Genomic DNA, 132258 nt, shown 5'->3' with positions numbered 1-132258 from the left:
GACATTTTCAAGAAACTGAAGAAAGGTGCCTACACAGACGAAGGTGATTGAAATGTCAAGTAAAGATTTAGAGAGGCAAACCAGTATGTTTGACTTGTAGCTAAAACTTCCTAAAACTGATGACAAATGTGACCCGGTCTGCGAAAAGGGCTCTTATAGCCTTTCCAATTGCATATATATGGTAACCCATAACTTGACTGGTGAATATGGTACAAGCCTACAATTTGGTCACTCAACAACCCTAACCTGGCAGTAGCTGTGGTTGTAATTACATGGTGATAGCTTTAGTAGATTAGGAGTTATGATTAGCCAAACATGGATAATTGGAAAGGCTATAAGAGCCCTTTTTGCAGACCGGGTCACAAATGGTGAAATGGGCATTTTGATGGATTTTGGCCTCGATAAGAGAGCCGCCAGTGCCACCCTATGGACGAATATAGTATTAGTATTAGTATTAGTATTAGTATTACAGGTAAAGAAGGCTCAAGGAGCCTGTAAAGCCTGATCTGTACAAAAAGAATTTAACAAATTTGCAACTACATAGCAAAAATTATATACTATAATAGTTAACTAATTAATAATCATACAATAAAGTAGACCAGCCACTGTCAAGAAAATTTTTAAAATCATTAAGTGTGGGAGCATTAACTATGTGATTGGGTAAACTGTTCCAGTCATTAATGGCTCGTACAGTGAAAAAAGTAGATCTCACTCTTGATGTTGCTTGAGGTTTAAATAACTTGTAATTGTGACCCCTAGTTGTTGATGAAGTTGCAGTAGTAAACAAATCTGATGTATCTAGACTGAAATGGCTGTGTAATAGCTGATAGAACATTATCATATCTCCGCGCAGTCTGCGGTATTTAAGTGATGGCAAGTTTAGAGCAGTGAGGCGATCATTATATGTGCAGTTTTGAAGATCCTGGACCAATTTAGTGGCTCTTCTCTGTATCTTCTCTATTTGTTCTTGATCTAGAATGTATTGTGGTCCCCAGATGACGTTACCATACTCTAACACTGGGCGGATATATGATTTATACAAGTTGATGAATGTAGCATGGTCGAAATTCTGAAATGTCTTGTGAATAACTGCTAGTAGTCTGTTAGCTTTCTTGGCAACTGTGGTGGTATGATCGTGAAACTTTAACTGATTGTCAATCATTATTCCCAAGTCCCTTACAACATCACAAGATGTAATAGTAGTGCCATCAATTACATATTCACCAAATCCGTGAGGTTTACCTAAGTGTAACCAATTACACTTACTAATGTTGAACTTCAGTTGCCATTTCTTAGATAACTAAACAAGGATGCAGCATGACTTTAGAGAGGCAAAGCATCACGTTTGGTGTGCAAGATTTTTTTAACGCATTGTAAATTGGTCGATATCGCAAAAATTTCGTGGATATCGGCATTTGTTGGTTTTTGAGGTCGCTAGAAGAGCTGCCAGACCAACCCTATCAATGAAAGCTACTGGCTATGGGTCTAGTAAGCTTTTGAGAAGTAAACTAGCACACCTGGCTAGCAAAGGTTCCCGTCAGTGAATAAAATCGGCATTTTTGACGAATTTTTGACATCCGTCGAGCTCAGCCAGATGACAAACAATTTTGGAATTCCATGATATTTGGTGTGGTAGTAGTTGGACCCATGCCAGACCAGTTTGACCTGGGAGGGTTACTTTGGCATCGCTACTGTGTGCTTCAGTGGCATCGAAACTTTTTTCGAGTCCGAAATTTCATTTTCGCGATGCTGCGGCTGGAAATCGCTCCAGACAATGCAGCCACTGATGGTTTTAGTTTAGAGTACAGTTAGTAAGAAAGGTTGAGAGTGCATATTATAGCTTTAAAAGACATTTACTTGAAGATATAGCAAAAAATCTCGTAATTTGTAAGCATATTCGCCGATTTGCACGACAAGACAATCGTATTTTTGTCAACAACCAACTTCATGGAGAAGTTATTAATGCAGTTTTTAAATACTCTTCATCTACAGCTTCGAATTCGTCAGCTCAACCAATGGACATAACACACACGAAACAACCGCGCTCACAGGAGCAGTCTTCCTGATGACTGCTCAGCTACAAGTAGTTACAATGCTTCAAATTTCCAAAATCCCAATCATACTAAACTAAAAATCTTGAGTCTAAATTGTTGTAGTTTACGCAGTTCCGGAAAAAGAGCTCATTTCCAAGCCTTAATTGAAGAACACAACCCTCATATTATTTGTGGCTGTGAATCACATCTTGATAGCTCTTATTACAATGCTGAAATTTTTCCTCCTACATATACTGTATTAAGAAAGGATCGAGTAGAGGGTGCTGGAGGTGTATTCTTATGCGTTAAGGAAGGCCTAGATGTATCTGAAGAACCTGAATTGGATGTAAATGCTGAAATCATTTGGGCAAAAGTGACTCCTTCTAAAAGGGCCCCCATTTATGTTTGCTCATTTTATCGTCCACCAGACCTGTCCATTGACCCCATACTGCAATTGGGATTATCTTTGAACACTCTTACACGTAGGTTTACTGAACTACCTAATGTAATAGTAATGGGTGATTTCAACCTTCCAGGTATTAATTGGTTAGATGGAAGTGGTCAGGTTACCTCTAATCCTAGCTATGGAGTAGAACTAAATAATGTATTTCTTGATCAAATTAATGATATTGGCCTTAATCAATTTGTCAATACTCCGACTAGAAACAACAACATACTTGATCTTGTACTTTCTACCTCATCTACCATTTTGGACTTAACTACTGCACCAGGAATGTCGGATCATGAGGCCGTTGTCTTCCATCATAATATAGATAACACAAATATTAATACTAAATCTGAACACAAAGTTGCTTTATACCACCGAGCTAATCTTGAGAATATTAAAAGAGACCTACTTGAATTTCAAACTCATTTTCTTGGGAATGATCCTTACTGTAAAACCGTCGAACAAAACTGGACTGATCTAAAAGGTGTAATCAATGACAGTGTTGCAAAGCACGTGCCATACAAAACTATACGTTCCAACTCCAAATTACCATGGATAAACAGAGAAATAAAGAGGGATATGAAGAGACGTAAACAATTATACAACATAGCTAAAAGAACCAAATCTAGTAATGACTGGAATGCCTATCGCAAGATTAAAAACTCTATAAATAGCAAGATTAAAGTAGCACACAATAATTATTTTAATAGAATGTTTGACAACTCATTTAATGGAAATCGTAGACAATTTTGGAAGTATATTAGAGCAAAACGTAAGGACTACCATAATATCTCCACCCTAATTGTAGATGGTAATCTATCTCAGATACAAAGAGTAAAGCCAATGCATTAAACAACTATTTTGAGTCAGTCTTCACTAAAGAAAACTTATCTAATATCCCTTCCATGAATGGTTGCAACAACCCTGTGAATGCTCTGCCTACTATGCCAAGTATTACATTTTCAGTGGCTGGTATCCAACATCAATTATCCCTATTAGATACCAACAAAGCCAGTGGGCCAGACAACATTCATCCATATATCTTGAAGAATTGTGCAAACGAAATATCTCCTATACTGCAAGTTATATTCACTCAATCACTAGACACAGGTATACAACCTTCCGATTGGCTCATGGCCAATGTATGTCCAGTTTTCAAGAAAGGAAACCGTACTAGTACCGCAAACTACCGACCAATATCATTGACTTCTGTATGCTCCAAAACTATGGAACATATTATATATCATTCCATAATGAATCATTTAAACTCAAATAGCATTCTCATTGATACCCAGCACGGCTTCAGATCCCAGCACTCTTGTGTTACCCAACTTATTTCACTGATAGAAGACTTGTCACATGCTCTAGACCAACAGAAACAAACCGATGTCATTCTCCTTGACTTTGCTAAAGCGTTTGATAGTGTCCCACATCAAAGACTATTAGTTAAATTAAGACACTATGGTATCAACGATCACATCTGTCAGTGGGTCAATACTTGGCTGACCAGAAGGTCACAGCAAGTAGCTTTGGACGGTACTTTTTCTGACTCGATAGCTGTTCACTCAGGAGTCCCTCAAGGGACGGTTCTCGGCCCTTTGATGTTTCTTCTATACATTAATGATATAACAGAACATGTAAATTCGCCACTACGGTTATTTGCTGATGACTGTTTACTTTACAGAATTATCACCACCAAGGAGGATGCCATTCAACTTCAGCATGATCTTGATCAACTACACGAATGGGCAACTAAGTGGCAATTAAGATTCAATGTAACCAAATGTACTATTATGCGGTTTACCAGATCATTATCACCAATCATTTTCAACTACAAGCTAAACAATCACAACTTGGGTACATCAAACCAACACTCCTACCTTGGTGTTATATTGGATAACAAACTATCATGGTCTCCACATATTAGTAATATAGCTGCTAAGGCCAATAGAACATTAAACTTCTTGAAACGCAATCTGAGTTGCTGCTCGTCTAACATCAAAGCAACAGCCTACCTTACGATAGTACGACCGTCAATGGAATACGCTGCAGTCATCTGGGACCCATACCACCATAACAATATTCAACAGCTAGAGAAAGTACAGCGTAGGGCAGCTAGATGGGTCCTAAATGATTTCAATCGATTCAGTTCAGTCACAGCTATGTTACAGCATCTTTCTTGGCCAAGCCTTCAGCTGAGACGTAAAATATCCAGATTACAAGCACTTTTTAAAATTATACATCAAGATTATTCACTGTCAATTCCTCCTCATTTTATTTCAATGACAAGATCCACCAGACTATATCACCCACATCGTTTTATTCTACCAAATTCATCTACCTATTCATACCAACAGAGCTTTTTCTCCAGATCAATTAAGGATTGGAACAACTTACCATCTTCCATCATTGAGAGCAACAATATTGACTCTTTTTCAGCGGAACTGCAAACATTGTATGGAACCCAATAACTGTAATCTTTGTAACTACGTAGCTAAATTCATTTTATGATTGCTTTTTTTTTTCCTGAGCATATCAGCTGTGCTGTCTGCTCAGTAACAATAATAATAATAATAATAAAGACGTTAATGAAAAATAACACCAATCTAGCGTTTTCTAAGTGGTACCCAGCCTAGCATTTGTGGGTGGTTTGGTAGTTGATTCTCGGAGATCGAAATTTCACGTTGCGGACCCTACCATTGGCCAACACAAATCGCTGCAATTCTCTTGCCAGTTGCTTTCGGTCTCATGATCGAGAAAAGCGTAGGACTTACGAACAACGTGTGCGTGAAATTGAAAGGGCATCATTCACACCTCTTGTGTTCTCAGCTTTGGGAGGAATGATCAAGCCTGCAGAAACCACCTACAAAAGATTAGCCTCACTCCTTGCTACAAAGAAGAATCAACAATATAATGTTATGATCACCTTTATTCGCTGCAGATTATCTTTTTCCCTACTACGTTCAGCTATCATTTGTCTTCGTGGAAGTCGTTCTGCTGCTGGTCGGCCTCATAAAGATCTCACTAACTTTTCTCTTGCTGTGAGTGAGGGAAAGCTCCCTCTTTCTGACTGATGAACTATATGCAATTTTTTGTGTGTGTTTGAATAAGTTTTATACAGAGGTTTGCAAAAATCGATTGTGGGTTTAAATTGTGGGCACAAAAAAGAAATGATTGTGGATTTCACTGGTTGTAGTGATACCACTTTAAACCAACTAACCACTTTGTGGATGAATAAAGTTACCTAAGGTGCTAACTTAAACACTTAGACATATAGGTTGTGAATGTTTGAGGCATCTTTTCATGCAGTTGAAATGTACTCTGTAGAAAAACAATCCCCACATTGCAGAAATGATTATTTAGTGATAGGGGTGGGCAGTATCTCGGTTATATCGTAAAACCGCGATATTCTGATGAAACGATACCATGCAGTCTCGTAAAAAATCCTTGGAAACGATATTATCACGATATCAAGAATACCGCGGCGTTGATTCGTATTAACTACTGTAAACATGATCCAGTGATCCAGGTAAGGATCAAGATACATACAGAAGGGATATTGAAATATTATAGATCGAGATACTCTAATGGAGCAGTCATCAATACTCTAATAGAGCAGTCAAGTGCACTGTAGCAATAGTCTAGAGTATTCATACAAATATGAAGTAGTTACTAACAGATTTGTCGTGATAAGGGACTTATTAGTATTTCTACACATTGTAGCATTATATAAAATGTGGTGATGCAAAACTGAGTGCTAGCTTCTATTGCTACAGTCAGCAGCTGTATAGGTTTAAGTAATGCATGGGAATCTGTAGAACTCCTGAATTTATGTCACGTACTTGGGTATACAAGACACATCCTCACGACACTTAATTGTTTGCAGCAAAATTGAAGTCTTCCTGATGTCTGTATCTCAATGCATAGTTCAATGAATGGTGTATTATGTTACTTTTTACATCCATTCATGCTGCTGTATTCAGTGTATTGTCACATGTGTAGGCAGGTATAGTATAGAGCACCTGTCAAAATATGAAAGAAATATCGTGATAATTAGTAATCTAATCAAAAACAGCCAAGCTGTAAAAAAAGGTGCGGCCCCTAAAAAAGCCATGGTGAAAAAAGATGTGAAATCCAAGGTGGCGGCCAAGAAATGGCTGTGATGGTAGGTTAATGGCAAAAAATTTTTAATTACGACGATTCAGGTGAATTTGCGTTGCCTCCTCCACTAGGATTTGGCACCAAATTCACCTGAATTGTCGTAATTAAAATTTTTACCATTAACCTACCATCACAGCCATTTCTTGGCCGCCACCTTGGATTTCACATCTTTTTCACCATGGCCTTTTTGGGGGCCGCACCTTTTTTTACAGCTTGGCTGTTTTTGATTAGATATCACTTCTTTTTGTATTTGTATACTGAAAAGCCAGCCTATGGCTGGCTTTGGGGCTTTTTTAACCCATGTGTTTTTTTATTTACCACAGGAAGAAGAAAAGAACTTATAGAAGATTTTTAATACTTCAATTATTTTTGATTTTATTAGTAATTATACAAATTATATACATATATTTATTACATGCCCATTATTCCCCACAAGATATTTTTTAGCAGCTGATCTCTCTACTGGGTGACTTAAATATAGCTGAACTATATACAGGATGGTTTCTTTGTAGCTGAACTCTCTACAAGATAAATTCTTCTAGCTGATTTCTCTACAGGGTGATTTGTTTCTAGCTGAACTCTCTACAGGTTATTTGTTTGCAGCTAAACTCTCTACATCCATGGTGGTTTCTTTGTAGCTGAACTCTCTACAAGGTGACTTCTTCTAGCTGAACTCTCTACAGGGTGATTTCTTCGTAGCTGAACTCTCCACATGATGGTTTCTTTACAGCTGAACTCTCTACAAGGTGACCTCTTCTAGCTGATCTCTCTACAGGGTTATTTGTTTCTAGCTGAACTCTCTACAGGTGATTTGTTTGCAGCTAAACTCTCTACATGGTGCTTTCTTTGTAGCTGAACTCTCTACATGATGGTTTCTTTGTAGCTGAACTCTCTACAAAGTGACTTCTTCTAGCTGAACTCTCTACAGGTGATTTGTTTGCAGCTAAACTCTCTACATCCATGGTGGTTTCTTTGTAGCTGAACTCTCTACATGATGGTTTCTTTGTAGCTGAACTCTCTACAAGGTGACTTCTTCTAGCTGAACTCTCTACAGGGTGATTTCTTTGTAGCTGAACTCTCCACATGATGATTTCTTTGTAGCTGAACTCTCTACAAGGTGACCTCTTCTAGCTGATCTCTCTACAGGGTGATTTATTTCTAGCTGAACTATCTACAGGTGATTTGTTTGCTGCTAAACTCTCTGCATGGTGCTTTCTTTGTAGCTGAACTCTCTACATGACGGTTTCTTTGTAGCTGAACTCTCTACAAGGTGACTTCTTCTAGCTGAACTTTCTACAGGTGATTTGTTTGTAGCTAAACTCTCTGCATGGTGCTTTCTTTGTAGCTGAACTCTCTACATGATGGTTTCTTTGTAGCTGAACTCTCTACAAGGTGACTTCTTTTAGCTGATCCCTCTACAGGATGATTTGTTTGCAGCTGAACTCTTTGGTGGTGATTTCTTTGTAGCTGAACTCTCTACATGATGGTTTCTTTGTAGCTGAACTCTCTACAAGGTAACTTCTTCTAGCTGATCCCTCTACAGGGCGATTTGTTTGTTGTTGAATTCTCTACATGGTGCTTTCTTTGCAGCTGAACTCTCTACATGATGGTTTCTTTGTAGCTGAACTCTCTACAAGGTAACTTCTTCTAGCTAATCCCTCTACAGGGCGATTTGTTTGTTGTTGAATTTTTTACACGGCAATTTGTTTGAGGCTGAACTCTCTACATGGCGGTTTCTTTGTAGCTGAACTCTCTACAAGGTGACTTTTTCTAGCTGAACTCTATACAGAGTGATTTGTTTTCAGCTGAACTCTCTACATGATGGTTTCTTTGTAGCTGAACTCTCTACAAGGTAACTTCTTCTAGCTGATCCCTCTACAGGGCGATTTGTTTGTTGTTGAATTCTCAACACAGTAATTTGTTTGAGGCTGAACTCTCTACATGGCGGTTTCTTTGTAGCTGAACTCTCTACAAGGTAACTTTTTCTAGCTGAACTCTATACAGAGTGATTTGTTTTCAGCTGAACTCTCTACATGATGGTTTCTTTGTAGCTGAACTCTCTACAAGGTAACTTCTTCTAGCTGAACTCTTTACATGGCAGTTTCTTTGTAGCTGAACTCTCTACAAGGTGACTTTTTCTGGCTGAACTCTATACAGAGTGATTTGTTTTCAGCTGAACTCTCTACATGATGGTTTCTTTGTAGCTGAACTCTTTACAAGGTGACTTCTTCTAGCTGAACTCTCTACAAGGTGATTTCTTTGTAGCTGAACTCTCTACATGATGGTTTCTTTGTAGCTGAACTCTCTACAAGGTAACTTCTTCTAGCTGATCCCTCTACAGGGCGATTTGTTTGTTGTTGAATTCTCAACACAGTAATTTGTTTTGAGGCTGAACTCTCTACATGGCGGTTTCTTTGTAGCTGAACTCTCTACAAGGTGACTTTTTCTGGCTGAACTCTATACAGAGTGATTTGTTTTCAGCTGAACTCTCTACATGATGGTTTCTTTGTAGCTGAACTCTTTACAAGGTGACTTCTTCTAGCTGAACTCTCTACAAGGTGATTTCTTTGTAGCTGAACTCTCTACATGATAGTTTCTTTGTAGCTGAACTCTCTACAAGGTAACTTCTTCTAGCTGATCCCTCTACAGGGCGATTTGTTTGTTGTTGAATTCTCTACATGGTAATTTGTTTGAGGCTGAACTCTCTACATGGCGGTTTCTTTGTAGCTGAACTCTCTACAAGGTGACTTTTTCTAGCTGAACTCTATACAGAGTGATTTGTTTTCAGCTGAACTCTCTACATGATGGTTTATTTGTAGCTGAACTCTCTACAAGGTAACTTCTTCTAGCTGATCCCTCTACAGGGCGATTTGTTTGTTGTTGAATTCTCAACACAGTAATTTGTTTGAGGCTGAACTCTCTACATGGCGGTTTCTTTGTAGCTGAACTCTCAACAAGGTAACTTTTTCTAGCTGAACTCTATACAGAGTGATTTGTTTTCAGCTGAACTCTCTACATTATGGTTTCTTTGTAGCTGAACTCTCTACAAGGTAACTTCTTCTAGCTGAACTCTCTACATGGCAGTTTCTTTGTAGCTGAACTCTCTACAAGGTGACTTTTTCTGGCTGAACTCTATACAGAGTGATTTATTTTCAGCTGAACTCTCTACATGATGGTTTCTTTGTAGCTGAACTCTTTACAAGGTGACTTCTTCTAGCTGAACTCTCTACAAGGTGATTTCTTTGTAGCTGAACTCTCTACATGATAGTTTCTTTGTAGCTGAACTCTCTACAAGGTAACTTCTTCTAGCTGATCCATCTACAGGGCGATTTGTTTGTTGTTGAATTCTCTACATGGTAATTTGTTTGAGGCTGAACTCTCTACATGGCGGTTTCTTTGTAGCTGAACTCTCTACAAGGTGACTTTTTCTAGCTGAACTCTATACAGAGTGATTTGTTTTCAGCTGAACTCTCTACATGATGGTTTCTTTGTAGCTGAACTCTCTACAAGGTAACTTCTTCTAGCTGAACTCTCTACATGGCAGTTTCTTTGTAGCTGAACTCTCTACAAGGTGACTTTTTCTGGCTGAACTCTATACAGAGTGATTTATTTTCAGCTGAACTCTCTACATGATGGTTTCTTTGTAGCTGAACTCTTTACAAGGTAACTTCTTCTAGCTGAACTCTCTACAAGGTGATTTCTTTGTAGCTGAACTCTCTACATGATGGTTTCTTTGTAGCTGAACTCTCTACAAGGTAACTTCTTCTAGCTGACCCCTCTAGAGGGCGATTTGTTTGTTGTTGAATTCTCAACACAGTAATTTTTTTGAGGCTGAACTCTGTACATGGCGGTTTCTTTGTAGCTGAACTCTCTACAAGGTGACTTTTTCTAGCTGAACTCTATACAGAGTGATTTGTTTTCAGCTGAACTCTCTACATAATGGTTTCTTTGTAGCTGAACTCTTTACAAGGTGACTTCTTCTAGCTGAACTCTCGACATGGCAGTTTCTTTGTAGCTGAACTCTCTACAAGGTGACTTTTTCTGGCTGAACTCTATACAGAGTGATTTGTTTTCAGCTGAACTCTCTACATGATGGTTTCTTTGTAGCTGAACTCTTTACAAGGTGACTTCTTCTAGCTGAACTCTCTACAAGGTGATTTCTTTGTAGCTGAACTCTCTACATGATGGTTTCTTTGTAGCTAAACTCTCTACAAGGTAACTTCTTCTAGCTGATCCCTCTACAGGGCGATTTGTTTGTTGTTGAATTCTCTACATGGTAATTTGTTTGAGGCTGAACTCTCTACATGGCGGTTTCTTTGTAGCTGAACTCTCTACAAGGCGACTTTTTCTAGCTGAACTCTATACAGAGTGATTTGTTTGCAGCTGAACTCTCTACATGATGGTTTCTTTGTAGCTAAATTCTCTATAAGGTGACCTCTTCTATAGCTGAACTCTTTACATAGTGTCTAGTTTCTAGCTGATCTCTCTACAGGGTGATTTGTTTGCAGCTGAAATCTCTACAGGGTTATTTGCTTGTAGCTGAACTCCTTACATTGCGTCTAGTTTCTAGCTGATCTCCACAGTGTGATTTGTTTGTAGCTGATCTCTCTACAAGTTGATTTGCGTGTAGCTGATCTCTCTGCAGGTTGATTTGTTTGTAACTGATCTCTCTACAGGGCAATTTGGTTGTAGCTAAACTCTCTATAAGGTGATTTGATCTCTCTGCAGGCTGATTTGTTTGTAGCTGAACTCTCTAAAGGGTGATTTGCTTGTAGCTGAACTCCTTACATTGTGTCTAGTCTCTAGCTGATCTCTCTACAGGGTGATTTGTTTGTAGCTGATCTCTCTGCAGGTTGATTTATTTGTAGCTGAAGTCTCTACAGGGTGATTTGTTTCTAGCTGATCTCTCTACAGGGTGATTTTTTGTAGCTGATCTCTCTGCAAGTTGATTTGTTTGTAGTCGATCTCTCTACAGGGTAATCTGTTTGTAGCTGAACTGTCTATAAGGTGATTTGTTTGTAGTTGATCTCTCTGCACATTGATTTGCTTGTAGCTGAACTCTCTACAGGGTGATTTGTTTTTAGCTGATCTCTCTACAGGGTGATTTTTTGTAGCTGACCTCTCTTCAGGGTGATTTGTTTCTAGCTTATCTCTCTACAGGTCGATTTGTGTGTAACTGATCTCTCTACAAGCTGATTTGTTTGTAGCTGATCTCTCTGCAGGTTGATTTGTTTTAGCTGAACTCTCTACAGGGTGATTTGTTTCTAGCTTATCTCTCTACAGGTTGATTTGTGTGTAACTGATCTCTCTACAAGCTGATTTGTTTGTAGCTGATCTCTCTACAGGGTGATTTGTTTCTAGCTGATCTCTCTACAAGTTGATTTGTGTGTAGCTGATCTCTCTGTAAGTTGATTAGTTTGTAGTCGATCTCTCTACAGGGTGATTTGTTTGTAGCTGAACTGTCTATCAGGTGATATGTTTGTAGCTGATCTCTCTGCAGGTTGATTTGTTTTAGCTGAACTCTCTACAGGGTGATTTGTTTCTAGCTTATCTCTCTACAGGTTGATTTGTGTGTAACTGATCTCTCTACAAGCTGATTTGTTTGTAGCTGATCTCTCTGCAGGTTGATTTGTTTCTAGCTGATCTCTCTACAAGTTGATTTGTTTGTTGCTGATCACTCTAAAGATTGATTTGTTTGTACCTGAACTCTCTGCAAAGTGTTTTGTTTGTAGCTGATCTCTCTACAGGATAATTTGTTTGTAGCTGAACTCTCTGTACAGTGATTTGTGTGTAGCTGAATTCTCTAGAGAGTAATTTAATTGTAGGTGAACTCTCTACAGGGTGCATGACTTGTTTATAGCTGAACTCTCTTCAGTGTGACTTGTAATGTTCTGAATCTCTACAGTGATATAATTGTAGCTTAATTCTCCACAGGGTGACTTGCTTCTTGCTGAACTGTCTATAAGATTAACTGTTTGCAGCTGAACTCCCTACAGAATAACTTGTAATGTAATAGAATTCTATAATGGAGTAAATAAATTAGCTGAATGCTCTATTAGGGTGACTGTTCTATTAGAGTATCTCGATCTCGCATTTGCTACACAGAGTTGGCTTTCGAATCATATTTATTTATTTATTTATTATTATTGATTAGCAAAACCCATTGGGTAAATCGCTAATGTACAAAAACAAAATTTTAATGTCTATGCATTTTGCAAACGGTTTTTGAAAGTAAGTAAGTCTATATTGTCAAGATCTTCCATATCTAAATTGTTCCAGTCTGGTATTGATCTTGGTAAGAAAGAGGATTTGTTCTGGCATACAACTGTAATAGCTTCAAGGGATGGTTTGCCCTGGTACTTGTTGCAGGAGATAACACTGGCAGATTCTGATTTGGAACATAAATTAATTTGTTTACAAACTTAAACAACAGCATCAGACGTGCCTGTTTCCTACGATCTTCCAGTGTTGGCCATTTTAATTCCACATAACTCAGTAGTTTGTAATCCAATTCTTCTATACTACTGCAAGGACTTTCTATGAAGATTATTCCAGCTATACACCGATTTTCAGCTCATTGCTCTTAGCGGTTTGCCTAGTAGGCGTAAAAACTAATACTTTTTTATTACTAAAAATCGATCGCGTAATTGTGACACAGGTTGGGTTTTGTGTCATATCTCCGTGGTCTTAATCTCGATTCCTTTCAAACCACCAAAAGGCACTCCTACGATGGTTACTCCATCTACATAGCAATTTTCAGCTCATTCCATGAAGCGGTTTACCCTATAGGCGTGACAACAAATCGATCTTGTTTTACGCGAATAATCGGTCATAACGCCTGAAACATTCATCGGATTTGCACCAAATTTGATGCTATGATGCGCCTATGGACTCCCTTTCTGTGTGCCAAATTTCAAGGCGATCGGAGCACGCGTTTGCGTTTTATAGCAATTTTTGCAAGTGTGCGAAAAGACGAAGAAGAAAAAAAAAACCAAGAAAAAAAACGAAACTTTGGCCGCTCATATCTCGGAAATGGCTTGAGCGATTTCCTTCACATTTGGAATGTAGTCTCCCCTAGCTGGCGGGCAACTCTGAAGCAAATTTGGTTTCAATCGGATAAGCTATCACTGAGATACAAAAGTGTGAAAATGACGTTTTGATCACGGTGTGGCGCGCCGGCTTCTTGGGCCGCACGACACACTATCGTGTGTCTTAATCTAATCAAAAACAGCCAAGCTGTAAAAAAAGGTGCGGCCCCTAAAAAAGCCATGGTGAAAAAGATGTGAAATCCAAGGTGGCGGCCAAGAAATGGCTGTGATGGTGGTTAATGGCAAAAATTTTAATTACGACGATTCAGGTGAATTTTCGTTGCCTCCTCCACTAGGATTTAGCACCAAATTCACCTGAATTGTCGTAATTAAATTTTTGCCATTAACCTACCATCACAGCCATTTCTTGGCCGCCACCTTGGATTTCACATCTTTTTTCACCATGGCCTTTTTAGGGGCCGCACCTTTTTTTACAGCTTGGCTATTTTTGATTAGATATCACTTCTTTTTGTATTTGTATATTGCAAAGCCGGTCAAAGCTGGCTTTTGGGCTTTTTTAACCCATCTGTTTTTTTTTATTTACCACAGGAAGAAGAAAAGAACTTAAAGACGATTTTTAATACTTCTGTCGAATCAATTATTTTTGATTCTATTATATAGTAATTATACAAATTATAAACATATATTTATTAAATGTCAATTATTCCCCACAGGATAATTTCTTTGCACCTAATTTCTCTACTGGGTGACTTGATATGTAGCTGAACTACAGGATGGTTTCTTTGTAGCTGACCTCTCTACAAGGTGACTTGTTTCTAGTTCATCTCTCTATAAAGTGGTTTGTTTGTAACTGAACTCTCTGCAAGGTAATTTGATTGTAGCCGAGCTTTCTACAGGCTTCTTTCTAGCTAATCTCTATATAGGGTAACTTGTTTGTACCATGAACTTTCTACAGAGTGGGTTCTTTGGAGCTGAACTCTCTACAAGGTGACTTGTTTTAGCTTATCTCTCTACAAGATGACTTCCTCAAGCTGATCTCTCTACAATGTGACTTGTATCTAGCTGAACTATCTACAGGATGATCTGTTTGTAACTGAAATCTCTACAGGGTGACTTGTTTCTAGCTGAACTCTCTACAGAGTGTGTTCTTTGTAGCTGAACTCTCTACAAGGTGACTTCTTCTAGCTGATCTCTCTATAGGGTGACCTGATCTCTCTGTATACAGTGACTTTTATCTAGCTGAACATTCTACAGGGTGATTTGTTTGTAGCTGAACTCTCTACAGAATGGTTTCTTTGTAGCTGAACTCTCTACAAAGTGACTTGCTTCTAGCTGATCTCTCTAGATGGCGACTTCTTCTAGCTGATCTCTCTAAAGGGTGACTTGTATAGCTGAACTATCTACAGGTGATCTGTTCATAGACGAACTTTCTACAGGGTGATTTGTTTGTAGCTGAACTCTCTACAGGATGGTTTCTTTGTAGCTGGTCTCTACAAGGTGACTTCTGCTACTACAGGGTGACTTGTATCTATAGCTGAACTATCTACAGGATGATCTGTTTGTAGCTGAAATCTCTACAGGATGATTTGTTTGTAGCTGAATTCTCTACAGGATGACTTGTTTCTAGCTGATCTGTTTATAGGGTCACTTGTTTCTAGCTGAACTCTCTGTTCTTTGTAGCTGAACTCTCTACAAGGTGACTTCTTCTAGCTGACCTCTCTATAGGGTGACCTGATCTCTCTGCAGGGTGACTTTTATCTTGCTGAACTCTCTACAGGGTGATTTGTTTGTATCAAAACTATCTACAGGGAGACTTTTTTATACCTGAACTTTCACAGGGTGATTTGTTTGTAGCTGAACTCTCTACAGGGTAATCTGATCTCCCTACAGTGGGTGATTTGTTTGTAACTGATATCTCTACAGGTAGGTTTTTTTGTAAGTGAACTCTTTGCAAGGTGATTTGTTTGTAGCTGATTTCTCTACAGGGTAATTTGTTTGTATAGCTTAACTTTCTACAAGGTGATTTATTGTAGCTGAACTCTCTACAGGGTGATGTGTTTTTAGCTGATCTCTCTACAGGGTGATTTGTTTCTAGCTGATCTATCTACAAGATGGTTTCTTTGTCACTGAACTCTCTACAAGGTGATTTGTTTCTAGCTGATCTCTCTACAAGGTGACTTCCTCGAGCTGATCTCTCTACAGGTTGATTTGTTTGTAGCCGAACTCTCTACAGGGTGATTTGCTTGTAACTGAATTCCCTATATTGTGTCTAGTTTCTAGCTCGTCTATCTACAGGGTGATTTGTTTGTAGCTGATCTCTCTACAGGGTGATTTGTTTCTAGCTGATCTCTCTACAAGATGGTTTCTTTGTCACTGAACTCTCTACAAGGTGATTTGTTTCTAGCTGATCTCTCTACAAGGTGACTTCCTCGAGCTGATCTCTCTACAGGGTGATTTGTTTGTAGATGAACTATCTACAGGGTGATTTGTTTGCAGCTAAACTCTCTACAGGGTGGTTTTTTGTGGCTGAGCGCTCTACAGGATGGTTTCTTTGTTACTGAACTCTCTACAAGGCAACTTTTTTCTAGCTGATCTCTCTACAAGGTGACTTCCTCTAGCTGATCTCTCTATAGGGTGACTTGTATCTAGCTGAACTATCTACAGGATAATCTGTTTGTTGCTGAAATCTCTATAGGGTGACTTGTTTCTAGCTGATCTCTCTATAGGGTAGCTTGTTTCTAGCTTAACTCTCTACAGGGTGATCTGTTCATAGTTGAACTCTCTACAGGTTGATTTGTTTGTAGCCGAACTCTCCACAGGGTGATTTGCTTGTAACTGAATTCCCTATATTGTGTCTAGTTTCTAGCTCATCTATCTACAGGGTGATTTGTTTGTAGCTGATCTCTCTACAGAGTGATTTGTTTCTAGCTGATCTCTCTACAAGATGGTTTCTTTGTCACTGAACTCTCTACAAGGTGATTTGTTTCTAGCTGATCTCTCTACAAGGTGACTTCCTCGAGCTGATCTCTCTACAGGGTGATTTGTTTGTAGATGAACTGTCTACAGGGTGATTTGTTTGCAGCTAAACTCTCTACAGGGTGGTTTGTTTGTGGCTGAGCGCTCTACAGGATGGTTTCTTTGTTACTGAACTCTCTACAAGGCAACTTTTTTCTAGCTGATCTCTCTACAAGGTGACTTCCTCTAGCTGATCTCTCTATAGGGTGACTTGTATCTAGCTGAACTATCTACAGGATAATCTGTTTGTTGCTGAAATCTCTATAGGGTGACTTGTTTCTAGCTGATCTCTCTATAGGGTAGCTTGTTTCTAGCTTAACTCTCTACAGGGTGATCTGTTCATAGTTGAACTCTCTACAGGTTTATTTGTTTGTAGCTGAAATCTCTTGTTTCAAACTGATCTCACTGTAGGGTAACTTGTTTGTAGCTGAACTCTCTACAGGATGGTTTCTTTGTAGCTGATCTCTCTACAGAGTGACTTGTTTCTAGCTGATTCCTGGATGACTTGTTTCTAGCTGATCTCTCTACACGGTGACTTGTTTCTAGTAACTCTCTATGGGGTTATCTGTTTGTAATTGAATTCTCTACAGGATGGTTTCTTTGTATATAGCTGATCTCTCCACAGGGTGACTTGTTTCTAGCTGATCTCTCTGCAGGGTGACTTGTTTCTAGCTGATCTCTCTGCAGGATGACTTGTTTCTAGCTGATCTCTCTACACGGTGACTTGATTCTAGCTGAACTCTCTATAGGGTTTTCTGTTTGCAATTGAACTCTCTACAGGATGGTTTCTTTGTAGCTGATCTCTCTACAGGGTGACTTGTTTCTAGCTGATCTCTCTACACGGTGACTTGTTTCTAGCTGAACTCTCTGTAGAGTTATCTGTTTGTAATTGAACTCTCTACAGGATGGTTTCAATGGCGGATCCAGGATGGGGCATTCGGGGCAAATGCCTCCCTCCCCCCTCGTGGAAGACCCAGGAAGAGCCAGCCATACCGACTTGTGATTAAAATAATAAACTTTATGTCAGGCCAAGATCAGTTTAGCTATATATATAAATTATGAAAATATGCACATTTTACTAGCAGTTATTACAATTTCACCTGAAACTGAAGTAAAGCAATGTCAAACTAGCTGTTAAATTGTTACCCTGCACTTTCGTGCGTACTAAGCGCCTCTAAAATTAATTATAGTGTTACTGTTGTTGAAGACGTTTGGAACCTTCTAACAGCTTTTAAGACTTCACAGCCATCTTCAAAGGCCAAAGTGACAAAAATCATCAGTGAGACACTGCTAAGAGGTGATTATTTGCTGCTTCAAAAATGCAGCAACTAGCAACAGAATCTGGTTTTTCCCAGCCACCTACAACTTAGCTTGTTTGAGCCCCTCCCCTTGCTGGCTCTTGGATCTGCCCCTGGGTTTCTTTGTAGCTGCTCTCTCTACAGGGTGACTTGTTTCTAGCTGATCTCTCTACAGGGTGAACTTGTTTCTGGCTGAACTCTTTACAGATGATTTGTTTGCAGCTGAACTCTCTACATGGTGGTTTCTTTGTAGCTGAACTCTATACAAGGTGATTTCTTCTAGCTGATCTCTCTACAGGGCGACCTGTAGCTGAACTTTCTACAGGGTGATTTGTTTGCAGCTGAACTCTTTATATGATGGTTTCTTAGTATGTACAAGGTAACTTCTTCTATCTGATCTCTCTATAGGGTGACTTGTTTGTAGCTGAACTATCTGCAGGGTGATTTGTTTGTAGTTGAACTCTCTACAAGGTGATCCTTCTAGCTGATCTCTCTACAGGATGACTTTTTCTAGCTGAACTCTCTACAGGGTGCTCTGTTCATAGCTGCACTCTCTACAGGGTGATATGTTTGCAGCTGAACTCTCTACATGGTGGTTTCTTTGTAACTAAACTATAAGGTGATGTCTTGTAGCTGATCTCTCTACTGGATGACTAATTGTTTCTAGCTGATCTCAATATAGAGTTAAAACTTTCTCTATAGAGTTATAACATGTTTGCATAGCTGAACTCTTTACAGAGTGGTTTTTTGATTGGTTGCTGAACTCTCCAGCTACACGGTGACTTGTTTGTACTACATTTGTACTACAGAATGACTTGTTTGTAGCTGAACTCTCTACAGAGTGAGTTACTTGTAGCTGAACATTGCTTAAAGTGACTTGTTTGTAGCTGATCTAGATGAACTCTCTACTGGGTAGCTTTTTTTGTAGCTGAACCCTTTACGAACTGATTTGTCTGTAGCTGAATTCTCTACAGAGTGGCTTGTTGTAGCTGAACTCTCTACAAGGTGGCTTGTTTATCGTTGAATTCTCTTCAGTGTGACTTATAATATTCTGAATCTCTACAGCAACATATTTGTAGCTGAATTCTCTACAGGGTGACTTGCTTGTAGCTGAATTGTCTATAAGATTAACTGTATGTAGCTGAACTCCCTACAGAATAACTTGCAATGTAATATAATTTTAAACGTAGCTGAATGCTTTATTAGGGTGACTGTTCTATTAGAGTATCTCGATCTCGCATATGCTACACGTAGTTGGCTTTGGAATCATAACTCAGTGGTTTGTAATCCGATTCTTCTATACTACTGCATGGACTTTCTATGATAATTATTCCAGCCACACACCGATTTTCAGCTCACTGCTCTGAGCGGTTTGCCTGGTAGGCGTGAAAACTATTAGTTTTTTATTCATAAAAAATCGATCGCGTAATTGTGACACAGGTTGGGTTTTGTGTTATATTTCGATGGCCTTTAACTGGATTCCTTTCAAACCACAAAAAGGCACTCCTACGATAGTTACTCCATCTACATAGCAATTTTCAGCTCATTCCTTCAAGCGGTTTACCCTGTGGGCGTGACAGACCTTCGACCTTATTTTACGCAAATAATCGGTCATAACTCCGTGAATGTTCATCGGATTCCTACCAAACTTGGTACTGAGATTCGCCTTAATGAGCCCCTTAAGTGTGCCAAATTTCAGTCCGATTGGAGCACGCATTCGTGTTTTATTTCGGATTTTGCAAAGTGTGCGAAAAGAAGTAGAAGAAAAAAAAAACCAAACTTTGGCCGCTCGTATCTCGGAAATAGCTGAAGCGATTTTCTTCAAATTTTGAATGTGGACTCCCCTACCTAGCCGGCACTTCTATAGCAACTTTGGTTTCAATCGGATGAGGAATCACGGAGCTACAAAGGTGTGAAAATTGCGTTTACTTTCTTCCTGTAAATATACTCACGGTGTGGCGCGCCGGCTTCTTGGGCCGCACGACACACTACCGTGTGTCTTGATATCGTGATGTTTTCCCCATGATATATCGTGATAATAAAATTTCAATATCACTCAGCCCTATTTAGTGATGCTTAGTAACTGAACTATGCAATGTTGACTCACTCAATTCTTTTTACTTCACAACAATGTCCCTAACTAAATCAACATGTTTAACTCAAACCCACAATGCAAAACTTTAAGCAGTTCTAATTCAAACCCACAATACAAAACTTTAAGCATCTCTATATAAAAAATCAAAGGGAAATGATGCTTTGTAACTGCCTCAGCATCAAAGGCAGTCGTGGTCAGGGCTATATCATGATATTGCCCTAACCACAGGGTGATATCTAGATATCGCCCTGTGGTCAGGGCAATATGTGATATATAACCCTGTGATTTCCTTTAATCTGAGGTGTCAAAGTGGTATATATTAGCTGTAACACAGGACATTCAGGCTTTACCTTATATGTATGCCCTCTGTCCTCGGGCAGTTGGGCATGCATATCAGGCAAATCCCTCATGCTTGTGTTACAACTGTTACATAACTCCTGAACCATTCATCGAATTTGCACCAAATTTGATACTAGAATTTGCCTTTGAACTGCCTTTATGTGTGCTAAATTTCAAGGTTATCTGATTAAGCGTTTGTGTTTTATAGCAATTTTTCAAAGAGCGCAAAATGACAAAGAATAAGAACAACAACAAAAAAAAACAACCAAGAAATAAAACGAAATTTTGGCCACTCATATCTCAGAAATGACTATTGTGATTTTCTTTAAATTTGGTATGTAGGGTGGCCTACCTGGCAGGCACGTTTGCAGTGAAACTAGTTCCAATTGGATGAAGAATCACGGAGCTACAAAGGTATGAAAATCGCATTTTCTTTCTTCCTGTCAATATACTCACGGTGTGGCGTGCTGGCTTCTTGGGCCACACAACCCACTACTGTGTGTCTTGATGACTTAAACCAAAGGCATAAATTACATGAGATACCCATTGATCTAAGCTTGAGCAGAATTTCATTGTGTGGTACTAGTGTTGTTCCAGTTCTCAGTGCTGGAACTAAAATAATTCCAGTTTCAGCTCTTTTTATTCCAGTTCCAGTTCTAGAACTAGAACTGGAACTGGAACAATAATTTTGCTTTCCTTAAAACTGGAACTGGTACTAGAACTGTAATTTTGCTCTCCTCAAAATTGGAACTATAACTATAAAGAAATTTTATCAACTGGAACTATTGCTGGAACTGGAATGGTCATAACCATACAGTTTTGCCGATGAGATTTTATCTCTTTACAAGACCAGAATTTTATCTGCTGACGAAATACACAATGTAGTATATAACTTCACCAAAGCTGTATTACAACTAGAGTTGTGAATCGGTTATGCAATAATCAGCTAATCAATTGGTTATAGTAGAGATTGATTGATAATCGGGCTATGTATGCAGCAACCAATTACACAATAAGATCACATGATTGCTTACAGTTTTGGTCATAATGAGTGCACTAAAGTGAGTGGGGAGGTTGTTTATTGTTGCAATTGTTTGTTAAGAATTACATACCACAAAGCCACCCTTTCCCCTAACTTCTTAGCACATTTGATTAAGAAAACACTGTGAATGTACAAAATTACACTGAAAAATGTAAAAAAATCATTAAGCCAAATAATAAATTAATCAATTGGTTACAGGAAGCCGATAATCGGTTATGTACATTTAGTCCTGGTCACAGCTCTAATTACAACCATGTATGCATGTGCTAAATCATTGCTTGAAACAACTGATTATTATATTAGACTGTAATATTAGAAGAGAATGCCAGACGCAATGCTGCACATATTGTCACATTGTTATGTCTGGTCCAGTGTTTGATAATTAGCTACAGGTCTTTTAGTATCACCCTATTGGTGTGTAGGACACCTGGTCCTACAGCCTGTTTAAAGTTGATACAGAAGGTATGTTTGAAAAGGTGGAGAAAGGAGAAAAAATCCATTACTGGACTTGGCTGCTTTGAACCTGCAGCCATCCGATTTAGTTGTTTCTGTAATAAAATCTGATTACTGCAGTATTACCTACATACATGAAACAATTAAACCTGGCAAGACTAACTTAGAAGTGAGTGTGATGGCCATAAATCATTAAGGGCTTTTGGTAATACTTAATTAAGTGTTGTTTTAGAAATTGAAGAATAATTCTATTAAATGTCATGGCTCCTGAACTGGAACTAGAACTGTGATTCTATAGGTTATGGTTCCAAAACTGGAACTAGAAATGTCATTCTAAAGGTTATGGTTCCAGAACTGAAACTAGAACAGTAATTCTAAAGGTTATGGTGCTAGAACTAGAATTGGAACTGTAATTTTAGAGATTATGGTTCCAAAACTGGAACTAGAACTGTAATAACTAGCTGATACTGGAACAACACTTTATACTATGTGGTACACTGTTGTATGCCTTGTGAAAGTCCAGATAGATTATATCTGTTTGATCTTTGGCATTGATAGCATGATTAAATAGGATTAGCAATTGGTGTAGTGTTGATCTGTTGCTCAAGAAACCAAACTGGTGAGGTGATAGGCAGGTTGTGATGTGAGAGATAATCTTGTATGGACCAGACACTCCATCACCTTGGATATATTGCACAGTAGTGAGATTGGATGATAGTTATTTACAAGAGACTTGTCACCAGATTTGAAAATGGGTACTATGGAGTGAGTGTGCCAGGCCAATCTGTAGGTATACGTAGACTAAGTGTGAAGAGAAAATATAAAGGTTTGTATAATGATAAAGCACAATGTTTAAGAATTTTAGGCCCTATGCCATCAATTCCTGTGGATTTCTGAGGATCAAAGGAGTTGAGTATCTCAAGCACTTCTCTCCAGCTATAGATACAGAGACTAAGTGGTTATCTATGGAGGAGTTGATGATGATGACATCATCTGGTAAGTCAAGTCTACTGGTAGTGAATGCAGAATAGAAGTATTGGTTAAAAAGAGAGGCTTTGCTGAAATCATCCTGTGCGCTTAAACTGTATGGTGGATTTTTGTAAGAATTAAATGGGAGTTGGTTAGGTTTCATATGTATTGTTGTGTATATGAGTGAATTCGTAAGTTGAATTCGCTTGGATGAATTTGTTGTTGAGATTAGTTTCTGCTGTATAATAGTCTTGTCTTGTTGTTTTCAGTGGGTGACCAAAAGATACTTTTTCCTTAAAGTACGCATGCATTTGATATGATGTTTCTTGGTTGTTGATTTGGGCCAAATTTAATCATTGGGAGAAATTGCTCTATGAAGAAAGGATAACAGATTTTATGGATGTCCAGATGTATTTGACATCGCTGGAATGGTAATAATCTGAGAAATCAAGTAGTTACTAGAGTGGTACAATTTTTTTCCTGAACCATTGTTTTTTTGTTTTCCGTGACAGCTCTCTTTATCAATAAGCCTTACAAGATCACTGAAGAGGTAGCGGCACAGGGTGTATAATGCAGTAACTGATATGGGCTGTCAAATTAGTGCAATTGGAAGAGGTTACTTGCAAAGCCAGTTGCATAATATATAATGACCCAAACTTTCTAAGCCCTTAATTTCCAAGTTCTAAGCTAATAGAAATTTAATTAATGTATATGTTTGCATATGTGCACATAGTAGTTCATCATAATATAAACAAGTAGTTGGGAATGACTATACCAGACAAAGTTATGTAAATCAACATTAGAGTTCCATTCTTCTCCTATTAGTGGATTTTATCCTATAGCTTCTTGTCCCCCTCACTCCCTAGCAGTATCTCCTAGATCCGCCTATGATGGAATCAAAGGATAAAATAGTAGCTAAGAATAGCTAAAAAATAGTGAAACTGCCTACACCTGCAGATATACGAATGGACATTAATCCCTAATTCAGTTCAGTCCTTGCTACTATTGGTTAGTGCACATAATAATAATAGATTTTGCTCTGCCGGCTTAGTAATATTATTTATAATACATTTTAACATAATACTGTGGTTAGTTAATTGAATTGTGTCATAAAATGTCAGACCTTGAGACTTCAATATGCATACAATACACAGAAGTATCCATGTACGTATATATATACAAAGATGTAGTAGCTGATTTAGTTTCAAATACTGACCTTAAAGACTTGAAATACAATAAGAACTTAAATCTCAACCACTGTAGTACAAGCCCATGGGAGTGACTTAGTCAGTGCAGTATGTCTAGTGGTGAAATATGAGAAAACCCGTGAAAGGGGCTATAAATCAACGGTGCAGTCAGTAGTTTGTTTCTTGACTGTTTGGAGTATATTTAGGGATGTTGAGGGGTATATCTTATGCAAAACAGCAGATCTGGGTAGACCAACATATTATGTGATGGTGCCACTTTAACAGGAGTTTAAGCTATATACATATAAGGCCGTTGACGTGAGAAACAACTGAATTAAATGTAGCAGTGATCCGTAATCATACCATACTTTATTCCACAGAAGTGGTAACCCAGTTTCAAAAACACACAGCACAGTTTCACAAGAAAGATTTCAAAAGTACTAAGCATCACATCTGTGTATCTGCTATTAGCTTTGCATTATCTACTTCAAACAGGCTGTAGGGCCAGGTGTCCAACATACATTCAGCTCTTGTGCTGTAAAGCCTTAGTAAACAAAAAATAAATAAATATGTGGCTGCTGAATATCTTCATTGCAAGGTCTAACACCTGTAAAGTACATGTATATAAGATTGCCACAGCTGCTCATCATAGCATGCTAACGCTAGTCATGTACATACATGTATTTACTGTAGCTTAATGGTATCCACTTAGTTTAACATATTATTATAACTCATCAAAAGTATTGACCTATGCTGCATTTTCCATACAGCATACTGTATGACCAGACACATAACTGCCCACAAAGCATATTTTTTTGCGAGTCATGGAAAATAAAGTACAGTTATGCAGACGATACATTTATGTATGGAATATAATGAAATAAATAGCCTCACTCAGACATCATGTCATTGTGTGTGACATTGTAACCACTAAAACTAGCTATAGCCAAATTAATCCCTGCAAAAATGGTAGGCTGATCACTACTGGAGATTTTGTCCATGAAAATCCAATGACAAAAAATGTTTTCCCTGTGAAAAGTGAAGTTTTCATTGGGTGCATGGCACCAATGAAATTTTGTTTTCATAGCATTTTCATAGGAAAATTTAATGAAAACCCAATGAAAAATTACCACTGAAGACTCTGTGAAACTGCTTTTCATGGAATTTTCATTGGTGATTTTTCATTAAAATTTCCTATGAAAATAGTATGAAATAAAATATCATTGGGACCGCCCAATGAAAACTTCACTTTTCACAGGGTGAACATTTTTTCATTGGATTTTCATGGACAAAATTTCCAGTAATGATGCCCTAAGTAAGATGACCAGGAAGTACAGTATAACTCTTAAAGCACTGCCATGCTTGTGTGTACAAATACGTATACTACAATTTACTTTTTTGTGTCCAAAAAAATCATGATAATTTTTTTTGTGCAAAAATATTTCTGTATGATTTAGGGGGCATCTCCAAACTGATTTTGGTATGCTTAACATCATAATGATGTTAAGGGGGAGGGGGGGTTCAGCCCATTACATTATTAATGTCTATTAAAGGAGTTATAGTGTAAACAGTTAGGAATAGAGAAAGTAACATGATTAAGCTGCTATACTGTTTGTAGACTATGTTTTCAAGTAAAGAATATAATGCTTTGTGCTTCTATTGCTAACACATTGCTTTCACAGTGTGACACTAAGGAGGTAGGGACTGAAGTTAGCGCCATTATGGCGTTAAACATGCAAAAATCAGTTGGAGATGCTCCCTTACATGTATGATTGCTATAAGATAGTTCGATCTTGTGTAAAAAGTTTCATACAAAAAATTTACGTACAAGCTTTGCTAAGAAAATTATTTTGCAATGAAGTAAATTATGGTACATTAATACACTGATACTCATTATGTATTATGTCGTAGTTAAAGCACTGATGTGCAGGTCTACAGAGAATATAGCATGAGGGGGGTGCTTAGAGGCTAATACAGCTGAGTACAGCATGAGGCGAAGCCAAGTGTTGTATTAGCTTTAGTCTACTTAGGTGCCTTCTAGGCACTGCATTTTGTGTATAGTGCAATGTATGAAAGTACAGCAAATGCATGGTCCTTTACATCATGATGTTTACTTAAACTTGTTTTTGTACTTTGGGATGCAAGTTTGGTTTCCTGTATCTGAGCAAGCATGTCCCAACTCTGAGTGTATGTATACCCTTAGGCTGTAAGGGAAGTTTATGCTTGAATAGGGAAGTAAACAATGAGGCTGCTGCTTACACCTGCAGATATATTAGTGGACATTATGCTTTACATAATCCTTATGCTCTAGTCTATAGCTATGACTAAAGTATGGATTAAATGTCTACTAGTATTTGAGGTGGACTTGATAAAGCAAACCTAAGCGATATTGCCAAGGCACCAGTAAGGCATTGTGAGTTGGTTTCTAGTCAATATGTACTGTATACTTGTATAAATAAATGTCTCCGCGAATTATTATGTACTTTCTCATGCATTAAAGCACATCAGTTTGAAATGTGCTACATATGATGCAATAGTAATGCAGCTTTCAAATCAGAGCTCATTTTATATCTGGTAGCCGCAAAGACCACTATTTTCTGTTTCGCAGGATGAATGTGTTATGTCATACACTTGTAATAATATATCCTGTTAGTTTACAATGAAGCTAGGTACAGTGTATTTGCATAGGTAGATACAAGAGCTGGTAAACTACACTCATGCAAGTATAGAGCACATGGTCTATGCCTATAACTACTGTAAACCTCTTGAGTCTATGACTTTTGCAATAACTTGTTTTTGTACAGGTAAGAATGTAGTACTAGGAGTCTTCAGTGGATAAACAACCCGAAGGAATGATGTAATAATCACCAAGGCAGAGCTGAGGTGATTATTCCTGAGGGGTGTTTATCCACTGAAGAATCCTAGCAATGCATGTCTGTGGTAACTGGAATTTTGTTGTGAACCCACAAAGTATGCAATTTGTTTGTTGAAGTTTGTGGTTAGGTGTTTTACTAGGTTCCACCTGTTTACAGGTGTCTTACTAGAATAAAAATCCTGCATACTTTGCAGATATCAAAACATTCTTGACATGCCATTGTCTAAGAACTTTTGCATGTGTGTGACCAAGTTTGGTTTCCTGTATCTATGCATGTATATGCCAGTTCACAGTCTCACTAGTGGTGAGTAATATGCCTGTAGGTCAGAAAGTATTAGTGTTTATTGTGTATTTGTGAGTAGTCATGGTTACTCATGATTGTCATTTGAGTTTTGTATGGCATTAGAATGGTACCAATATACTTTTTCACTTTACTAACTCTGAAGATGCTTCACTGTTGCAAATGTAAATGTATCAAATTGCATGGTGCCAAATAGCTATGTTCACTGCATTTTTGCTATGAGAATTAGTTTAACAGTGATCTTAAATTCTGAGTCAGTCACGGTAACCCATAATTACTCGCAAATACACAATAAACACTAATACTGTCTGACCTACAGGCATATTACTCACCACCACTGAGACTGTGAACTGGCATATACATGCATAGATACAGGAAACCAAACTTGGTCACACACATGCAAAAGTTCTTAGACACTGGCATGTCAAGAATACTTTGATATTTGCAAAGTATGCAGGGTTTTTATTCTGGTAAAACACCTGTAAACAGGTGGAACCTAGTAAAATACCTAGCCACAAACTTCAACAAACAAATCACATACTTTGTTGATTCATAACAAAATTCCAGTCACCACAAACCATTGTCTAAATTACTAAGAAATGCATTGCTAGGATTCTTCAGTGGATAAACACCACTCAGGAATAATGTAATAATCACCTCGGCTCTGCCTTGGTGATTATTACATCATTCCTTCGGGTTGTTTATCCACTGAACACTCCTAGCACTGCATGTCTTACCTGTACAAAAACAAGTTATTGCAAGATCATAGACTCAAGGGGTTTATGTAGTTACAGGCATAGACCATGTGCTCTACTTGCATGAGTGCAGTTTACCAGCTCTTGCATCTACCTATGCAAATACACTGTACCTAGCTTCATTGTAAACTAACATAATATATTATTACAAGTGTATGATATAACACATTCATGCTAGTGTGCCCTAATGTTATGATTACATTTGAATGACCATAACACTTGACTGGTAAACAAGAGCCTGCACACACAAAAAACCACTAATGCTAAAAACATCAACATGTTTTGATGCAGGTACAGTAGTAGAAAGTAGCTAACAGTGAATGAGAGAGGAGAAGAGAATGTGCTTTATTGTAAATTGATAAAGTAGCACTAGTGCTTACCAGCGTTGAAACCGGGACACTTCTGCTGACCCGGATGACCCACTGATCCGGCCGGGTCAGACCCAGATTTGACCCATATGTGACTCGGATTGACCCTGATTAAATAAATCCGGGGCGTGTTATAAGAGCTATGTTTCGGGTAGTCTAGAGCGAGCGAGACTATACGTTTTGAGCGTCCGATTCGTGTTGAGTAAACGAGTAGTTATGTGATAAGGCCACTCCAATTGGTAATTATGTTTCTGGTCTACCGCCCGCATCCTATTGTAAACTTCACAACTAATGATGACACAAGGACTTCTTAACTACAGAGACACACGCGGTCACACATACAATCTCACGTGATTCGGGGAGCAACTATTAGAATACAACAACTATGTGTGTCAGTGATGCTATTACATACCTCCCCCCTTAAAACAAATAATTACAATCAAACAGTGTTGTGCACGTGTATGAAAAATGTGTGTGTTTGGTCAATAGCCATAATAATCAACTGGTCTAACAACTCGTCCACTTCTGGTGGTAACAGGCTGTCCAGACTGAGGAGCTGCTGGGGATTCCTGTCGAGGGGCTGATGCTGGACGATCATCACAGTAATACTGGAAAAGGGGTGGACCCCATTGTCCTTCAGAATTCTTGCTTCTTACATCAGGTCTCAATAGTGATCTTAGCCTGTTGACATGAACGACCCGCTCCTTACCATTCATCTCTATTCTTACATTCAGTGGTCCTTTTAACTCTCTCACTGTCCATGGTCCAGTCCAACGTGGATCTAGTTTTCCTTTAGTAGGATTGTCTAGAAGAACTTCCTGGCCAACTTGTAAACTCACTTGTTCATTACCACCATAGTTTTGCTGCTGTCTGGTTGCTGCTTCCAAAGTATTACACTCCACTAATTCCTTCAGTTCTAGTAGCCTTCCCTGTAGTTGGGAGCTGTAGTTGTGTGGGTCTCGGTGTGAGACTGTGTCTGCTGTTGGGAGGTTCAGTGGTGTCGGGTTAGACCCAAACAGAATCTCATATGGAGAGAGGCCGGTTGTTGCATGTTTTGTTGTTCTATATAGGTACAAGAGTAGCTGTAAATGTTCCTCCCAGTCCCCCTCCTTATCTACCAGGCCACGAAGCATGTTCAGTATGGATCGGTTCATCCGTTCAACAAGCCCATCACCCATTGGGTGATAAGGTGTTGTTCGGGACTTGGTCACGCCAAAGGCCTTGCACAGTTCACTGAGTATCTGGCTCTCAAAGTTCCTGCCTTGGTCAGAATGTAGCCTCTGGGGAGGCCCAACCAGTGTAAACACCTGATCCTTAAGAGCCTGAACTATCTTGTTGGCTGTTTGATCAGACAGGGGCACGGCAAATGGCCACTTGGAAAAATAGTCTTGCACCACAAGCATATACTGATTTCCCTGACAGGACATTGGTACTTTGAGGATATCAACAGCCACTAGTTCCCATGGTCTGCTAGCTACTACTGGCTGAAGTGGGGCTGGTCGAGGGGCCGCTGCCTTAGTGCGTTGGCATGTGACACAGTGACTACAGTGGGTGTTGACATCTTTACCCATTCCCACCCAGTAGACAGCTTCTGACAGCCGTGGCATGGTCCTATCAGCACCTTGGTGGCCAGCATTGTCATGGGCATTCTTCAGAAGTTGTTTCTGCATGGATGCTGGTGCAACTAGAAGCAGTTTCTCTTCATGCATTGTTGGAGTCTTCACTTTGCGGTAGAGTATGGACTGGTGTAGAGTGAGCTGAGACCAGAGTTGGTGGTATCGCTTTAGAGGAAATTTCCTCCAGTTCCCAGTAAGTGATGGTTTCTCTTTGCACGACATCTGCTGGATGAGTGTTTGAAGAACTGGGTCTGACTTCTGGGCTGCTGTGATCATTGTGTGATCCAGGTCCCTATCGATAGCTACCATTGCAATAGGTCTCCGAGAGAGGGCATCTGCATGTTGATTCTGTGATCCCTGACGGTACACAATGGAAAAGTCAAATCCACGGAGCTGTAGGGCCCATCTCTCTAACTTCTGTGAGCGTGCATGGCTGGATCGCTTTGACTCTAACCACTCCAAAGGCTTGTGGTCTGTTTCTATAACAAAATGAGCACCGACAAGATAATGCCTTAACTTCTGAGTTGCCCAGACGATTGCTAAACACTCCTTCTCGGTGGTGGAGTAGTTTCTCTCAGTCTTCGTTAGAGTGCGGCTAGCGTATTCAACAACTGTGCCTCTGGTTGTGGAGAGAACTGCACCCAAACCCATGTCTGATGCATCGGTTGTAAGCACAAAGGTGTCATGCTGTTTGGGGTAATCTAATATAGGAGGGTTGGTTAATGCATGTTTCAATTTGTCAAAGGCATGTTGGTGTGTGCTCTCCCATTTATATTGTGCATGTTTGCCTGTGAGTTCGGTTAAGGGGCTAGCAATATCCGCAAAATTGTGCACAAAGCGGCGGTAAAAGTTCACTAGACCAAGGAAGGAACGGAGGTCCTTGGTGGTCTTTGGCACAGGCCAGATGGAGATGGCTTTGGTCTTCTCTGGGGAGGGGGCTACTCCGTCTGCCGAATAGTCAAATCCCAGATGGGTGGTATTGTTCTTTCCAAAAAAACACTTAGAGCCACGAAGAGTGAAGCCAGCAGCCGACAGTTTGTGGAGAACTCTTTTGAGGTCTTGAATGTGTGTGGCCATGTTATCGGAAAATACGATACAATCATCCACATAATTGTCGACGCAATCCTTACAGTCCTGCAAGATGTTGTCTAGGCCTCTCTGGCAGGTCTGAGTGGCGCCCGTCAAGCCATAGGGCATCCTAGTAAATTCCCATAGTCCATAACCCGGCCCAGGACAAAATGCTGTCTTCTCGACTGACTGTGGCTGCATGGGAAACTGCCAATAGGCGCTACGAAGGTCTAGTTTAGAAAAAACCTTTTTGCCAGCTAGTTTCTGTTGGGGGCCTTCAGCACGGGGAACCGGATACGAGTCTTTCTTTGTGACACTATTTAGCTGAACATAGTCGACACATATTCGGATTTCTCCAGAGGGCTTTGGAACGTATACAGCAGGAGCACACCATGGGCTAGTACTGGGTTGTATAATGCCCTCTTGGGCCATCTTCTGGAGCTGTTGGTGAACTCGCTCAGAGTAGTGAAAAGGGATTGGGCGGGGTGGAAATTTGATGGGAAGTGCATTGCCTGTGTTGATAACGTGCTCTGTGGTGTTTGTGCGACCCAATTCAGGTGAAAATAAGGATTTGAATTCCTCGAGTGTGGCGTTTAGGGCAGGGTGTATGTCAGTGGGCATGTCCACTGTTGGTATGCTGGTCTGTTTGCATGGTATGGGGATTGCTTGAGGGCATTCATCATCAACAGTGATCGTGTGCAGGGGTTGGGGCATTGTGTGTGGGGGGTGTCCCCAAGCAGGTTGCAACTGCAAGACCTCTTCAGGATTTTGACTGCGATGGTATGTGCATTGTTGAAAGTCAAGCACATAGCCATGTCTCATCAAAAAATCACAGCCAAGGATTACTGGGGTGGATAGATGGTCTACGACTACAAATTTGTGTTTAGCAGAAAACTTTCCCAGGCCGATTGTCATAATGGCTACTCCACAAGGTGTGATATCTCCCCCATCTGCATTGACCAGTCTGACTGTGTGTATGGGTTCAATCGCTGTACGATAAACATGAGGCTTTGAGATAACTGAACAAGAGGCCCCCGAGTCCAGCAATATTGCTGTTCTTCGATCATTGAGCAAGCCATGCGTGTGTGCTGCCCTATTAGTGTATGCATTGTGTGTGATTGTAGGGACATAATGCATAGGTGCGTTTGTGTGTGGTGCATGCATAGTTGTGTGAGCACTCACCGGCCTCCGGGGATGCCCCCTGCTCGAGGGATCTGGGCACCCCCCAGTCCATTTCCCTGATTCTGACAGTCCCTAGCCACATGTCCTGTCATTCCACAGTTAAAACACTGGATCGTTCGTCTTGAGTAGCAGTTCCGAGCCAAGTGTCCAGGTCTACCACAAATGAAACACCGTCTGGGTGGTTGTCTGGGAGGTTGAGTGGGTTTGGTCAAGTGGCTGCTGAGTGCAGCTAACTGTTCAGTCATTTGTAGTAGTGACTGCTCCACTTTGTCCAAGCGGTCCCCTTCTTCACTTCTTATGGAGCTGACGGGGTTGGTGTTGTTGTTCCGGCTGTATATGAGTTGGAGCTCTCGTGCCTTAGCGATGGTGGCAGAATAGGTGACTTGAGGCTGAAGCTTTAATTGGAATGCCACGTTGTCAGGCAATGAATTAATTAGATGAAAACGCAACTCTGCCTCGCGAGTGTTGGACGGAAGTCCAGGTGAGGCCTGGTCCAGCAACTTTTCTAGGTCTCTGGCCAGCTCATCAATACTCTCCACTCCTTCGCGAAGACGTCTATGGGATAAATGGTCTCGGGCAGCCAGCCGGTGTTCGTCAGTGTCGGGGTCCAGCCGGTCGAGGATGGCCTTCTTTAACTTAGCGTAGGTTTCCTTATCAGCATCGCTGAGCGACTCGTAAACTGCCCATGATCGACCTCGGAGAAGTGTCGGGAGACGTAGTAGTTGTTTCGCAGCATCCCACTCGTTGGCAGCAGCGCAAAGTTCAAATCTTCTAAACCACGATCTCGCATCATCGTACTGCAGAGGCTCAGGGAGACAAATACTGCTCACAGCCATCTTGTCCCGGGTTTCGGCACCAATGTAAACTTCACAACTAATGATGACACAAGGACTTCTTAACTACAGAGACACACGCGGTCACACATACAATCTCACGTGATTCGGGGAGCAACTATTAGAATACAACAACTATGTGTGTCAGTGATGCTATTACACTATTTTGGAGAATGTGAAATTTCAGAAATACATGGGTAAAATGCCCGCATCAGATTTTTGAAAAACCTGGATTTCAGAAAGAAATATTGAGCTGCAACAAGTATGCTAAATCTAACTATCTAAGTGCCATAATTTGTATTTTATCAGTGAGAACCTGCAAGTGAATGGACAGAGTGCATAGTACGGAACGATATACTCTAATAGAACAGTCAGTAAATCACAAAAGTACTCTAATTGAGCAGTCACTTCATCGTTGCTTTGTTGCTGAATTCCGCCCGCCCGCCCGCACCTAAAACTGATTTTCAAAGGACCAGAAACATAATTACCAATTGGAGTGGCCTAACTAAGCCGGTACGTTTGTAATTTAAAATCAGTCAGTGGGTTTGGTTCCACGTAGCTACTGTGAGTTTACAGACATCAATTGGGTGTGGCTTCGTGTATACCTAGCATTACAATTTCCCAATAATTATATTAAAGTAGACAAACAGGGGCGGTTTTAGGGAGTTTCTGGGATTTCCAGAAACACCCTCTGAAATAGCGCGCGCCCCTACGATTCGCCTGGGTGATAAAAATTACAGTTTTATACACATTTTATACGTATTTTATTATATTATGGTTCTTTTTCTACTCGCAAAACTTCATAGTTGTACGTCTGAAATCACTTACACAGCGTTTGTGACCTTTTCTTTTGTCTTCAACTTGCAGCTAGGTTGAAGTTGCAATTCCAGAGAACCGGAAACCCCTCTAAAAATTTCTAGATTCGCCCCCGACAAAAGCACTTATTCTGCTGCCAGACTAGACTATATACAACTCGTACAATAATCGATTAGTGGGCGTGGCTCCAGACACCGACGGACACAGTTTCGTGCTACAAACTGCACTTACTAATAAGGCCCCTATTTGGTGATTATTAGTTTCTCATCCACCGCCCGCATCCTTCTTAAGCTACCGCATGGTAGCTAAGCCATTATTTACTCTGTGCATGCTCAGAAGAACACGTGATACCAAACTGTTATAATTTTTGTTGATGAACGCTACAATGCGCTATATATCGCCAGGAGAACTGTTGTTTTCCTTAGCAAATTGCTGCAGTGCCAGTTGCACTCGTGCTCTATCGACTTCATCAAAGCAGGCTTTCGGTTGACTGTCTAAAAACAGTTGGCGATCACGAAAAGTAGAATCAGCTGGTGAAGCAAATGTTTGTAGTAAGAAAGAAAGACAATCAGACAAGGTCTGTACATCAGTGTGTTAATAATGGCATAATGGTAATACCCTCCCGCCCGCATCATAATAATTAGAAAGGCTGGATGAGAAACTAATAATCACCAAACAGGGGCCTTATTGTAATTAGTGCGGTATTTGGAATCTTGTAAAAAAAAAATTTCCATAATAAATTTTACGAAAGTCCCACCACTATCTTACGTGTCTGACGTGATTGCGGATAAGATCCAATGACTTTAGGTTCGTATTTATTCGTCTGGCCACATGACACCATTTTTTTCTTCACTTGACTTCCGTACAATTTTGTAACATGTATAACTGGATAACACACGTACATACTGAAAACTACACCATACTACTACTTATTACCTAACTATATACTTATTACTACCTACGTACTTAACTTAACCAATGTCAAAGTCAAGAAATTCGTCCTCAGCAGTAAGCGAATACTGGCGGAGTATCATTTTCGCATTGTACCTCCACAAAGTCAGAGACAGTTGCTGGAGAAGTTGGCGCCTAGCAAACTTTCGAGGTAAACCGTTTCTAACAGTTGTTCTGTCAGCTATGGATCCTAAAAATGATAGGGCATATGGTGACCAAACACCAAAGGTCTCACATACAAGAGGGATAAAATCTCCTCCATTATCATTCACAATGTCCTGGTATTGGTTGTCCTTAGCTATCTCACCAACAGCAGCGGCCACCCCAGCCTGAGAAGAAGCAGAAGATATGGCAGCAGACTGAGTGGTACTCCTGACGGAGAGATCAAAATAGGCAGGATGACCAATATGAAAGTCAGGGTGGTATATGCCGCCAGGACGAGATTGGTCAGATGAAATGCCTTGCACCCTAAGAACACCAGGGTGATCTTGGAGCAAGGCATGGTGTACAACAGACACTAAAGTATTATGATGCTGGATCCTCAAGGGACCATGAGAGCACACCAGCAGATGATCACCAAAGTGGTCAATGACAGATAGACAAGTACAGAGTGGTAAAGAGTACAGAGTGGTAACTAGTCCAACAAGTTATAACATGTATAACTTGTTGGACTAGTTTTTTTAACTATAGGCCGTTACTAAAGTAGATTTTGTACGAATAAAAGTCGCAGCTCTATATTGTGGTAGTTTGTCTATATAACAAAACTTAGTAAACCAGGTTGGTCAATGTCATGCGGCTTGGTCGCGACAGTGTGTGTATAAAGCATTTTCAACATGTGATCTACATTACATAACTTCAAATGCCAACAGAGCTTTTTCTCCAGATCAATTAAGGATTGGATGTCTAATCCCTAATTCAGTTCAGTCCTTGCTACTATTGGTTAGTGCACATAATAATAATAATAATAGATTTTGCTTTGCTTAGTAATATTATTTATAATACATTTTAACATAATATTGTGGTTAGTTAATTGAATTGTGTCATAAAATGTCAGACCTTGAGACTTCAATATGCATACAATGCACAGAAGTATCCATGTACGTATATATATATATACAAAGATGTAGCTGATTTAGTTTCAAGTACTGACCATAAAGACTTGAAATACAATAAGAACTTAAATCGCAACTACTGTAGTACAAGCCCATGGGAGTGACTTAGTCAGTGCAGTATGTCTAGTGGTGAAATATGAGAAAACCCGTGAAAGGGGCTATAAATCAACGGTGCAGTCAGTAGTTTGTTTCTTGACTGTTTGGAGTATATTTAGGAATGTTGAGGGTATATCTTATACAAAACAGCAGATCTGGGTAGACCAACATATTATGTGATGGTGCCACTTTAACAGGAGTTTAAGCTATATACATATAAGGCCGTTGACGTGAGAAGCAACTAAATTAAATGTAGCAGTGATCTGTAATCATACCATACTTTAGAAGTGGTAACCCAGTTTCAAAAACACACAGCACAGTTTCACAAGAAAGAATTTCAAAAGTACTAAGCATCACATCTGTATATGTGACCGGATTTGCGAAAAGGAGTCTTCCACATACGTACATCCAATTCTATGAACTTGGAAGACCATAACTTTGTGGTTATGAAAGATACAATCCTGAACTTTTCTCCATCCATTAATCTATGTTGGTGCTCACCACTGACCAAATTTCAAGTCAATAACATTTTCCATTCCCAAGTTATAACTTGTGTAAGTTAATAAATTGGATGTGTGTGGAAGACCCCTTTTCGCAAATCCAGTCACATATCTGCTATTAGCTTTGCATTATCTACTTTAAACAGGCTGTAGGGCCAGGTGTCCAACATACATTCAGCTCTTGTGCTGTAAAGCCTTAGTAAATAAAATAAATAAATAAATATGTGGCTGCTGAATATCTTCATTGCAAGGTCTAACACCTGTAAAGTACATGTATATAAAATTGCCACAGCTGCTCATCATAGCATGCTAACGCTAGTCATGTACATACATGTATTTACTGTAGCTTAATGGTATCCACTTAGTTTAACATATTATTATAACTCATCAAAAGTATTGACCTATGCTGCATTTTCCATACAGTATACTGTATGACCAGACACATAACTGCCCACACAGCATATATTTTTGTGAGTCATGGAAATAAAGTACAGTTATGCAGACGATACATTTATGTATGGAATATAATGAAATAAATAGCCTCACTCAGACATCATGTCATTGTGTGTGACATTGTAACCACTAAAACTAGCTATAGCCAAATTAATCCTTGCAAAAATGGTAGGCTGATCACTACTGGAGGTTTTGTCCATGAAAATCCAATGACAAAAATGTTTGCCCTGTGAAAAGTGAAGTTTTCATTGGGTGCATGGCACCAATGAAATTTTGTTTTCATAGCATTTTCATAGGAAAATTTAATGAAAACCCAATGAAAAATTACTACTGAAGACTCTGTGAAACTGCTTTACATGGAATTTTCATTGGTATTTTTTCATTGGGTTTTCATTAAATTTTCCTATAAAAATGCTATGAAATAAAATATCATTGAGACCACCCAATGAACACTTCACTTTTCGCAGGGTGAACATTTTTTTCATTGGATTTTCATGGACAAAATCTCCAGTAATGATGCCCTAAGTAAGATGACCAGGAAGTACAGTATAACTCTTAAAGCACTGCCATGCTTGTGTGTATAAATATACTACAATTTACTTTTTTTGTGTGTAAAAAAATTCATGATAAAATTTTTTGTGTAAAAATATTTCTGTATGACTTAGGGGGCATCTCCAAACTGATTTTGGTATGCTTAACATTATAATGATGTTAAGAGGGAGGGGGGTTCAGCCCATTACATTATTAATGTCTATTAAAGGAGTTATAGTGTAAACAGTTAGGAATAGAGAAAGTAACATGATTAAGCTGCTATACTGTTTGTAGACTATGTTTTCAGGTAAAGAATATAATGCTTTGTGCTTCTATTGCCAACACATATTGCTTTCATAGTGTGGCACTAAGGAGGTAGGGTCTGAAGTTAGCACCATTATGACGTTAAGCATGCAAAAATCAGTTTGGAGATTCCCCCTTACATGTATGATTGCTCTATAAGATAGTTCTATCTTGTGTAAAATTTTCATGCAAGAAATTTACGTACAAACTTTACTAAGAAAATTATTTTGCAATGAAGCAAATTATGGTACATTAATACACTGATACTCATTATGTATTATCTTGTAGTTAAAGCACTGATGTGCAGGTCTACAGAGAATATAGCATGAGGGGGGTGCTTAGAAGCTAATACATTTGAGTACAGCATGAGGCGAAGCCAAGTGTTGTATTAGCTATAGTCTACTTAGGTGCCTTCCAGGCACTGCATTTTGTGTGTATAGTGCAATGTATGAAAGTACAGCAATTGCATGGTCCTTTACATCATGATGTTTACTTAAACTTGTTTTTGTACTTTGGGATGCAAGTTTGGTTTCCTGTATCTGAGCAAGCATGTCCCAAACCTGAGAAGTATGGGCTGTAAGGGAATTTTATGCTTGAATAGGGAAATAAACAATGAGGCTGCTGCTTACACCTGCAGATATATTAGTGGACATTATGCTTTACGTAATCCTTATGCTCTAGTCTATAGCTATGACTAAAGTATGGATTAAATGTCTACTAGTATTTGAGGTGGACTTGATAAAGCAAACCTAAGCAATATTGCCAAGGCACCAGTAAGGCATTGTGAGGTTGGTTTCTAGTCAATATGTATTGTATACTTGTATAAATAAAGGTCTCTGCGAATTATTATGTACTTTCTCATGCATTAAAGCAAATCAGTTTGAAATGTGCTACATGTGATGCAATAGTAATGCAGCTTTCAAATCAGAGCTCATTTTTGTATCTGGTAGTCGTAAAGATCACTATTTTCTGTTTCACAGGATGAATGTGTTATATCATACACTTGTAATAATATATCAGTTAGTTTACAATGAAGCTAGGTACAGTGTATTTGCATAGGTAGATGTAAGAGCTGGTAAACTGCATTCATGCAAGTGAAGCACATGGTCTATGCATGTAACTACATAAACCCCTTGAGTCTATGACTTTTGCAATAACTTGTTTTTTTATAGGTAAGAATGCAGTGCTAGGAGTGTTCAGTGGATAAACAACCCAAAGGAATGATGTAATAATCACCAAGGCAGAGCTGAGGTGATTATTACATTATTCCTGAGGGGTGTTTATCCACTGAAGAATCCTAGCAATGCATGTCTTAGTAATTTAGACAATCGTCTGTGGTGACTGGAATTTTGTTATGAATCAACAAAGTATGCAATTTGTTTGTTGAAGTTTGTGGCTAGGTGTCTTACTAGGTTCCACCTGTTTACAGGTGTCTTACTAGAATAAAAACCCTGCATACTTTGCAAATATCAAAGCATTCTTGACATGCCATTGTCTAAGAACTTTTGCATGTGTGTGACCAAGTTTGGTTTCCTGTATCTATGCATGTATATGCCAGTTCACAGTCTCACTGGTGGTGAGTAATATGCCTGTAGGTCAGAAAGTATTAGTGTTTATTGTGTATTTGAGTAGTCATGGTTACTCATGATTGTCATTTGAGTTTTGTATGGCATTAGAATGGTGCCAATATACTTTTCACTTTACTAACTCTTAAGATGCTTCACTGTTGCAAATGTAAATGCATCAAATTGCATGGTGCCAATATACTTTTCACTTTACTAACTCTTAAGATGCTTCACTGTTGCAAATGTAAATGCATCAAATTGCATGGTGCCAAATAGCTACTGTATGTTTACTGCATTTTTCTATGAGAACTAGTTTATCAGTGATCTTAAATTCTGAGTCAGTCACGGTAACCCATAATTACTCACAAATACACAATAAACACTAATACTTTCTGACCTACAGGCATATTACTCACCACCAGTGAGACTGTGCATATACATGCATAGATACAGGAAACCAAACTTGGTCACACACATGCAAAAGTTCTTAGACAATGGCATGTCAAGAATGCTTTGATATCTGCAAAGTATGCAGGTTTTTTATTCTAGTAAGACACCTGTAAACAGGTGGAACCTAGTAAACACCTAGCTACAAACTTCAACAAACAAATCACATACTTTGTTGATTCATAACAAAATTCCAGTCACCACAAACCATTGTCTAAATTACTAAGAAATGCATTGCTAGGATTCTTCAGTGGATAAACACCACTCAGGAATAATGTAATAATCACCTCAGCTCTGCCTTTTTGGTGATTATTACATCATTCCTTCAGGTTGTTTATCCACTGAACACTCCTAGCACTGCATGTCTTACCTGTACAAAAACAAGTTATTGCAAAGGTCATAGACTCAAGGGGTTTATGTAGTTACAGGCATAGACCATGTGCTCTACTTGCATGAGTGCAGTTTACCAGCTCTTGTATCTACCTATGCAAATACACTGTAGCTACCTAGCTTCATTGTAAACTAACATGATATATATTATTACAAGTGTATGATATAACACATTCATGCTAGTGTGCCCTAATGTTATGATTACATTAAATGACCATAACACTTGACTGGTAAACAAGAGCCGGCACACACAAAAAACCACTAATGCTATAAGCATCAACATGTTTTGATGCTGGTACAGTAGTAGAAAGTAACAGTGAATGAGAGAGGAGAAGAGAATGTGCTTTATTGTAAATTGATAAAGTAGCACTGTAGTGCTTACCAGCGTTGAAACCGGGTCACTACTACTGACCCGGGTGACTCACTGACCCAGCCGGGTCAGATCCGGATTTGACCCACATGTGACTCGGATTGACCCGGATTAATTAAAGCCGGGGCGTGTTGTAAGAGCTATGTTTCGGGTAGTCTCGAGCGAGCGAGACTATACGTTTTGAATGTTCGATTCGTGTTGAGTAAACGAGTAGTTATGTGATAACTTAGCCGGTACGTTTGTAATTTAAAATCAGTCTGTGGGTTTGGTTCCACGTAGCTACTGTGAGTTTACAGACATCAATTGTGACCGGATTTGCGAAAAGGTACCTTTCCCACACATTTGACATACCAGCGAACAAAATGATGTAACACTTGACTCCTTATACTGATTAACTTGCTCTTAGTATCAAAATGTAGCCAGATAATGTAGCTACATTCATTGAAAATTTCAAGCAATTATATGCCATGATAAAATAGTTGTGAAGCTTTAAAGTTCAAAAAATGGGTCAAATTTTGTGTGTGAAAAAGGTACCTTTTCGCAAATCCGGTCACAATTGGGTGTGGCTTCGTGTATTCCTAGCATTACAATTTCCCAATAATTATATTAAAGTAGACAAACAGGGGCGGTTTTAGGGGTTTCTGGGATTTCCAGAAACACCCTCTGAAACAGCGCGCGCCCCTACGATTCGCCTGGGTGATAAAAATTACAGTGTTATACACATTTTATACGTATTTTATTATATTGTGGTTCTTTTTCTACTGGCAAAACTTCATAGTTGTATGTCTGAAATCACTTATACAGCGTTTGTGACCTTTTTTTTTGTCTTCAACTTGCAGCTAGGTTGAAGTTACAATTCCAGAGAACCGGAAACCCCTCTGAAAATTTCTAGATCCGCCCCCGACAAAAGTACTTATCCTGCTGCAAGACTAGACTATATACAACTCGTACAATAATCGATTAGTGGGCGTGGCCCCACGAAAGCTTGCAGACAGCGACGGACACAGTTTCATGCTACAAACTGCACTTGCTAATAAATGAGCGTGGCTGAGCGTATGTTTGTAACGCGATACATGGGCGCGGCTCACGAAAGAGCTACGCGACTAGGGTATAAGTTTCCACGTCGTCAAACGAACTCGTTTCTCACGTGTTCCAATCCGGGTCAGACCAGGATGACCCGGAGAAAATGTGACCCCGTTGACCCGACCCGGTTTCAACGCTGTCTCCTATCTTGGCTGAGATATTATCATTCAAAATTTCTCGCCCATACACACCAGGAGGCAATTGTTGCAAAGGTTATTAGTGATTTTATGGAAATACAGTGCCACAATGGTCCTCAGACACTATGCTCTTATAATAATAATAATATAGATTTAATGTACATACCTCCATAAGTGGAGTATAATCGTACATATCTGAATTACAATTATATGATTGTGTGTGAATGTATATTAACATTATTTTGTTGTCAGTTAATTACAAGTGTGTGCATGTGTGTGTGTGCAAGTTGGCTTGAAAATTTTCCACTGAGTTTTGATTGATAACATCTCCTGGCAAAGTATTCCAAAGTTTAATTGATGATGGCATATATGAATATTTGTATGTGGCCACTCTTGTGTACGGCTGCATGAGGTGACCACGTGTATAGTGACATGTTACTGGTACTAGTATATTGTCATCAATATCAACATCAACAATATCGTTAATTATTTTGTAAAACATTATCAGTTTTGCATTTGTTCTTCTGCTTTGCAAACTAGGCCATCCCAAAGATTCCATCATTTTAGTCACACTAGCATATCTGTCTTTCTTATTTAAAGCAAATCTTGCTGATCGTCTTTGCACCATCTCTAGTCTGTCGATGTCTGTCTGGTAATGTGGAGACCAGACCACTGATGCATACTCTAAAACTGGTCGTAGATAAGTTTGATAGCATGATGATTTTACAGCGATTGGACAGTTTGTTAAGTTACGTCGCAAAAAACCAAGCACAGAATTTCCCTTCTTGACAACGTTGTTGATGTGTTCATGCCAGTTCAGTTTTTGGTCTATGGTGACTCCGAGGTATTTAGCGTGTTCAACTTGTTGGATATTAGTATAGTCTATGTGATATGTAAGGTTGGGTAAGTTAGACTTGTTTGATATTCTTAAACACTCGCATTTACTTGGATTAAAGTTCATTTGCCATTTCTTGGCCCACTGAGATAATGAATTTAGATCTTGTTGTAAAATAGTAATGTCTTCGTCTGAATTAATATTCCTGTATAATAAAGCATCATCAGCATATAACTTGATCTTAGATTTAACTACTGTTGGGATATCATTAATGTAACACAAAAAGAGTAGTGGTCCCAGGACAGAACCCTGTGGGACTCCTGATATTACTGATTGTGGTTGACTGGTTTCTCCATTTAGTACAACTTGCTGCTTTCTATCAGTTAAAAAGGCATTGATCCAATTTAACAATTGGCCACGTATACCATATGAGGACAGTTTATGAGATAATTTATTGTGGGGAACGGTGTCGAAAGCCTTTGACAAGTCCAGCAGAATTGCATGTACCTCTCCACCATTATTCAAAGTAGTTGCAAAGTCGTGTACAGTTGATATCAGTTGGGTTTCGCATGAGCGCCGCTTACGGAAACCATGTTGCTGTCTGCATATAATATGATTTTCTTCTAGATGTTGATAGCTAAATACTGGTGGAAATTATATGTTCGAGTATCTTACAAACAATGCATGTTAAGGAAATTGGTCTGTAGTTAGAGGAGTGAGCACGACTTCCCTTCTTAAAGATTGGCACCACGAGGGCATTTTTCCAGTCTTGTGGAAGGACACTCTGTTCAAGGGAAGCTTGGTAAATTAGAGAAAGTGATGGGGCAATTTCACTTGACATTAGCTTTAAGAGTCTACCAGGGATCTGGTCAGGTCACTAGATTTGTGCGGTTCTATGTTAGAAAGGAGTTGCTCAACTCCTTCGACAGAAATGTTCAGGCTTCTTAATTCAGAGGAAAAATTGGCATTAGCAATAGGTGGGCAATTGTTGTCTTCTCTGGTAAAGACAGAACTAAAATACTGGTTTAACTCTTCAGCCTTTGCCAAATTATTAGCAACAACTTCACCGTTTACCTCCAAGGTAGGAATTCCATTACAGTCTTTTCGCTGACTTTTGATGTATGAAAAAAGTTTTTTGTTTGGACGATTTGATTGTGGATTTATCAAGTTTGTTAAATAATTATTATGTGCTTTTCGACATTCACGTTGGGCTGCCCTTTTAGCTATACGGTAAGCATTCCAGTCTTCGGTAGAGCCAGATGTGCGAGCACGGTTATACAATCGCTTCTTCTTTCTAATAATTATATTGTTTGCTGTTTGCTGTTATCCAGGGCTTGTTATATCTATTAGTAATTAACCTCTTTGCTCGGAGGACACTATAGATTTTGTTTAGGTTTTATAATGTAGTTAAGTAGATGTAGCTTGTAAGTAGTTTAGTTTATTGTAATTAGTGCGGTAGTTTGTAATGTTGTAAAAAAAATTCCATAATAAATTTTACGAAAGTCCCACCACTATCTCACGTGTCTGACGTTATTGCGGATAAGGTCCAATGACTTTAGGTTCGTGTTTATTCGTCCGGCCACAGGACACCATTTTTTCTTCACTTGACTTCCGTATAATTTTTTAACATGTATAACTTGTTGGACTAGTTTTTTTTTAAAACTATAGGCCGTTACTAAAATAGCTAGATTTTATACGAATAAAAGTTGCAGCTCTATATTGTGGTAGTTTGTCTATATAACAAAACTTAGTAAACCAGGTTGGTAAATGTCGTGCGCCTTGGTCGCGACAGTGTGTGTGTAAGAGGGTGCGTACGCCAGTGCTTGACTTATCCTGCTTCAGCACGATGGCTCAAACAAGGAAGCCCAACCCATCGCTGCTGTTTGGAGATGTTGTTTTCCTTCACTGCAAATCGGGAGGATACATTTTCTCAGAATTATCCAGGTTAGGCAAGAATGCATCCACGTGCGGTGTGAACGCTAATAAACTAATCCTGTATTCTTTTAGTACCACTCGTGCATCAATTCTCGTTTTCCCAGTACCTTCACAAGATCAGGATGATCCTAACTTTCCAAACCTTAAAAGTAAGCGACCATGCAAGTTTAATCTGTGTTTATTGTGCTTTAGTGGCGGCATTCAAAATTCTGCCAGCTAACCAAGTTCATGCACAAAGGAGACTCGCTGATTTACGCGTCACTCTGGAGTAATGAAAATAAGAGTATTTTTAAAGTCATAGTGTTGTATGATACTCTGTATGTTATATTAGGAATGTGGAGGGGCAAGAAAGGCGAAAAGAACTGATCATGAATGCAAGGGTAAATGACATCGTGACATTATAGTAATTTATTTGTGACCGTCTTTGCAAAAATCCGACTTGTTCGCAAAATTTAGGAATTTTATTTTCTCAGCATTATAAGGAATGGATCAAAAGTTTCAGCCTTTTGTGGTAAGTAGTTTTGGAATTATAGCGATAGAGAGTAGGAAGACAAGATAATCAATTTGTACAGCAACTATACTGAAAATAAACTACAAGCGCTTACATTCGCAGCCATAACTCCGTATGAATTAGTCCACAACGCTGCAATTTGGCTTAAATGTTCATCATGGATCAGCACATTAGCCAAGGTATAGTATTAGCCCTGCATGTAGTCATGCACTTGCGCACATAGATATGAAGGCCGTTTAGTAGAAGAAATGATGACAATCTTGTTTACGTTTACGGAATCGTAAACAAACGCACGTAACACGCATACCATTATTATTATTATTAAATAGTGTGCAAAACGTCTAAAGAGTGTGAGCGTACAACACAAATTACAATGGTGCAAGTGCATGGTAAGTGCAAAAATACAAAAGTGTGGTCAGTGTGGTGTGTGATTACTTAAAATACAATTAGCTACAGTGCATGATTACGTTAGGGTCCCCAATGAAAAAATCGACTTTCACACTGTAAAAAAATTAGTAGTGAATTGCTCTGCCACAATACTCACTACTTTTATTAAGTAGTGACGTTCACTACTTTTTGTAGTGAACGTCACTACTTTTTCACTACTTGGTGGTCAATGTAGTGACGTTCACTACAATCTTAGTAGTGAACGTCACTACACAAAAGTAGTAAGTATTGTGGCAGCCATTAGTAGTGACGTTCACTACATTTAGTAGTGACATTCACTAGTTTGTTTTTACTGTGCACCAAACAATTTCTTTACTACTGCAGGATACTTAGCTTGTGGTACTGATATTTGAACTACAAATCAGAAGCCGCGAGTCTTTTATATTGTGAAATCGGCGTATCGTATTTTCGTGTATTGCGTGATTTGCAGTAAAAAAAATGGAATTGCATGCAAGTGCAGCTTCTTGCAAAGGACTGAGTCGAACTTTCTTTTTAGCTGTATGTTATCTTAAGTTGTTGTGCTGTGCAAATGTGCATAGTAATGGGCAAACGTCTAGCTGGGTGGCTTACAATGGCTCGTTTTTGTGTCTGTAAAATTATGAAGAATGTGTTTGAGTTGCTCTGGCTCCTACCACGAGAGAAGCCAGATCTTTCTCACAGCATGGTAGTGCAACTGGATGTTCCCTCAGTCTATAATGCAAGTTTGAAAAGAATCCTAAACTGTACGCTATCTGGCTGCAGGGGAAAATCTAGGGGTGCGCTTTGGGCGCTGAAGCCTCCCTTCACTTTTTGACTTTACTTGATCAATATGCTGAGGATTATAATGAAGTTTATCTTAGCATAATTATATGATCACCAATAATACAAATACTCCACTCATAAATCCACCTTATGAACATCTTTCCAAGGCCTTATTAGTGGATTTATGCTAAAGGTTATGCAACAAGAACCCAAATCAGCATTGGAGGTGTACAAGATCGAGATACTCTAATAGAACTGTCACCTAACTACTCTAATAGAACATTCAGTGTAAGCATAAAAGTTGATTCTGTTATGGAATTTTTCCAAATCTTCCTGCATGTGCCTATACATACAATGAAGTGCATTGGTCTGTTTAAAAGGCTTGCTTATCTACTTGTGTAGCTATTACCGGTACCGGTATACTTAATTAAAGTACACAATTTCCATTGAAAATGCTCTCAGATTCAATCTCGTATCATTCAAATTTCAAAAATCTCCAGTTTCAATGTTATCATTCTATCACACATGCAAATGTGAGTGGGTGCATCATGTGCTTGGTTGTCTGAACCTACCCAAACCTTTCTATTAGCAAATGCTGCAGAGAGCCATATAAGGTAGACTAAGTACATAAAATAGCTAGAGGCAGAAATATACATTTTATATGGAAATGTCTCCAAATTACAGTATTTTAACATCTATTATTCAAAATTTTCCTGGGAGGGGGCATTCCCCCAGACCCCTTTAGTTCCAGCATGTGAAGTTAGCCCCCCCCCCCCCCCCCCCCCTTTATAAACCCTACATCCGCCCCTGGGTAGGAATGAGGATATTATGCTCCAAAAATTGAACATTATGCTTTTGAGCAGTGCTCAATAAATCACATATTATGGTTTTTAGAATTTTCCCATTCACAAAAAAGTGCTACCATAATTGGCTAATTTTGCCAGTTTATTGCTGTATCAGACCATTTTCATTGATGTTTAAGTCAGTGAATTGTCAGACATTTTGTATCTTTGATAGTAGCTAGAAACTGACCTAGGCTAGCTTAGTCAGTTTCTAGCTCCAGTTTTCTAGCTACTGTCAAAGAAATGGTTTGAGCTTTTTTATTTGCTAGGTGTTATCTAGGCTTGCTATGCTCTACAAACATGGATAGTTATTGACAAATGTCTGGCTATATTGCTTGCACAAGGTTGCTTTCTTCAAAATAGCATTGTAAAAAATTGTTTTGGATGCACTACCATCTACGACGAGAGAAGCCAGATCTTCCTCACCACATGGTGACACAGTTGGATGCTTACTTAGTCTATATTACAAAGATAGAAGGAATACAAGGATTTATGTTATATGGCTGGTGATATGGAAATATTTTATCGCTAATTTTGGATGTTAGTGATCTCTGCCACCAAAGTAGCTGCAGCTTCATGCCATCCAATTTGATATATTTAAAGTGTAAGTGGTTGGTGTTGCAATTAACCCATAATTAGTAGAGTATTTTCAATTGTACAAGCAGTGAGCTGCATCTTTTTTGCAAAATCACTGTAATATTTTGTCGTCACCAGCCAGATAGCATACAGTTTAGGATTCTTTTCAAACTTGCATTATAGACTGAGGGAACATCCAATTGCATGAGGAAGATCTGGCTTCTCTCGTGGTAGGAGCCACTGCAACTCAAACACATTTTCATTACCAACTATTTAATACTTAAAAATGAAAGACTGATCTATTAGAGAGTTTTAAAATGGTTTTGTCATAAACAGGGGCGTAGCCAGGGGGGGTTCAAAGGGTTCGGACGAACCCCCTTTTCAGAGTTAAGTTTTTTAAATCGTGATACTGGTTAACTAGAACTGAATTAACTTACACAAATCCACTGAAATGGGTAGCTACAGGTCTTCAGGCAGAGGAATTCAAGTACCTCTACTCGCTATTGCGAATGAATTTATAAGAATACACATGTTTACACGTGTATACGGCCCCAGACCCCCGCTGTGGAGATTCTATACTTAGGGCAGAACCCCCTTTTGGAAATCCTGCCTACGCCCCTGATAAATCACAAATAGTTGTACTGATAGCTAATTGATGTGTGTAGACAGCTTTATTGATCAACCAGTAGCTAATCTAACTACTGAAATCCATACAAGTGCAAATTATATTCATATTATGACTATAATGGGCATTTAGTCTGGACTGTGTCACCACTATATTATCTTAAACAAGATTCAGACTAAATGCCAATTATAATCATAATATGAATATAATTTGCACTTGTATGGATTTCAGTAGTTAGATTAGCTAGTAGTTACTGGTTGATCAATATTATCTTAAACAAGATTCATAGTTGCAATGAATTCATTAGTCCATACAGTACTGCTAATAATACTCTAACATCAAAGCCTACAACTATTCTTTGAAGCATTGCTGTGCACTGTAACAAAAATAAATCTAAAAATAGGTGATTGCTTTATTAGAGTAACTCAAAATAATTGTACTTATATCACCAGTAGTAATATACTTGCAATCACTTTATTTGCTTTGACATATTGAGTGGTTAGATGGCTGTTTACCTAGCTGATGAAATCTCTACAATTGTGAATTATATTCGCACCATTACTGGCAACATGTTTGACTTTGATAATGTGATTCATTATTGAAGGAAGGTTATTAGTTCCTATGGTGTATATAACACTGTGCTAAGCATTTCTGCTTAAAATTATTCTTGAAATGCTCTGTATAATACCAAAATCCATTATGACTGTATTTACTAACTCTAATAGAGCAATCACCAAATTCGCAATTTGTTATGTTATGTTTCATGATTTTGCAGGCACAAAAGTGAGCCATTGTAAGCCACCCAGCTAGACGTTTACCCATTACTATGCATGTTTTCACAGCACAACAACTTAAGATAACATACAGCTAATAAGAAAGTTTGACTCAGTCCTTTGCATTAAGCTGCAGTTACAATTCCATCTTTTTACTGCAAATCATTCAATACGCGAAAATGCGATATGCCAATTTATTAATCTAAAAGACTCTGATTTGTAGTGGTTCAAATTTCAGTACAACAAGCTAAGTATCCTGCAGTAGTAAGGAAATTATTTGGTGAAAGTCTATTTTTTCATTGAGGACCCTAACTATGTAACGTAGTCTTAAATTGTTGTAATGAAGATTTATTAACTAATTCATGATCTAAGCTGTTCCAAAGTCAAATTTTTGATTGAAAAATGAGTATAGATGGCTGTTTACATATAGGGTAGTTGATATATGAAATTGTGATGTCATGTGTTAGAGTTAGGTAATGACTGGGAATGGATACTAAAATTAATTATGAATTATTTTGTACATCATCGCCACTTCTAGGGTGGATCTTCTTGACTGTAAACTCTGCCATTCTAAATCATTTATAAGACCAGTTATGCTTGTATGTCACGAATAGTCATGTTTAACAAATCTTGCTGCACGATTTTGAACCTTTTCAATCTTGTCGATGTCTTTATGAGTGTGTGGGTCCCATACTGTACATCCATATTTTACAATTGGTACCACTAAAGATTTATAACATGAGCTTGTGATATGAGGAGGGCGGCTTTTTAAATTCCTGCGTAAAAATCCCAGTGTATTGTTTACCTTTTTAGTAATATATGAAATACTGTATGCTCTGCCCACTGCAATTTTCATTTATAGTTATCCCTAAATATTTTACCACTGATACTTCTTTTATGATCTTTGATTCCATATTGTAACTGTTGTAGGTGGTGACTGTAGAGGAAAGTTTATTTGTTATCTGTAGAAATTAAAATTAAAAAGAAGTTGCATACTTTTCACTCTAAAATATAAAGTGTGCTTTGCAAATAAAAATTGTGCCCTATGACACCAGAAAGTGTTGTTTTGGTGTCACAGGGCACACTACTTTTAGTCTTTGAGCTACAGAAACAAAACAAAACACTTTCAAACTATCCATGAGCAGGCAAATATAGTGTTAATGATTTGCATTTGGTGTGATAAAAATTTGCATAAGTTTGCTTTGTACAGTGCGAAATTTAATGAGTGAGCGAGATAAAAGGAACATGCACTTTTAATGTCATAAAGTACTGTTTAGGGCAAGCAGTACTTTATTGACCACAAAGAATGCTTATTGCACTGCAGAGTGCACTCTTTGCAGTGCTATAAAGCACTCTTTGTGGGCAATAAACACAGTGCCTTAGTGCAGGCTGATAGCCCACAGCGATCACACCAGTAAGACTGATTACCTAAGCTGGTAAAGGCTGATAGCCTCGCCACACTGAGTGACCAATCACCCCACCCAATACTAGTTCTATCACTGAATTGCTTTTATAGTCATACCTAAATGCTTCAATGATGGGAGGGAGAAGGTAACATTGCTGTTACGTTTGTTCATGTTAATGAACAAGTCTTGGTGATATCACGGAAAAGTTTACAATTTGTCACAATAGAATCAATTGTGGGTTTTGACCAGTGGCAATTCTAAACCTGACCTACAGGGAGGCAAGTAGGGAACAGCATAACTAAAGTTGTTTGACTGTAGTGTAAAGTAGAATTTCAGGGGATCAGGATTTTTACAATTTAAGGGCTTGAAAACAGCCTAAAATTTATACTAAAAACATGAAAAACGTTAATAACAATGCCACTCTATAGTGTAACTTTTCCCAAGTATTTTTAAAAAGTTATTTTTCAGCAGGGGTTCATTAGAATTTCCTATGGTTTTGACTAAAACCTGCCAAATTACGTGATCCATTCATCTTTGCTGACAGCAAAAAGTGTCAATTTGGCAATAGCACATGATGGCTTCCCTTCATAATGGAAATTGTCCATATTGTTCATAGTGGCTACTTTAATTGCAGAAGTGCTTTTTGAACAGTTCTTGATTCGTACTGCTGTATAATGTGTTGAACGTAGCCAACAACGAAGCGTAATGGATATTTCACTTTTCAGACAAGTATAGTGCACAATGTTAAATCACAGTAAGCAATAAGAAGTGTTATATCCCTACTGTGCATTTTCGTTATGGTACGTATCTTGGAGCACAGTAGGTATATAACACTTCCTATTGTTTTACTGTAATTCAATATAATGCACTACTCCAGCTTGCTTCAGTACTTTTATTAATGTGCTGTGGTCCCTACTCTAGTTGAAATTCCAATTTTGTTTTGTGTACTTGTCCCACTTTAACATTTTACCTTCTACGTGTATTAACAAAAGTGCCAATAATAAGTAACTTATATTATATTAATTTAATAATTTTACATTGGAATGCTATGCAACACAAATTTCTAACCTTTTTTGCTTAATATTCATCCATCAGAGGTACAAATGTAGCTATAAAGCTAAGGGCTAAAAAAATTATAAGATTTTTTCCTTAAGTATTTGTGACCAGATTTTACAAAACCAATCCAAATCACTCATCTGGCTACACTATCATACTACTAATTTACATCCTCAGTACTGCTGAAACTACTTGAAGTTGGTTTTAACAGACGTCTTTTCTGGGTGGTGTGGTGAGCTCAAATGGTGATTTCTATCCTTGTGAAGGAGCTGGCTTGGTGGTATAGTGCGGGATGGCCTAATATGGTTAGCCAACATTTCTTCTGTTGATTTTGCTGCATATCAGCCAGCACTGTCTTGTGATCTCATGTCTGGAGTCTGGACTTCTATAGTCCATTTTTAAGTCTATCTCTTGCCCATCACTCCACCCTCACCTCCCACCCCTTTGTAAGCACTCATGATACCACTGCATATGCATACTAAATATGCATGCTACATATGCATGCTTGTTATCCTTGGCAACAATTTTTGGTGTTGATGAGATTCTGCTTGACCTCTGAGCCAGCTAGTGGATAATATAATTAACTGACCATGTATTATGACATCATGCAGTTGTAACTGTATGTTTGTTATGTAACTAATGATATTGTTTGCATCACAGAAAAATGCACAAATTGAAATAGACAATAACAATGCTGAACAAGAGCGATTACGTGGAACATTGGTGTATTATGGTCAGACCATACAGGTAATTATCAGGTTATACATTTTTAGTTCATTTCTTATAAAATTTGTAATAGCTGCTACACTTATTCAGTGGAAAGTATGTGGCTGCAAAGCCTGTTGAAACATCTAAGACTGAAAGTACTAGTGTCAAGGTATGCATAAATAAATAGCAACTGTTCACAATATTTCTTGAATTTAGGTCGAATTATCCACAGAAAGCACTGAGCAAACTTTTCTCAAAATACTTTCCCCCTGCAAAGTTAAATCTATTGGACATGAGGTAACTGTGTTTTTTTTCTGCAAATGAATGTACCACCACAAAACAGTACATGCACTGTGCTAATGGCTTGCCTCTTGCACAGTGGTTCTATTATTTAAACTGATTAAATAATGGAAAGTTTGGACACATAAACGATAAAATCCATTGATTTAAATATATACAGAATTTTATTTAGATACTCTAATAGAAGATACATGCACAAAATACTCTAATACAGTAGTCACTTGTGTTTGGGTAACAGAACATTTGGAAAAAGATGGCTGAACTGTGAACTACATATGAATCAATAAAGCAAAATATATAGATTCTCTGGTAGTATGAGTTTGGCTGCCTTTCCATTGTTCATAGCATTGCTGTATACATGGAAGCTGACCACTATTTATACAAGATATGGGGTGGGGATTTGCATTTCTGAAAATTACAATTCCCCACCTACTGGGGGCACCATAAAGTGCTATGCAATGATGACACAATCAACTGATACAGTAGGACCTTGAATCTTGATTATCCAAACTGTTAATTATCTGAACAGTATAAGTGACAGTTTTATTAGAGTATTTTGTCATTAGGTGAATGTTCTATTAGAGTAAGTGTATGTTCTATTAGAGCAGTTGAGCAGGGTGTCTTGATTCAGTGGAATGGAATGGTGGACTGGAATGGACTGGAATGGTGGACTGGAATGGTGGATTGGAATGGAATGGTGGAATGGAACGGTACTTAGGTAATTTCAATTAGTGGTCACCTCTTTATAAAGACAACCTTATAACAAAGACCACCTCTTTACAAAGACCGTTTTACTTTAATATCTAAATGGTTGTTTTAGAGCCTTATAAGACAGTCATATTGATGAATTGTGTGCCATATGTTATGTCTAGCAAAGCCAGTGATATCTGATTTATGATACAATACAGTAATAGCTACAAAAACAATTTGGGCCTTTGGCTATGCAAAAAAAAAGATGTGTCTACGAAACTAAAAGCAACTGGCAACTAAAGGAGCTACTATCTGGTAAGGCCAAGAAATGAGTGTTAATATATACTGGAAATTAAGTATAATTTACAAAAATCTTGGTCCTTTATCATTGACTTGTGTAGTTTGACTGTATTCCTATTGATTCCCTGTAAATCTAGTAGGCTAGTAAATTGGTACTTTTCTAAATAGTCCGGCGTTGTAGAGGAGAAAAAAGGTGGCTAAATTACTAGCCAATTAGAGTTACAGGTATGAATGCAGCAAGACTGTACGAGTCAATAATAAAGGACCAAATTGTTATAAATTATGGCAAGTTATTTGCCAGTATTTCTTGGCCTCATACTAGCTCCTTTAGTTGTCAGTTACTTTTAGTTTGATGGGGACATCATTTTTGTATAGCCAAACTGTTTTTGCATGGGATATATTGCTGTATTACAAATCACATATCACTTTTTTCTAGGCATTTGGCTCACAACTGATCAATGTAGAATGGTACTTAGGTAATTTCAATTACTGGTCACCTCTGTATAGACCACCTCTTTATAAAGACCGTTTTACTTTAATGTTTAAATTGCTGCTATCTTGTTGTTTAGAGTGTATCTCCATAGAATGGTCTTTCCACCATTCCATTCCAGTCCACCATTCCATTCCACCATTCCATTCCATTCCACCATTCCATTCCACCATTCCATTCCACTGTTCCAGTCCATTCCACCATTCCATTATTCCACTGAATCCAGATGCCCAGTTGAACGTAACTTTCTATATATATATATTATATATATATATATATATATATATATATATATATATATATATATATATATATATATATATATATATATATATATATATAAATGAATGGGCTTCATTTATTCAAATAAACTCATTTATTTATAATTGAATTGGCACACAGATGCTTGGATTATGGAGGTCCTACTATACTGTACTTACTATAAATCACAGTTAGAGAAAACATAATACAGGTTGTCTTATACACTGCTTGAAGGTTCTTAGTTTACTAATTTGTTAAGCTGCTTTACTGTAGTTGTACCCAGTTATACTGTTAGTAAAATATCAGTAACTTTAAGTATATGGAACATATTAATTGTTTTACGAAGTCTTAAACTCTCAGTAAAACACCAGTGAATGTGGGTTTACTGAAAAACTACTTAAATAACAAACAATTAACTGTTCCATATACTGGGGATATACCACTCTAGTAAACTAAAAAACTTCAAGCAGTGATACATAAACAATTTACTTGGTTATGTATGACCCAATCCTAAATATAGTAATAATAAAAAAGGTTAACAAAATGACATATTTCAAAAATTTAGAAAAGTATTCCTTTTGACTTCATAATTTGTGACTGGGCCTGCGAAAATAGGGCATGTGGGCACATGATTTTTGCCTACTTTTTCAAAACTTTCATCACTCATGACTTTTTGTACCATTATGCTATGGCAATGCAATTTTGAGCATCTGGTAAGAATTTAATTGGCTTTATGATGCAAGTAACAAAATACTAATGTTCTGTTCCAATACTGAGATATGACCTGTAGAGTGATGAGATGTAGTTTGTGCCCACATGTCCTGTTTTTGCAGGCCCGGTCACATTTTCTATTGGACCTAAACTTCTTCCAATTTACCTTCTAAGGCTTCTGTTGTGGTTTGGGAGCATCCTAAGGTGGTGTTTAGGTGTGTGTTCTATTACGATTTTGGCAAAAACATAGGCAATCTCTATTATGAACCACTACCATAGTTCGTGATGAAGATGAACAAAACGGCGAATTTCAGTTTTGACCCAAATACATAATATTATACTGTTTACTTTTCACTTGATACTTACTAGTGAAGCAATACTATTTGCAAATGACCACAAGAGTGTTGTTTTGAGTCGGAGGATGCTTTCCAAGGTGACTTTGCATTCTATTAGAGTTTTCTAAATGAAAAGTATGGCTGATCCCTATGAACCCACTATGTGGTTCATGATAAAAAGTTCACTTTACAAAAATCTTGTGAGACCTACCATAGAATATACATGTACTATCTCTGGGCACCACATTTTAAGAATGCCACAGAACTCATTGAAGCTGTATAGAGGAGAGTGACTAGATTTGCTGTTTAAAAACCAGAAGATTACAAGTATATTACATCAACTTGATTGGTCCACCTCATATGACAGAAGAAACCAGCTAAGACTGATGATGTACAAAATAATGCATGGATTACCTACATCCACTCTCCCAAGGCCATCCCTATGAGTTCGTCCAGCCAGCCACCTTATGCATATTCCTGATTCCCATCAATGATTGCTATGTGGAACAGTTTACCAATACCAGTAGTTTGAATTCTGCACCTTAATAACTATAATAATAATACTCTAATAGAGCATTCAACATTGTATCGTTAAGTGGTCACCAACCTCTACAATATTTTCTGTTCTTTGTCATTAGATTTTCCATTTATTAGCAACTGGTATGCCAAAGAATGCCTCAGCCTTAGGCATAGCAGCCTCAATTTTATTACTGGTACAATGCTGAATGCTCCATTAGAGTAATTCAATATTTAAATTATACAATGAGTCTTTATGTGACTGGGCCTGTGAAAACAGGGCATGTGGGTACATGATTTTTGCCTACTTTTTCAAATTCATTGACTCATACCTTTTATATCATTATGATATGGAAATGAAATTTTTAACTCTTTGCAAACATTTAATTGGCTTTATGATGCAAGTTACAGAATGCAAATATTCTGTACCAGCACTGCGATAGGATCTATAATGTGACAGGGTGTAATTTGTGCCCACATGTCCTGTTTTCTCAGGCCCAGTCACATATAAAAGCCTTTCAGTCAGTCTTGATATTCACAAATGCTAGTGAAGTACATTAAGCATACCAGCAGCATGGCAAGCACTAAACTAGAAGGTAGACAGCAAACACAAAAGTTTCACCATTCTGTTCCATTCCATTCCCGATTCCAGTTCTGGTTATTATAACTTGCCCAAAGTAGAGACTAGTCAAAATTAAGGCAGCATCTGCAGTAAATTTTGGAGGTCATGTTATACTGTTGTAAGATTAGTATTAAGTGTTGAATACATGATACATTTTGCACTGTAAATATCCATTTAATGCCATGAAGTTAGCATATGATGTCTCGAATGTACTGGAGCATAAGATACCTGCTGATTTGACAGAAGAGTCAAGAATCGAAGAATAATGCTTTGCCAACAAAGGAACTTAGGGGTGGAGGGGGGTGGTGTGCTAGGAGATTGAATTTGGTAATCAGAATGCTATCCAGAAGTGAAAATTGGCTACGTAGTTTCATTAATATTACAATAGGATTATATTTATAGTGCTTACACTGTATGAACTGCATAAATGGCAGTGGGTAGGTTTCAGCCAGTTAGATGCACACAATTCATTTAATGCTACTGCATAAGGGCTCATTTTGTATATGCATCGTTTTGTCTTGAAATTGGCTGTAGTGGGGCTACCTGGAATTTTCCAGATACATCTCTTCCAAAATCGAACCCCCTTCCAGATAATCCTACAGTAGCTACTTCCCTTGTATTATACTTCATTTATTTGAATGAACACACATTTGTAGCAAAAAAGGTGTGCACTAATGCGAATGACACAATATTAGCTTTTTGTGTGTGGAAAGTTATGCTATTACTCATAGAAACTAATTTAGTTTGATTGTATCATAGCACATCAGGTTGTTTGCAATATTAGCATTACTAATTTTCTTTATACACAGGTCAATTTACATGATCAAGTGTCCTTTCAATTCATCAAAGCAGAAGGACAATACTTGAAAACTAGTAAAATCACATATGGCCATGTTGGAATCTCCCTTTATGGACATTGGTAAACCATTAATCAATTACTGTCCCAGTATTATTTTATTATGGCTCTAGCCATGAAGTCAATATGGGTAGTGTTCCATCAGCATACACATTGAAACCTCATTACCAAACAATTCTGGATGACGAAAAGGAGAAATACGTTACAGTATGTACTTATCTATAATGTATTTGGAACAGAGAAACTTAGATTCTCGTAGGCTGGCAGTGTAGTGAGATTGTTTCATCGTGAGTCTGAGTGTTATGTGGTAGCTGAAGGATCATTTGCAAATAAGGAAGAAAAAGTGAAGGCTGAGAGTGGTATGTATAGCATCATAATTATGAAATTATGCATGATAATTATATTACTTGATACTTTTTCTAGTACACTTGCGAAAGAGAAAATCCGATCATGGTAAACTCAGACCACCATCCACTTCTGCTATCACTTACTGGCAGATTGAAAAAGATATTGAACCACTAAATGGTATTTATAATGACTTGATTTTTGCAATTGTTAATCCAAGCCAAAAGGGGACTGACATTAATAACTAGAACTCTAAAAGAACACAATTATTTACTAGTTATACCATAGACATGAGGGGTGTACCCGATAATATATTCCCAATGCTGCCGAGAGGATTTAGGGGGACCAGGGCAAATTTAATTAGAATGTGGGGCCCTATAACCCAAAATTTTCAATAAAGGAAAACAGACAAAAGGATATTACAAGAACAAGCATAGCAAACTAGCTACTAACTTATTGACAGTTTTAGCATGCAGACTAAGATAGGGGGCATGTCCCCCAGGAAAATTAGGCTATCTGAGATTGAATATGAAGGCAATTTACAAGAACAAGCTTAGCTAACTAGTTACTGTATTAGACTACAAGCTACTAACTGATAAGCTTATTGACAGTTTTAGCATGAAAAGAATGCAACCAAGAGAGATCTGGAGGCATACCCCCAGGAAAATTTTGAAAATCATTCTCTGAGATTAAATATGAGAGTGATTTTACAAGAACAAGCTAACTACAACTAACAGCAAACTTCTAGCTACTAACTGATAAGCTTATGACAGTTTTAGCATGCAAACATGCCAAGCTAGGGAGTCTGGGGGAATGCCCCAGGAAATTTTTGAATATTAGATCCTCTGGGATTAATATGAGAGTGATTTTAATAATTTATCACAGTATAATTATAATTTATTGGATTGTTGTATTAGAGTGATTGCTGGATTAGGGCTTCTCAAGTTTGAATTTTACAGCAAGCTTTCTGCAAAATAAATACCGCCTAGGGAATTTTCTACCCTATGCCAGACTGATTGTTAACAGTTACTATAACTGAATATTTGCCTGACTGCTGTAATAGGGTGACTGTTCTATTAGAGTATCTCGATCTTATGTAGATGTCACAATGTCTATATAGGCGCCTTATAAGATTTATTACAAGTGATAGTTTGCTGCCACTGTTGCACTGGATTGCTATGGATCTCATTGAGTTTGGATGGTATCATTTATACTGGGGCTTCTTACATATCTTCGAGTCTACACTACAGGGAAGATTTACACTGTTGTACCATTCGTTTTATTGTACTGTAGCTATATGTGTGGATAAGGGGCAGCTCAAAGGGTAAGGTAAATGCGGGTATTTCCGGACAGCGTACAATTCCGGACACTTTGGTACCTTTATCAAGCTAGCCGAGGAACGAAACAACGGATTGCCTTGAAATTTCTGCTGTGAATAGCTATTCTTATAGGGATTATAAAAATCGAAAAGTGTGTTCTAGTTGATTCATTCTTGGGTGCTATACACGAAGTGTCCGGAATTATGCGCTGTCCGGAAATATCCGCATTTACCTTAGCTAATGTCTTGGGACTCTCGTACACCATGTTGCCTGGGTTTTTGCGTGGGCGCTGGCTACCCCTCGGGGAAGCTACTATTGTATGAGGCTCCCTTGCGGCCCCTTACAAAGTGGGGCCCAGGGCAAATTGTCCTACCCCTGTCGGCGGCCCTGTATACGCCCAAGCCCGAGGGCAGCAATAAGTAATATATACCACTCAGGTGGCTCACCTAATAGGTGAATGAAGACAAACCTACATTCTTTATACAGAGGTTTGTAAATATTGACTGTGGGTTTAAATTGTTGGCACAAAAAAGAAATAATTGTGGGTTTCACTATGTAGTTGTAGTGATACCATTTCTAACCAAATATCCACTTTATGGATATCTAGTAATGTAAGGTGCTAAAATAAGTACTTGTAAGTATAGGTTGAGAATGTCTGAGCCATCTTGAAATGTGGTTGAAATGGATGTGTGATGCCCACACTGTGAAAACAATAATTTAGTGATGCTTAGTAACTGAACTATGTAATGCTAACTCACTCCATTATTTTTCCTTCAAGAGAATGCTTAGCCTAATCAAGCCAACAAGCTAAACTTAAACCCACAATGAAAAACTTTAAGCAGCTCCATATAAAGAATCAAAGGAAACCGATGCTTTGTAACTGCCTCAGCATCACAGTGTGTGGTCAGGGCTATAATCATCCTAACCACAAGGCAATATTATGATATCATCCTACATGTGCTCAGGGCAATACATGAAATATAGCCTTGTGGTTTCTTTGATCTGAGGTGTCAAAGTGGTGTATACACACTATGTGACTGGGCCTGCAAAAATAGGGCATGTGGTTTTTCCTACTTTTTCAAATTTCCATTACGCATAACGTTTTATACCATAATGCTTTGCCAATGCAACTTTCGGCTCTTCGTAAGCAGTTAAATGGCTTTATGATGCAAGTTACAGAATGTAAATATTCTGTTCCAGAACTGAGATATGACCTGTAAAGTGATGGGGTGTAGTGTGTGCCCACATTGTGTTCCCACATGCCCTGTTTTCGCAGGCCCGGTCACATAATACTAATGAAAGCACAAAAGTAAGCAGCCAGTTGTTCATACATTCAAGGTAACAAACTAAGAAAGCAATGGATAGCCAATTTACAGCATGATTATACGTAATAATGATCCTCCTGCATACTCTTCACCAGGTCAAGCTGTTCTATGGGAAGAATGTTGTAGATTGAGGCACCTTCCAACAAGATTGTACCTAGCAATTGTCAAGGATGAAAGAGAATGTTTCCAAGTAAATTTATTTACAATGATGCACTTACATGCCATGCTATCCACTCAGGTTACTTTGAAGGAGAGAGATCGTTCATGCGGCAAAGATTGGGAAATGGTGTTTAAACTGATACCACTTATTCAGGTATTATGACTGTGCTGATATCAATACTTTTCATAGTTTTCAACAGGAAGATGCTGAAATAAAATTAGAATCGCATGTAAGGATACAACATCTGTCTACAGAACAGTGGATAAGTGCCGTGAATAGTAAGCTAAAGTGTCTGACAAATTCACAAATAAAGATGTTATTATTAACAGCCCAATTCACTCATCAGTCTTTTGATTCTAAAGCAACTGGATTAGATGCAGTGCCATGGGACACTGCTACACTGAAACAAATTAGAGTAACTCAACAAATGAACTATGACGATGCATTCACAATTGAAGAGGTATATAGGTTAGCCAACTGAACAGCTCACCTCATGTACCAACTGTTACAGGTTGATCACAGGTTAATTGAGAAATTTAATATAGTGGCTGAAGTTATTCCTGTTATTAAGGAATACATTACAGAGGTTGGAATTTTTGACAAAGTCTTCTTTACTTACAATTTAGTTACAGAAAGAGGAAGATGCGCAAAGAGAAAAATCCATTTCAGATAATGAATTAAAAGAGGTCTAGTGTGTAATCATTACAATATTTCAAGTTACTACTTGTAAACTCGTAGGCTCTTGAAGTGATCATAAAATTTGTTGACTCAGCAAATGTTGATTTAATTGACCGTCAGAAACTATTGAGATATTTAATGATCATAGAAATGATAGTAAAAATTTTGGAAATTTACGAAAATGTTAATGTCAGCTCCAGGTAATCCAACAGTAATAAAGAAATACTTCATGTTAATTATGAACTATATAATAAACAGTGAAGTGGTTAAAAAATGCTATGAACTGCTACATGTTTATTTAAAGGGAAATAATTGGTGAGTAGTGACTGCGTGCTTGTGTGGTGTCAATTAGTCAGTAAGTGACTGTTGCAGGAAAAATGAATTTTACATGTCCAGATTTATCCCTGTGTTCACCAAGCATATTGGCTGTAACCTCAAAATGGAGGATATGCTGATTGAATTATCAAGAGACAATCTGTAAGGATCACTGCTGGGCTTGTGTGCTTGGTTTTTTACTTTGCCAGACATGTGACTGGTCCTGGAATTAACGTATTGTGTATACATGCCTGCTCCTATATGTTACAGAGAGGTTATTGTGGGACATGACAATGGTCACCTTAAGTACTTTATTGAATATTTGTGTCATATTCAGGTATCACACATGTGATTTTCAGTGTGTCACATAATCCCTTCATTTTTCAGGACCCTCGTATTATGGACTATCTAGGTGTTCTATGTGTTTGTCAAGACTATCCCATTACACAGCACCAAGGTACATAGCTGTATCATCACCTTTATTTTGTAGTGTTGATGATTTTGTGCAGACTATATAATTGAGGAATTAGTATGCCACCATGGAAAGGTACCCTTGTGCATGATATGGCTGGATGTTTACCATTCATTTATACATAGAATATTTTCTATATTACTGAAATTCGGAGTGAACCATCATTTGGAAATGTGATATACTACTGCAAACCTGGCAAACAAAAGGAATGGAAAGAACTCCAAATCATTAAACAACAGGTTGATTATCATGTTCTGCCAATTAGCATATAACTGTATATTTCAATCCAGGAGCTCGTCGACGAATATCGTTTCCTTGTGGCACAACTTGATTTGTTTGCAAAACTCTGCAAGGTAGATTATGCACCATATCTTGATGTATTGATTAGAATATGTTTTCAGGGAAATAACAAAAACGCAATTAAGATTATTGATACGGTAATATGGTGTTATGTGTTGCAATAGATCAGTGCATAATTATGGTACTGTGACTCAGTGTAATTAGTGCAGTTGTAAAAGGTGGCTATATAGGTATATACATATACCACTTTGAAACCTCTGATCAAAGGAAACCACAGGATTATTTAATAGTTACAAGTACACAAAAAAAACTGGAATTTTCTACTAGAGTAGGGACCATAGCACATTGATAACAAGTTGATGTTGTGCAACTTCTAAAAACTAGGCGCCATGCAGCTAGCTAACTCATCTGGAATTAACTATAGATAGTATATGCTACTATGAATTAACCAACTATGTATTACTATTTTACAATAGAGTAGTTTTAGGTTGTACAATAATATTATTAGCTAACTCTCGTATTTTGTAATTCATGAAATTTTCGTAATTCATTCAATTAAGTTGCTATACACTGCTAAGGAAGCGCTTGTTAAACAAACCGTTTTTACCAACACATTACGCACAGAAGTATCTTCTAAACTGTTTTATAGTGTGACTAACGTGTTTTTTCCCACAAATTCTCTCGACAAAGCCTTTAAGCTGCTCTTCATTTTTGCTCACGTACGTAAGGGATATGCCCCCTTTCAGCTCGAAGCGGTAGGCTATTCTTGGTAGTGTACGAGGCCTGCACCATTGTTTTTCAGTTGCTAAATGCCTGAAAACCTCAAGGGGAAGGCAGTCTGAGGAAAGTCGCCACACCCGTATTTCAGTCTGCCGAAAAGAAACCACCTCAGAACAAAGTTCACCTGTGCAGAAGTTTAATGCAGACTTCATTTTGCTATTACTTCTTACGTAAAAGCTGCTTTTACCATTATTTAACAATTTTGCTCATGTGGGTGCGCACAGATAAACATAGGTAGATAGGTAGATAGGTACACATACACACCTTTATGAAAACAATTTCAGTAACCAGGCGCGTGCCCACAGCTGCCCTTCAGCCGGCTGTGGGCATGTGCTTGGTTTAAAAAGTACTGAAACAAGTTGGAGATTAAACACAGTAAAACAATAAGAAGTGTTATTTCCATACTGTGCATTTCTGTTAAGGTATCTTAAGCACAGTAGGGATCCTACTGTGCTCAAGATATATTGTTTTACAGTGATTTAATATCATGGACTACTTCAACTTGTTTCAGTACTTTTTATCAATGTGCTATGGTCCCTACTCTAGTAGAAAATTCCAACTTTTTTCATGTACTTGTTTGTTAACTTTTTTTTTTTGGAAATAATTTTATTATGACTGATGAACCCACGCATACTGCATCTGAAATAGCGCTGTGTGCCCCAGCTATATCAATTATTGTCTGAAAAGTGAAGTATCCATTATGTTTCATTGTCAGCTATGTTCAACCTGTTACACAGCATTTCAAATCAAGAACTATTTGAAAAGCACCTCTACAGTCCATGCATACCAAAAGAAAGAAATGGTGCTGTGCACCCCAACTATATTAATTATCGTCTGAAAAGTGAAGTATCCATTACGCTTCGCTGTTGGCTATGTTCAACCCGTTACACAGCAGTACGAATCAAGAACTGTTTGAAAAACACCTTTGCAATCATAATAGCCACTAAGAAAAATACGGATGATTTCTGTTTCAAAGGGAAGTCATCACATGCTACCACCAAATTGATACCTTTCGCTGTCAGCAAAGATGAATGGCACACAGAGGAGGACACTGGTAAGTCCATGAAGAATGCATTGTACAAACTGCGGTATGCCAAAAGGCACCTGTCGGGCTGAAGTGACACCGAACAGTGAAAAAATCAAGCCCGTAGCCGTTATCGAGTTACGCTTGTCTGAAGGCATCAGACAGTCAGTCAGTCACTAGAAAATTCTGTTGAATAAATTTTTTTAAAATTCTGTAGCAACTTGCTTGCTGAAAGTATTTTGGGTCAATCTGAAAGCTTGCTTGGGCTTAGTTTTACCTAACCAATAGTGCCTTATGGTCGTCTGAGAAATTGAAACTGGTTTTTGGGTGATATTATTTTGTGGGCCACACTTACTCCTTTGTGGTCCCTATTACAAAGTTACTATCATACTGTATAATACCATGGCCACAAGGGATTTGCCTGATATATATTCCCAAGCCTAAAGGTTGCAGGCCTGCCCGAGGGCAAGGGCATATATATGTCAGACAAATCCCGAGTGGCCATGGTTTAAGTAATATATACCACTCTGGTATGCTCACCTAATAGGTGAAGGAAGGCAAACCTGCATTCACCACATTACTTGTCTGTGGGGTTAAATTGTGGGCACAAAAAAGAAATGAATGTGGGTTTTACTAATTGTAGGGATAACATTAACCACTTTGTGGATGAATAAAGTAACCTAAGGTGCTAAAATAAACACTTAGACATATATGTTGAGAATGTTTGAGGAATCTTTTCATGCATCTGAAATATACTGTTTAGAAAAACAATCCCCACATTGTTAATATGATTATCTGGTGATGCCTAGTAACTGAACTATGCAATGCTGACTCACTCAGTTCGCTTTGCTTCACAACAATTCCCCTGACTAAACCAACATGGTAAACTTAAACCCATATTGCAAAACTTTAAGCAGCTCTATTCAAATGCACAATGCAAAACTTTAAACAGCTATATATATACTCAAAGGGAACTGATCCTTTGTAACTGCTTCAGCATCAAGGCAGCTGTGGTCAGGGCAATATGTCAAACATAACCCTATGATCTGAGGTGTCAAAGTGGTATATATTTCAGACAACAGGGTGATATCTAGGTTTAGCCCCGTGGTTAGGGTGATATCATGATAGCCCTGACCACAACTGCCTTTGATGCTGAGGTAGTTACAAAGGATCAGTTCCCTTCAAAGTTGTAGGAACAGTTTTTAGAGGGGGGGTGGGGGGGGCAAGAGAGCTAACCATAAACTGATCTACACCTATACAGGGTCCCATGGATATGACTCCTGTAACCAGTTCATACGTGTGTTTATATAAAGGTGTTGTAAAGTGTGTTATCACTAGCTAATAGCCCTACACCTATACTGCATAGCTATATCTCTTCTCACCCTATCCTGCTAATGGCTGCTGTGCTCCTGTACACCTCTGCATGTGCTCGATGCATGTATAAATTATGTGAGAAGTCATGGTCACGTAAAGGTCTTCTCTTTATGCTAACTTTATGTATATACTTCACACTACAAGGATTACAACATTAATAGTTGTTATCAATAAAGTGAAACATCATTACCTTTAAGGAACTACAAGTTGGGATGTCTTCTGTAGCAGGTGTTCCCAAACTGAGTGTAGATCACATCAATACCACACTATGTTCACGGCTGGCCACTTTCATTTTCAGCATCCTTGTGTGTTTCTCTTCAGACTACTTGATAAATCAACTTCACCAAAGTCTTCATAATTTCTGGCTTAATCATTGGTAGTCAGCAACTCCAATGCACCACAGTGAGATCATCCTCTTAGATCTGTTAGCACCCCCAATTCAAGTTAAATCTTTCCCACATCATATAATTCCATGGATGTGGCACTCTTTCTACTGTTTAAACTTCTCACTGCACGGGATCCAGGAAATATTTGAACAACAGTTATCATGTGCAAGCATAACAGAAACAAAACTACAGGCATTTTTGTGTTTAATACAGTACAATGAATGGCTTAACATTTGTGGTGGACTGGTGATGCCACACCCTCAGAGAGTGCTTTTGCATGATGGACAGCTTCTCATATATTTCTCTGTGTATATAGCTTAGGCTGACTGGCTACTTGACCCAAAAAGTGGTGGGGGCCAAAGCATGCTTTTGAAAATAGTGTGGGGGCCATGCCCCCCAGGTTCCAACACCCTTGGTGGTTCCCTTTGATTATTTATATAGAGCTGCTTAAAGTTTTGCATTGTGGGTTTGAGTTGGTTTAGTTAGGAGCATTGTTGTGAAGGAAAATGAATTGAGTAGTTCAGATACTAGGTATCGCTAAATAATCATCTTAGTAATGTGGGGATTGTTATTGCACAAAAAGATTCCTCAAACATTCTCAACCTAGATGTCTAAGTGTTTATTTTATCACCTTAGGTTACTTTGTTCATCCACAATGTGGTTATTTGATTTAAAACGGTATCCCTACAACCAGTAAAACCCACAATCATTTCTTTTTTGTGCCCACAATTTAAACCCACAATTGAAGTTTGCAAATCTCTGTATAAACGTTATGTGGTGAATGCAGGTTTGTTTTCCTTCATCTATTAGGTGAGCATACCAGAGTGGTATATATTAATTATACCAACCATGGCCACTAGGGATTTGTACCAACCTTAAAACCTCACAGTTTACTTTGGAGTTGGCATGTATCTACCTCTAAACCATCAACACATAACTTAATTAAATGCTAAATACCATAATGTCTAGCCTACCCCACATCATTATACTACTGTATATCATGATACATTGGTATAGCTGATTGAATATATCACCACCTTGTTATATCAATATGTGACTGGATCTACGAAAACCGTTCTTATCGCCCAAGACAGGAAGTTTGATTTTTTCACACAAACACAAAGCTTAATGAATGCACTATCAAGTTTCACTGCCACAGTCGACCAGAGTAAAGTGGTCTGCTTTTGCTGGCTGCTTTTCTAGAGCACAGTGGCGAGCCGTACGAGTGGTCTGGGGTCTTGATGGAGCCCTGGCCAACCAGGAGATGGCTGTGGGTGGCTGTACAGCTCTGTGGTGTTGGACAATGACCTGTGCTGTAAATTTCCTTTCATTTTAGCCAGTTCTGAGCCCTGAATGGCCTATAACTTGGCCTAATTCATCCTAACATGTCTCTTTTCAATTTTTGAACACCATCTTGCCCGCCTTCCAGGGCCCCCGCCTCCCACCCCTTCTGGAGCTCGCCTGATACAGACAACCTCAGTTTAAAAACTATCTAAAATGGCGGGAAACTTAGCTGTTGACTACTTCTTCAGTGGATGATCAGGAAGGTAAGAAATTGTTGTGAAACATGTGAAAATTTGGTATGCGTAGCTACCACCATTGGCCAGCTACAACACACAGAATATTTAAAACCGACATTTCTCGATACTTTTAAATAGGCGATAAGACCGGTTTTCCCAGAGACAGTCACATATTATCAATATATCGACGATATGTTGTGGTAGCACTAGTTCTGACTTTGTAGTAGTTATGCTTTAATGATGCATTAATATTCCTGAGCACCCACAAGCTTAAATGTGACAGCTGTAACATTGTATTACATATTTCAGCTGGTACTACACTTCCTCACTACAATTCTAGTGTATTTTTAAGCCCCTAAATAATCTAAAGTTTGTGCACTTGTTTAGCTAAGTATAATCATTATTCGGTGCTCACACTGTCGAGCTCGTGTCAGATGTAGTTGTGTTAACAAGTGCCAACTCGAGTTCAATAACCCAAGTTGAAAACACTCTGGCTAACCCAGGATAGTGCGAATGGGTTGTTACTGATAAACAGGTGTGACTGTATGCTTACAAACAGTATCACACATTCCTGAAGAGTGCATGGATCATGCACTGTTAAAACGAGGGTGTGTATGAAGCATCTTTTGGGTGTCATACAGGTAGCAGCCATTTACACTAGGCTTCTTTCAGGGTGTTCTGTTACTCTATTAGACCCTGGGTTGTATAGGCACAGTTTGAGATTGCAAAAGAAAACAAAAATGATCTTGTGTCTATGCTACAGCACAATTTAAGCACATTTCTGGCTTAATAATAGTTATATGGGCACGATGTGGAGTCTATGGAGTTTATAAACCGGAAGGCTCAAATCTGTAGCACATAAGTGAAGCATGGGTGCTAATAAGGGCCTGAAGGTTAGTGAATTCCATACACTGTACATGGCCATATAACTGTTTTAGATTCAATTTTACTCAGCTATAGCATATTCACCTACTTTTTTCTATGAATGTGAAATTTGTATCAGTTACCCTCTGATTTGATTCCATGCATGCTGTGGGTTATGGTGCTGGCATTTGTAGCTAGCTATAGATCAGTCTTCATAACCCGGCAGATCTAGAAGTTGACTACCACAACAGCAAATTCACAAACCTCACAAATGCAAATAATATAGTTGCACTTTGCTAAGGATTGCCAGTGGACTAACTAATAGCTACTAGTACCCTTTGCTGAATTCTGTTTTTCATTGGTGTTAAAGCTAAAAAAGTGTCACTAGGCTATGGAGCATGCATACTAATAATTGTAACGTTCAACATCGCTATACCACTTAGCTGTACACATATTTTTTGCCTCACAGATTTAGCTGATCAGAGCATGGCTAAGAGGAGCTGATGTATTATGGCATATATGTATCTATATAATATAGCTATATCCAAATACTTGGTAGCTACTAAGAAAAAGATTATCATGCATCCCAGCTTGATAGCTACATGTATACTCAATGCATATTGCAATCAGTCTTGATTTAATGGAAAAATAAAATTAATTTTAATGATATAAACTGACATTCCATTATTTTCCACTGAGAAACTGCTAAAAACATTCTCAGATTCACCTTTAGAGAGCCTAATATTCAAAAATTTCCTGGGAGAAGCATGCCCCCCACACCCCCCTAGGTTTTTCACACACTTATATAGTCATTATTTTAAATAGCTAATTTGACCATACATGAATCTCACCACTAGGACCTTGTGAGAATGCTTGGTATCTTCTATTGTCTGGCTCAGTAGTTACCCATGTCCCTGTCCAGCTTAGCCCCCCTTTCAAAAAACCCTAGATCCTCCATTTTCATCAATAATCTGAACTATGATATAGATTCAGATAGCTACGTCTTTACCCCCCTCATGTATGTGCATTATGTAATGTTTTCAATAATAATTATACAACCAAGTAGTAAAGATAATACGAAATGCGATTAAAATTACATCATAAATAAATAAATAATAATTAATAAATAATGTTCTCCAAAACTACGAGGTCTAAAGACTTGAACTAACCGGAGATAGATTTGCCTGTGAATGAAAGCACAAACGTATAATCGTAGCTCCTGTTCGTGCTGATGACTTTACCATACATGTAAGTTTATATACCGCCCAGTACCACACCCTTGCTTAATTATTTACAAATTGCGCAAAGGAGAAAGTTTATCGATGCCTGTGCAGGAGAGCCAGAGGCCACTTTACATGTAAAGAAGAAGATTACAAGTAAGTTTTTATGTTTGTAACATCTCAAGTCTCCATGCCAGCTGCCAGTGGATTCATTCATGTAAATAAACAATACAAGAAAACATTAAAACATAGGCCACGCTCTTTACAATACAGTTACATATAAAATACAAGTAAACAATTTTGTCTTGTGCAGCTGGCATGGTGAACTTCCTGTGTGTTGGTGTCAGGCAATTCAATACATGCTTAATCTTTTTTCCTTCACCTGGCATAGCTACTAGGCTCTGGCTGGCTTGGCTTTCTTCCTTTATCTGGTTCATCTGGCTTGCATACTCCTACAGTATTGTGTAGCTATCTCCTGCAAGTTGTGTATGCATAATTATAGTGTGTCACCCATCACTGTGCCATTGCTACACCACTGATGAACCCAATGTGTAGTTCTAGTTGATGTTGATATACTGTGATGTACATTAACTAATAATTTTTATCTGGTGATGTTGCCTATAATGTATTGCTACAAACAATGCTGCAATAATGTATAGTTCTCTCCTGTATGTTTTGTATACATATACTTTGTACACATCACTGTGCCATTACCACACTAATTATGTACTGGCACTTAACTACTGGTGGCCTTTAGTTATGATGCCACTATTGTGTTATATCTGTCACTACTGTGACATATTGAGATGATTTGAGGATTGTGCCTTCACCACTTAATAGCCTCACTGGGGGGCTGTCACATTGGTGTATGTACTTGGTTGTATGTGACGCGTTCCTAGTTATACAACCAAGTACTAAGAATAATAAGAAATGCGGTCAAAATTATGTCATAAATAAATAAATAAATAATGAATTAATAATTAACGTTCTCGAAAACTACGAGGCCTAGATACATGAACTAACTGTGGATAGATTCGCCTGTGAACGAAAGCACAAACGTATAATTGTTGTGCCTGTTCATGCTGATGACTTGACCGTACGTGTAATTCTATATAACACCCAGTACCACACCCTTGCTTAATTACAGATTGCGCGAAGGAGAAGATTAGCGAATGTCCGTGGAAGAGAGCCAGAGGCTACTTTACACGTAAACAAGAAGATTGCAAGTAAGTTTTTATGTTTGTAATGTTTTAAATCTCCATGCCAGCTGCCAGTGGATTCATCCACATTAAAATAATATGTAATTAAACAATACAAGGAAACAGTGAAACATATGCCCTGCTCTTCACAGTACAGTTACATATACAATACAAGTAAACAATCTTGTCTTGTGCAGCTGGCATGGCAAACTTTCTTTGTTTTGGTGTCAGGCAATTCAATACATGCTTAATCTTTTTTGCCTTCACTGTGACCTGGCAAGTTAGCTACTAGGCTCTGGCTGGCTTGGCTGTCTTCTTTTGTCTGGTTCATCTGGCTTGCATACTCCTACAGTATTGTGTAGCTATCTCCTGCAAGTTGTGTATGCATAATTATAGTGCGTCACCCATCACTGTGCCATTTCTACAACACTGATGAACTATATGTAGCTCTAGTTGATAAACTGTGCTGTATATTGGCTAATAATTTTTATCTGGTGATGTTGCCTACAGTATAATGTATTGCTACATACAATACTGGAATAATGTATAATTCTTTCCTGTATGTTTTGTATACATAATTACATAAACTGTGTACACATCACTGTGCCATTACTGCACCAATGATGTACCGACACTTAGCTACTGGTGGCGTTTAGTTACAATGCCACTACAGTGGAACCTCAATTATCCGAACTAATTGGGGGGGAAGGGTGCTCGGATAATCGAAAGTACGTAAGATCGAATATCCATACATTTATATACTGAGCTTTGCTCAACTACTCTAATAAAGCATACATTTTTTGACAAAGTACCCTAATTGAGCAGTCGATTTGTTGTTCGGATGATCGAGAGTTTGGTTAATCGGTGTTCGGATAATCGAGGTTCCACTGTATTGTGTTGTATCTGTCACTACTGTAACATATTGAGTTGATTTGGGGATGGTGCCTTCACCACCTAATAGCCTCACCAAGGGGCTGTCATGTTGATGTATGTACTTGGTTGTATGTGACGCGGTCTTAGTAATAATAATAATATGTCAATCCTTGCCGGGAATTACAGCTCACAGGTACTTGATAGTGCTCGAGCTGAACTGACTCTCACCAGTTTATATAATTAGTTAATAATAAACCTTGTGCATATTTATAATTATTATTATTATTGTTATTTTATGTTACTATCTCTGGAGATGTTCATGTCAGAGCAAATACTACACTAAGAAACTAGAGACTCACAAATTGTCATCCAGCAGTTGTCGAAAATGCCTATATAATTACAATGGTTCCAAAAGTCATCAGTGCACTTGACTCCATCCCTCTTGATTTGTCAAAATTGCTGAAACGTTTGAATGAACCTTGATGATTTGTTGATATACATTCTTCAAAAGACTATATTATTGCAGCATATCAAGACATTATTTGGGTGGCATGGACTATTAGACTGCGATGGAAGAACTGTAACATGGTTAACTTGGGATTTTTCCTCATATGCATATATTGCATCAGCCCAAATGCCTGATATGTATACCAGGGAAATCAGGCATACATACTGTATCAGATGAAGCTTTTGTTCCCTTGTTATGACTATTACCTGTATCTTTACTGCATAGTATTATATCATACAGTACAATAGTACTGTACAGTAGGGACCACAAAGGAGTAGGCATGGCCCATGAAATAATATCACCCCAAAACAGCCTCAAATTCCCCTAACAACGATGAGGCAGTATTGGTGAGGTAAAATTAAGCCAGAACAAGCTTTCTGATCGACCCAAAGCGCTTTCTACAAGTTGCTACAAAATTTTAAAAAATTTATGGAATTTTTTAGCCACTTACTGACTGACTGAGTAACTGACTGATGCATTTAGACAAGTGTAACTCGATCACGGCTAAGGATATGGGCTTGATTTTTCACTGCTCGACACTGCTTCAACCTGACTGGTGCCTTTTTGGCATACCGCAGTATGTACAATGCATTATTCATGGACTTACCAGTGTCCTCCTTTGTGTCCGATTCACCTTTGCTGACAACGAAAAGTGTCAAGTTGGCAATAGCACGTGATGACTTCCCTTTGTAACGGAAATCATCTGTATTTGTTATAGAGCCTATTTTGATAGCAGAGGTTCTTTTCAAACAGTTCTTGATTTGTACTGCTGTGTAATGGGTTGAACAAAGCTAACAATGAAGTGTAACGGATACTTCACTTTTCAAACAATAATTGATATAACTGGGGTGCACAGCACCATTTCTTTCTTTCGGTATGCATGGGTTGCAGAGGTGCTTTTCGAACAATTCTTGGTTTGAAAATGCTGCATAACAGGTTGAACAAACCTGACAACGAAGCGTAATAGATATTTGATTTTTCAGATGAAAATTGGGGCACGCATTGTGCCATTTCTGATGTGGTATGCGTGGGTTCACCAGTCATAACTATTATTTACAAAAAAAAGAAAAATTTGGAATTTTCAACTAGAGTAGGGACTATAGCACATCAATAATAAGTACCGAAACAAGTTGGAGTAGTGCACGATAGTAAAACAATGAGAAGTGTTATATCCATACTGTGCATTGTGATATAGCTAACACTTCTTATTGTTTTACTGTGATTTAATATCGTGCACTACTCCAGCTTATCGATGTGCTTATGGTAGGGTCCCCAATGAAAAAAACTCGACTTTCGCCAAACAATTTCTTTACTACTGCACTTAACTTGTTGTACCGATATTTGAACCACTACAAATCAAAAGCCGCGAGTCTTTTAGATTAAGGGCTTACAATGGCTAGTTTTTGTGTCTGCAAAATCATGAAAAATGTGTTTGAGTTGTTCTGGCTCCTACCACGAGAGAAGCCAGATCTTCCTCACAGCATGGTCATGCAACTGGATGTTCCCTCAGACTATAATGCAAGTTTGAAAAGAATCCTAAACTGTCTTCTATCTGGCTGGTGACGACAAAATATTACAGTGATTTTGTGAAAAATGATGCAGCCCACTGCTTGTGCAATTGAAACTACTTTACTAATTATGGGTTAATTGCAACACTAACCACTTACATTTTAAATATATCAAATTTGATGACATGAAGCTGCAGCTATTTTGGTGGCAGAGATCGCCAACATCCCAAATTGGTGATAGAAAAATTCAATATCACTAGCCAGATAGCATACATCCTTGGATTTCTTGCATCGTTGCAATATAGACTAAGTAAGCATCCAACTGTGACACCATGTGGTGAGGAAGATCTGGCTTCTCTCATCGTAGATGGTAGTGTGTCCAAAGCAATTTTTTTATAATGCTATTTTGAAGAAGGCAACCTTGTGCAAGCAATACAGCCAGACATTTATCAATAACTATGTACGTTTGCAGAGCATAGCAAACCTAGATAACACCTAGCAAATTAAAAAGCTCAAACCATATCTTTGACAGTAGCTAGAAACCAGGGATAGAAACTGACCAAGCCAGGCCTAGGCTAGCTACTGTCAAAGATATGGTTTGAGCTTTTTAATATGCTAGGTGTTATCTAGGTTTGCTATGCTCTGCAAATGTACATAGTTATTGACAAATATCTTGCTGTATTGCTTGCACAAGGTTGCTTTCTTCAAAATAGCGTCTTAAAAATGTTTTGGACGCACTACCATCTACGGCGAGAGAAGCCAGATCTTCCTCACCACATGGTGTCACAGTTGGATGCTTATTTAGTCTATGCTACAAAGATGGAAGGAATCCAAAGGATGTATGCTATCTGGCTGGTGATATTGAATTTTTTATCACCAATTTGGGATGTTGGCGATCTCTGCCACCAAAGTAGCTGCAGCTTCATGCCATCAAATTTGATATATTTAAAGTGTAAGTGGTTAGTGTTGCAATTAACCCATAATTAGTAAAGTAGTTTCAATTGCACAAGCAGTGGGCTGCATTATTTTTCGCAAAATCACCGTAATATTTTGTCATCACCAGCCAGATAGCATATAGTTTAGGATTCTTTTCAAACTTACATTATAGACTGAGGGAACATCCAGTTGCATGACCATGCTATGAGGAAGATCTGGCTTCTCTTGAATTCGAACACATTTTCATGATATTGCAGACACAAAAACGAGCCATTGTAAGCTACCCAACTAGATATTTACCCATTACTATGCATGTTCGCACAGCACAACAACTTAAGATAACATACAGCTAATAAAAAAGTTAGATTCAGTCCTTTGCAGAAGCTACACTTACAATTCCATCTTTTTACTGCAAATCACGCAATACACGAAAATACGACGTGCCAATTTCTCAATCTAAAAGACTTGCGGTTTCTGATTTGTAGTGGTTAAAATATCAGTGCAACAAGCTAAGTATTCTGCAGTAGTAAGAAAATTATTTGGTGAAAGTCGATTTTTTCATTGGGACCCTAGCTATGGTCCCTATTCTAGTCAAAAATTCCTGTGTACTTGTGTATGTAATAGTTGTAACATGGGTATGAGGGCTTTGCCTGATATGTACAGTATGCCAGACTGCCCAAGGGCTGCAGTCCTGAGGGCAGAGGGCTTACACATTAGTCAAAGCCCAAATACCCCATTTTACAGCTAATATGTAACACTTATTAGGCTGATAGTCTGTACAGGGTAATCAATTACCCAAGCTAATACGAGTGCAGCCACTGGATGTATTATATATGCACACCTAAATTAATTTTTTCAAATATAGGTCAGCAACAAGTACGTTCTGGTCACATCCGGTTATGATAAATAAACATATCGTAGAGATATTATGGAGAATTTCGGTTATGCGAGTTCAATGTTTTAATCAGTGCTATTGAATCGTTTATGGAAAAAGTACAGAGTTCACTAAAGGTCTAGACAAGTAAGCTTGCTCGTAGAGTGGTTTATCTGTGCAGAGTGGTAGCTTCATAATGGGGTGTGTCCATATTCGAAAACATGCAGAAATGATTGATGAATAAGCTACAGTATATAGCGATAGTCTTCATCTTATCCCAACATTTTTCTACTCGTAGGATGGTATGCAAGGATGACAAAACGCTCTCCATCTGAGTGGTTTTTATGGTGAAATCCAAGTATATAGTGCATCCTAATCATGTGAGTATTAATCAGTCGATTTCAGCCTCGACATCTATATAATCACTGCCCAGTTGTAGCCCAGCTACATTTCATATGTAGCCCAGGCGGATCCTTTGATCTGAATTGTGAAAGTATTATACACATCTATACAATAATGTATATATAGATATATTATAATATGTATAACCAGTATGTATGCTTACGTATATGTGACCAGATTTCATATAACAAGGCTTCCACACACACAAAATCAAACTTACGTTTTTACCAGAAATGGATTGCTGGTCTAATACACTATCATATTCCACACTGTACTTCCTTCAGCACTGGCAAATCTGGTTTCTGTAGCAGCTTTCTTCCGACCCTGTCAAAGCCACGAGTGCGAGATTGGCGCCATTAAATGGCCATTGCTCTGTGTTTAGTGAGCTGGGACTTCACAAAGAGCTTGCCAATAGTGTTCTCAGTCAATTTGGAGCGATTTGAGGGCCATGGAGGGCCATGGAGAGCCCAAACTTGGCCTCTGGATTCCAATCGTCTTCTTAGTTCATTTTATACCCCTATATTAAGCCCACCCATCACCCCCACCCTCCCACCCTATTCAAACCACCTGTGATATTATTACCCTCTCGAAAAAAGCTTCCCAAAACAGGGCAAATTTTGGGTATCAGAAATATATACACCAACTCAGTGATAGCTAGTAAATAGATGAATAATTGGTGCAAATTTTGTTTGCACAGCTGTAGGCACTGGGAAGTTATTACACAATGATTCCTTAAAATCACCATATCTCCTAACGTAGCTTTGTGTGTCGAAGCCTTGTTCTGTCAAATTCAGTCACATATAATGTACTGAGTTCAGCTACACAGAATCCATCCTGTACAGAGTTCAGCTACCAACAAATCACCTTGTACTGAGTTCAGCTACACAGAATCCATCCTGTACAGAGTTCAGCTACCAACAAATCACCCTGTAGAAGGTACAGCTACAAACAAATCACAAAAAAACACTCTGTAGAGTGATCAGCTAGAAACAAGTCACTTTGTAGAGAATTCAGCTACAAACAAATCATCTTGTAGAGAGTTCAGCTGCAAACAAGTTACCGAGAGTTCAGCTAGACCCAAGTCATCCTGTAGAGGGTTCAGCTACCAACAAATCATTCTGTAGGGATTTCAGGTAGAATCAAGTAAACCTGTAGAGAGTTAAACTAGAAACAAATCATCCTGTAGGGAGTTCAGCTAAAAACAAATCACCCTAGAAGGAGTTCAGCTTGAAACAAGTCACTCAGAAGAGTGATCAGCTAGAAAAAGTCACTCTGTAAAGCGATCAGCTAGAAAAATCACCTTGCAGAGAGTTCAGCCACAAAGAAACCATCCTGTTGAGAGTTCAGCTACAAACAAATCACCCTGTAGAGAGTTCAGCTAGAAACAAGTTACCAACTAGAGAGATGAGCTAGAAACAAGTCACTCTGTAGAGAAATCAGCTAGAAAAAATCATTTTGCATAGAGTTCAGCTACAAAGAAACCATCCTGTAGAGAGTTCACTACAAACAAATCACCCTGTAGAGAGTTCAGCTAGACACAAGTCACCAAGTAGAGAGATCAGGTGGAAGAAGTCATCTTGTAAAGAGATTAGCTAGAAGAAATCACCTTGCAGAGAGTTCAACTACAAAAACCATCCTGTAGAGAGTTCAACCACAAACAAATCACCTTGCAGAGAGTTCAGCTGCAAACAAATCACCCTGCAGAGAGCTAAGTTACAAACAAATCACCCTGTAAACAATTGAGCTACTAACAAATCACCCTCTAGAGATTTCAACTAGAGAAAAATCACTCTGCAGAGAGATTAGGCCACCCTATAGAGAGATCAGCTATAAGAAGTCACTTTGTAGAGAGTTCAGCTACAAACAAATCACCCTGTAGAGAGATCATCTAGAAACAAACCACCCTGTAGACTTCAGCTACAAGCAGATCACCCTGTAGAGAGATCAGCTACAAACAAATCAATCCCTGTAGAGAGATTATCTAGAAACAATTCACCCTCTAGGGAGAATCCTGTATAGAGCTTAGCTACAAGCAAATCACTCTGTAGCAAGTTCAGCTATATTTCAAGTCCCTTAGTAGAGAGATCAGCTGTGAACAAGTTATCCAGTAGGCAATGATATACCTATAATAAATATATGTATAATTTGTATAATTACTGATAAAATCAAAAGTAGTTGAAATATTAAGAATCTGCTTTGTCTTTTTATTCTTCCTGTGGTAAAGAAAAAGGGTAGGTTAAAAAGCCTTTGGGGTATACAAATATAAACAGAAATGATATCTAATCAAAAACAGCCTAGTTGTAAAAAAAGGTGCAACCCCTTCAAAGGTCATGGTGAAAAAAGATGTAAAATCCTAGGTGGCAGCCAAGAAATGGCTATGATGGTACAGTAGATTAATGGTAAAAATTTTATAATGACAATTCATGTGAATTTGGTGCCGAATCCTAGTGAAACTTGGAGGAGCACCACACAAATTCACCTGAATTGTCGTTATTAAAATTTTTACCATTAACCCACTATTACGGCCATTGCTTGGCTGCCACCTTGGATTTCACATCTTTTTTCACCATGGCCTTTTTAGGGGCTGCACCTTTTTACAGCTTGGCTCTTTTTTGATTAGATAAAGTATAAAATCTAATGATTTCTGGATATAGTGTGTACTCCTATTAGGTGTGCAATGTCTCGAGTTAACGAGATATATGAACTGGCTTAACGAGATATAGGCATTGTACCAGTGCGTATATCTCATTAAGGCAGTGCATATATCTCGTTAACATTTTGAGTCAGTGCAATATGTGATATATATCAAGACACACGGTAGTGTGTCGTGCGGCCCAAGAAGCCGGCCGGCTCGCAACACCTGTGAGTATATTGACAGGAAGAAAGAAAATGCAATTTTTGCACCTCCGTAGCTCTGTGCTGCCTTGATGAAACAAGACGATTTTGCTGTGGACATACCCTCTAACCTCAGTACTCCACATTCCAAATTTGAGCGAAATCGCTTCACGCCTTCCCGAGATATACGACTTCAAAAATTGGCTTAGTTTCTTTGGGTTTTTTTTCTTCATATTTTTCTTCCTCTTTTCGCACACTTACAAAAACTGCTATAAAACATGAACGCAATATCCGATTGCCTTGCAATTTGGTACACAGAAGGGGGGTATAAAGGCGCATCTCGGTACCAACTGTGGCTGGAATACAATAAATAGGCAAAGAGTTATGAGCGATTATTCACGAAAAATAACACCAATATGTTGTCACGTCTACAGGATAAACCGTGTATGGGAAGAAGCTGACAGTCGGTGGGTTAATAGGTTAACTATTGAACCTCAAACCTTTTGTGGTTTGAAAGAAACCGAGCTAGAAACCAGGAAGATACAACGAAAAAACCAACAGTGTGTAACAATTATGCAATCGAGATTAGCTAATAAAAAAACAACTGCTTGCCACACCTACCAGATAAACCGCTTGGGGGTAATGCTGAAAATCATTGCACAGATGGAGTAATCATCTTAGAAAGGCTCATCAATGGTGTAGAAGAATCAGACTTAAAGCCACGAAGCTATAACACGAAATCCAACTTGGTGCAGCAAGTGCAAGATCGAGATACTCTAATAGAGCAGTCATTCTAATAGAGCAATCACCCTAAAGAGAATTCAAGAGATCAGCTAGAAACAAGTAACCTGTATAGAGATCAGCTACAAACAAGTCACCCTGTAGAAAGATCAGCTATAAACAATTCACCCTGTAGAGAGATCAGCTAGAAGAAGTTACCTTGTAGGGAGTTCATGCAACTATGGAAAGAGATAATTTAGCTAGAAGAAATCACCTTGTAGAGTTTAGCTACTAAGAAACCACCATGTAGAGAGTTCAGCTGCAAACAAATCGCCCTGTAGAGAGATCAATAGAAGTTACCTTGCAGAGAGTTCAGCTACAAAGAAGCCATCATGTAGAGAGTTCAGCTGCAAACAAATCACTTGTAGAGAGTTCAGCCAACAACAAATCTCCCTGTAGAGAGATCAGCTAGAAGATGTTTCCTTGTAGAGAGTTCACCTCAAACAAATCACCCTGTAGAAAGATCAGCTAGAAGAAGTCACCTTGTAGAGAGTTCATTTACAAAGAAACCACCATGTAGAAAGCTCAGCTACAAACTAGTGACCTTGTAGAGACATCAGCTAGAAAAGTTACCTTGTAGAGGGTTCAGCTACAGAGAAACTATTCTGTAATGAGCTTAGCTGCAAATAAATCACCTGTACAGAATTCAGCTACAAACAAATCACCCTGTAGAGAGATCAGCTAGAAGGAATTACCTTGTAGATAGTTCAGCTACAAACAAATCATCCTGTAGAAAGATAAGTTAGAAGAAGTTACCTTGTAGAGAGTTCAGCTATAAAGAAACCATTTTGTAAAGAGCTCAGCTGCAAACAAATCACCTGTACAGAAGTCAGCTATGAACAAATCACCCTGTAGAGAGATCAGCTAGAAGAAGTTACCTTGTAGATAGTTCAGCTACAAACAAATCTCCCTGCAGAGAGATCAGCTAGAAGAAATTACCTTGTAGAGAGTTCAGCTACAAAGAAACCACATTGTAGAGAGTTCAGCTGCAAAGAAATCACACTGTAGAAAATTCAGCTACAAACAAATTGCCCTGTAGAAAGATCAGTTAGAAGAAGTTACCTTGTAGAGAGTTCAGTTACAAAGAAACCATTCTGTAAAGAGCTCAGCTGCAAACAAATCACCTGTACAGAATTCAGCTACAAACAAATCACCCTGTAGAGAGATCAGCTAGATGAAGTTACCTTGTAGATCGTTCAGCTACAAACAATTCACCCTGTAGAGAGAGCATCTAGAAGAAGTCACCTTGTAGAGTGTTCAGTTACAAAGAACCACCATGAGGATTTCTATAATCAATATAATATTATGTATTATATATATCAAGACACTCGGTAGTGTGCCGTGCGGCCCAAGAAGCTGGACCCGTGAGTATATTGTCAGGAAGAAAGAAAACGCAATTTTCGCACCTCCGTAGCTCTGTACTGCCTTGATGAAACAAGACGATTTTTGCTGTGGACACTCCCTCCACCTTCAGGACTCCACATTCCAAATTTGAGCGAAATCGCTTCAAGCGTTCCCGAGATATTCGACTTCAAAAATTGGCTTAGTTTCTTCGTTTTTTTTTTCTTCTTATTTTACTTCCTCTTTTCGCACACTTACAAAAACTGCTATAAAACGCGAACGCAATATCCGATCGCCTTGAAATTTGGCACACAGAAGGGGGGTATAAAGGCGCATCTCTGTACCAACTTTGGCTGGTATACGATAAACAGGCAAAGAGTTATGAGCGATTATTCACGAAAAATAACACTAATATGTTGTCACGCCTACAGGGTAAACCGCGTATGGGAAGAAGCTGAAAATCGGTGGGTGAATAGGTTAACTATTGAACCTCAAACCTTTTGTGGTTTGAAAGAAATCGAGCTAAAAACCAGGAAGATACAACGAAAAAACCAACAGTGTGTAACAATTATGCAATCGAGATTAGCTAATAAAAAACGACTGCTTGCCACGTCTACCAGGTAAACCGCTTGGGGTAATGCTTTGAAAATCGCTGTACAGATGGAGTTATCATCTTAGAAAGGCTCTTCAATGGTGTAGAAGGATCAGACATAAAGCCACGGAGTTATAACACGAAATCCAACTTGGTGTAGCAAGTGCGAGATCGAGATACTCTAATAGAGCAGTCATCCTAATAGAGCAGTCATCCTAATAGAGCAGTCATCCTAATAGAGCAGTCACCCGAAGAGAATTCAAGAGATCAGTTAGAAACAAGTAACCTGTATAGAGATCAGCTACAAACAAGTCACCCTGTAGAGAGATCAGCCACAAACAATTCACCCTGTAGAGAGATCAGCTAGAAGAAGTTACCTTGTAGGGAATTCATGCAACTATAGAAAGAGATAATTCAGCTAGAAGAAATCACCTTGTAGAGTTCAGCTACAAAGAAACCACAATGTAGAGAGTTCAGCTACAAACAAATCGCCCTGTAGAGAGATCAGCTAGAAGAAGTTACCTTGTAGAGAGTTCTGCTACAAAGAAACCATCATGTAGAGAGTTCAGCAGCAAACAAAACATCTGTAGAGAGTTCAGCTACAAACAAATCTCCGTGTAGAGACATCAGCTAGGAGAAGTTTCCTTGTAGAGAGTTCAGTTACAAAGAAACCACCATGTAGAGAATACATTTACAAACTAGTGACCCTGTAGAGACATCAGCTAGAAGAAGTTACCTTGTAAAGAGTTCAGCTACATAGAAACCATTCTGTAAAGAGCTCAGCTGCAAACAAATCACCTGTACAGAATTCAGCTACAAACAAATCACCCTGTAGAGAAATCAGCTAGAAGAAGTTACCTTGTTGATAGTTCAGCTACAAACAAATCACCCTTTAGAGAGATCAGCTAGAAGAAGTTACCTTGTAGAGAGTTCAGCTACAAAGAAACCATCATGTGGAGAGTTCAGCTGTAAACAAATCACCTGTAGAGAGTTCAGCTACAAACCAATCTCCCTGTAGAGAGATCAGCTAGAAGAAGTTACCTAGTAGAGAGTTCAGTTACATAGAAACTACCATGTAGAAAGTTCAGCTACAAACTAGTGACCTTGTGGAGACATCAGCTAGAAGAAGCTACCTTGTAGAGAGTTCAGCTACAAAGAAACCATTCTGTAAATAGCTCAGCTGCAAACAAATCACCTGTACAGAATTCAGCTACAAACAAATCACCCTGTAGAAAGATCAGCTAGAAAAAGTCACCTTGTAGAGAGTTCAGCTACAAAGAAACCACCATGTAGGGAGTTCAGCTAGAAGAAGTTACCTTGTAGAGAGTTCAGCTACAAAGAAACCATCATGAAGAGAGTTCAGCTGCAAACAAATCTCCCTGTAGAGAGTTTAGTTAGAAGAAGTTACCTTGTAGAGAGTTCAGCTACAAAGAAACCATTCTGTAAAGAGCTCAGCTGCAAACAAATCACCTGTACAGAATTCAGCTACAAACAAATCACCCTGTAGAGAGATCAGCTAGAAGAAGTTACCTTGTAGAGAGTTTAGCTACAAATTTAAAGAAACCATCATGTGGAGAGTTCAGCTGCAAACAAATCACCTGTAGAGAGTTCAGCTACAAAGAAACCACTATGTAGGGAGTTCAGCTAGAAGAAGTTACCTTGTAGAGAGTTCAGCTACAAAGAAACCATTCTGTAAAGAGCTCAGCTGCAAACAAATCACCTGTACAGAATTCAGCTACAAACAAATCACCCTGTAGAGAGATCAGCTAGAAGAAGTTACCTTGTAGAGAGTTTAGCTACAAATTTAAAGAAACCATCATGTGGAGAGTTCAGCTGCAAACAAATCACCTGTAGAGAGTTCAGCTACAAAGAAACCACTATGTAGAGAGTTCAGCTAGAAGAAATTACCTTGTAGAGAGTTCAGCTACAAAGAAACCATCATCTAGATAGTTCAGCTGCAAACAAATCACCTGTAGAGAGTTCAGCTACAAACATATCTCCCTGTAGAGAGATCAGTTAGAAGAAGTTACCTTGTAGAGAGTTCAGCTACAAAGAAACCATTCTGTAAAGAGCTCAGCAGTAAAAAAATCACCTGTACAGAATCCAGCTACAAATAAATCACCCTGTAGAGAGAACAGCTGGAAGAAGTTACCTTGTTGATAGTTTAGCTACAAGCAAATCACCCTGTAGAGAGATCAGCTAGAAGAAGTTGCCTTGAAGAGTGTTCAGTTACACAGAAACTACCATGGACAGTTCTGTAATAAATATATGTATTATATATATAATTTGGACATTTACTGATAAAATCAGAAATATTTAAGGTACATCTGCTTCATCTTTTCTTCTTCCTGTGGTAAAGAAAAAAAGATTTGGGTTAAAAAAGTCCTATGGCCGGCTTTGGGGTATACAAATACAAAAAGAAGTGAAATCTAATCCAAAACAGCCAAGCTGTATAAAAAGTGTGCGGCCCTCAAAAAGGCTATGGTGAAAAAAGATGTGAAATCCAAGGTGGCGGCCAAGAAATGGCTGTGATGGTAGGTTAATGGTAAAAATTTTAATAACGACAATTCAGGTGAATTTTGTGCCAATTGACCAAGCGGCACCAAAATTCACCTGAATTGTTGTTATTAAAATTTTTACCATTAACCTACCATCACAGCCATTTCTTGGCCGCCACCTTGGATTTCACATCTTTTTTCACCATAGCCTTTTTGAGGGCCGCACACTTTTTTTACAGCTTGGCTGTTTTGGATTAGATATAATTTGTGACCGGATCTTGGAAAACCTACCTTTTGGGCACAAGCTAACTTTTTGGGAAAACTCAAATGAAAATTTCAACAATATTTTTTAAATTAATTTTTTTGCACATTTGGATAAAGCAACTATTAAACCTTCTTGCTGTAAAGTTTCATACCCATAGCTTCTTTTTCCTAGGAGATATGGATGATTATATCAGACCATGTAGTAATTTCACATGCGTGGGACAACAAGTAACTTACAAATTGGGTGATTTGTTCAGGTGCTGGAATAGCTAAAACTTGGTCTTAGACAATGATACATGCCATTTAATTGCAGAAAAATACCAAGAATACTTCATTAAACTATCATAAATGTCTTTTAAAGTATTTTAGATGGTAAGAATGGAATTATTAGTAAACAAAGTGATTTGTCACCATTTGTCACCCTTAATCACCCACATAACTCAATACATTACCATAAAAGTTAGTTTGTAATGTACAGGACAGAAAATCGGCCATATCTCAGGAATGCTTAAAGATATTAAGCTGAAATTTTAACACAAGATAGATGAGCACCTAGCACCTCATTTAAGCTATAAAACAGAAAATTGACTCATGTGCCAAAAAGGTAGGTTTTCCAAGATCAGGTCACATTTACTGATAAAATATTTAAAGTACATCTACTTCTAATCATCTTTTCTTCTTACTGTAGTAAAGAAAAAAAAATAGGTTAAAAAAGTCCCAAAGCCAGCCATAGGCCGGTTTTGGGATATAAAAATACAAAAGAAGTGAAATCTAATCCAAAACAACCAAGCTGTAAAAAAGTATGCGGCCCTCAAAAAGGCTATAGTGAAAAAAGATGTGAAATCCAAGGTGGCGGCCAAGAAATGGTTGTGATGGTAGGTTAATGGTATAAATTTTAATAATGACAATTCAGGTGAATTTTGTGCCGCTTCACAAAATTCACCTGAATTGTCATTATTAAAATTTTTACCATTAACCTACCATCACAACCATTTCTTGGCCGCCACCTTGGATTTCACATCTTTTTCACAATAGTCTTTTTGAGGGCCGCACACTTTTTTTACAGCTTGGCTGTTTTGGATTAGATATATATGCATATATGCACTGGCTTTCCTTTAATCTGAGTTGTGAAAGTGGTACATAATTATGTGACCCAGTCTGAGAAACTGGTTTTATTGCCAATGTCAGCAGATTCGATTTTTCACCCAGGACATAAAGCTACATGAATAAACTATCTAATTCCACAATCAATATCAACTAGACTTGAGTGGTCTGGTTTTGCTGGCTGCTTTTCCCAAGCCCAGTAGCAATCTGTACATGCAGTGTGGGGCCTTAATGGAGCTCTGGTAAGCCTGGGGATGACTGTATGTGGCTGTACAGCTCAGTGGTATTGAATAAGCACTTATGCTGTGAATGTCCTTTCATTTAAACCAATTTTGAGACCTCAATGGTCCAAAACATGGCCTAATTCATCCCTATGCCTTCCTTTTCAATTTTTGAAACACCATCTTGCCTGCCTTCTAGGTCCCCCACCTCCCACCCATTTTGCAGCTCACCTGATACAGTCAACCTCAGTTTAAAAACTATCTAAAATGGTGGGAAACTTAGTTGTTGGCTACTTGCATAGTGGATGCTGTGGAAGGTAAGTAATTGGTGTAAAACGTGTGAAAGTGTAGTACACATAGCTTCATCCATTGGCGATCTACAACACACTAAAACCAGCATTTCAGGATACTTTTAAATAGGCAATAAGCCCAGACTGGTCACATATATATATATATATATATGTATGTATATATATATATATTATAAATGTATATATATGTACATACATAGGAGATGAAGTACATGTCATTCAATGAAGCACTAACTGGTGCTAAGGACACTAACCTTGACAGCACCTTAAGACTCAAATATGTTGAGCTGATAATAGGTATGTTTTGATGCAAAACTTTTATGTCTGTTTGAATTGCGATGTGTATTAAATTCTGATTTTATTGTTCGCATTAAGAAATATCCATTTTTGTTATAGTGTTGTATGTGGATAATAATGAAGACAACAGACCACTTCTAGAAAACCTCTCTCTGTCATTTGTAAGGATTTTATACCTACCAACTATCTTGTATGTTTTTGTGTGAATAGAATTATGAAGGAATTAGAGCAAATCTATATGAAGAAGCAGTTAATGATCAAGAAAAAGCATTGACAGGTGTAATAAATGATAATTTCCCTTATCTGAGAGATTGGATTATCTGCCACATTGGTAGCCTAAAAGTAATGATACAGATGTACAACTACAGTATATCATCTTTCTGATGACTGTTTTATACAGAAAGATGCTGATAAAAGCAGTGTGATTAATGATAGCATCGTCACTGCACATGTTAGAATACTTATAGTAAATTTCCATAAAAATAATGTTATAGGTGTTGAAGTTGCTGCATATACTGGTCAAGTATGGCTTCTATGCCAATCTGGATGACATCAACGAATTGATGCCTCTGCTGCTGTTCTTATTGTGTAGTGGAGTTGAGCAGGTGTTGTTTTAGAAATTGATTAACTGCTGTTACTAGTATTTGTGAATAGCGTGATCAATTAGAGAACACAGAGGAAAACAAACCAATATTTGAACTGAAAATCATGACATTAAAAGTTTTAAATTTGTTTTTTAATTTTAGATTCTACTTACGACTACAGGTATGTAAAACAACATTGTGTGTACAACCAATATCATCATTATGCTAACAGCACTACATTTTTGACTATAAGCTGTTGAAAGATGATGAAAGTGAAGTATTGCATTCAAGGGATCGTCTGTTGCAGCTTCCCAATTATGTGGCCAAGCTAAGATCACATTTTGCTCAGGTCAGAAATGGTTTAGGTGATATTAACACAAGCACATTTTTACCACTGCAGAATACTGAGGAAAGTTACCCCTTGCCTGATATTAAGATTGCACAGCTAACAAAAAGAATGTCTATTCAGAAAGACGAGTGAATTGCTTTGTAATTGTGTTCAACTTGTGTTTGATATTCTTTTCAGGTTAATGGGTTTGGCTACCTGTAGAGTAGAGAGGATCTTTTCATTTAGTAGCTACTATTCTGAGGATTCTCTTCCAGAAACTCTGTTGGTAATGTTTGACATTAATTTTACTGTCATTGCTTTGATATGTATAATTTCCTAGGATTTATTGAGTTGGCAAAACAATGAAATCCTTACTGAATCACTACAACTGTTGAACAGGTATTATTCTTCAGAGGAAATTTTGTTTCAAAAAGCAATTCAAGCTCAGGTGTGTACTGTAAAGATATGTGGCTGTATGTGACTGTAAACTATTCAAAGCAACAAAACTCCAGTAAATCAGATTATTTTATTGAATATGTCAAAACATAACACAGTTAAAAAGCTGAGGCCTTAAATGTACGATTCCAATCAGTCTTTACTAAAGAACACAGTTGACCTGTGCCAGATAAAGGCCCATCTCCACACTCCACAATGCCTGGTATCAACATTACTACTGCAGGAATCAGGCCTGAGCCTATTATGCTTTTGAAATTGCTTATTATGCTTTTGAGCATTGCTCCAAAATTTCGCCTATTATGCTCCAATTATGCTCATATAAAATTGTGTCTTGACTGCTCTATTAGAGTACCTAATGCATTGTGAACGTTCTATTAGAATATTTCATTATGCAGTGACTGTTCTATTAGAGTATATCGATCTTTAACTAAAATCTTTTTTCACAACGTAGCTGTAATACTGATTTTTACCATGTTTGCACACTATCCTCTTCTGCATCATGCAAAATAAGCAGAGTTTCAGCTTCACTGATAACCAATGCACAAAAAATTTGCCTATTATGCTGGCATTATGCTGATGCTTTTGGCTACCTATTATGCCCCAAATTATGCTGGCATAATCGGCGCAGGCCTAGCAGGAATTATAAAACTGTTACAAAATCTTGACATCCACAAGGCCAGTGCCCTTGACCAAATAAGCTCAAGAGTTTTAAAGGAAACTGCTGAGCCTACTGCTCCTATCCTAAAAACAATCTTTGCTTACTTAATGGATACTGGTACTGTTCCAGGTGACTGGAAAAATGCAAATGTAACTCCTGTATGTAAGAATGGTGACCGCACCAAACCCAGTAACTATCGGCCCATATCTCTAACTAACATTGTATCTAAAATATTTGAACATATACATACGTAATGAACAACAGCATGGATTTAGATGCAATTGCTCATGCGAAACGCACCTTATTTCTCTATTTCATGACCTATCTCTAAATCATGATAATGACATCCAAACTGACCCAATATCACTAGACATTGCCAAGGCCTTTGATACCATTCCACATTAAAGACTGCTGTATACCTTACAATGGTATGGCATACAAAGAAGAGTGCACCAATGGATAAGTGAATTTCTATTGAATAGATCCCAGCAAGTAGTTCTTAACAACACCTGTTCATCCTCAATTTCTGTTACTTTAGGAGTCCCACAAGAGACTGTTTTGGGGCCTCTACTTTTCTTTACTTACATAAATGACTTGCCAGATTACATAAGTAATAGCAGTGTAAGACTATTTGCGGATGACTATATACATTATCTACAAACAAATATCCGCTATGGATGATGCTGACTTATTACAACAGGGTATCAACTCAATTGTTGAATGGGCTTTATTGTGGCAGATGAAGCTTAACGTAACAAAGTGCTGCCATGTACATTCTCTCCCTCCCAAACACAGTACCTTCTCAATAACTACTAAGTTATGATACTCAATTTCCATGTACAAACAACTGTCAATATCTTGGGGTCAAGCTTCAGTCAAACCAATGGGACAGACATGTAAATGAGAAAATAGCAAATATAAATAGCATGCTAGGACTACTACAAAGGACATCAAAGTTTCATCAGCTGACAAAAAAGAACTAGCATACAAAGCACTAGTTAGGCTCAAACTTGACTACGCTTGCATACCAATACCTCTACAAACTGATTCAGCTGTCCTGTCAAAAAAACCCTTTCAAATATTCCTTTATCCAAAACACAATCCCCACGTAGAACAAATTACCCAGCACCATGATTGACTGTAACTCATTAGATAATTTTAAGTATAATTTAGATAATTACTTTGATAGCAGAATAATTGTATGATCTTGTCGTACTGTACATCTGTGTATAACCTTCGCTGAACAAAGTTTCACAGTATTGGTAAATAATAAATGGTATAATATAAATCAAAATTTGCACTGTTTTGGTACAATACGTTAAATAATTCTACAGTACATTACATTACAATTCATTCTTGACTCTACAATACGTAAAATGTATAGCCTAACAGTCAAATCCAACTTGATGTATACCTACTGTTAGTGGTATCAAACAGTGTATCATATTATTAGCAGCACCTAGCTTGTTCTCCAGTAAAAGCGTTTGCATGCTATGGTATAACACCCACATGAAAATGGCAAAGATGTGAAAATGATGTGCTTGTGTTCAAACTAGACTGACATTCTTTTTGTTTTACACATTTGTAAGAGTGTGGTTACTGTACGTTTGGGTGACTTGTGACAAAATTTCAACACTCAGTGGTGAAAATGATCCTAAAAAGTAGCTGTGATAAGCCAAATGGGTTCAATTAAATGTATTATATTCACTGCTTGGCAGTATCTACTCTACACCCACATGGGTAAATGTGCTTTTCTATACCCACATTTACCCACATTGCAGCAGAGTTGACATGTACACTGTAGGTATACCCAAAAATGTTTCTCTCACTCTTAGGCACACATGGTTATCGTGATACAACTTTCTATCACATACAAACTGGTGACTAGTCACTGGAGTCCATAATACGTAACTGTGTGTAATGGGGTCACATTAAATTAACCTACTTTTAAAATTTGTACGCACTGTATGCTATTGTGCTGTGACCATGTAGTTTTTGCTACTAACAGCTAAATGGCATTGTAATACCATTAACAGGATGAAGACATTTCATTCCAGTAATGAAATATAACCAGTTATGTGATGGGATCTAGTTTGTGTGTTCATACACACCATATATCTTATAGAAAGTTGTATCACACAATAGTCAGATGTACCTAACAGTGAGAGAAACATTTTTTGGCATACACACATGTCAATCTATACTAACAGTAAAGTAGATACTGCCAAGCAGTGAACAGAATACATTTAACTGAACCCATTTAGGGTTTATCACAGCTACTTTTTAGGATCATATTCACCACTCAGTGCTGAAATGTTGTCATAAGTCACCTAAATGTAATAGTAACCCCACCCTTAAAAATGTGTAAAACTAAATAAAGTCATCCAGTAGTCCATTCCACTATTCCAGTCCAGTAGCCCAGTCCGGTGATTAGACACTACCATCATTAAATTAAAATTTATTACTGATTTCTTGGCATATAGCAATTTTTGATCTTACAATATTGAATGTCATGGCTTTTTTTCACTGTTTGGCTGTTTTGTGTGTATTTCACTTCCTCTTTCCCTTTAAAATGTCCAGTACATGGCTTTCAGGCTTTTCTATACCCACATTTCTTATCAGACACAATGATGATTATTGAAGACAGCATAGTTGCATGTGTAGTTGTACTGTACTACATAGATCAAGACACACAGTAGTGTGTCGTGCGGCCCAAGAAGCCAGCGCACCACACCGTGAGTATATTAGGCCACTCCAAATAAATTCTCTGTTTCCCGTCCTGGACTCAAGCATATTTGCATGCGGACGGGCGGTTCATTTCCATTATTTCATTATAAGATTGGCAGCATTTCAAACCATTATTTACCTGGCACAACAATAAAAGCTGCATAAAACCATGCTTAAGCTTGTTCCTTCCTTTTTAAGTTGCAAATGTAGCACAAACGCTTACACGTGAGGTGACACTGTTTCAAAATGACTTTTACTGAGTCTGTTAGTATGCAAGAATAACCGGAAAATAATGGAAGAATACGGAATAATGGAATATTTAGAGCTGACAGTAACTAGATGAGGGCGGTGGACGGGAAACAGAGAATTTATTTGGAGTGGCCTTAACAGGAAGAAAGTAAACGCAATATTCACACCTTTGTAGCTCCGTGATTCCTTATCCTATTGAAACCAACGTTGCTACAGAAGTGCCGGCTAGCTAGGGGAGTCCACATTCCAAATTTGAAGAAAATCACTTCAGCTATTTCCGAGATACGAGCGGCCAAACTTAGGGGTTTTTTTTCTTCGTTTTTTCTTCTACTTCTTTTCGCACGCTTTGCAAAATCCGCCATAAAACATGAATTCGAGCTCCAATCGGGCTGAAATGTGGGCCACTTAAAGGGCTCATTAAGGCATATCTCAGTACAAAGATTGGTAGGAATCCGATGAATATTCACGGCGTTATGACTGATTAGTTGCGTAAATAAGGTCGAAGGTCTGTCACGCCCACAGGGTAAACCGCTTGAAGGAATGAGCTGAAAATTGCTATATAGATGGAGTAACTATCGTAGGAGTGCCTTTTTATGGTTTGAAAATAATCCAGTTAAAGGCTATCGAGATATGACGCAAAACCCAAACTGTGTCACAATTACGCGATCGATTTTTATGAATAAAAAACTATTAGTTTTCCTGCCTACCAGGTGAAGCGCTTAGAGCAATGAGCTGCAAATTGGTGTATAGCTGGAATAATTATCATAGACACTCCTTGCAGTAGTACAGAAGAATCGGAGTACAAACCACCGAGTTATAATTGCAAACCTAACTACTTGAAGCATATGGGAGATCGAGATACTCTAATAGAACAGTCATCCTAATAGAGCATTCAGCTACATTTATAACTTACTCGGTTATAGAATTATATTACGTTGCAAGTTATTCTGTATGAAGTTCAGCTACAAAAAATTAATCTTATAGGCAATGCAACTACAAGCAAGTCACCCTGTAGAAAGTTCAGCTACATCAAGTCACTCTGTAGAGAATTCAGCTACAAACAAATCACTGCGTAGAGGATTCAGCTACAAAAAAAGCTATCCAGTAGAGAGTTAATCTAGATCAGCTACAAACAAGTTACTTTATACAATGTTCAGCTACAAGTAAGTCACTCTTAGAGAGTTCAGCTACAAACAAGTCACTCTGTAGTACAAACAAGCTGGAGAGTTCAGCAAACAATCAAAAAGCCACTCTGTAAAGAGTTCAGCTATACAAACATGTTATAACTCTATAGAGAAAGTTATAACTCTGTAGTGAGATCAGCTAGAAACAAGTCATCTAGTAGAGAGATCAGCTATAAGACATCACCTTATAGACAAGTCAATTACAAAGAAACTACCATGTAGAGATTTCAGCCGCAAACAAATCACCCTGTAGCGAGTTCCAGTCACCTGTAGAGAGATCAGCTAGAAGGATCACCTTGTAGAGAGTTTAACTACAAACAAATCACCCTGCAGATAGTTCAGCTATGAACAGACCACCCTGTAGAGAGATCAGCTAGAAGAAATCACCTTGTAGAGACACCAGCTACAAGAAGTTACATTGTAGAAAGATCAGCCAGAAGAAATCACTTTGCAGAGAGTTCAGCTACAAAGAAACCATCCAGTAGAGAGTTCAGCTACAAACAAATCACCCTTTAGAGAGTTCAGCTACAACCACATCACCCTGCAAGGAGTTTAACTACAAAGAAACCATCATGTAGAGAGTTCAGCTGCAAACAAATCATCCTGTAAAGAATTCAGCTACAAACAAATTGCCCTGTAGAGAGATCAGCTAGAAGAATTCACCTTGTAGATTTCAGCTATAAAAAACCACCCTGTAGAGAGTTCAGCTGCAAACAAATCACTTTGTAGAGAGTTCAGCTATACACAAGTCACTCTGTAGAGAGATCAGCTACAAAGAAACCATCCTCTAGAGAGTTCAGCTACAAACAAGTTACCCTATAGAGAGATCAGCTAGAAACAAATCATCTTGTAGAGAGTTCAGCTACAAACAAATCACCGTGTAGAGAGTTCAGCTATGAAAAGATCACTGTGTAGATAGTTCAGCTATAAGAAGTCACCTTTCAGAGAGTTCAGCTACAAAGAACCACCGTGTAGAGAATTCAGCTACAAATAAATTACCCTGTAGAAAGATCAGTTAGAAGAAGTTACCTTGTAGAGAGTTTAGCTACAAAGACACCATCATGTAGAGTTCAGCTTCAAACAAGTCACCCTGTAGAGAGATCAGCTAGAAATAGTTACCTTGTAGAGAGTTCAGCTACAAAGAAACCATCCTGTAGAGAATTCAGCTACAAACAAATCACCCTGTAGAGAGATCAGCTACAAACAAGTCACCCTGTGGAGATATCAGCTGGATATAAGTTACTTTATAGGGATCAGGTACTAACAAATCACCCTGTAGAAATATGTGTTGGAAAAAAAATCATTTTTCATTGTTAAATATACAAATATTTTTAATCAGACAAAAAACTGTTAACAACATTTCTTCCTTTGTTACAATATTCCTGCAGAAAAGAAAAAAAACAAGTTAGAAGGAAGCACCAAAGCCAGTTAATGGCTGGCTTTGCGGCTTGCAATACAAAAAGAAGTGATATCTAAACCAAAAAAGCCAAGCTGTAAAAAAAGAATGCGGCCCCAAAATGGCCAGGATGAAATAAGATGTGAAATCCAAGGTAGCGGCCAAGAAATGGCTGTGATGGTAGGTTAATGGCAAAAATTTTAATTACAACACTTCAGGTGAATTTGGTACCTAATCCTAGTGGGGGAGGCAACAAAAATTCACCTGAATTATTGTAATTAAATTTTTGCCATTAACCTACCATCACAGCCATTTCTTGGCCACCACCTTGGATTTCACATCTTTTTTCATCCTAGCCTTTTTGGGGGCTGCACTCTTTTTTTACAGATTGATTTAGATTATATTTATATCAAGAACCACTGGAATGAATTCTTTTTTATTCTGAAATTTCTACTTTCTATTTTACCCTTTGCAAAGTCTGTATACGTAGAATAGCGCATTTTACAAGCTGAACTTTTACAAGCGAAAAAGGTGCACTATCCTTGTAAGCAAATTAAGACAATTAGTAAATACTGTTATTTCTAAAGAATGATATTTTGTCTAGCAAAGAAACACAATATGTATTAGTTTCAGATTAACATTATGCATTATTATTGTCTTCAAAATATTGTTTCACACAGTACCTTAAGTTTTCAATTACAAATTCAGTGTTCTTCATCTTGACAGTTCATTATGGCTTGAACTGCTGTTACCATGATTACTCCATAAATGAAATTTAGTAACAACATAAGTTAGAGCATCAAGGATATCATCTTGGGGATATTATCAAGACACATAGTAGTGTGTTGTGTGGCCCAAGAAGCTGGCGCGCAACTGCACTCGTGAGTATATTCACAGGAAGAGAGAAAATGTAATTTTTTCACCTCCAAAGCTATAGGGTCCGCAATGCAAAAAATTGATATCCTCCAATCAACTACCTAACTATTGTCAAGTGTTAGGTTAAGTGTAACTTGAATAACACCAGCATGGGAGCCAAGTTTGTCACTTTCTTTGGTAGGAAACGATATAAATGTCTTAAAATCATGTGATTTTTTGTTGCAGCGGTTCGTAGGGTTCTTTGTATGCCAGGATATTCACTCTCAACATTGTTCAAGTAGTCTATCATCAACTCAAAGTATCGGTGGATTGATTTTATTGGTCAGTTTCTGGTGGCAGCACGATCTGTATGTCTTTCTGGTGACAAACAAAATGTTTCTTCCTCTGGAGCACAGGACAAGCAGAGTAGCAACTGTGCCATGAGTCAGCAATGGCCTGTACTAGGTAAAGTACTTGCATGCAGTATATAATTGAAGCTTGTTAGCCATCTGGCTGAGCCAGCTATATGCTGAAATTTGGCTAAAACGATGCAGTTTTTGCTAACAAATACCAGAATGGTTGATAAATCAGTGAACCAGTTTCCAACAGCAAGGATGGGAAGCTTATAAACACCTAACAATATGGCTATCTTGCCAAGTAAATGAATAGAGCAATCCAATGCATGAAATAGGCACTCACGTGATCAAAATTCAAATCGTGTCAACCATAATCTATTCCAATGACCTTAAAAACACTTGAAATCAAATGACAATAAATTTGTATGCATTAAGTACAAATCAACCCCTACACTCTGCATACTGCCGTCATGATAAGGAGAAGAGACATGAATACCAACAACGGGTTCATGAAGTAGAGAATGCTTCATTTACTCCTTTAATTTTCACCACTACTGGTGAAATGGGTGATGCTGCTACTCAGTTTTATAAGAGATTGGCTAACCTTTTGAGTGCTAAGCACAGTCTTTCTTATGGAATAGTGATGGGATGGCTGAGATGTACATTAAGCTTCTCATTGTTGAGATCTGCAATTACATGCATTCGTGGTGCCAGGTCCAGTTTGTGCTGTTCCATTGCTGAGACACCGATTGCTGTGCAGGTCGCTGAGGCCCATATTTAAGTTCACTTGTATTTGTTTATTATGTACTGTTTTATCTTATTTCATTAATTGAAAAAAAATGCATAGGTTCAGCATCTCCATTAGCCCAGCAGTCTGAGACTCTCCCTATGATGCCATCACACTCCTGCCCATGCCCGAGTGAACAATTAACACAAATAATCATTTACAAAAGGAGCACACTGCAAGGTTCTTTTCCAGAAATGAAAGCTATTTCACGGGTAGTCCTGTAATTTTGAATTTCTATCACGTGAGTTCCTATTTCATGCAATGGATTGTTCTATGTGTTTACTGGGAAAGATATTCATATTGTAAAGTGTTTATAAGCTTCCCATCCTTGCTGTTGGAAACTGTTTCACTGATTTATCAACCATTCTGGTATTTGTTTGCAAAAATTGCATCGTTTTGGCCGAATTTCAGCAAATTAAATTAAGTTTAACTTCTAGCTAGAGATCGGGGAGAATGGGAGTGCCATTAGGGCCGAAATAAGAAAAAATTTTAAAAAAAGAAAAAATTTCAGCATGTAGATGGCTCAGCCAGATGGCTAACAAGCTTCAATTATAACCATACTCCGCATGCAGGTACTTTATCTAGTACTGGTCAAAGCAGCACAGATCGTGCTGCCACCAGAAACTGACAATAAAATCAAACCACCAATACTTTGAGTTGATGATAACGCGGCCTGTAGTTTATTGTCACTGTATACAAATCGATTTTTTGCTGTTAGCGGCACTTAGTATCGCTGTAACTTCGAAATTTCTTGGCTTCTAGAGTTGAAACTTTGGTTGACCATTCCTTTAACTATCTAGATAAAGAAAATACGAATTAGAAAAGTGCACTCAGTGATAACTGGGGTTCTGTGGCATTACTTGGCGACCAATCCATCAGGTTAACGGTAGCTATGGTGTTAACTATGTGCAGTACTGACTGTAGTCCGTGACAGAGTCAAGGTCAAGTCAGTAACTACAGTAAGTTACCAAGTATCCGAGTCCAGTAGCTACAACACAGGCATTGCAATAGGAGACTTCACAGCTGGTGGAACTGAGCCAGTTCCGCCTCCCAAGACCATAGGTGAGACCTGTTATCTGGTCTTGCGTGACGCTCTCGAGTAAAGCTAGCTATCGTGGAGCATTACTGTAGCCTTGTGCATCCACACGGGTCACTCGAGCGCTCGTCATGCGTGTACATGCGATGTTACCCTTGGGCTGTACTGTACAAAACTGCTATAAAATGCGAATGCCATATTCGATTGCCTTGAAATTTGGCACACAGAGGAGGGATATAAAGACGCATCTCAGTACTAACATTGGCTTGAATATGATAAACAGGCAAAGAGTTATTAGCAATTATTCACAAAAAATAACACCGATATGTTGTCACGACTACAAGGTAAACCACTTATGGGAAGAAACTGAAAATCGGTGGGTGACTAGGTTAACTATTGAACCTCCAACCTTTTGTGGTTTGAAAGAAATTGAGCAAAAAACTACGAAGATACAAAAAAAACAACAGTGTGTAACAATTATGCAATCGAGATTAGCTAATAAAAACGATTACTTGCCACGCCTACAAAAAAAACGCTTGGGGTAATGCTTTGAAAATCACTGTACAGATGGAGTAATTATCTTAGAAAGGCTCTTCAATGGTGTAGAAGAATCACACTTAAATCCACGGGGTTATAACACAAAATCCAACTTGGTGTGGCAAGTGCGAGATCGAGATACTCTAATAGAGCAGTCATCCTAATAGAGCAGTAACCTTGAAGAAAATTCAAGAGACCAGAGTAACCTGTATATACATCAGTTACAAACAAATCACCCTGTAGAAAGATCAGCTAGAAGAAGTTGCCTTGTAGGGAGTTCAACTACAGAAAGAGATAGTTCAGCTAGAAGAAGTCACCTTTTCAGTAAAGAGTTCAGCCACCATGTAGACAGTTCAGCTACAAACAAATGGCCCTGTAGAGAGATCAGCCAGAAGACGTTACCTTGTAGAGAGTTCAGCTACAAAGAAACCATCATGTAGAGAATTCAGCTGCAAACCATTCACCCTATAGAATGATCAGCTAGAAGAAGTTACCTTGTAGAGAGTTCAGCTACAGACAAATTACCCTGTAGAAAGATCAGCTAGAAGAAGTTACCTTGTAGAGAGTTCAGCTACATAGAAACCATCATGTGGAGGGTTAAGCTGCAAACAAATCACCTTGTAGAGAGTTCAGCTACAAAGAAACCATCATGTAAAGAGTTCAGCTGTAAACAAATCACCTAGTAGAGAGATCAGCTACAAACAAGTCACCCTGTAGAGAGATCAACTAGAAGAAGTCACCTTGTAGAGAGTTCAGCTACAAAGAAACCATCATGTAGAGAGTTCAGCTTTAAACAAATCACCTTGTAGAGAATTCAGCTACAAACAAATCACCCTGTAGAGAGATCAACTAGAAGAAGTCACCTTGTAGAGTGTTCAGGTGCAAAGAAAGCACCATGTAGAGAGTACTGTAATGAATATAATTATGTATTATATATATAATTTGTACATTAGAAATATTTAAAGTATTTAACATCTGCTTCATCTTTCTTCTTCCTGTTGTAAAGAAATATAGATAGGTTAAAAAAGCCTCAAACAGTCAGCTTTGGAGTAGACACATACAAAAAGAAATGAAATCTAATCCAAAACAGCCAAGCTGTAGAAAAGAGTATGGCCCTCAAAAAGAATATGGTGAAAAAAGATGTGAAATCCAAGGTGGTGGCCAAGAAATGGCTGTGATGGTAGTTTAATGGTAAAAAATTTGATAACAACAATTCAGGTGAATTTATATTGTTTTCTCTATGACTCGGTGCCAAATTCACCTGGATTGTCATTATTAAAATTTTTACCATTAACCTACCATCACAGCCATTTCTTGGCCGCCACCTGGATTTCACATCTTTTTTCACTATAGCCTTTTTGAGGGCCACACTCTTTTTTTTACAGCTTGGGTTTGATTATTTTCTTCCTCTTTTCGCACACTTACAAAAACTACCATAAAACAGGAATGGATTATCCGATTGCCTTGAAATTTGGTACACAGAAGGAGTATAAAGGCACATCTTGGTACCAAGCATAGTTGGAATACAGTAAATAGTCAAGGAGTTATTAGCGATTATTCATGAAAATAACACCAATATGTTGTCATGCCTAGAGGGTAAACCACCAATGGGAAGAAGCTAAAAATAGGTGCGTGGATAGGTTAACTATTGTACCTCAAACATTTTGTGGTTTAAAAGAAATTGAGCTGAAAACCACAAAGATACAGCGAGAAGACCAACAGTGTGTAGCAGTTATGCAGTCGAGATTAGCTAAAAAAAAAAAACAACCACTTGCCACACTTCCAGAAAAACCACTTGGAATTATGCTTTGAAAATCGCTGTACAGATGGAGTAATCATCTTAGAAATCTTTTCAATGTTGTAGAACAATCAGCCTTAAAGCCACAGAGTTGTAACACAAAATCCAACTTAGTCTAGGAAGTGTGAGATCGATCGATACTCTAATAGAGTAGTTATCCTAATGGAGCAGTCATCCTGAGGAGAGATTTGATAAAAAGAAGTAACCCGTATGGAGATCAGCTACAAACAAATAAACCAGTAGAAATATGTGTTGGAAACAAATCACCATGTAGAGAGATCAACTAGAAACAAGTTACCCAGTAGAGAGTTCAGCTAGAAATAAGTCACCCTGTAGAGAGATCAGCTACAAGTAACCCTATAGAGAGATCAGATACAAACAAATCACCCTATGTGCTGGAAACAAATCACCATGTAGAGAGATCAGTTAGGAACAAGTCACCCAGTAGAGAGTTCAGCTAGAAACAAGTCACCCTGTAAAGAGATCAGCTACAAATAAATCACCCTGTAGAAGGATCAGCTAGAAACAAGTCACTCTGTAGTGATATCAGCTAGAAACAACTTACTCTGTAGAGAGATCAACTACAAACAAATCACCCTGTTAGATATCACTTCATTTTGTATTGCAAGCCACAAGGTTGGCCATCAACTGGCTTTGGTGCTTCTTTTTTCTTTCTTCACTGCAGGAATTGTGGAACAAAAGCCAGAAGCAATTATGTATATACCTTTTTGTCTGATTAAATATTAATTTTGTATATTTTACACTATCACATATGGAATAAGGTGATTTCTTACATAACTGAACTGCAGCTGAAACTCTCATTGTTTGTAGTTTGAACTCTTTTCAGGGTGACTTGCTTCTAGCTGAACTCTGTACATGGTGATCTGTTTCTAGCACATATTTCTAACCAAAACAGCCAAACTGTAATAAAAGAGTGCGGCCCCCAAAAAGACCAGGGTGAAAAAAGATGTGAAATCCAAAGTGGCAGCCAAGAAATTGCTGTGACGGTAGGTTAATGGCAAAAATTTTAATAATGACAATTCAGGTGAATTTGGTGGTGCCGAATCCTAGTGAAATGTGGAGAAGGCAGTGCAAATTCAGCTGAATTGTCATTATTAAAAATTTTGCCCTTAACCTACCATCACAGCCATTTTTGTGCTGCCACCTTGAATTTCACATCTTTGGGGGCCGCACTCTTTTTTTACAGCTTGACTGATGTGGTAGCTATGTACCCTTACAGTTAGAGCTGTACCAACAGAGAAATTTTAAAGCGATCCAATATAAATTGATATACTGAGTCTGAACACTGATACCGATCCGATGTACGATGTAATAAAGTGTAGCTATTTATTTATAATTAGATTGGAGGAAACTAGGGAACTTTAACATTTCATTTTCTTTCCATAAGATACACTTAGTAAGTAATTCAAAATACTAACAATCACTAACAATGTTTGATTGCCTGTTGTGGTGTGGCCTCGATTAACAACCCGGACAGTGAATCACCCACAAAATATTTTTAATGCGTGCTCCCACCAAGATGAATCCACATTACTCCATATTTTAATGGCTTGTAATTTCAAGCTGTGTTTCTAGTTTATTCATCCCATGCAAGGCTGCTTTTTATAGCTCTCCACTATGATCATTTGTTGTATATAGTTGGTAAGTATTGTAAGAGTGAATGTTTGCTACTCACGTATTTCTATGGTTTCTCATAGCATATTGCTTCTTTTCTAAGCCTAGAAAAACTACTGTTTTACCAGCCTTGTCTACTGTATAATAGAGGGTATAATGTGGCTCCACCATGACAAAGACTATTCAGTTCTATATTGGTATATTGTATTGGTTTTAGTACCTATATTGGGACCAACCGATGTTGGCAAAAATCTCCATATCGGCCACCGATATGATATGTATCGGTATATCGGTACACCCCTACTTACAGTTATCAAAGAAGGTTACTGAATTTTCAATACCCTTAACATAGATTAACTGAACTCACTATAGAGTGACTTGTAATGTAGCTGAAATCTCTATAGGGTGATTTGTAATATAGTTTAACTCTCTAAAGGATGACTTGTTATATCTATATACAAAGTGACTTGTTTGCAGCTGAACTCTGTACACAAAGACTTATAATGTAGCTGAACTCTCTACAGAGTGACCTTGTAGTTGTAATCTTTACTTTGCAACTTTTTGTAGCTGAATTCTCTCTCCAGTGACTCTTTGAAACTGAAATCTCTACAAAATGACCTGTTTATTATTTTTATGCTTATAGCTGAACTTTATACAGGGTGAATTGTTGTAGCTGGACTTTATACAGGGTGATATGTTGTAGCTGAACTTTATACAGGGTGAATTGTTGTAGCTGAACTTTACACACGGTGAATTGTTGTAGCTGAACTTTATGGGGTGAATTGTTGTAGCTGAACTTTATACAGGGTAGCTGAACTTTACACACAGTGAATTGTTGTAGCTGAACTTTATACAGGGTGATTTTTGTAGCTGAACTTTATACAGGGTGAATTGTTGTAGCTGAACTTTATACAGGGTAGCTGAACTTTACACACGGTGAATTATTGTAGCTGAACTTTATACAGGGTGATTTTTGTAGCTGAACTTTATACAGGGTGAATTGTTGTAGCTGATTATGAATTGTTGTTAACCTATTGTAACCTACTGTAAACTGTTGTAACCCTGATTGTAACATTTCATAGTGGCTGGGTAGCTGACTATATGTATAACTATTGCTGTTTTAACTAGTCATAACATTTTACAGTGGCCAAGTTGCTTAATATAGTTTATACATGTGGTAACCTATTGTAGCATCCAGTGGCTAGGTTTAATTTCGTTACTGATTATAACTCAGAAGGTTACAATACTGTAGTTTCATTAGTTAGCAATCCCTTTTGCAAATCCAGTTACATATGTCTTTATTATCTATGACTGATCATTTAAGACTTTAACCTATGACTGGAACCTAACCTGTTGTGATCTAATGTAACCTTCTGTAACCTATTGTAACCTTTGACTGTAACATGTAGCTTACTGTAAAACCTGTTATAACCTAATCTAACATTCTTTAACATGTTGTAACCAACTGTAACTTGTTGTAACCTATTGTAACTTACTGTAACCTGCCTTAATCTGTTGTAACCTAATGCAACCTTTGTAACCTGTTATACTTAGTCTTCTAACCCCTGTTGTAACCTGTGACTGTAGCCTTTTGTAGTCTAACTGTTGTAATTTATTGTAACCTCTGACACGCTGTAGAAAATTCAGCTACAACAAGTCACTCTGTATAAAATTCAGCTACAACAAGTCACCCTGTATAAATTTCAGCTACAACAAGTCACAATGTATACGTTCAACTACAACAAGTCACCCTGTATAAAGTTTAGCTACAACAAGTCACCCTGTATAAAGTTCAGTTACAACACATTACCCTGTATAAAGTTCAACTACACACATCACCCTGAATAAAGTTCAGCTACAACACATCACCCTGTATAAAGTTCAGCTACAACACATCACCCTGTATAAAATTCAGCTACAACAAGTCACCCTATATAAATTTCAGCCTCAAGTCACAAAGTATTAAGTTCAGCTACAACAAGTCACCCTGTATAAAGTTTAGCTACAACACATCACCCTGTATAAAGTTCAGCTACAACACATCACCCTGTATAAACTTCAGCCACAACACATCACCCTGTATAAAGTTCAGCTACAACACATCACCCTGTATAAATTTCAGTTACAACACATCATCCTGTATAAAGTTCAGCTACAACAATTCACCCTGTATAAAGTTCAGCTTATTGTATTGTTTGCAAGGGTGTTGTTGGAAAAATTAGGCTTCATATACAGATGGATATTAAGTACCATAATTATTATGATGTTTGATGTTATGGTTCATCTTTGTATAGTTGCTGATTAATCCTGAATCCAAAAAGGTTTTAACTGAGCTTTATGATGAACTACTGCCAAGCCTCCATCGCCTGCTCAAGAAAGATGTTGACAGTAAAGAGTGTGATGAGCTAATTGGAATGCTGCAAAGATTGACTTCGTAAAGAATTTACAGTTGCTAAAAAATCTGATGTTTAGATGCTTTGCTTTATAGTTTGTGCTACATACAGAATGTGCCACATCAAAGTCACTCTCAGAATCAAAAAATACTGTATAATTCTGGTTGGTTTAATCAACTATATTGTTTAGTTCTTAGTTAACGTGTTCTCAACAGGAGTATACACAGATGTTTTAGCTCGGATAATGAGAGTGAAGAATCGAAAGAAGAGAGCAAAAAATGCTGAAACTACTAAAAGTCATGAGCAAAAGATAGTGTCAACCTGCTTAGTGTTTTTAAAAGCATTAGCAAGGTAAACTGTTATAAATGGTAATTTGTGACTGGATTTGCAAGAAAGTGTCCTCCACACACAAACAATTCTATGAACTAGAAGACCATAACTTAGGTCTCAAGGCACATACAAACCTTTAAATTTTCTTCATCCATTAAGCTACATTAGTGATCACTACTGACCAAATTTGAAGGGAAAAGTCTGAAGTTATGAGTCGTTGAAGTTAGAAAATTGAATCTGTGTGGACGACTCTTTTTTTCGAACCCAGTCACATTTTTGTTCTATAAAATTGGCTGGCCAGAAACCACAAGGTTGTACAAGAACAACTTTTTGATTGTATGGATGACCTATTGGAAATAGATATTGCAGCACTGAATGTGGCTGAGTTGCTAACTGAGGTGTGTGTATTTTATTATCATGGTGCTATCAATGGAAATGATACTATTTCAGGTGTTTACTGGGGGTACAGAGATCTGCTTGAGAGTTAAAGAGACACAAATTAATCACATATTTGATTTAATTGTAAAGAGTGAGTCTAGTGGCCGTCCAGAGTGGCTAGAAATGCTTCGAGCTATTGTAAAGGTGTGTTATAACATGAACAGCTACATCATTATTTTGTTGTATGTATTGTTGTGGTGTATAAAGACAGAAGATATTGATCTACCCTTGAAACGCAACCAAAAACTTGTCATAAAATATTTTAATTTGAGTAGAGAAAAATTTTGTGATGAATTTCTTGGAAAGACCCAAGAGAAGCAAAAGATGAGGTACAAACAGTCATATTACATGTACATGTACCAGTTATCATCATTTGCATTAACTTAGAGCAAAACTTCTCCAAGCAAATGATTCTGACTATTGTTTGCATGTGTTTTTGAGAGCAATCAACTTGCTTGCTGCTTGCTGTGAAGGAAAAAATCTTTTAATTGAATCACTTTGTCAAGATGTTATATCCATTGATGAAATAATGAAGGTATGAGCAAGTTTTTTAGTACATGTACTTTGTATTATAACTTTACATTGGTAGATTTTGAATAATGATAAATTGGACTGTGCTCGTAAGCAACCATTTGTATCATTTCTATTGTGGGTCTACATCAACACTGGAAAAGATCTCACTCTAACTGGAAGCAAGCAACTTTCCCATGCGAAGTATGTGCTATTGTATATATACAAGTAATTTATTTGTGTTTTACTTGCAGAGAGATGTGGATGTATTTAGAAAAAGTTCACATAATGTTAGATGGAGTTGTAAAAGTGATAAAGGATCTGAAAAGATCTGAAGTGACTTCCCTAATCCTGAGTAATAATGGCCACATCTCCAGAAGAGAAAAGAGTACAACAGAACACAATTGTATGACTTCACATTGCAACATACCATTTGTTACAAATCAAGATGGTGAACTAATGCCAGATGTTCTTATATATGTCTTTGAAGGAGTGCTACCACTGATACAGGTTTGGACTATGTATTGTGGTGTAGCTGCAGGAATAATTGCAAGCTACTGTAGTATTTGTATACTTTAGCCAAATTGTAGTCATTTTCCTCTATCACATACAGTCAGATTCTTGTTGCTTTTCCCTTTTACATAGGCATATTACACCACACTGTCACTGTTTGATTGTGGTCATGTTTCAGAAGATGAGGTCAAAATATCAGCCCATATAGCCAGTGTATTGTTGGTAAGTGGCTCAAAGTGAGACAATAATGATTGATCATAGTACTATTAATAGCAACTTGCTGATTTTATGACTACTAACAATCTCCTTACCTCACAAAATCAGTGGACGATGCTATCCAGTGCCGTTATTGCAGTGATATCTCATGACTGTTATAGTGAAGAAATGATCAATGTAGATATTGAAGTACGTAGGTTAGCCTTAATACATGACTCTTCTTTCAAAACAACACTAGATCAAAGCTAGATTTAATAAAAACATTGATAATTATCAAATTGCTGCAAAGTGTGTCACTACGAAGGTCAATAATTGCATTGTCAGATGATATGTATCAACATGGGTACTCCTACAGCAATATTCAGAACTGTATGACAAAGAACTGAAACTAAATAAAGACTTCAACGATTTTGTACGTGATTTTCGGTCAGCTTATTGGGGTCCTAATAATGCTCAGCACCAAATCAATTCAAAATATGTTACTGGTCAGTTAGTTAATCTGTACCTTTTACCATGTGATTCTATACAGAGTATTGTGAAAATGAAACTGAAAAAGGTATTGAATGGCTACCTTTGGGACCAAAGCATCAGAAACATACCAATCACTTCATCACGTATGCATTAAAGGAAATGTGCTAGACATTCAGCTATAAGTTTTTAGGCGTTCGGATGATAGTACTACTGTTCACTTAAACACAGATAGAATCATTGATTATTTACTGTAGGATAATAAATGGTTAAGTTTGTTGTAATATTTAGTATTTCATATAGAATATCTTTCAATACTTTTGGGAGCCTGAATGAAAGTGAACGGCTTGCTCAAGAATCAAATAATATCAAGTACATACAACTGCTGAGAACTATTGTTCATAATGAAATTAAACACATTGATCCTGACCTCAGAGAGGAAGGAAATAAACCTAAAGAATTTAGAAAGTAAGGGCTTGTACTACTACGTACATGATCTTTAGTTAAATTAATTTAGACAATTTGAACGTGTTCAAACAGTGCAAAACCAATTACAAGGACTCGGACAGGGATCTGCAATTACAAGAGTGCGTTTGGGTTGCAAACAATATGCTGTTTCTATCATTCCACAGCTGATGAAACTACTATTGCACCCCAATGATAAAATTTCCGATCAGGTTTTGGCACTTTTAACCATCCTTGTCGACAGTGGCAATCATAACATTCAGGTATATACCCTTTACCCATTGGATTAATTCATTGTGAAGATTGTCTTTAGGAAAGTTTTTGCAGTTACTTTAAGAATACTAGAGAAAAAAGCCTCTTTATCACTTTGCGTAGACGTTTGGAACATGCAACAGCTAGTGACAATGAAAGGAGAATTCTGCTTGAACAGCTTCAGCTTAAGAGTGAACATCACAAGACACTTGTTAGCATAATGATAAAACTACGTAGTATAAATGTTTGTTTTTATAGAAAGAATCGTATGAAAAGTATGCTAACCGGTATGGATTTAAAGGTCCTACTCAGGTAATCTTGATTGTTCAACTGAATAATTCTGACTACAGTATATTAATATCATACAATGCAGCAAATTTTTGCAGGTCATAAAGAGGAAGATTTGCATGTTGCAGTTCCTCAAAATCAAGCACTTATTGAAAATGTAAGCTGTATACTGAAAAATTCTTTTTTGTATATGTGGTGATTTACTGTAGGATAAGGAAATTGAAATGCAAAAAAATATTCCAAGAGCAAAAAAGTCACAAACTAGACAATGTACATTTAGAGACTTTGTCAGAGGGAAGAGTATTCAACACCAAACTGCTCCAGAGGTATGTGCATGTGCTGCTATGTTAAGAAATGTGTGGTTAATTAAAATTGAATGTAGTGCGAGCCTGCTTTAACTGCAGTAACTGTAATACAACAGCAAAGGAATGTGGCAACTAAAGTACATCAATTATGTTACAAATCAATTTACTTACAAATTGTTTGTCTTCTCAGGGACCACCTGTGAACAAGTACACTCAACTTGAAAGCCTTACTCAACTTGAAAGCCTTAAGTTTAGAGACACCTACTATGTTAAAATAACTTTACGTTTCCTTGGCTATTTGTGTGATGGTCAAAACAGAACCATGCAGAACTACCTCCGAGAGCAGCGTGACAATACCAAGAGGATAAACCTTGTATCTGAAACCTGTGTTTTTCTGCAATCATTTTATGTTGAAGTGACAGAAGAGAACATAGATTTGATTACCGAAGTATTGCTAACTATCACCGAGATGTGTATGGTAAGAGTGTTGTTACTGTATCATTGCCATTTATATGACCATTACATTTAGGGGAACTATGACAACCTACTTGTGATATATAATCATCAAATAATTGACATCATAAATCGCATAATTCAGACCACAGTGTTCTGCAGTTGTAAACTACCCAAAGTACATTTTAATACGTGACTGGGCCTGCGAAAATAGGGAATGTAGGCACAAATTACACCCCATCACACTACAGGTCATATCTCAGTATCGGAACACATTCTGTAACTTGCAGAATAATCCAAAATAAATGCCTACTAAGAGCTGAAAATTGTATTGCCATAGCGTAATGATGTAAAAAGTTATGAGTGATGGATGGTTTGAAAAATCATTCGCCCACATGCCCTATTTTTGCAGGCCCAGTCACATATGGTTTCATCATAATGCTGTGAATTTAATTGTTATAGATTCTAAAGCTTAAAACTGCAGCGATTGAGGTTATAGAAATGATGTTAGAAGAAATACATCCAAAGTCACAAGATCTGGCGATCAGTGTTTATAAAGCAGTTGATACTGAGGCTCTTCACAGCACCCTGGCTTATTGTAATCACCTTAGACAGGATGAGGAAATGGTCAATTGTTGTGTGCTATAAATAAGACTGGCTACTATAATATTCTTACAGAGAAAATCAAAACTCGATGATGATGCTGAGAGAGCTGCTTTCACAACATATCACATATTAGTTCACATGGCAGATTTTCCAAATATTACTTTGGATCAATTGAGTAGGATTTAACTGTTTTCTTATATTTTACTATCTTTTTCTCCCTAATAAGAACCTAAAAAACCAAAAGATGAAGCTAAAACGACACAAGATGAAGCTAAAACGACACAAGATGAAGCTAAAACGACACAAGATGAAGCTAAAACGACACAAGATGAAGCTAAAACGACACATTATTCAGAGATTGAAAATGCTTGGAAATTCTGTGAGAAACGGTCAAGGTGCATTGAGGTAATATACAAGGATAAAGAAGGCCAAACAACATTGGCAAAAGTACATTTCAATTCTAAAGTATGTAGTATCACTGTACAAGTAACCATGATCTTATTATTTGGGGTAGGATCAATTGTCAAGTGCCATTAAAGAAAGGGTGAAAGTTAGTGTTAACCGTGAATCTCCTGAAGGCAAAATTAGAGATTTTGCTGAATGGATGAATTTAGTTAAAAAGGAAGTTAAACACTTAGTAAGTTACATTTGGCAGTTTTATCTGATATTCAAAGTACTTCTACTCTCAAGAACTACCTACAAGATAATTTGTACACAAACATCTTTGTCAGCCACATGTAAGTTGAAGTTGTGAGATTGTGAGTGATGTGGTACTATAAATCAACCCGTACAGTCACTGGTTCAATCATATAGTCCTTTTATGGACTTTACTCATGAACATTTTACTGGTGGTAGCATGGAACAGTGAATCTCCAAAAAGGTTAGTTGTCTCATTATTGATGATCTGGAAATAAATCAAAATTATATTAGTAAGATGAGCAAATGTAATGCTGGTATATTTCTCACTTTAATAGCTCTACATATAAATAAATAGAAATACAAGTCCTATATCTGGTAGTGCATGAGCAGTAACTCTGCTTGTGATTTTTTTTCTTTGGTTTCCCTGTGGCTGTCTATCACACATATCATTGTCCATATTTTCTGTAGTGACTGGATTGATTGCAGAGATGCATCTGGTACTTTCGTACTCATTTATAATACTGTGAAAAATAGCTGAAAACAAAGCATAATAGCTGGTCTTCAACTTTTAGCAATTGATTGTTGTGGCCTGTAATTTATAGTTGTAACATGGGTGCAAATAGTCTGCCTGATATGTCCATCTGAACCACAGGCCCAAGGGCAGAGGGTGGACATATCAGGCAGACCATGGGTTCCCATGTTACAACCTTTATGTAACACTTCCATTCCATTCCATTGCCTGTCGGGTGATTAACCACCCATGCCAGTACCAGTGGCTTTATTTTATATTATATAGTTATACAACGGCCACGAGTGCTCTGCCTGATATAAACTCACGAGCCTGAGGGCCGTCAGGCCCGAAGGCAAGTGCGTTTATACAGGCAGAGCACGAGTGCACGTTGTATAACAGTTATGTACCACTCACCTAATAGGTGGGGAGAGTCTCACAAGACAGCTGTACTACTTATAAAGGCCAGGTTTCTAACATCGATTGTGGGTAACCAAGCCAGACGTTGCGATGACGTTGTACTGCAGCCACCTGAGATATTGAAAGCTAGTACGCTATGGGTTATATCACTAACCTGTATTCGCTGTTCGACTCTCATCATGTAGTGCTCAGCATGCCAGTGTGCCATATAGACTAAGCACCAGACTAATCACCAGTGATTCTCTCGAGCGAAAAAAAGCAGCTAAATAGACGGTTTAAGTAAACAAAACCTAACTACTAAACGATACTAGTCTAATTCTTACTATTCACACTGGCTAAACTCGAATCTGGTGGCATGACAAAACTGGTTCCCACAATCGAACTTAAAGGTTAGTATTATTTAGAATAGACTCTATATTTGTTTTATTGAGTCATTGTCGAAGTGGACTACAGTTTAATCTGGGCTAAGATGGCACCAGACTAGTAAGGTGTATAAGTACGTTTATATATATGTAGACTAGAGTTGTGGCCACCCGCGTTGGCTTTTTCGATCGTCATTGGCTGCTTGTAAACATTATACGTATTGGTGACGTTATGGCCCACAATCGACCTTTACATGTCAGGCTATAAAAGAATTCGAGTGATCTGTGAAGTGTCTTTCCACCTATTAGGTGAGGTGTCGTAGTGGTCGTCACCACCGGCACTTGTGCTATGCTGCACAAAACCACAGCCAGTGCAATATCTGTATATTGCACTGCGGTCGGTGCATTATAACTTATAATGCACTTGTTGTGGTCTACAAAACCGCAACCAGTGCGTTATAAGTTATAATGCACTCTCTGCGGTCTGCAGCAGTGCAATATACAAATTATGGCACTGGCGGTGCCTTTAAACTGCCCACGCAGAGTGGTACATAAATGCATAAAAGATTTGATTGTGGCTAAGCAGCAGGTAATGTTACAGCTACACTGTACATTTGTTATAATAAACAGATTAGTCCTAAAGATATCAAGGAAAAGTCAAGTTTTTGCTAATCACAGGGAATTTAAAAGTGTTTTATTAGCACTTTAGAGACTAATTGAAACACATACTAAAGGCATAAAAGAGTATGCTTTGTTGTAGCATGATTATCTGTAATGTGGGTGTGGTTCATATTCGAAAACATGCTGAAACGCTTGTGTATGTGCAATGAAACTATTTTCACCTTCAACTAAAGTTTCCCAACTTGTAGAATGGCAAGGATACTGAAATGCCTCAATCTGAATACTTCTTGTGGTCAAACTCCAACTCGTGATAATGGTCACTCAATTGTTAACTTATTTCCATAATCGATGTCAGCCTGAGCATTTATAAAACAAATCGGGTGGTACTGTTACCTCATGAGTTAAGCATTATAAAAATAATGCCCTAACCACAGGGCATTATACAGATAATTCCCTGACCACAGGGTAAATGGGTAATATTAAATATGTATACTAAAAAATTCCGTTTATCTACCCACGCAAAAAGTGTTACATTACATTTTATAGCATGCCTGTACTATTTTTTTAAATTTGATGTGATATGCACTAGTTAACTAATCATAACTATGTTATACAAATAATTAGTTGGATTAGTGATCAATGCAAAAGTAGTGAATAGGAGTAGTATATGTGACCGGGCCTGCGAAAATAGGGCATGTGGGCACACAATTTTTGCCTACTTTGTCAAAGTTTCACCACTCATAACATTTTGCACCATTATGCTATGAAACTGCAATTTCCAGCTATTAATAAGCATTTAAGTGGCATCATGATGCAAGTTACAGAATGGAAATATACTTTTCCAGTACTGAGATATGACCTGTAGAGTGACAGGGTGTAGTTTGTGCCCACATGCCCTGTTTTCGCAGGCCCAGTCACATATTATGGTGGCATAATTTTGAAATTGTTGATCACGAATTTCATGACAATAATTCTGGAATTATTGGATGATTAAAAGCATAATTTAAGAATTATTTAATGTCCATGGTAGTAATCAGTGAAATTAAGGGGCTTGTCTCTACTTGATTAGCTAAAAGAAAAAGTTAAGCCAATAAGAATGGTATGTACTAGTTTATTAAAAATTATAAAAATGAAGTAGGGATCCTCCAAGCAATAAAAGGTAGTTAAACAAGAGATGAATGATGGTATTACAACATAGCTTAGTGGGAAATCCCTACATTGGCATGGCACAACAATTATTGTGTGTTTAATGCCTAAGTAGGGATTTCCCACCAAGCTATGCTTTAATACCATTATTGATCTCTTGTTTCACTATTATCACCTGGATCCCTACTTCATTTTTTAATCTGTAATTTTAATTTTACTAGTTTTAGTTTTTTGTTAAAGGCTATACACATGTGACTGCTCTATTAGGGTGACTGCTGTATTAGAGTATAGCAAGGCGAGTGGTCACTATTCCATTATTAAGATAGCTAACCCTAAAAGGGATGTGGTAATCATGGTCAACTCTGTGCTTGATCGATAGATTGTAAGTGGGCATAGAATAAAGAATGGGTGTGATCATTATCATGAAGATGCAAGTATCTACCAGGTATCCAGTATCTCCTACAATAGCATAGTATAAGTGCGTTAAATAATTTTGTGGCATCTACTATGCTGCTCAAAGAAGATGTCGACACAGAAAATTAATGCCTAGATATGATTTCATTGTATGAAGAAGATGGAGGGACAGCTTCATTGTAGATAAAAGAAAGACTAGACACAGATGGAACACACTCGTCAGAACCCCAAAAGGCACATCCCACTGGTGAATTTGTTATTGTGGGGTAAAATGGTGGCCGTTGTGTGCCGGTAATGAGATATTTTTAGCTGATATGGTCATTGAGATATGGAGGCTTTTGTAGAAGCGTGGGCAAAAGCTTACAAATGATTTTATCGCATGATATATGTAACATTTATAAAATTTTTTGACAATTTGGAATTTGAATGGTTAACTAATAGTGCTACTGTTGGAAGGAGTAATGGATAAGTCTGGTGAGGCAGAAGACCTAAGAACCTTTTATAATGATGAAGGCATATGCTTTAACTACCAACTTGGAGGAAAGCAGTGTGGGAAGGCACCCAGACTATTAAGCTACTGTGGTCAGAACATAAAGACCACACCCACTGCTTGAAGGTTCTTAGTTTACTAATTTGTTAACCTGCTTTACTGTAGTTGTGCCCAGTTATACTGATAGTAAAATATCAGTAACTTTAAGTATATGGAACATAATTGTTTTACTAAGTTTTAAACTCTCAGTAAACATCAGTGAATGCAGGTTTACTGAAAAGCTACTAAAATTCCAAACAATTAACTGTTCCATATACTGGGGATATACCACTCTAGTAAACTAAGAAACTTCAAGCAGTGACCATCTAACATAGGGTTACCAATGTTAAAAAAATGATGTACGTACTCTGTATTCAAAATGATTTGCTAACTGCTGTTACATGTTGGACTAACTCTTGCACTTACATAGATACATCTGCAGTAGTATAGCAAATTCCACTGCTTCATTGGGATAGATAAATATTGACTGCATCACAATACTGGAGTTCTGGAGTTCAACCTTCCTCTGTGAGCAAACCTTCACCTAAGAGCATAGTAGGTTGACTGGAAAGATAGGCTACCTGTCACTGCAACATTAGAGCATGATTTTGGGTTCAAAAAATAGGTATTTGTCTATGGACCTGAAGTCACAGTAGTAGTCATTCATCACCAAGAAGTCACACATATTAAATTTGAACATACCAGCCTCTGCAAAATTTGCTAAAAATCACATCTTGGCTGCATAACTTGTTGACCAAAGTGCATACATAAAGTATAGCTTGTGGTTAGGTTATGGTCATCAGGAGCTGTAAAATTAAATAAAAAGGCACTAATATAAGGAAATTTGTGTGAACCTTACATGATTTTCACTTGATGTAAAGACTTAAACCCTTGTACATTGCTATTAGGGACCCGCCGATTATGCTCATAATTTTACCTATTATGCTATGCTGCACTGCTCAAAAATTCACCTATTATGCTTAAATTAATGCTCAATATTTACCTATTATGCTCGATTATGCTCAATGTTCATGCCTTAGTTGATATACTTTGCTACTAGTTTAACACTGTATAGAAAGAAAAAATGGGTGGCTGGAACACAAATAATAAATTCTTGCTGCATGTAAGAGAAAAGATCGATATACTCTAATAGAACAGTCAGTGTGATGATTGTTCTATTAGAGTTACTGACTGCTCTATTAGAGTATATCGATTTTATTTTGCAATTGTCATTTTTCCAGTAAGAATTTATACTGTCGTATAAATATTTAACCTATTATGCTGGCATTATGCTCAATGCTTTTAGGTACCTATTATGCTCAAAATTATGCCAGCATAATCGGCGGGTCCCTAATTGCTATTAGCAGTATCTAACACCATTACTTTTACTCTTATTATGTAGATTAACACAATTTAGTTGGCATATGATTAGTGACCACACCCAAGCCTAGTCATGTGAGCATGACATGGATTAGCTAAATTCTTTTGTGGTTGAGCTGCTGACAACAATAACTGCTATACTTTATGAAACTCTTACATCTGTTTTAAGCCAAAATTTCTATTTCTAAGCAGTTGAATAAGCTAGTTTTGTAGTAGAGGTGTGATTTTCATCCTATTCCAGGCTCACCTGGGTGGTCATCACTGTTCAAATTTAACCATGCTTTGTATGCGACTTCTTTGTCATTGGATGACTACTACTGTGATGTGGGAAATTTGGCTATCATTTGTAGACAGAAATCCATTTTGTAGACCTAAATCATGCTCAAACACTACAGCAACAGGAAGCTTATCTCACTAATCAAACTACCAATGCTTTAGAGGAAGGTTGAACTCTAGTATTGTGATAAAGGATCAAGGCTACTAGAAATTTCAGCTAGTTATATTTGATTTTGCAGAGATTTCATTCAACTTATAAACAGGCAATGGATTTACCACCACTGCAGTTGTATTCAACTGATAGTTAGTCCACCATGCCACAGCAAAATTATTTATTAAATCAATTTGAAGATGTCGATTTATTAGCAACAGCCTTCACAGTTAAAGCACTAAAGGTCAATAATACAGCTTAAACCCTTCAGGATGTGAGTATACATTCCCCAAAAATCTCAGGACGTTATCTGACGATGCATTGTCTTGTCTGATTCTTGTACTAATGTGGTTGAGTTCCAGGGAATCTGTTTTGTCCAAAATATTGAATGAAGTAACCTTCCTCTGATTCCTATCCCTGCACACTTGAACTGGCCCAACAGGACTCAAAGCTGGCCTACAACATGCAGCATTGGAGAAGGCTCACCCCTGCAACCTATGCCTGAGTGATGGTGAGGTTGGGAAAAGGAACAGGGGAAATCAATTGTTGCATCGGTTCGTGATGCCCAGAAAGCCGTTTGAGAGACATTAATTGTGATAATTGAACATAGTTTCTCTCTTTCATCAGTTGCCAATGTTAGCCTCAAGTAAAATCCAACATTTTTGCATCTCAACTGCCCATCAGGTCAAGTACAAAATTAACCTGTTTCGATTGATTGCACAGTAGTTGAATCATCAGACACCATTTTGCAAACCATACTAACCATGTGTAGGGAAAGGAAATGCAGACTAGTCACATCCTACCTGATATGGGAGACCTACTAACTGCTGTAATATTATGTGTAGTATGAGTGAAATACTAATGTTACTTGTCACAAAATATAATTTCAGTGCTTTACATTCTTTATTTACTGTAGGAGGTTAAATGGTACAGAAATTGTTGTGCCAGCTGTGCCCGAGCTGCAAGACAAGCATTGGTTCTTTTCTTATGTACTTTATATTGGTGGGGCCATTCATCTACTGATGAGTCTTGGGGTGGCTATTTCACATTTTCTTATCAATTATTCCAACTTTGCCATGCCAACAGTTTTTAATTGGAAGTAAGTCTGATGTCATGTAGTAATTATGTCATCTGAAATTCATTCAGGTGCAAAACTACTAAATCTTATTCAGATCAGCTTAATGGGATGTAAGTCTGATGTCATGTAGTAATTATGTCATCTGAAATTTCATTCAGGCGCAAAACTACTAAATATTATTCAAATCAGTATTTCCTAGGAGTAAAGACAATGTATCACATTGTAAGACGTATTTTGTATTTTAATTCATAATTATTGGCTACTATGTAGGTATTTGTGTTGTGTTCAGCATTGTCACTGTATTTCTATGGCTATTTTTACTGCATTTGTTTGTTCCACATTGTGGTTGACAGTGACATCTTACAACGTGTGCTGAAATCTATCACCAAACATGGTAAACAACTACAATAATAGTACTACATAGTGTGATCATTTCTATATAGGCAGTTCATTGCTGTTGGTAGCTGCACTTGGTTTGATAGTGATCTATGTTTATTCTGTGGGTACATTTGCTTTCATGCCTAATGACTTTGATAGCAATGATGGAGATACAAATCTCTTCTGTGGCACCCTCTTTGAATGCTTTGTCACTGTGCTAGAGTATGGCTTACTGGACACCATAGGATTGGTAAGTGAGTACAATACATGCTGTAATCTTGTCTTGATTAATGTTGCAGGCTGTGCCTTTACCAGCCAATATAAAGGATGCCACTCTCAGAGCACTTTTCTATGACCTCACCTTCTTCATCATTGTGACCATTATTGGTCTGAATATAGTGTTTGGTATTATTGTGGATACGTTCTCCGAACTGAGAGATGAAAGGGTATAATGCTGCTTTGTATGATTAACACTTGATGTGTACCTGCATATTTCTAGCATCGCATTGAGCAAGACAAAAAAGGAGTTTGTTTTATATGCAACCTTCCCAGCTTGGAGTTTGACAGGAGGACTGAGGTGTATAAATGATTTTTATGCACCACTTTTAATAACTAAAATCACAGGGATTTGAAAACCATATAAAACATGAACACAACATGTGGAACTACATCTTCTATTCTCTGTACTTGGACACAGTTGATATCAATGACCACACTGCAATTGAAAGCTATGTTTACAACCAGGTATGATACAGTACTTTTTACATGGGTACATAAGATTACTATTGACCCTTACTATTTTGCAGATAAATGAAGGAGAAACTGGTTATTTTCCATTATTTAAAGCGCGCAGTTTAAAGGAAAAAGAAGATCACACTTTAAATGAGCTTGTTGAGCTTAAAAGATTAATAAATATCCTGGTAGACCATCACCAAGAAGAGGTACACAGTATGCATGCATGTAATTTTTATTTGCTTAACCAATGCTGTGAATGCACTTCCATGTAGCAAAGAAATGCAATATTTTATAAGTACAGAGAAGACAATGCTGAAAGGGAGAGAAGGTCGGAACAGACCAATGACTAGTTTAGCGTCTGTTATTGACTAACTACGTATACTTAGTTGCACATATATCTTATAACCGTAAAGACATTAGGCATATATTGTTTCTTGTTTTTTTTAATTCTTATTATTACATGCATAAGGCCACGTAAACACAATTATCAGTTTCTCATCCTCCAATACTCAAAATAGCAGTGTGGGAGAGTAGTGCTTTTAAATTTTTTAAAAATTAATTGGATAGCTAAATTAGCTAGCTTAATAAGTGACTAACAATGCAAGTTTTTATGAATAATTAAGTTTGTGACCTAATTTCTGCATAACATCTATAGTATGTTATTATGTAGTTATTATGCTTAGAGGCTGCACACAAAGAAGTGTTGGGTTGATATGTGTGCCATAACTGATCTTCTGTATGATTAAAGAGCAAAAAAAAAGATATGCCAGCAGTACAGAAAACACATGTTAGCGTATACATACACAAATGACTGAAAAACCTATAGTCACAGTCAGGGCCGCCCACAGGGGGGGGGGGGGGGAAGGGCAACTGGGGCATTTTGCCCCGGGGCCCAGCCTGAAAGAGGCCCCATGAAGGGCCCCCTGAATACCTGTTTAAAAGATCGATATACTCTAATAGAGCAGTCAGATCTAAATACTCTAATAGAGCAGTCACAGTATTCTTCAGAGGAGCAGTGTAGCAAGCTTATAGATAAGGAGATATGGTTGGTGATGGGTAGTTATTGTCATTGCCAGCAGGTTGTGACCCTTTTTTTATTTTATTTTTTTATTTTTTTGGTCTTCACCTTACAACTTGGGTCAAGGGCCCCACTTTAACTCTTTGCCCTGGGCCCCTTAATTTCTCTGGGCGGCCCTGGTCACAGTGCAGGTTACTGCTTTTTAAGCACTGATAATATTAATAATACACAGAATGACTGTAAATGCTACAGAATTTGACCAGAGTTTGTAACTACAAAGATCCGCCACCCACTGACCAGTTAGAAGGACCATGGCTGGAGATTTAAAGGGGCAATGCGCTGTTACAACATTGATTATTTTGGGGTCCAGTAAAATCATGTAATGCTTGTACTTTACCACCTGCAACATGAACTCCACAAGACACACAATGTAACCAGCTGGTGTTGGACAAGCATTGAGTGGCTTCTATACATCAAAACATAATACAGCTTGTACAGAGCATATTGCCCCTTTAATTTACGAAGTTGCTGTTGTTTTGGCAGCTGGATCCACATTGCCAGTGTTATTATTCCAGCAGTACACTAGATTATCAAATGCACTAGTTGTATGAAGGTACGTTTTTGATGAGTTCTAGGGTTGAACATTGGAGTGAGATAAGCAAGCGTCCCAGCAAAGCAGGGCCAACTTGGGGCCAACCCTAGCTCGCCTCAAATTCACCAAGGACTTATCTTCATACAAAAATGAAACGCATCATTGTGCTTAACAGGCTAACTTCAAGTTAAGGTTCAGCTTTGTTCACAAGAAAAACTACTGATAAATGATATGCAAAATTCCACAGCAAATATGACTATCCACTTACTTTATGAAATTGTAGTGCAATTGAATAGAATTATAGCAAGAAAAATCACCTACAGAATCTATTGTGCTAGTAGCTCATTACAAAATTATTTATAGAATGTGTAATGCATTTTACTGTGACTCTTATCACAAATTACAGTAGCAAATGATTGCTTCTCTAACTGTTTCTATGCAAATATAATTTTCTATGTATTGAAGCTGAGTTTAAATCCCCAGACTTAGTCAGACAATATGAAGCTGCCCACTGACACAATTTAGAAGTACTGACACAATTTCTGTAATGCTGGCATCTTGAGCGTTACACGATATTATGATCTGCATTGTACATTTATTAATGATTTGCTAACAAGCACTTACTGCTATATCAGATGTACAGTCTTCTTCATCCGATATTAGTATCACTTCATTAGCTTCCTACAAGTAAATGTAATATGAGATTTAGCCAGCAGATAATCACTTGTATAGCAAACCACCTAGACTAAAATGATACTAATGGCAACCTACACATGACTGTACTTGTTCAGATAATTGTTTACATACTATTTAAAAATTAAAAATGAATAGCATCAATTAGATATATTTTGTTAGGTATTCATGTATTTAAAAGCAATTCAACCAATCACATCTTAAAATAACTACACAACTTAGCATTGTCAAACAAAATGTTTAAAAACTGACCATTGTCTGGTTGTTCACATTAACACTATTATCATCTGACTGTGATAATAATAGACCTGGAGGATTTGTAGTATCCATTAGCTCCTGAGGCAAAGAGTACACAGAAAGGTACATGTCTGTCTACAATTTAAATTCTATACTGTACATAAAGGTATAGCCACTATGCATATTACGTGTTACAGATATCATTCACAACTTATTAACTACTTCAAAGTGAAACTGTACATCACTGTGCTTGCTTGTATTGACTTCTTCATTGTCATTTACAACATTCTGTTGATCACTCAAAAATATTGTTGTATATGTTAATTTAAATTATTACAAACCTCCACCTGTACACCACTAGTGCCAGCTTCAACAATATTGTCTTTTTCTTTCTGTAAGTAAGAAGTAGTCTTAAAAATAATTATGTTTTTATGGTACATGTGCCTAAGTAATACGTAACACGTTGTGTGGACAGATCAGGTATAACATATCTGATATTACTCTGTGGTCAGGAAATTATCTGACATAATTAAGAGGTGCTGCGGCTCTCAGGCTTTGAGTGGACATATCACTCGTGCCCATGTTGCAACTATAAACACTATATTACAACCGAACATTATGTGCTCATTCTGTACACTCATTTTAATTTCTTGATCACTGCATGGCATATAAATCCTTAATTGAGTACCATAAATAAAACAAGTTGAAGTACCAAGGGTAGATCAAGGAGTTGGCAATGGTAGAGGCACAGGGATACAGGTGGTCAGGGAGAAATAGTGTTATGAATTTGCACTCTGTGTTTACAATGAGATGTTTGAATATACATCACTATTATATCTAAAGATGCATAAATATCAGTACCAATGTTGATTTTAAAAATCTTGTTCAGTAGTCACATGATCAATAATAATAAGATTTATTGACTGCTCTATTAGACGCTTATGAAACCAATTTTCTAGCTACCTAGAGAGGATGCCCTTTTAAATCATCTGGCTCAATGACAGCCCCAACAAACAACTTCACATTAATATAGCTATGTTTTCATGTTATAACTATATAACACAATGATCCCTCTATTATAGTAAACTCACTGGACCCTGAGTATATTCAAATAATCAAAAAGTTCAGATAAACAAAGCCCATAACTCATTTATATGCAGAATCTGTTCATATTATATAGAACAATCATTTCTACTGTTCAGATTGATAGCTGGCTAGTGGAGGAACCTTGCATTATAAGTGTAAGGTATATGGATATGAGATGATGGGCAACATTTACACCAAACCGTTTACATCAGAAAATTTTGGAACCAGCCACAAAAATTACTGGAGCTTCCCCATGGATCCACTATTAAGTGATGAGTTTTTAAGTTAGACTTGTATGAACACATCATGTGTAACAGAATCTGATGAAATATTTAAACATGTTTGTCTGAATATGTAAAAATTTGAAGGTACTACATTCTGTATTTAAATCGTATAAGAATGACATTTATGAGATCGTGAATTACCCTGTTAATGGTCAAAAGGTTAATAGACAGTTACTGTTGACAATTAAACTGATGAAGAATCCTTTAAACTGCTATAGACACAACTTAAGACAAAGAAAGATTAAAGTGGTAAACAGGGTGGATGAAAGATTATTGGTGCCATTAGGATAGTGATATCATACAAAGCAGGTGTTAGCCAAATCATATCACATAGTTCTACAGAGTTATGTTTATGCAATTGGCTCATTGCAGAAAACTGTAGTGTTATGCTATGAAGCACGGCTACTAATTGAAGTCATAATGAATTCTATCAACAGCATGCATTTATAGGAGGCAAGCAATTTCAATAAAATTCTCATATTGTGGCTAAAAGTTGGATCAGCGCATGATGAATGTGTAAGGTGCATGTGTAGGAACACAAGCATGTATATAGCAAATTAGCTATGTAGCTATAGAATGGAGGCAATCTCATTATTTTACTTGACACAGTGAAATAGCTAACTAACAATATAAGTCCATGCAGGCAAAGTTAATTGCTAGTTTCCCGTGTCTGCCTACATGCTTTTCTGAAAGTGCCACAAAATTTTCATTAAAATGATAGCAAAAACAATAAAACAAACTGAGTACTGTTCTGATGAAAACTTTGAAAACCCATGTGGTGGAAATAATGATATAAAGCTGCTATAATGAATAGACCCCCACCCGCATCTATTTAGAAAATGCTTGAAACTGGAAACTAGCAATCAACTTTCCTGGCCTAATATAAAGTATTAGCTAGTTTGCACAGTATTGTGCATGTATGACAAATTATGGTGGCATTTAATATGCAACCCCTTTTGTCAGTTAGCATGGTCAATCTAAAAGAGCATAAAGTGGTATGTATTTTAATCGTTGCAGTTAAAGTCTGTGCGTGTTTTATGGGGAATCAGAACATAAAAATGTTACTGATGGGCGCTGAGACTTACTCAGCCATGCAGTACAAAACTGGGCATAAGCCATACCCAGTTCAGTGCTGACTGAGTAAGTCTTGCCGTAATAACGTTTTTTTCATGCAACTCTAACCTCCACTTTATTCTGAATCCCCAGAAAACACTGTCGAGAATGATGACTGACTCTATTCATAGCTAAACTTGATGTTCATGTATTAGGTTAGGTTTACTATAGTTATTCAGGACTGTGGTTGTACACATGATCTTTTGTGTGTGCGTTAGTTAGAAGACTCTTTCCCGCCTCGTGTGTGCAACGTGACAAGAGTGGAGTGGCTTTCTTCGAACGTCCCGCTTAATAGAACCTGGTAACTGTGACGACCGGTATTGGAACTATTCGCACATCCGTCACAAACACACAGCAGACAGATTTGATGTTCAATTGCTTTGTGTGATCAGTTGAAGTTCTCGTAAATGTACATCAGACAAAAAAAAAATCTGTGGCCTTTGCTGAGTCATACTACGAATATATAGCTAATTAAAATCACTCTAGTTCTTGTATTCTGAATTATGGAATCCTTTGAAATAAGCTACTAACATTCTCTTATTTGGTATGTACTGGAACTTGCAGCTACTATGTGATAACAAGTGAAAACACTTCTCTCCCATCCCTCCCAATATAAGTGTGGTTTAGGTATGAGACTATAGAGCTGCTGCAAGTATTTCCAGGTTCACACATATCCCGTCTATCACATACTTGACACTCCCACACATGTATTACGATCCTGCAAAATGATTAAATTGAATTTAAATGATCAGTTAATTGTATGTCTTAAGTAATTCAATTGATGATTATTTTTAGTTTACACTATGGTAGGTCATGTTCCTGCTAGGAGTAATAATATGTACACCTGCCTTAAGCTACACACAAACTTGTAATGAGCATATGGCAGTACAGGCTGTAGTTGACCATGACCTTTGTATATACAAGCTTCTTTGAACTATTGAGAACTACCTAAATTGTCAGAAAAACTTCCAAATATCTGTGATAAACAATTTACTGAAACATATGCCAAATGTTCAACATTATCACAGGTTTTGCATTTGCTTGCTATAGCTTCATGAGGTGTTAAGTAGCTCATTGTCAAGCACAGACAGACACCATAACCATATACAACAGAGCACAAATACTTTTGATGATGCATTGTGGTTAAGTCATGGAGTGATTATATAATCTTCCTCTAGTGTAATTAGCTGTAGTAAATTACGTATAAAAGAGTTACACTCATGTAGGGCTTCTTGCCCACAAATACTTTTAACTGTATACTCATACATGTATTGATTTGTACATAAATGAATACAGAATTGAGGATTTGAATGTTTCAGTGAATTTTATCTCCTTTGGAACCATTTCACACTTAACTTTGACAACAAATTTAATTCAGCTTTTCTTTTTTGTGTGTCCCTGTAGCTAGTAACTGTAACAATTGAATAATCCAAAAAAACCCAGGGAGTTTGATTAGTTCTGCACATGATTGCTAACATCAGGCTGTATAACAAGTTTCTGTCAACATCTTTACACAGCTTTATGCTGAGTCTACTGTAGCATCCAGCTGTATGTGAATTAACATGATTATAAAAACATTGGATTCCTGCCAACAAGACTAGTGCTGTTTAACCAATGAAACTATAATACTAGCACACATTGTACTGCTTTCAACATCTAGTCATTGATTCTTAATATAGTAAGGATCAGAATGCAGGTTTGGGCTTGTTACTGTTTAGCAATATAATATTATGTTTTTCTCCATCTGCCAATGTTGTCAGTGAGGATTGCTTGCCAAAGTGACTACTTCATTTGTCTATAGAGGTGTCAATAGACAAAATATGATTTACAATTGACACCCCAGAAAGATGTGCCACATCAGTACTATTATAGGACAAAAGACAGTTACACCAAGAATAGGATATGTTTGTTCAGCTTTTGGTATTTTTTATAATATTTATGATCCTTCTTTTGTTCAACTGACATAAAGAAACAGTCACTCTAATAGAATACTCACTCAACTATGTAAAGTTAATAGTTACAATATGAATGCAACTATTTCTTTTTCACTTATTATTTCTGTGGAAAACAGGTAAAAGCAATTGAGGCTTAATACATACAAAAATGTTATACATGTCAGCATTGAAACCGGGTCACTACTGCTGACCCCGATGACCCACTGACCCGGATAGCAATCCGGGTCAGACCCGGATTTGACCCGGATGTGACCCGGATTAATTAAAGCCAAGGTGTGCGATAAGAGCTATGTTTCGGCTAGTCTCGAGCGAGCGAACGAGACTACGTTTTGAGCATTTGATTCGTGTTGAGTAAATATTGCAACTTCAGCCTAGATGTAGGTTGAAGACCAAAAAAAAAGGTCATCACCTACTGACAATAGCTACCCCTCACTATAGCAGGGGCGTAGCAAGGCAAAAAATATGAGGGGGGCCCATGCATGCATGTACTGGTATAAGAGGGGAGAGTGAAGTTATGTACTTGTGGGAACATGCATAGTGCGCGAAGCGCACTCAGAGCATGCAAAGCATGCTCTCCTTCTAGGGGGGTCTGGGGGCATGCCCCCCCCCAGGAAATTTTGAAAAATAAGTGTTATAAGACTGAATCTGGAAGCAAATTTAACCATTATTTCGGATTACAGGCATGGTTAAATAAAGAGTCTGATAGCAATGATGTATACCATGCATGTGAACATGCATGTTTTTGAATTAATTTCCTATATTAGAAAAGTACATAAATAAGATGTACATATATAGCTATAGCTATAAAAATACTTAGCTATATAATCACAATACAATATTATTAAAACCTTCCAAAATAATACATTCTACGTTTGTTTGCAGATGCAAAGTCCATAGCTAAGTTACACAAGTCAAGTGAATCTGTAATGTCTCTGTGGATATATAATAGGAACAAATTATTTAATCTGGAACTTGTCATAGTACATCTGAGATAAGTTTTCACATGTCTGAGGGAAGAAAAGGAGCGTTCAGCAGTAGAAGTTGTCACTGGAAATGTTAGATACAATTTTAAAAGTTTATCAACCTCTCGTAGCATGCCCTTGTATATTGAACTCTCGTTCATTACACTTGCTATTGTTCTCACATTGGTTACCTTTTTTATGCCTAAACAACTTGTTTTAATTGCATCTGGTAGCATTGACAGTTGGGTCTTCAAGTTTTCAAATGCAAAATCATTCTTCAAATACATCTCTAAATCTGGAGAGATACTCTTTTCTGCATTACCATTAGAAAATTCAATAAGAATCGATTCAATTTCATTTACAATTCCTAGATCCTTTTGAATAAACCTTCTTTCAACTTCACCAGCAGTTGCTTCAGCTACTTCAAAATACATGCGACGGTGTCTGTCTTTTGGAGTTTCATAAATGTGGGAACTTGCACCATCATCAATTCTTCTAGGCCTTTTTCTTTGACGTGGAAGGGTCGGTTCTGCTGTTAAATTGACACTTTCACGCTTCACTTCACTGTAAAAACTATTAAACCTTGCTTCATTTCTCATGGAATTTAAATGCGTTATGAGAAGTTGAGCACCACAAACTGCCTCTTGTACAGTGACATCCTTTGCTTGAATATTTATTGATACCTGTTCTGCAGCAGAAAATATGAGATATGCAAGTTTTAGACCAAAAAAAGTATCAAAATTGTCCATCTTTGATGCCATTCCATTAGCTTTTGCAGCATACTCATCCAAGGATGTGCTTCATACCAACTACTTTGAATCGTTCTTGAATGAGATTTCTGCTTGCCATGTTCTTTGATAGAGTATAACTGTTGTCTTTTAGAGCTATCAACTGCTGAAGGATGGTAAGGAATGTTAAAGTTAGTACAGCACTGACACTCGCATGGACTAGCAATGGATGACGATGATGGACTACTAGTGGCAGCAGTAAGTGATGGCATATCCCTAACTTGATCAAGTTGATGGTAATTCAACAATACAGCTTCACTCAAACTTTGACTTGAGGTATCTGGTTCAAACGAGTGAGGTTGCTCTGATTCAGCTATCTCCATCAGATTCACGCTCACAGATCCATCATTACGCACACTGTTATGGCTAAAACAAGGCGGATTTTCAGATCCACCTCCGCTAGTACCGCTTGAGGAGCCTCCTTTAGAAGCTCCTTCACTAACAACCGAATTCTGTGAGCCTCTGCTAGTGGTACAAAACAATTCGTTTAAAGTTTTCTGCCGAGACATAAAACAGCTCTTCGATAATTATCTAACACGTGTCACCATGTGCTAGCACCACGTGAGTTTTAACATATTTCACAGCATTTTAGCGCCTCTACAATTATTTCAAATAAACTGGGTATGCTTTCACTCAGTGTCTCCCTCGGTGTCTCCAATCAATATCGTCAGTCAGGGAAGACAATACATCAGCGAAAGTAGGTATGGTTATATCACGTGATGTATTACTGTAAAATGGCTCCTGCTGGCAACTGAATAAGACCTGGCCTGTTCTCTATATGCATGGCCACAGACTAGGGGGGCCCTGGCCCCTGTGGCCCCCCCTGTTCCTACGCCCCTGCATAGATACCCTCAGTTTCGTGCTACATACTGCACTTACTAATAAATGAGCGTTGCTGCGCGTATGTTGGTAACGTGATAAGTGGGCATGGCTCACGAAAGAGCTACGCGATAGCGTTTATAAGTTCCACGTCGTCAAACGAACAATTTCGTTTCTCACGTGATCCAATCCGGGTCAAACCCGGATAATTTATAAACCGGGTCAAACCCGGATGACCCGGAGAAAATGTGACCCGGATAACCCTACCCGGTTTCAACGCTGATACATGTATCTATAACTAAACAACCAAGCTGTTGAATAAGGTATATATGCTTTCCATAAAACCAGGGCAAAAAAGCTGTGAATTTAAAGATGAATGCCAAGTAGTTAATGGCTATAATGACATTGATGGGATACACTTTACATTAATAAAAAAATTGATAAGGGTGGTCATGCATCATTCATCTCGTGATCTCATTACCATTGACACCTCAAAATACTGTATAAAGGACGGATTGTATATCCATACCAGCACATCCTAGTAGGTAAGTTGAATTTTAAGAAAACAGGAACAGATCCTGATTGCTGTTAATGCAGTGGGAGGTGAAACTAAAGCATTATGTTGCTGAGCATTTAATGGCATTACTTGCATGCATGCTACTAAATGCAATGGTACATAAATATTATAGTTTTGTTGCTTTGATAAATTGTCAGTACTACAATAATAAGACTGTTGACCTAGGGGTTCTGTTGATATGACAAGAAACCCAACTAGATTTACCACAAAATGCACAAGTTGTACAACCACATATTTACACAAAGCAGACTTTAAGTTCCTGGTGACCTCCGCAGTTCACTATAATTTTGTACTGCAATTGTATGAGGCTCATGTGAAGTTCTTGCAAGCTGTTAAAAGCTGCTAAGTAAGGAGTGTGGCAGCTGTTTTGTGTACAAGTCCTCATCCCTCAATATGTGCGATGAAGACTCGCATGCAAAATGGATACTATGCATCTTATTTAACAAATTTTTAAATTGCTTGCACTCACATAGTAAAATTATCAACACTGAGGCTCATTTGAAATGTTAAACAAAGGTTTGCAAATTTTGAGCAGCACTTGCAATGCTTCCGCCTTCCTTTGTCAAGTCACATAAAGGTTTATATTTATTGGTGGGAAACATGTTACCATCTTAGGAATCAGACTTTTGCTATTTCACTATAAAATTAGACCAGAAACCAGCCTTACAATATATTCATAGCAACTTGACAGTATTGGTTAGGTATAATAGACCCTAAAAAATGTTTTCACAGTGGCCAAAGCACTTCCAATAAAATGCTACGTATTTTTTATGCAGTGAAATTTTCTACTGACTGACTGTCTGATGCCTTCAGATAAGCATATCTTGACAACCACTAAGGCTACAGGCTTGACTTTTTTACTGTTAGACATTGCTTGAGCCCAACTTGTCCTCCTTTGTGTTCCATTTTTATTCACTGACAGTTCAAAGTATCAATTCACATAGCACAATACAACTTCCTTGTGTATGTAAAGGGAATCGTCTATATTTAGGGAATCGTCCATATTTAGGGATGTGTCTATTATGCTGGAATAATTTCAGGCATAATAAGTAGTTGAAAAAGATTGGGGAACATTCTGGAACAATCAGGAGAGTTCTAGGAATAATTAGAAAATGGTATGCATACTATGCTTTGATCTTTGGAGGATAATGAGGTCTTTAATAAAATCCACTAAGAGACCTGCTAGCAGGTTCTTAAAATGGTTAGAAACCTGCTAGCAGAAAAGACCCCAAGCATTACAAATCTCACTTTCGATCATTGATTTGCGATGCTCCCTCCAAGCATAATCAGGCTGATAGCCTGAAGTGCATGACCAGTCACCCAGGCCAACATGTGGTTAACTACTCTGTTCATTTTATAGGCATGCCTAAAAGAATTCGATTATATAGGAGATACAATCTAGCATTGTCCGTACGTTTGTAACGATGAACGGAGAAATCCAAAAATATCACGGAAAATTCTGTTATTGTTAAGCGCCCATCTGTTTCTAGTGTTTTATGGCTGTTTTCGTTGTTTATTGAACTATGGATGGACTTTACCAAGACCTAACTAGGTAAGCTTCCTTGAAGAACGTATTTTTCACTACGTGTAATGTGGGTGTGGTCCATATTATACCACTCCTGTTCTTTGTGCTACCGTGGCGCCACTGAAGGCACAACTTGTGACAACTCGTTCCTATCGTATAAATCCACACAAGCTGCTTCTTTGACACACGTGTTCTTTACACTGCTGTGACACCATAGGCACTGGCTACCGCTAACCCGGCTCAACATCATCGATCACTGCTGTTTCCCACCTGTGTCAGATCCAATCATTCTAACTTGCGAAAGGAAGTGGTGCGAGCTTCGATTTTTTTCAAACACCTCAACAAAAACATATTCAGTCTTCCGTGATTATTTTAACATTACACGACGATTTCAGTATGACATATACCCCAATCCCACAATGACTCACCTATAAGCCCATATATATATAATGCATACATTTTCTAAGTCAGTTAGAGACCACGCCCTTGGATCTTCTTGTATTTTAAAAACCTCGCTTTGCTCAGTTTTTAAAATCCACGAAGATCCTTGTGCTAGGTCTCTAACCTACACTTAATGCAAAATTATAAGTTTTTCTTTTAGTGTCATGCAAAAATCTTTTGGATACAAGCATAAAAACAATTGAAAAGATTGAGATACTCTAATAGAGCAGTCGTCTAAGTCTAATACAGCAGTCATAATTTATAATTATGTAAAAGGTATCACTCATATGCTTTTTTTGCACTCTGGAAATAATTTCGAGAATATTAGTTAAAACTAAAAAGAATTGCCAGAGAAAATAATTGGAAACTCAAAAAGCATAATAGATTCCTGCCTATCCATATTTTCCCTTGTGGCTGGATTGATTGTAGAGGCATTTCTCGAAATATCCTTCACACTTGTGGGCATTTGATCCCTAATTCAGTCATGGTTATAGACTGAAGTATAGGGATTAAATGTCCACCAGTATCTCTGCAGGCATAAGCAATCTCTCTCGTTTCACTACTGTTTTCCTTTGATCCCTTTTAAAGTTACTTAATTATTTTTCTTTCCACTTGTACTTATTAAAAATTGTGTGTGTGTGTTTGTGTGACATGCATCATTGCTATACTACACATTTACCAATATATTTACAAAAAGAACTAAACAGTGTTATAGATACCAGTGCAAGTATGAGCAGTGGCTTGCATTCTGATAATGTACAGAACAATGTTATTATAATATCTTCCATGAATGCTATGTGTGTGCATTCATATAATGTGTGCTATACAAAATTAATTAGTTTGAATATTTCAATCTACAGATGTCACCAGATGCTCAAAGATCATTATCACAATCAGATGATAGGGTTGTCATGATCAACAAGCAGATGAAGGTTTGTGGAATCGACTACCTAGTATATATGTGTGATTAACAGAAACCAAAACTTGTACTCTGCATATGTAGCTAGTGTTATTCAGCTACACAGTTATTGTATATGCTAGTCTGTCCAACAGGACCATCATTATATAGTCCAGGGGCATATTTAGAGGGTTCCCTGGGGTTCTGGAAGCCCCCCTGATGAAATTTTAACTTATAGGCTTGTAGAAAAATAAGGAGAACAAGAGCATGTGTTTTAAAAAAGATCATGACACTCTAATAGAGCAGTCAGGTGGGCAGTCAAACTACTCTAATAGAACCACAGCTGCCAGAGAAATCAAGGGGCCCAGGGCAAAGAGTTAAATTGGAGCCCCAGGGGCAAGTAGGGTTCCACTCTAAATCACAACTTCAGCCTAACTGTAAGTCAAAGACCAAAAAAAAATAGGTCATTACATGCCAACAATGACAATAGCTACCCCTCAACAAATATATCTCCTTATTTATAACTACATACATAGCTTGCTACACTGCTCCTCTGAAGAATACTGTGACTACTCTATTGGAGTATCTGGATCTTGACTGTTCTATTAGAGTATATCAACCTTTTTAACAGGTATTTAAGGGGCCTCTCTCAGGCTGGGGCCTGGGGCAAAATGCCCCAGTTGCCCCTCCTGTGGAAGGCCCTGAATAGAACATTCATAATGGGATGTAATTTACAAGAGTGTAAAGAATAATAATGTTGGGTTAACTTGAAATAGTATAGAGTCTAAATCTTGAGTTCCAGTTTGGGTAATTTGGGTATATCTGGATCATCAGCCATAAACCAATGACATTTAGGTAATTATATTGAATTGTATAAAATAGCATATTTTGAAAGTACTTCAATGTTTAAAATCTGTCAGAAACTGGGGGCTATACATGTGCCCCAGACACTTGCAATGATAGCTCAGTAGCAATCTGGAAACCACCTTAGGAAAATCCTAATAGTCCAACACCATCTAGTGGCAGTCTCAGTTAACTGTTTAATATATGTTTGCATTTGTTGTATATGAAAGGTACCTTTTTCACACACAAAATTTGACCCCTTTTTTGAAGTTTAAAGCTTCATAACGTTTTTATCATGGCATATAATTGCTTGAACTTTTCACTGAATGTAGCTACAGTATCTGGCTACATTTTGATACTAAGAGCAAGTTAATCAGCACAAGGAGTCAAATGTTACATCATTTTGTTTGTTGGTATGTCAAATGTGTGGAAAAGGTACCTTTTCGCAAATCCGGTCACATTTGTAATAAGTAATTGAAGTGCATAGATAGGAAGATGTCTATACAATCATGTTTATATGCTATGATAGATAATCAAATGGTGTATTGTATCTACAGGAAACTAATGTTCTCTCAGATGAAGATTGTGATGAAGAAAGTTGTGTGTCTGATATCACACTACCTGGGGTCAGTTCATTAGAAATAAATTATATGCGTACTTGTTTGTAAATATATATTTATGGAATAATGAATTACTTTATTTGATTTTCTCACTTTTGCGTAAGTAAATTTTTTCATGACAAAAGATTCTGATTATCATACAACAGTACATGATGATGGAAGAGACTTTGGGATTACTGAAAAATTCCACACAATAAAGAATGGACTTGTATGGCTTTCCATACATCGTGCATTGGTTTTACTTGTTGAATTATGTGAGTGTGATATGATTGTTTATTTTTAATGGCACCGTATCTAACATGGCATGAATCAAGCAAATGTTGTACCAAGTTTGGTGCTTTTATCAAAAGATGAACAATTTGTTTTCACTTACCTACTCTACTGATTGTAAAATAATTTTTGTATGCAAAAATTAGACAAAAATTTCTTATATGAAATGGTTTTACTAACAGTGTGGCTTACTGCCTTTTTAGTAAATACTATAGCTATCCACTAGCTTTCAGCTAAGACAAAAAAAGCAACAAGAGTATGGTTAAATATTTTTACCACTGCAGGTGCTAGTGTAAACGATTGGATACTCTAATAGAGCAGTCACAAAAATAAATTTTATTTATTGTAAATCATAGAAAAACATGTTTACATGAATCATGTGTGTTATATTGAAGTCTATTAAAAAATACCTTTAAAAATTACAAGTAAAAGTTACAATTTATCATTGATGTAGTGCAGAAAACAGTAACATACAAGAAACTAATGAAGCTTATGATTACAATTAATAATATTTTAGATAAGTGATATTAATAACAGTACAGTGAAATGCTGTTTTCACTGTACTCAGTATACAATTTGTTTGTGTAATAGATTAGTAGTGATGAGAGTGAAACATCTGGAGATGAGGATTGGATAGAGGTACAGTATGTACATGATACTCTGAATACAGTTATGGAAGTGTTCTGTGTATGTACGTAGAACAAGAGTCTTGATGATCAATCCACTGTATTTTCTATTTCATTGGAATCACTTGATTTTCCAGTTATAGCAATGACTGGTTTGGATGAACAGCAACTTGACAAAAATGCCAAAGCTAAATTTATAACAACCATAGCAAAAGCCATTATAGAGTCACTAGTTACCCTACCAAGGAGGAGTATGGACATGCTGTGTCACAAGTTATTTCAAAATGGAAATTTCTGGACAAGCAATTTGGACATGTTAGTTATTAATATTTATTCAAATTCAATACTTAATGTTTAATATTTTACAGAAGTATTTAATGGAATCTTTACACAGTAGAATACGTTGTTTTCAGTATCGTGATGCTCATAAATCTGGTGGTGGCAGAGGT

At 37.7% G+C, this 132258-nt stretch overlaps 2 protein-coding genes across 8 annotated transcripts in view; one reads left to right on the top strand and one right to left on the bottom strand.

Annotated features, from left to right (window-relative positions):
• Nucleotides 1-1162, bottom strand: part of LOC136247836 (uncharacterized) — a 4714-nt gene extending 3552 nt beyond the window's left edge. Inside the window, exon 1 of the mRNA XM_066039658.1 lies at nt 713-1162. Within this exon, the coding sequence (XP_065895730.1) occupies nt 713-1162 (450 nt within the window). The remainder of the gene's footprint in view (nt 1-712) is intronic.
• Nucleotides 1163-44285: 43123 nt separating this feature from the next.
• LOC136246668 (inositol 1,4,5-trisphosphate receptor type 3-like) lies at nt 44286-116961 on the top strand. 7 transcript variants are annotated; one of them, XM_066038206.1, is made up of 78 exons: nt 44286-44435; nt 44519-44620; nt 44684-44760; nt 44804-44879; nt 44943-44991; nt 52249-52335; nt 52388-52465; nt 52513-52593; nt 57331-57440; nt 57491-57584; nt 57637-57736; nt 57801-57902; nt 60462-60556; nt 60605-60679; nt 60726-60804; nt 60856-60986; nt 61038-61112; nt 61153-61212; nt 61265-61404; nt 61463-61519; nt 61577-61681; nt 61790-61856; nt 61907-61976; nt 62029-62066; nt 62117-62230; nt 62282-62344; nt 62393-62428; nt 85906-86002; nt 86102-86163; nt 86213-86344; nt 86403-86453; nt 86497-86607; nt 86657-86767; nt 86819-86935; nt 86987-87063; nt 87113-87200; nt 87255-87362; nt 102883-103022; nt 103077-103144; nt 103197-103332; nt 103613-103709; nt 103762-103893; nt 103957-104078; nt 104137-104284; nt 104339-104463; nt 104514-104769; nt 104905-104994; nt 105046-105177; nt 105227-105292; nt 105344-105473; nt 105518-105602; nt 105650-105709; nt 105760-105924; nt 105974-106043; nt 106089-106184; nt 106235-106384; nt 106432-106485; nt 106547-106618; nt 106671-106787; nt 106844-106903; nt 106957-107244; nt 107296-107397; nt 107682-107846; nt 107898-108000; nt 108052-108290; nt 108340-108462; nt 108516-108562; nt 108619-108705; nt 115188-115370; nt 115418-115459; nt 115508-115571; nt 115620-115743; nt 115793-115977; nt 116027-116173; nt 116227-116304; nt 116352-116471; nt 116534-116668; nt 116735-116961. In XM_066038206.1, exons 2-78 carry the CDS (start codon nt 44523-44525, stop codon nt 116810-116812), a joined length of 7992 nt encoding a protein of 2663 aa, XP_065894278.1. In that variant the 5' UTR covers nt 44286-44435; nt 44519-44522; the 3' UTR covers nt 116813-116961. The 7 variants fall into 7 exon arrangements, 6 of the variants coding, with proteins under 6 accessions (XP_065894278.1, XP_065894283.1, XP_065894281.1 ...); XM_066038209.1 differs by having other exon boundaries at nt 44327-44620; nt 108052-108130; nt 108173-108290; XM_066038207.1 differs by having other exon boundaries at nt 44328-44620; nt 61159-61212.
• Nucleotides 116962-132258: the final 15297 nt, after the last annotated feature.

The sequence above is a fragment of the Dysidea avara genome, chromosome 2 (genome assembly GCF_963678975.1).
Source record: "Dysidea avara chromosome 2, odDysAvar1.4, whole genome shotgun sequence".
Classification (NCBI taxonomy): Eukaryota; Metazoa; Porifera; class Demospongiae; order Dictyoceratida; family Dysideidae; genus Dysidea; species Dysidea avara.
The sequence above is the reverse complement of the archived record's forward strand: the minus strand, read 5'-3'. Positions and strand labels throughout refer to the sequence as shown.

Coding starts and splice junctions, on each gene's coding strand:
- LOC136246668 (XM_066038206.1), top strand. CDS start 44,523: ATGGCTCAAACAAGGAAGCCCAACCCATCGCTGCTGTTTGGAGATGTT. Junction 106,185..106,234: donor GTGGCAATCATAACATTCAG/GTATATACCCTT, acceptor GATTGTCTTTAG/GAAAGTTTTTGCAGTTACTT. Junction 115,744..115,792: donor GAAATCTATCACCAAACATG/GTAAACAACTAC, acceptor ATTTCTATATAG/GCAGTTCATTGCTGTTGGTA.